Source organism: Lepidochelys kempii, chromosome 2 (assembly GCF_965140265.1).
Source record: "Lepidochelys kempii isolate rLepKem1 chromosome 2, rLepKem1.hap2, whole genome shotgun sequence".
In the NCBI taxonomy this organism is placed as follows: domain Eukaryota; kingdom Metazoa; phylum Chordata; order Testudines; family Cheloniidae; genus Lepidochelys; species Lepidochelys kempii.
The window spans coordinates 44,780,487-44,924,665 of NC_133257.1; the positions used below are offsets into that span (position 1 = coordinate 44,780,487).

General features: G+C 43.2%; 1 protein-coding gene across 2 annotated transcripts; it reads left to right on the forward strand.

Moving 5' to 3' along the window:
- Positions 1-28,037: 28,037 nt before the first annotated feature.
- Positions 28,038-107,669, forward strand: TRIQK (triple QxxK/R motif containing). Of its 2 annotated transcripts, none has more exons than XM_073330588.1 (4): positions 28,038-28,615; positions 49,267-49,347; positions 83,109-83,194; positions 88,070-88,299. In XM_073330588.1, the coding sequence occupies exons 2-4, from the start codon at positions 49,287-49,289 to the stop codon at positions 88,085-88,087; spliced, it is 165 nt and encodes a 54-aa protein (XP_073186689.1). In that variant the 5' UTR covers positions 28,038-28,615; positions 49,267-49,286; the 3' UTR covers positions 88,088-88,299. The 2 variants fall into 2 exon arrangements, with proteins under 2 accessions (XP_073186689.1, XP_073186688.1); XM_073330587.1 differs by lacking the exon at positions 88,070-88,299 and adding an exon at positions 104,842-107,669 and having other exon boundaries at positions 28,042-28,615.
- The last annotated feature ends 36,510 nt before the right edge of the window (positions 107,670-144,179 follow it).

Here is a 144,179-nt window from a genome sequence, read left to right on the forward strand (position 1 = left end):
AGACGAATGAGTGGAGGCAAATAATGTCAGAGTGCAGAAAAGCACAAAATGACCGGGAGGAGAAGTGGCGGGCTGAAGAGAGTAAGTGGCGGGCTGAAGAGAGTAAGTGGCAGGCTGAAGACAGGGCTGAAGCTCAAATGTGGCGGCAGCGTGATGAGAGGAGGCAGGATTCAATGCTGAGGCTGCTGGAGGACCAAACCAATATGCTCCAGTGTATGGTTGAGCTGCAGCAAAGGCAGCTGGAGCACAGACTGCCACTACAGCCCCTGTGTAACCAACCGCCCTCCTCCCCAAGTTCCATAGCCTCCTCACCCATACGCCCAAGAACGCAGTGGGAGGGCCACTGGCCAACCAGCCACACTGCCACAGAGGATTGCCCAAAAAAGAGAAGGCTGGCATTCAATAAATTTTAAAGTTGTAAACTTTTAAAGTGCTGTGTGGCATTTTCCTTCCTTCCTCCACCACCCCTCCTGGGCTACCTTGGTAGTCATCCCCCTATTTGTGTGATGAATGAATAAAGAATGCATGAATGTGAAGCAACAATGACTTTATTGCCTCTGCAAGCAATGATTGAAGGGAGGAGAGGAGGGTGGTTAGCTTACAGGGAAGTAGAGTGAACCAATGGGTGGGGGGGTTTCATTAAGAAGAAACAAAGAGAACTTTCACACCGTAGCCTGGCCAGTCATGAAACTGGTTTTCAAAGCTTCTCTGTTGCGTACCGCGCCCTCCTGTGCTCTTCTAACCGCCCTGGTGTCTGGCTGCACGTAACCAGCAGCCAGGCGATTTGTCTCAACCTCCCACCCCGCCATAAACGTCTCCCCCTTACTCTCACAGATATTGTGGAGCACACAGCAAGCAGTAATAACAGTGGGAATATTGGTTTCGCTGAGGTCTAAGCGAGTCAGTAAACTGCGCCAGCGCGCCTTTAAACATCCAAATGCACATTCTACCACCATTCTGCACTTGCTCAGCCTGTAGTTGAACAGCTCCTGACCACTGTCCGGGCTGCCTGTGTACGGCTTCATGAGCCATGGCATTAAGGGGTAGGCTGGGTCCCCAAGGATACATATAGGCATTTCAACGTCCCCAACAGTTATTTTCTGGTCTGGGAATAAAGTCCCTTCCTGCAGCTTTTGAAACAGACCAGAGTTCCTGAAGATGCAAGCGTCATGTACCTTTCCCGGCCATCCCACGTTGATGTTGGTGAAATGTCCCTTGTGATCCACCAGAGCTTGCAGCACTATTGAAAAGTACCCCTTGCGGTTTATGTACTCGGCGGCTTGGTGCTCCAGTGCCAAGATAGGGATATGGGTTCCATCTATGGCCCCGCCACAGTTAGGGAATCCCATTGCAGCAAAGCCATCCACTATGACCTGCACATTTCCCAGGGTCACTACCCTTGATATCAGCAGATCTTTGATTGCGTTGGCTACTTGCATCACATCAGCCGCAACAGTAGATTTGCCCACTCCAAATTGATTCCCAACTGACCGGTAGCTGTCTGGTGTTGCAAGCTTCCACAGGGCTATCGCCACTCGCTTCTCAACTGTGAGGGCTGCTCTCATCTTGGTATTCAAGCGCTTCAGGGCAGGGGAAAGCAAGTCACAAAGTTCCATGAAAGTGCCCTTACGCATGCGAAAGTTTTGCAGTCACTGGGAATCGTCCCAGACCTGCAACACTATGCGGTCCCACCAGTCTGTGCTTGTTTCCCGAGCCCAGAATCGGCGTTCCACCGCATGAACCTGCCCTATTAGCACCATGATGCATGCATTGGCAGGGCAATGCTTTCAGAGAAATCTGTGTCCATGTCCTGATCACTCACGTGACCGCGCTGACGTCGCCTCCTCGCCCGGTATCGCTCTGCCAGGTTCCGGTGCTGCATATGCTGCTGGATAATGCGTGTGGTGTTTAATGTGCTCCTAATTGCCAAAGTGAGCTGAGCGGCCTCCATGCTTGCCTTGGTATGGCGTCCGCACAGAAAAAAGGCACGGAACGATTGTCTGCCGTTGCTCTGATGGAGGGAGGTGTGACTGATGACACGGCTTACAGGGTTGGCTTCAGGGAGCTAAAATCAACAAAGGGGGTGGCTTTACATCAAGGAGTATTTCAGGCAGGACTTCACGGAGGGTTCCAATAAGAAATGGTGCACCTAAGTTATTGTTCTTATTGCAACAAGGAGGTTAGCCTGGCCTCTGATTGATACATGGCTAGATTTACCTCGCTGCACCTTCTCTGTGAGTGACTGCAGTGTGACCTAGAGGAATGAGTCCCCTAGGCAGGGGAGGGGGGGAAGCAAATGAGTACAAAACAAATCTGGTCTATTTCTTGTTTTGATCCACTCCATCTATCTTTTACATCTTTGGCTGGCAGCAGACGGTGCAGAAGGACTGCAGGCCATCCACATCTCATGGCTGCTCGGCAGAAGATGGTACAGTACAACTGCTAGCCATCCTCATTTCTTGCCTGCCCAGCAGAAGATGGTACAATACGACTGCTAGCCATCCTCATCTCTTGCCTGCCCGGCAGAAGATGGTACAGTACAACTGCTAGCAATCCGTATCGCCTGCCTGCGCACCATAAGACGGTTCAATAGGACTGACTGCAGGACTAAAGAGAATGACCTGGTCAAGTCACTCCAAATTTAGTCCCTGCGCCCATGTCTGCCAAGGCGCTCCCGGCCGACGTGGCCAGGAGCACCTCGGACATGACGATGACGGCTACCAGTCGTATTTCACCATCTGCTGCCAGAAGGCAATGGGTTGCTGCTACTTTGTAGCAATGTAGTACCGCGTCTGCCAGCACCCAGGAGACATATGGTGACGGTTACCACGGTTACCTGAGCGGGCTCCATGCTTGCCGTGGTATGGCGTCTGCACAGGTAACTCAGGAAAAAAGGCGCAAAACGATTGTCTGCCCTTGCTTTCACGGAGGGAGGGAGGGAATGGGGGCCTGACAATATGTACCCAGAACCACCCGCGACAATGTTTTAGCCCCATCAGGCATTGGGATCTCAACCCAAAATTCCAATGGGCAGCGGAGACTGTGGGAACTGTGGGATAGCTACCCACAGTGCAACACTCCGGAAGTCGACTCTAGCCTCGGTACTGTGGAAGCGCTCCGCCGAGTTAATGCACTTAATGCACGTAGAACATTTTCTGTGGAGACACACACACTCGAATATATAAAACCGATTTCTAAAAAAACGACTTCTATAAATTCGACCTAATTCCGTAGTGTAGACATACCCTCAGCTCATTCCTTATTGACTGAGTGAGAAGAAAGCCTTGACTCACTCTCTCTCTGCAAGACTTCAGGTCCCAGGCTCTTAAAGATACAGTAACAGGATCCCTTTTAAATGCTACTTCTTCCTGGTCTGTACTTCTGTATTTACCCTTTGCACATTATTGTAATCATCTTTGTATGAAATACACCTTGTGAATTATCATTTGAAAACTCATAATTTGCTGGTCATTATTGTCCTGGTAAAATATGTGTAGCAACATTGTATGTAAAGTTATAAGATTCCACCATATGGTGTTACTAAGACATTTTCCAAGTCTGGGGAGTGGCCAGACCAGTTCCTCATAAACAAAGGTTTCAGAGTAACAGCCGTGTTAGTCTGTATTCGCAAAAAGAAAAGGAGTACTTATGGCACCTTAGAGACTAATCAATTTATTTGAGCATAAGCTTTGAGCTGTAGCTCACAAAAGCTTATGCTCAAATAAATTGGTTAGTCTTTAAGGTGCCACAAGTACTCCTTTTCTTTTTTCAGAAACAAAGGGCAGGCTGACACCTCAGCCAGGTGTAAATAAGGTTAAATGGGCTATCGCTTGCTAAATGACTATTAATTGGCAGGAAAAGAGATATGGGTGAAACATCTACATCTTAAAAAGAAACAGCATGGGGTTCCCATACACAACAGACTTTTTGTCTCCTGAACCTAAGCTGGAGATGCATCTTGAAGAAGGCAAAGGACTATAAGAAGGAAGGGCTGACACTCCAAATCATTCCTCCCTTTCTGTCTGCCCATGGCATTCATGACACCTGAAGAACAAAGGAAGCAGCATTGGACTGAGGGAGGGATCCTACCTGGAAAAAGTTCAGCCACTAGATACTGCTTGAAACGTGGTGAGAGAGACCTTCCTGTGAATTCATTCTAGTTGGTTAAGTTAGGCATTAGTTGCATTTTATTTTTATTTTTATTGTAACCAGTTCTGACTTATGTCTCATTATTTGCATTCACTTAAAATCTATCTCTTTGTAGTTAATAAACTTGTTTTATTGTTTTATCTAAACTAGTATGTTTGAACGGAAGTGTTTGAGAAACTCCATTTGGGAAAAGTATTTGTGCCTATCATTTTATATTAATAAAATGATGGACTTAATATGACTTTGTATTATCCAGGAGAGAGCTGGCCAGTACAAGAGGTACATTTCTGGGGAAAGTCTGGGACTGGGAGTGTGCTGGTGTCACTGTGCAGTGTAATCCAAAAGTGGCTGGCTGCAACACTCTCACATTATAGCTGGGAGTAATTTACGTGCTGGAGGCTGTGTCTGAGCAGACCGGAGTGGTAGGTCTCACAGCAAAGCAGTGTAAAAGGCACCCCAGCTTAGAGAGCTGAGTGACACAGCTGTTAATTGGTCCAGATTGTACTCTGGGCATGTCACATACCCCTTTCCTATCTCCCCATATCTCCTGAGGCTTTGTGTATCAGACCACCCCAAAGTCTTAAAAGGGCCTTGCCAGGTAATGGGAAGGATTGAACAGTAAACAGTACTCCCTGAAAAGGGCAGACTATCCATCACACCCACACCCCACTATATATGAAATATATAAAAATCTTAAACTGCTGACATAAAGTAAACACATTAAGTGGAGAAAAATGCACATTTCATCTCAACGCAATAACCCTAACTCTGACACAAAATAAATAGTATTCTTTCACTAGTAACCTCAAAATAAACACATAATACAAAACCCGCTCTGAAAAAGAAACACTAATGGCAAATATAGAGCAACCTCAAATGGAAGTCTACATATATACATACCTTTACCATAAATTAAACTTTCTTGTAAAGGTTTTGTTAAACTACAAATGCATTATTCTTCAGGGAAATTGCAACTATAGTTTCAAAAAATTCTATTATCAGATGACTATAGGTGGGGCTTGTAGTTCTGCTTATTATTAAGGTTGTCCCACTCCAAGACCCTGTTTCAAGTTGCTTATAACTTTGTCAAACTTTAACTGTTTTGGGGATGACATTTTCCAGGTTGGATGTTTGCTGCAGGCTTAATGTATTTGGAAAATTTCAGCCAAAACAGTTCTGCCATTTCCAACAACAAGGCCAGGACACACTATGCCCATGTTAAAGATTTCTAACGACCTTCTCTTTGAACAGCTCTAGTGCCCCCACAATTTGAAACAGGAACTTGAAATTTGGTAAGGGTTGGCCTTTGTTTCAGGGATGTGTCTTTTGCCATCCACAAGAAAATCCACCCAGTTTGGCTAAGTTAGAAGCCTTTGAAAAATTATAGAGGTTTCACATACACAGTAGACTTTGGTTTTAGTAACCAAAACCTCCAAAGAATCAGTCCTCACTGAGCATAGTCAAGTCTCTTATAGCTCCTAGTTCTGACCAGACTGCTAATGCACTGCACTATCCCCACAGAGTGACTGAGCATTCTCCTGAAAGGGTGTAAGGGTGAAGCCAGCTTTCTCTGTGATGACTGCTTCAAGCCAGGGTGGGGCTGGGCACTGGAACTGAGAGCAGGGAGCATGGGATCTGCAGGGGTGGTGTCTGCAGATGGGGCATCATGCAGCAGAGCCGCCTGGCCGCTCCTCCATGTAAGAGCTGGAGCGGGGACATACCGCTGCTTCCGGGAGCTGATTGAAGTAAGTGCCGCCCGGAGCCTGCACCCCTGAACCACCATCCCATGCCCCAACCCCCTGCCCCAGCCCTGATCCTCCTCCCGCCCTCCAAACCCCTTGGTCCTAGCCCAGAGGACGCTCCTGCATCCCAAACTCCTCATCCTCAGACCCATCCCAGAGCCTGCACCCCCATCTGGAGCCCTCACCCCCCATAAACTCCCCCTGCCTCAGCCTGGAGCCCCCTCCCTCATCCTGAACTCCTCATTTCTGACCCGACCCCAGAGCCCGCACCCCCAGCCAGAGCCCTCGCCCTGTCCCACACCCAACCCCAATTTCATGAGCATTCATGGCCCACCATACAATTTCTATATCCAGATGTGGCCCTCGGGCCAAAAAGTTTGCCCACTCCTGATCTAAAGGCTCTTCTTTGAGTATTGTCCCTATGTATGCTTCACTTCAGGTGTGAATGCAGGTGTGATGGAGACTTTTGGTAGCAGTGCCTGTTTGACCCATGCATGCGCCTGACACATCCATTGTACCAAGGCTATATAGGGCTGTTCAGGCAAACCACTCTCAGTTCCTTGTCAATTGCCTGAAGCTTGAGATGGTAAATTGAGTATGTCCACTTTACTGAGGCTTAGGTTTTAGTATAGTTTGTTAGTTTAGTTTAGCTAGTTGTTAGTTTGGGGTTGCTGTTATTCCCCTTTTGTTAGTTTCCCCCTAATTGAGCAGTTGCTCTGGATTTCTTGTTCTGGGGTATGCTGGGATCCCCAGGTTTTAAGGGTGTTTTTCCTGCCAGGAAGCTATCCTGGTAAGTGACAGCCATTCTTGGTGCCTCCACTGTTTGGGAGGCACCCAGTGGTGAGCTGGAGCGGGTTCGCACCAGTTCGCTAGAACCGGTTGTTAAATTTAGAAGCCCTTTTAGAACTGGTTGTTCCGCGAGGGACAACTGGTTCTAAAAGGGCTTCTAAATTTAACCGGCCAAAAGTGGCGCCTTAGGTGCCGACTCCATGAGTGCTCCAACCCTGGAGCACCCAAGGGGAAAATTTGGTGGGTGCAGACCACCCACCGGCAGCTCCCCACCCCTCCCCCGGCCCCAGATCACCTCCGCTCCGCCTCCGCCTCCTCTCCTGAACGCACCGCCCCACTCTGCCTCTCTGCCCCCCCCAGGCTTCCCGCAAATCAGCTGTTCATGCAGGAAGCCGGGGCAGGCTGAAAAGCAAGCAGTGGCTTCCCGCTCGCACCCAGGGAGGCAGAGCGGAGGTGAGCTCGGGCCGGGGGTGGTGTGTGTGAGGAGGGCCGCCAGCGCTGCAGCAGGTAACCCGGGGGAGGGGTGTGCAGGGGAACTGCTCCCCGCCCCAGCTCACCTCTGCCACCTTCCCCCGGGCAGGAAGCCACGGCCTGCTTCTCAGTCTTCCCCGGCTTCCTGCCGAACAGCTGATTCGCGGGACGCCGGAGGGGGGCGTGGAGAAGCAGAGCGGAGAGGTGCGTTCAGGGGAGGAGGCAGAGGCAGAGTGGAGGGCAGCTGCTTGTGGGTCCTCTGCACCCACCAAATTTTCCCCGTGGGTGCTCCAGCCCCGGAGCACCAAGGGAGTCAGCGCCTAAGGCACCACTTTTGATGTGATCAGTGGAGGAGCGGCCGCTCCCCCTGCTCCCCCCCAGCTATGCTCCCCCGCCCCTAGGAGCCAGAGGGACCTGCCGGATGCTTCTTGGGAGCTGCCCCAGGTAAGCACTGCCGGGACTCCCCACCTCGCCCCCCGGCAGGTGCCTCTGGCTCTTATGGGTGGGGTGGGCACCCACTATGGTGGCCCACGAGACCCTCCTGCCCGGTTCTGGGGGCAGTCAGGGGACAGGGGAGGGGGGTGGATGGGGAAGGGGTCCTGGGGGGGGCGTCAAGGAACACGGGAGAGGTTGGATGGGGCAGGAGTCCCGGGGGGCGGGGGTGGGCAACGACCCCCTCGTGGGGTGCGGTGGGAACCCGTTGTTAAGATTTTGGAAGCTCATCACTGGAGGCACTGATATACTGCATAAGTGTAAGATCTGTTCCTCCTTCAAAAGCAGATCTCAGAAAAAGAGGGAGATCAAATTCAAATTATTGATGATGGAGCAAGCTCTAAGACCAGCCTCTGTCCTGGGCTGTGACAAACACTTGTACATTGGGCTCCAAGCACACTTAGTGCTCCATCTATTTCAGAATCCTGGTCACTTAGAGCCCCAAGGGATACAACCGCTGCTACTGCATCCATCTCCAGGTCTCTGAAAACCTTAGGGGAGACAGTGCCTGCATCTGAGTCTGTGGTACAGAAAGCTTCATGTTCTAAGTCTCTGGGTACCAACCAGAACAGTAGACATGCTAAATATCCTTCTAAGAAGTCTCCGTCATTGACTGAGAAAAATGATCCAGAGACCTCAGGTGCCTGAGTGATTTCTACTCAGGCTCTGAGTGGTTCCGGTGTTGTGAGGATGGTAAGGCTTCCCCTAATACCCATTCTACTACTAAACAGAATCAGTATTGAAAACCTCTTCAGCTTTGGGTGGTCATATCCATACTAGTAAAAGTTCTATGACAGAAAAGTCTAAGCCATTGGACTCTTCTGTATCCCCAGTACCTATACTCTCATCCCGTACCTCTACATTGGTACCACTGGAGTTTGACTTTGAACACACTCATACTAATCATTGGGGTCTATAGCACAGATGTACACATATTGGCACCAAAGTTGGCCTCCCCAGAAGCTTGTTTAATTCTAGTCTATGTACCACTGGTACCGCAGGAGTTTAGATACTCAAAGGACCTTCTTGTGTCTAATGAGCCAGAGTCCCCAGTACTGGGCAACTGTCTGCACCAAGATTTTCTGGGTCACCAACTCCACATTTTTCATTAGGATCTCCTTAAACACCAAATTCAACCATCCAGGGTTAACAACTATCACCTCTCCTGGAATATGTTGACAATGACTCTTCTGACTTGTAGATTTTGGTACAGGGTTCTCCTGTTTATTCGGTGAGACAGCATTCTCCTCCCCATTCTAAAAGGATGGAGGAAAGATGACCTTGGACCCCATCTACCTAATATGATCAATGGAGGATGCCTCCTCCTTTCCCCCCCCCCCCAGTGTACTCCTGGGTTCTATATCATCAGTTCATAAGTCACTTTTATAAGGAGCATAGGCAGACCCATTCTCCCCAGCCTTCAGTTCCACCTTGTCAACGTGAACCATTAGAGGAGACCTTTGAGGAGCAGGAGGCAAGGGCTGACAAAGAGGTAACACCTCACACATATATTTTGTCATCATTGCCAGATGAGGCTGTAATCCTCTACCACTTTCCCTGCCAGATGACTTCAGACAATTCGGATAGGAGCTGATGAAGCGCATTGCTGATACTCTTCAAATCCCTATAGAAGCAGTCCAAGACTCTTATCAAAAACTCCTGGACATTTTACATACTTCAGCTTCTGCATGTGTGGTCCTTCCTGTGAATGAAGCTTTGCTAGAGACTGCTAAGACCATATGGCAGACTCTAGCTACAGTACCTCCTTCCTGTCAACGTGCCAACAAAATTATAGTGTTCCAACCAAGAACTCAGAATTTTTATTTTCACACCCAACACCAAATTCCCTGATTTGTGCAGTTAATGAATGCAGGAGACAGCACAATACAATGGCTACCCCTTGCAACTTTGACCAGAAGTGATTCAACCTCTTCAGTCATAAGTATTAATCTTCTGTAGCATTGCAATTCAGAATAGCTAACCATCAAGCACTCATGTCAAAATATGCCTATCTGATTTATAATGAATTCAACATCTTTATTGAGCATTTGCCGGAGGAGCACCACAAGCAGTTTAAGGCCATCTTAAAGGAAGGAGAACTCTTAGCAAAAACATAATTACAAGCCTCCTTAAATTGGCCAATACTGCAGCCTGATCCATTTCCACCACAATTGTAATGTGATGACCATCTTGGTTTCAGTTGTCCAGATTCCCCACGGAGGTGCAGAGTACTGTTGAGGACCTCCCTTTGGATGGTCTCAAGTTGTTTGGTTAGTCTACCAATGACTTACTTCATACTTTAAAAGATTCAAGGGCCACACTTAGATCTCTCAGGTTTTATATACCTGCAAAGACAATGTAGCTCAGAGATCTCACCCCATTCATTTCTCTAGTGTAAAAAGATCCCCTGAGCCTCCTGCCAAGAGCCCGAGGTACTCAAAAAAGCTACCTTATCCAAGCCATCCATTTCATTCAAATATCCGTTCTGATGGCTTAGTCAAGAATCTAGACCAACCATTGCACAAGAATGTACAGCTGCACTATCCCATCCTCCTTCCCCACTTTGGATACTGCCTCTCCCAATTTCAGCCTGAATGGGAGAAAATAATGTTTGACAAATGGGCTTTGGAGGTCATAACATCTGGTTATTCAGTCCACTTAATCTCTCTTTCCCCATCCTTTTTCAGGGACTCATCTCACTCATCTCGATCAGTTGCTGAGGCAGGAAGGTGCCTCTCTTGTACGCTTAAGGGGACATAGAAGTAGTTCCAGTCTAGCACAGAAGAAAGGGGTTCTATTTCAAGTACTTTCTGGGCCCCTAAAGAATGGGGGATGGAGAGCAATATAAATCTCAAACATCTAAACAATTATGTGAAACAGCAGAAATTCAGGATATTGACCCTTGCAGCTATACTTTTCTCCCTAACTTATGGGGATTGGTTTGTAAACTCTCAATCTTCAAGATGCATATTTTCATGTTGTGATTCACCTCTCACAAGACATTTCTTTGTTTTACAGTTGACCATGATCACTTCTAGTACTGTGCGTTCCCTTTGAGCCTCTCCTCTGCCCCAAGGGTGTTCTCAGAGATCATGGCACTCATAGCCACCCACCTATGTCAACTATCAATAATAATCTTCCCTTATTTCGATGATTGGCTATTCAGCGGTCGATCTTACCAAGAAGTTCTATTGGCAGTACAAACAACAAAGTCTCTGTTCTACTGTTGAGGCCTCCAATACAATCTCAAAGTCTGTTTTGACCCCAGTTCAATGGATAGATTTATAGGAGCATCTCTAGATGCTGTGACAGCCAGGGCTTACCTGCCTGTGGACAGGTTCTCGAACATGAAAACATCTATTGCAAGGATTCATATAAGTCCTCAAACCTCAGCATGAAATGGTCTCCAGCTTTTAGATCATATCGCAGCTTGCACCATCATGATCCAACACACAAGATTATGGGCAAGATCCCCTGGGAGAATAACATGAGGGGGAAAGGAGTCCAGGAGAGCTGGCTGTATTTTAAAGAATCCTTATTGAGGTTACAGGGACAAACCATCCCGATGTGTAGAAAGAATGGTAAATATGGCAGGCGACCAGCTTGACTTAACAGTGAAATCCTTGCTGCTCTTAAATACAAAAAAGAAGCTTACAAGAAGTGGAAGATTGGACAAACGACCAGAGATGAGTATAAAAATATTGCTCGGGCTTGCAGGAGTGAAATCAGGAAGGCCAAATCACACTGGAGTTGCAGCTAGCAAGAGATGTTAAGAGTAACAAGAAGGGTTTCTTCAGGTATGTTAGCAACAAGAAGAAAGCCAAGGGAAGTGTGGGCCCCTTACTGAATGAGGGAGGCAACCTAGTGACAGAGGATGTGGAAAAAGCTAATGTACTCAATGCTTTCTTTGCGTCTGTCTTCACGAACAAGGTCAGCTCCCAGACTACTGCACTGGGCAGCACAGCATGGGGAGGAGGTGACCAGCCCTCTGTGGAGAAAGAAATGATTCAGGACTATTTAGAAAAGCTGGACGAGCACAAGTCCATGGGGCCAGATGCGTTGCATCCGAGAGTGCTAAAGGAGTTGGCGGATGTGATTGCAGAGCCATTGGCCATTATCTTTGAAAACTCATGGTGATCCGGGGAGGTCCTGGATAACTGGAAAAAGGCTAATGTAGTGCCCATCTTTAAGAAAGGGAAGAAGGAGGATCCGGGGAACTACAGGCCAGTCAGCCTCACCTCAGTCCCTGGAAAAAATCATGGAGCAGGTCCTCAAGGAATCAATTCTGAAGCACTTAGAGGAGAGAAAAGTGATCAGGAACAGTCAGCATGGATTCACAAAGGGCAAGTCATGCCTGACTAATCTAATTGCCTTCTATGATGAGATAACTGGCTCTGTGGATGAAGGGAAAGCAGTGGACGTGTTGTTCCTTGACTTTAGCAAAGCTTTTGACACAGTCTCCCACAGTATTCTTGCCAGCAAATTAAAGAAGTATGAGCTGGATGAATGGACTATAAGGTGGATAGAAAGCTGGCTAGATTGTCAGGCTCAATGGGTAATGATCAATGGCTCCATGTCTAGTTGGCAGCCAGTATCAAGTGGAGTGCCCCAGGGGTCGGTCCTCGGGCTGGTTTTGTTCAATATCTTCATAAATGATCTGGAGGATGGTGTGGATTGCATCCTCAACAAGTTTGCAGATGATACTAAACTGGGAGGAGTGGTAGATACGCTGGAGGGTAGGGATAGGATACAGAGGGACCTAGACAAATTGGAGGATTGGGCCAAAAGAAATCTGATGAGGTTCAACAAAGGACAAGTGCCGAGTCCTGCACTTAGGATGGAAGAATCCAAGAAGGCCAGTGGCATTGCCAGCAGATTGAGGGACGTGATCGTTCCCCTCTATTCGACATTGGTGAGGCCTCATCTGGAGTACTGTGTCCAGTTTTGGGCCCCACACTACAAGAAGGATGTGGAAAAATTGGAAAGAGTCCAGCGGAGGGCAACAAAAATGAGTAGGGGACTGGAACGCATGACTTATGAGGAGAGGCTGAGGGAACTGGGGATGTTTAGTCTTCAGAAGAGAAGAATGAGGGGGGATTTGATAGCTGCTTTCAACTACCTGAAAGGGGGTTCCAAAGAGGATGGCTCTAGACTGTTCTCAGTGGTAGCAGATGACAGAACAAGGAGTAATGGTCTCAAGTTGTAGTGGGGGAGATTTAGGTTGGATATTAGGAGAAACTTTTTCACTATGAGGGTGGTGAAACACTGGAATGGGTTACCTAGGGAGGTGGTGGAATCTCCTTCCCTAGAAGTTTTTAAGGTCAGGCTTGACAAAGCCGTGGCTGGGATGATTTAGTTGGGGGTTGGTCCTGCTTTGAGCAGGGGGTTGGACTAGATGACCTCCTGATATTCCTGGATATCCCCCCCTTCCAACCCTGATATTCTATGATTCTATGATTATATCTCTGGTGTTTGATTCAGGACAGTTTATATATCGAATAAGCACAGTCTGGACAAACAAGTGTCTGTTTACTGTCAGGTTCTGGACTCACTCAACTGGTGGAAGAACCTTTTGAAAGTCTGTATGGGAGTTCCTTTCATTCAACCTCTTCTTACTATCGTTATCACTTCAGATGCATCCCTCTTGGGATGAGGAGTCCATCTGGGACTACACACCATCAAAGGCAAATGGGGTCAGACAGTGATTTTGGGGACTCTACAGGGAAGGCAAAAAGACAGCTCTTTATCTTCCCCAGAGGAAGCGAAAAAGGACATCACTTTTTGCATTCATGAAAGAGGGATCCAGCCCTGTTGGTTAGAGACACTATGAGATTGGTTTAGGTGAGATAAACTACTTTTGACAAGGGGTTAGCCTGCTGAAGTTAAGTTAAGACTCTAGAAAGCATGCTATATTTTTGTTTTATATGTAACTATTTCTGATTCCATTATTATTCGTACTCACTATCTCTTAAATGTTAGACTTTGATAATAAAGTTATGATTGTTTTCACTATAACCATATCTCAGTTCTCGTGACTGGTATATAGCAGTTTATCCTCAGTTGAATAAAACAAGCTAGTGTGTGGACTGACTGTGACGCTGTATGGAATATAGGTGACCATTTCTAATATTATTGATACTAATATTACAAAATTGCAATGAATCTTACAAGATATGCCATGTAAGGTATCAGGGGAAAAGGTATGATTTGCTAAGTATGAGAAGCATTGCATCTGAAGAAGTGGGTTTTTTACCCACGAAAGCTTATGCCCAAATAAATTTGTTAGTCTTTAAGGTGCCACCGGACTCCTCGTTGTTATCATCTTTGTATTGTGAGTTATAAATATGTGTGATATATTGATATCTCAAACTTGTGCTGTGTATCTGGATGACATCCCAGACAGATTGGCATCAGCACTATCCAGCCTGCTTAATGGCCCATCAAGAGCAATCAGCTGTACAATGAACCCATTGAGAGAAGCCAGGGGCTACACTTATAAGTCAGGGGGACATGTAGGGACATGCCTGTGGATAGGGGACTCAACGTGCTTTTCCATACCCATCTGCTGTGAGCTTGTGTTTGGGACAGAGGATGTACAAGCCATATGGCAAAGGATAGAAAAAGGCAGCTGCATCGTCTCCATTTTGTCTTCAATCCTGCTTCTTACCTCTGGAGTAAATTCTCTGCAAACTGAAGCTTTGAACAAGGGGGCTGAATGACCCATCCAAGCTTTGGATGTGTTCCAGAGGCACTTTACAAGCCAGCAAACTCACCAATGCTGCTAAGAACCAGATATATGGACTCTGAAGTCATATGTATGTATCTCATTGCTTTGACTGTTTAACAACTCTCTTCACGTTCTTTTCTTTTCTAATAAACCTTTGGTTTTAGATACTAAAGGATTGGCTGGCAGCATAGTATTTTGGGTAAGATCCAAACTAGTATTGATCTGGTAATGTGGCTGGCCCTTTGGGGATCAGAACATATTGTATAGTGAATAGTTTTAAATAACTTCTGACTTTACTGGACCTAGTTGTTGACTGAGAGCCAGAGACTTGAATGCAATAAAGGGGGCATTGTGATTTCTTTTTTTCCAACTTCTTGATAACCAGTGTGGGGGATCAGGAGCACAGATTGTGACTGGTTGGTGAATCTAACTACAGTGTTAATCACCATTTTGGGGATAATCTGCTCTCTGTTTTGCAACCTGCCCTGACCTTGGCATTGTCAGTGTGGGCTACCCTAGGCACCTTGGGTCATACTGTCCTCTTGGGGATAACAAACCTTGTAATTTCTGTGTGTGCAGTGGGTAAGAGCTGGACAGTGAGTGCTCTGAGGACTTGGAGTTGGTTGTGCCTGCCTATCACCGCTGGAGGTTGACAGGGTTGGTGCTGGGAGAGCTGGAGCTGGAGCTGGTCCTATCGGCGTACGCTGACGATGTGGTCCTTGTGGTCCAGGACCCGGGCGACTTGGCATGGGTGGAGGCTTGCCAGACCGTCTACTTAGCAGCCTCCTCCGCCCGGGTCACCTGGGTCAAAAGCTCTGGCCTGGTGGTCAGGGACAGGTGGCAGGTGAGCTCCCTCCCACCCGCGCTTCAGGCCGTCCGATGGAGCGCGGATCCACAGCTCTACCTTGGCATTTACCCTTCTGCGATGCAACCGTCTCTGCCAGAGAACTGGCAAGGTTTAGAGGGCAGGGTGGCAGAGCGGCTCCAGAGAGGGACAGGACTATTCTGGTGCCTCTCCCTCCGAGGGAGGGCACTGGTGCTTGATCAGCTAGTCCTGTCCATGCTCTGGCACCGGCTCAACACCCTGGTCCTGGCCCCGGGCTTCCTGGCCAACCTTTGGACATTGGTCCTGGAGTTCTTCTGGCCAGGACTGCACTGGGTCTCTGCAGGGGTCCTCCACCTGCACCTGGAGGAGGGAGGACAGGGCCTGAAGTGCCTGCGCACTCAGGTCCACGTCTTCCGCCTCCAGGGTCTGCAGAGGCTCCTTTATGGAGCAGGTAGTCCGGCGTGGAGCGTACTGGTGCATACCTTCCTGCACCGCTTCCGAGGGCTCCGATACGACCGGCAGCTCCTTTATCTCCATCTGAGGGGTCTTCCGCGAGACCTCTCTGGGCTGCTGGTCTTCTACCAGGACCTCCTCCGGACCTGGAAACTGGTTTCGGCCACCAGGTCTGTGGCGGCTGCTGAGGGGGTGGATCTCCTCGTGGAGATCATGCTACACAACCCCCAGCTCTGTGTGCAGGTGGCGGAATCCCCCTCGGTGCACCAGAGGTTGGTCCTGGCAGAAGTCACCAGAGTAGGAGAGCTCCTGGACTACAACTGGGGAGACTGGCTGGATCCCCTGATGCTCGCTCAGCATATGGGGCTCTCCAGGCCTTGTACTCCCCGGCGTGTACTTCTGGAGGTGAGGGCTGCTTTATCGCCCACTGCTTGGGTCTTCCTCAAGTGGGTCCTGCAAGAGGGCATGCCCCACCCACCCCAGGCCCTCTGGACCTTTTCATCAGGCCCCTGCCCCGTGGACCTGCCAGGCCATTCCACCCCTTTACCGTGAGCCGGCTGCACAACTTGCAGCCAGTTCGGTTCTGCACCATGCCAAGAAAGCATCTGAACACACTCGTGCTCCACACTCTTCACGTCCTCACCCTCTCGTCCCGCCCCGACACGAAGTGGCGGGACCTCTTGCCACCTCTGGAGGGTGAGGAGCCCCGGTGGGCCAGCCTATATTCTACCCTGTTCCTGAGGCCTGCTGGGGACATCAGCTGGCGACTCCTTCATAGCGCCATGAGCACGGGTGTGTACTTGGTGCGGTTCACTCCCCTCTCGGACACCTGCCCCTTTTGCAGCGTGAGAGAGACCTTGGCACACGTTTATCTGGAGTGCGCCAGGTTGCAGCCCCTATTCCGGCTCCCCCTAGATATTTTATTATGTTTTTGGTTGCACTTTTTCCCCTCGCCTTCTCATCTACGCACTCCCTATCCATGGCCCCACAAAGTCACGGGACCTCCTTGTCAACCTCCTCTTAGCCCGGTCCAAAATGGACATCTACAAAACCAGGGAGAGGAGGTTGGCCGATGGGGTTTCCTGCATCTGTGGGGCCTATTTCCGCTCCTGAGTCCATTCATGCATCCGGGCAGAGTTCCTCTGGGCAGCATCCGCTGGCTCCCTTGACGCCTTCGAGGAGCAGTGGGCGTTGCCCGGGGTTCTCTGCTTGGTGTCCCTGTCAGGTTCCCTTTGTTTAGCCCTGTGACCTCACTCCCGTTCCTGTTATTTCCGTAGTTATCCCCTGTAATTATTTGGAATCCTGGACCTGTGGATCCTCCCCTTAGGCTGTGGGGAGGTCCTTTAGCAGTGAGCAGGCTTTCTTCCTCCCACTTCCTGGATCCCAACAGGATGAGCCTGCACAGAAGACTGAGGCCCGTGGAAGCCTGGAAGGCAGTGCTTGTGCTGTCAGAGGCTGCTGGTTTTAGGGAGCTAAGCAACAGCAGGCACAGACAAGACCATTCCATGCTAAGGACAAGTAGTGGTGAAATGTCTCATAACCTTGTGAGAGTGTCACAATAACCTCTCCTTTCAACCCTGTTGATGACCCAGGTGGGTGTCAGTATGTTGCAACATGATGTAATTTCTGTCTTTGTAGTTTACTATTTTAAAAAACTAGGAAATTACATATAAAAAACCTATGTTAACAGAACATTATTAAGGTTGCAAAGTCAAGAACACCCAAATTAGGAAATGCCAGAATTAAAGTGCCTGTGCAATCTTAATTTGTCCCCCTTGTGGGTATGTATTAGGATTAGAGTTTGATTTACTTTATATATTTTGATATGTGATGTTGACAATTTTCGTTAACAGTTCTAAAGTTTTAACATTTTGAATCTCAGCATCTACTGTCATTAAATAATTTTTGTCTGACCCCTGCCCCGTAATTTCCTGCAACTGTGTAAATTTAAATCGATAAAAATAAAAAAATGCTTATAAATAAACATCAATATTACCCATCAAAATTATTAGAATTTTTTTTAATTCTGCCAAGCCTAATTATGATTCAGTCCTTAATTACATGATCATATTGTTTTGCCCAAAGTACACAGAATAACCTGGTTTGGGATTGTAGTGAGGCAGAGTGGCCTCCCTCTACACTCTCCCTGGTGGGCAAAACCAAGACGGCCCTGCCCCCCATGCTGGAAGCAGAGGTGAGGGACAGGAAATATAAAAGGCTGGCCATTCAGCTTAATTGGACCAGAGCCAGTAAAGAAGGCAGATGTTTCTACCCTGCTGCAGGAATCTGGACCAGACCCCAAGCTATATGGTGTCCTGTCCCTGGATGAGACCAAAAGTGGAGAGGAGCTACTTTGACTGCTGTCCGCCACTTACCCTGAGGAGTGGGAGGACCTGCAGACTATGGAGCCACACCAATGGACTGGGATAGGAAGTAGCCCAGAGGAACCAGACATTAGTCAGGTTGTGCTGTTGCCTTCCAAGTCAGCATGTTTTGGTAGGATCCCTGCTGATCCAGGGGTGGGGTCCCCCACCACTGTTAGGGCCCTGGGCTGGAACCTGGTGGAGTAGGATGGGTCCAGGTCCCCCTACCTTCACTGTTGCCAACCCCAACCCTTGAGTGATGGCCGGAAGGCCTGTGCCTTGTTTGTGGCTTGCCCCCCCCAGAAGGCTGCAAGCCCATAGACTGTGTGTCCTTTAGTCAGGAGGCTAGACAAAAGACTGCTTAATTGCTTGTTGCTCTGCCCTGTTCAGAGGGCCAGAGCCACTGACGGTGATTGCTGTCTGCCTTAGCCAGAAGGCTCAGGCTAAAGACTGCTTATTGTGCTGCCCCACTCAGGGTGTCAGAGCCTAGACTATATTTACTCCTTGTCTTAGTCAGAAGGCTTGAGCCCAAAGACTCCTTATTGCTTTGACCTGCCCAATAGGTCTGAGCCCATACTGTGATTACCGTCTGCCCTTGCCAGGAGGCTTGGGCGAGACACTGCTAATTAGCTTCTGTTTATTGCCTGATGCAGCAAATCAGAGTGGCCTCCCTCCAAATAGAGCCCTGCAAATCTGCAGATGTCTACTTTATTTCCACTGATCAAGTGGCAGATTAACGCGTGGGCCCATTTGGGGGCTCCCAGGAGCATGAGGACTGCGGCCCTGCCCCCTGCTCCTCCTCTTCCCCCTGGCCAGGCCGGAAGCCGGAGCTGAGCCAGAGCCGCCCAGGGAGCTTGGGTCCCTGTGGGGGGACCCAGCCCCTCCACCTTATCCGAGCCCTCTCCCAGCAGACTCTGGTGCCCCCAGGGCCCGGCCGCCTGGCAGCTTGCTCCGCAGCACCGCTGGAGCTGGGATGTTCCTGAGCACCTGCTTTCTTGCTCTGCTCCAGGCAGTGTTGGGACTGCAGCTCCTTCGGGCTCTTTTCCATGTGGCAGCTGGGATGGGACTTTGCAACTTTTGACTGGAGATTGCGGCAGCTGCAGTGCTGAGTGCAGGGGCCAGAGTGCAGCGACCCAATCCCGGGGCCTCCAATTGCCTCTGCTCTGCCTCCCGCCTGTGCCTGCCCAACATGGTGCACGATTGCGCAGAGTCTGGTATCCCCTCACCCTAGAGGGATACCTTCTCTACAGCCTGGGATCCCCCTGCCCCAGAGGATACATCCCTTACAGACTGGGATCCAGGATCCCCCCATTCAGTTGTTGGGGACACTGGGCATGGTCACTAGGTAACTCGAGGGGATGGAAGACCATGAGTGTCGATGAAGCCCCCTCGCACTAGGCCCAAGTGTCCTTGGCTCCCCCGCCCGGAGGCACTCGCAGCAGTCATGCTGGGGATTTCGCAACAATATGTTGCAAAGTCACACTGCTTGAAACTAAACAAGGCCAAACAGGGCAGATATGGCAGAACAATGATGAACAAAGCAGCTTTATATCTATAGTTTAATAGATGGTACAGAGAACAAGGGAACTAGCTGGTAACTGGATTGGCTGGCTATATGGATACTTAGGGCAGCTTGCTATTGGATAAGTATGCTGAAGAAACAATGTATAAAAGTCTGTGTAACTTCCTGCTCTGTGTGCAGGATTTGAGATTCTATTCTCCCTGTACCTTCTTTGAAGCTTCAAATAAACTTTTCCGCTTCTCCACCCCGTTGTGATTATTGGGTGACACACACCGGGCAACGAACCCCTGCTGTTGTTTGCCTCTGGCACTGGGTGCCGGCAACACCATGGGGACACACCCAGAGCCCCCTCCCCCCACTCACCTGGGCCTCCTCTCTGTCACAGTTTAAACTGCCTGCACGAAGCCAAGCATGTCTGCACACCACCCCACATACATCCTCTCTCCAGAGCCCAGGGTTCTCCCTCCACCATCTGGTGAAACAGACACCTTTCACCAAGATCGTGGAGGTGAGGATCCCCCTGGCTGGGGCTGGCGTGCAGCTCTCACATTGCTCAGAAGGGGACTCCTAAGACTATTACCCTGCTCTGCACAAACCAGTACTCTGAGTAACAGGACAAAATTAAGAGGGGGAAATGCAAAGCTATCGGGGAAACCTTCCTGGCAGTGTAATTTCTGTCATAGGCTGTGGAACAATCTCCCAAGGGAAGGGCTGGAAATCCCCAGGCTTGGGACTTTTAAAAGGAGACTGGACAAAGCATTTGCTGGGAGAGGAACCAAGATGGGATGATCACAGAGGGTTTTTTTGTCCTCTAATTTCTATAATTCCATCCCAGTATTCTGGGAGTACAAATTCTGGTACTAAAGACCTGGTGCCTGGATCTCATTGCTCTCAGATTGTGAGTTAGCGTCTTGACATGCAACTCCTACAGGGCCAGTAGTGTAGCTCCTGCTGTTAGTACAGCTGTTTGCAAGTGCCCTTGTGTTTAGCTGAACGCTCTTACACTCAGAGATTGAGTGCATCCCCACTATATTGTGAGCATGCTTTCTGCCACTGCTGTCCTGCTGTGTGGATCCCAGTGTGCTTGTACTGTGAATTTTTGACACTCACCCCATGCTATATGTATTTCTTTGTGCTGGTATTGCTTGTGCCCTGGTGTAATGACACTATGCTAGGAATATGAATTCTGAAAATAGTGCCCTGGTGTGATGGTCACTCTGGGCTGTTACTCTGAATCCTCTCTTTTTGTATGCACTGTTATTGTAACCCTATTGGTCCCAGGACATTAGAGAGGCAAGGTGGGTGAGGTAATATCTTTTACTGGACCAATTTCTGTTGCTGAGAGTCAAGCTTCCAACCTTATGCAGAGCTCTTCTTCAGGTCTGTAAACTCAAAAGCTTGTCTCTCTCACCTACAGAAGCTGGTCCAATAAAAGACATTACATCACCCACCTTGTCTCTGTAATGTAAATTCTGTCATTATGGCCCTGTTAGGTGCATTTTAATATACTGAGAGCATGAATCTTGGCCAGTAGTGTCAATCTTAATGCTAGTAGCCTGCTGTTTTAGATCTTACTCATCTCTGAGCCTGGGAGTTTTAATTTTGGTATGTGTATCCTGATGCCAATCCATGAAGGAAGTGGAGTTTGGAAATAAGGTGAACATAGAGCTGGCCTTACAGGCGGGCACTATGGTCAAGAGGCAAGAAATGAGATGGGCCTGGAGTGCAAGGCCATGGAAGGGAGTTCAGGGGAATGGGGGCAGGGGAGAGAGCAGAGCCCAGGGTGATGAGGGAGGATTCCTCTGCCACTTTGGTCTTGACCTTCCCCACTTTTACAAAAGCTCCAGCACCCTTGGGCTCTCTGCAACAATCTGTCTCCCTGCCTGGCTGTGGCTTCTGGCCTGGCCAAGGGGCAGGGCCTCAGGGGAGAGGAGGAGCAGAGCCTCATGATGAGGCAGATATGGGGGGCCCAAAAGTTATTTGTGCCCAGGGCCCCAATAAATCTTAATCTATCTCTTCGCTGACCATTTTTGCAGATTGGATGCGGATACAAATTTTGTATCTATGCAGGGCTGTGCCTCCGAGCCTGAAATGAAGGGACCAGGACAGGATAAATCAGGTTGTGTAATAAAGGGGGCTGTTATCTGTAGAACCCCAGCCTTATTTGTTGCAGAAGTTGGAAGGTGGGTAGTGAATGAGCCAGGAGACTGCAAAAAGAGATAGGACAGTCTCATGGTTAAGGCAGTTGAATGTTGACCTGGATAATTAGATTCTATCCCAACCTCTGCCACAGAGTTCCTGTGTGATACTAGGCAAGTCAATTAAAACAAACTTTTCATAGGTCACTAATTGCATGTTCCTCATTTTTTGGGTGTCCAGCTTGATACCCTGAAATCTGACTTGCAAAAGTGCTGAGTACTGACAGCTGCAACTGAAGTCAATGAGAGCTGTGCTTTAAACAAAAAGGGCTGTATAACACTCAATACTCTGAAAAATCAGGTCCTAGGCATCTCAAATTGGGCATGCAAAATTAGTGGAAACTTTTGACTTTATTCTATGCCTCAGCTCCCAGTCCCTCGCCTCAGGTTATTAAGACATATTTATGTTTGTGAAGCATTCAGAGACTAATGATGAGTGCCATGGAAAAGATGATGAGTATATTACTCGGTTTTCAGAGCTGGGTTTCAACAGTATGCAGTAAATAAGGCATGGGGCCAACACACTGAAAAACAAAAATAAAATAAAATATTGAATACTCATTGAATGAGCTATCCTGTGTACTGAATGAGGAGGTGGTCCTGTGGAAAAAATAGCATGTGATTAATGACTATCATAATGCATATACACAGGGGACTGACTTAAGGTTGCACATGCAATCTTAAATCTGGAATTTTCTAGTATTTCAGTGCTTGACTTTGCAACCTTACTAGTATTCTTTTAACAGTTTTTATCTGTGTGTGTATATATAACTGATATTTTCCTTTTATAAGTATCTATTAAAAGAAAATGTTTTGATACAGAAATAAAGTTAACAATAGTAAATAATACTCAATGGGTCTGAGCTACAATTATACTGTGATTACATATTTATTTATATTTGACGAAAATGTGTTAGTAAGTTGAAGGGAGCTACAGAAACCCAAAGTTAGATAAAGGTGGGCATGATATCCAGACTTATTTATTTTCTTGCTTTTTAGTACCTGGGGTGAAATCCTGGACCCAAAGAAATCTGTGGCAAAACTTCCGTTGACTTCAGTGGAACCAGGATTTCAACCTTGTTTTTTTAAATGTAATAGGTAACTTACGTTGCCGCTTAGCAACCAGGTTTTTGAAACAATAACTCAAACTGAGCTCATATTAAATGACAAGTCTTGTAAGTTTTATTTTTTCCTCTTATATTTAATTGCTTTTGAAATATTAACACAAGCTACCACATGGAAAATAATTTCAGTTTTTCCAAATATGTTATACATCAAGGCATTATCTAAGTACAGTAAAAGCTGTGTTATCTGGCATTTTACCAACCGGAAAGCTCTAGAAACAAGCATTTCTGATATCCATTAGAAGTCCAGTTGGCCTGAGGCCAGCAGGCTCCCTATCTTGCTCTGTGTGGCTCCCTGGAAGCAGCAACATATCCCTGCTGGTCCTAGGTGGAGGAATGGCCACTGGAGCTCTGTGCACTGCCCCCGCCCTGCCTGCTGGCTCTGCAGCTCCCATTGGCTGGGAACCGCTACCAATGGGAGCTGCAGGGGCAGCGCCTGCAGGCAGAGGCAGCACAGAGAGTCACCTGACCACGCTTCCACCTAGGAGCAGTAGGGGACAGGTCGCTGCTTATGGGGAGCCACCTGAGGTGAGTCCTGCTGGGATCAGGCACCCTGAAACTCCTCCTGCCCCCCAACCCCCTCCTGGACCCAAACTCCCTCCCAGAGCCTGCATCCTGCACCCCAGTCCTGAGCCCCCTCCTGTACCCAAAGTCCATCGTTCCATTAGTAAGTATAGCTCTTAGTTAACCAGAATTTTTGACTAACCGGCACCTCCCATTCCCCCAACAAGCTGGATAACAAAGCTTTTACTGTACATGCAGCAGGTATAATCCTGTCATACATCATACACCATGATATCATTTCGGTGTAATAATTATATAAGTTCTTGTAGAAAGAGCCTTAGAATTCCAAAGATTGCATTGGAGGAAAAGTATCACATAATACTTCAGAGATTTTGACATCATTAAATCTTAGGGGGAGAATCAGTAAATATATATACAGCTCTCTAATAACTGACTAGAGGTAGAGTCTAAACTCAGTGGGTAAAAACAAAATTTCTCTACCATACAGAAAACTTAATACATTAAAACACCGAAAGTTTAATTTGTAAATTCTACCAAACATGCATCCACAGCATACTTCTTCGCCCTAGCCAAAGTCAATTGAAGTCAAGGGGAGTTTAAAGCAGTAAGACCCTTTGTTTAATGTTTACAGATAACCTTTTTGTCAGTGTTGGATTAAATGTGGGGGGAGGGGAGAAAATAAATTAAAAGCATCTTCCAGTGACATAAGCCTCATGAAGAATTAACTAGGATAAGAACTTATTCTAGTTGGTGCACTGACAAGCTGAACAATGCAGACAAAAATAATAATTAAAACATAGCTTCATGCTGAGATGAAACTTTCAAGAGTCTCAACTGTGTTGAGGTCATGATTTTTCCATTTTTGTGTTTGCGAGCATAATTATGTCCCAGAGGCAGCAGGAGCTAGTGCTTGTCATTCCCCATTTCTCCCCCTCCGAAAGGAAATTAATTTCTTTACACAGAAATCCAAAAGTTGATGCCAGAGCAATAATAATAATGTAAACAAGACTTTTATTCTTTTAATCTGTAATGCATAATTTAATGGCAGAGTAATATAAATAATGAAATTCCACATATACTTTAGACAATTAAGGGTAAACTGAAAAGTAACATTTAATGTAGTATTGATTGACCGTATCAACAAATGATGGCAGACGTCCGTATGGATGATAGCATTTAGAAAAATGCTATCAAATATATCTGTACAGAAGTAGTAGGGGCGGAATGGAGTAGACTTGATGGCTCAGAAAACTGGTAATGGAATATGGAGCCTTTCACCCCTAGATCACCGATTCAAATTGGCCCAGGTCAACAGGGACTGAAAGTCATTACCATCTGATGGCTCTTCAGTGGCTTCTGTGAAATGAGTTGGTCCCTGTACAGCTCCCAACAGACAGGTGTTCATGTCACAAAACCATCATCTATCACGACTGACACCCTGTTGGGACTCTGAGCAGAGGATAGGAAATGAAAGGGCATGGAGTCAGAATTACCTTTATCCTCCAGATCAGGAGTGAGAAACACTGGTGGATTGGGGTGGGGTAGAGAAACTTGTTCTGTAATTGTCTAGAGTGTAGATGTTCCATTCATGTAGGATTTCAGTTTCTAGGCCTATGAATATAGAATTTTTCATCATCACTAAAAAATTCCCCCACTGCCAACCCAGTTTTAGAAACAAAAGTAAAAAAGCACAAGGATTTAAATAGAGATGGTAATTATACTGTTAGGGAGTTAGGATAACATGTATTTTTAATTAAACAGTATCAACCTACAGGTACTTTATCTTATTCCTAATCAGGACTGTAGATGTCTGTTTTAAAACAGATTTGACCTATGACAATTTACTGAGATGAAGTACAAATTAGGGATTTCTTCAGTAACAAATCTGCAAATTTTAAAGCTATTTCTGGTACATCCACATACTTAATGGGTATGGCATCAAACTGATGTATAGTGTGAAACTCAAATGACAATACTTCTTGCCCTTTTATAGGCTAATAAATTTGTTAGTCTCTAAGGTGCCACAAGTACTCCTTTTCTTTTTAGTATTGATGTGGTATCAGTGTGGGATACTTTTTCAGAAATGGTATCTGTGAAGTGTCAAGAGACAGAATTTGGACTTCAGTTGCCCCTGGACACACACACGCCCACCAGCCTGCTTGGCGTTCTACAAAATACAGGAAACTACCCAGTGCTACTCTTCTCATCCGAAAATCTTAAACTACACTTCTAAACTTTTAACTATTTTAGGTGCCTGTTTCACAGGAGAACAAACCTGGACAATAGAAACAGACAGTTTCCTTAGAAGGACAGGGGCCTGTATAAGGAAAGAGAAGTTGAAGATCGTGAAAAAATTGTCAATGGGTAATGTAAGTCCCTTCCAATGAAGACATGACACAGATGTCTTTTGGCCTTGAGATGAAAACCTTGTCTGTGTCTCTCAGACCTGGAAGTGAAAAAATTATCTAAATTAAAAGCAAATCTTTATTTTGAAGCTGCTGGGAACACACAAAATTTGTCTACATTTGGAAAAAATGATCCACTGGTGAAAATGGGGATCACCAATACGCTGAACACAATTTAGCTGCATGTTCAGACACGGACAAACTGTATTCAGCACTATTTCAGATCACTCAGAACCATGTAACAAGGTGCCTGGGTTCAGATGCCCATATGTGCTTATTTTCTACTGATTGTTTCAGTACTTACAAAATCAAGTAACCATACAGTATATGTGCATATGATCCCATGTACTGTACATACATACTGTATTTGGATGTGCAATTGCACAAACATTCTCTGGGTTTAACTGTATCTCAAATATTCAAATATTTTCAGTTTAAATGTGCACTCGTGGCTCCTTATCAATTAAGGATATTAAATGAAAAATAAGTTAATGAAATATTGTAGTGGAGATTTTAAATATACAGAAGTTATGAAATTTATTCATAGTGCCAGCAGCAGATTCATAGATTCTAAGGTCAGAAGGGAACCACTGTGATCATCTACTCTGACCTCCTGTACAGTACATAGACCTTTCCCAGAATAAAAGATGTAATTAAGCTACATTGAACATGGACAGTAAAGTGTAAAAGAAACTTAACAGCATATTAAGTGAGCTACCTATGTTCAAAGAAGCCAGTTATTGTTGGCATGGGAATTGTAAACAGAAAAGGCATATAGTGGTCTCCACAGAGGTAAATAAATCAGCATCAAATCAAGATTGAATGTCCTTCTAAAAAAGGATACATTCTAATTCAACCACAAGTTACTGAACTTGCTGCAGGATTTACTAGGGGAAATTCTATGGTCTGTGCAGTACAGGAGGGCAGATTAGATAATCACAATGGTTCCTTCTGATCTTAGAATCTCTGAGTTTTAAAACCTTGATTTTCTGTGTGCAGGAGACTGAAGTAGAGGTTCATGTACAGGAGTGGTAGCACTGGATTATGAATTGACTGAACTGTGTATTTGGTTTTGTAATTTTAAATAACTGGTGGGGTGCTCAGAGCCTGAGTGTGGGTGCTCTTTATTGTTTTATGTCAAAACAAAGCAAATACATTTGAAAAGACCTAGCACTATTGGCACTATGCCAATAATAAAAACAAAACAAAATAGTAACAGGCGTAACTGTGACAGATTCCTAATTTCTGTTGCCAGAATATCAACTAACATGCCAGTGAAATAGGCTTTTTGATCAGGCTGACCTGTTTGGGGAGAAATGGAGGAGGTTGTATTTATAGTTCTATCCAGTTTGTATAATAAACACAACAGATACATACCTGCCACCACCAGAAAGCTATAAATAAGGATGTTAGCAAAGAAAAATATGGATGACTTTGAACTACATTGGACACCAAGAACTGTGTAAAAAAATAGGGATGATCCCTCGTAAACAGGCAGAGTTGGCAGGTAGGCGAGCACTGCTTAGACATCCAGGTGCAAGGTACCTTACGGCTAGAATAAAGTACAAAGCACTGACCCATCTAATTCATGAAGAGGCCACGTGTTCCACAGGGCTCGGAACAGGCACCTGCCAAGCGTGCGAGCGCAGGTGCTGCTCCCTTGGTGGGGAGCCCGCTCCTGCCCTGGAGGCGCGTGTCCAACGGCAGGGCCCCGAGAGGCCGGACAGGGGGGCTGGGTTCCCCAACGGGACCCAGAAGCCCGCAGCTCCCGCCTAGCTCTGCGGCTGGGCCGCGGACGCTGGAGCCCGCCACCGCCAGGCTGCCCTCGCAGGCCGGGGTGGGGCGGCTGGGCTCGCCCGCGGCGGCAGGGGGAGGCTGTTCCAGTGGCTGGGTGGGGGCGGCGCGGGAGGCCCTGGCCCGAGAAGTCCGCCCAGCGACGGCAGGAGGAGGCGGAGCTTGCCCGCTCAGCCCAGGAGGTACCGAGCCGCTGCTGACGTTGTTAGGGCGCTCCGGCCCAGCCGCAGCCCTTGTCACTGCGCTTCCCCCAGGGCTGTCGCCTCACCCGGCGGTCTCGGACCAGCGCGTGCGGCCGCCGTTAGCGGATCATCGCACGGGCGTGGCCCGCGTCCTCGGTGGCCCGCCCTCTTCCACCTTTGCCTTCTCTTCATTGGTCGAGCAGAACTCTCTTTGCCGCGATTGGTCCAGGTGCGCTGCCAATCTAGGCGAAGTGACGTTCCCCGGCTCTCTGCTCGGGGCGGCCATTTTGGTTGCGGGCGGGAGAGGCCCTGGGCGAAATGGTGCCAGTTAGGGGGTGGTGCGTGGAGTGCCCGGAACGGATCGGGGCTAGGCTGCCTCGGGGGTGCAGCGAGCCCACAGCCTGCACTTGTGTCACCCTAGCCCCGCGGCCTGTCCCTGTACACTCGCACCCCGCCTTCACCGTAACTCCCTCCGGCCGTGGCAGGCAGGGCGGCTCAGCGCTGGAGGCAGCAGGTGTGGGCAGTGCCCTGTGCGGAGCCGTCCCTTCTGGTCCCGGCTCCTCCCCGCCGGGCTCTGGAGCTGGCGACGGGGGCCTTTGAGGGCTGCAGCAGTGGCTGATGCTTACAACGAATTAGCTGCCTCTCTGCCAACGAGCCCCTTTGAGGAGTCACTTCACTTCCCCAAAGCGTGCTAGGCCCTACGGGGCAGGAGGGGTTTGTTCCCCAAAGACGCTCCTTGGCAGACGCTGGGGTTGGCATGATTGCGTTTGATCTCGAATCAGCCCAATTTACCCTCCTAGGAGGACGTGGTTTGTGCCTACGTGGAGCTCTCAGAGATATAACACCGCCCCAGGTCAGTATTTTAAACATGAACACAAGGAAGATGAAGAACAAGGCTCGCTGTGGCAACTGATCATTCTGCTGGGAGTTATTCTGCATTTCTGGGAAATGGCCATTGTTCCCCTCTATCCTTGTTCCTTACCAAATAGTGAATTCTCTTAGCATTTTGATTTATTAATGTGAGCCTGCTCAGTCGAAACAAGGCCACTCAAAATTGGACTTTAAATAGTCTTAAATGACTATTTCGTTGCTGAAAACAGAAAACTTCAAAAATTTAAAGTGCTTTAAGGATATAGTGCTTTGAGTCAGATTGTTTTTATTTAAATGGAGAATACTACTGAACCTGGTAATATATCTCCCAGTGAAAGTAAGTTTGTTTATTTTCATGGAGTTCAATATTAAATACTACTTACTATCCATGAACTGCTTGTGATAGGAGCAGCCCAGGTGTCAAATCATGAATTCATTTATCACATTTAATTTATTGTTTTTTAGCTGCTCCACAGCTCTGGTTGCAAAACTGATGGTGGCAAATTGTAATTTGAAGCCAGATATATATCTTTATACAAAATCCTGAGTGAGTTTAGTGCTTATTGAAAATAAGGGACTAATAACATTAACTTGAGCTAGGATTGGGGCATGCATCATGCAAATTCCCAAATACTCCTCTGACAAATTATTTATATTCTGAACTGAAGCTCTTCGGTCTTTCATTCTGGAGCTTCTCAAGCACAACATGCCAGATCGTTAGCTTTGTGATATGGAGGAGAAAGAGTGAATCAAAGTAATTGTTGATCCAAAGTAATTGTTGACACCCCTCACCCCGCAAGTTTACACTGAATTGTGGTTAAAATCTTCCCTCTTCCCCAGAAAAGGAATTAGGAAGTTTTTTGGTTGTTTGTCTGGGATATCTTTTCATATTAACCACTCAAAAATATTTTACTATGCAACAGAAGTTCCTAATTACAGAGAATACGCTTTTTATAATAGGATATCTTGCAGTGCCTTTATGAACTTTCCTTGAAGTTAGGATGGTGAATGTTTCAAAGAGTATTTCTAGGGAAAGTCTGATTATAATGGCGAGTACCATAGTGGACAGCCCTGGTTCCCTATTCTATCACAGATAAAATATCTGAATGAGTCATATAAAGAAAGTGGTGTGCAAATAGTGTAGGTCTCACCCACGCTGGCTATCTCTACTTCCCTTGCCCCCCCAAAATCCTCCAGTAACCAACACAACAACAAAAACCAACATACATACACCATAGTACATATGTACTTCTGAGAAACAAGATTGTGTTTTCTGCTGTGAAACTACAGAAATGTATATGTTCTGGCACAATCCCTGTCGAAAATGTTTTGGGTATTCTCTTATAAATAATGTTTCATTTGCTAACTGGTTCCCTATTTTTACTAAGTAAAAAAAAATGAAGAGAATTATATGAAGGATACACGACCGATCATTTTTTAAAATGAAAAGTGCTTTTTAGTGCTATGGATACCTTAATTTCAAATGAAGTCTGCAATGATTAAATATTAAAATGATCAATGCTTTAAATTAATATAAAAAACTTTTCAGGAGATTATTACAAAGATTAACTTTTTTAATGTTTTAATACCTCCACACTTTATCAATCACAGACACTGAAACTATTTTCACATCACCATACTGATGATCTCATATATCATTGCAGTATTGTGCACTAACTGTATAAACAGCATGGAAATGTTGGTAGAGAAGATGAAGAAACACAGTTCATGTTATTGCTCTTTAATATGCAGTTTTGGTGTTGAAATATTCTTTGACATGTGAATGAGTGAGTAGTTATTTTTCTAATACTGAAGATGAGACAGAAACCCAGTCTAAGGAATGAAATTAAATGTCATTTGCCATTCATAAAGGAACTTTGTTTCATGTAATGACAAACCTAGGTGGTCTGTGGCAAAGGCTGAAAGAAGAAGAAAAAGCCCTAGCATGTGTTTTCTTAGGAAGGACACACATGAATGCAGCCTTAGTATCCTAAAATTGTCTGCAACTGCCTATGATTAGAGATACATTTTTACTCTTTCAGTTTGAATTATGTTTGCAGGTCATGAGAAAATGTCATGGCACCCCAGGTGCTTTTGTTACACTAGCTGCATGTAGCCCTACCACTATAATTCAGAGGATTGACTAAACATTTACCCCAGGCGTTCTTAAAATGGAGGATGCTAATTTCTTTGTTTTACATTTCTTCTGGATTTCCTTAAGCAATAGGTTTAGCAATCAACTTTAGTATTATTTTGCTTGTTTTTACCTTGCTAACCATCTATTCCAGTTGTACTATGCAACTTTATTTTGCATAGCTTATATATCCCAGGAAACTTTGCAGAGCTAAATGCAGAACAGTATGTGAATAAATTATTATTTATTTGAGTGTCAAAACTGTGCTTGGTGCTATACAAAACAAAGAAGACGTGATCCCTGCTGTATTGTGCTTGCAATCTCAAACATAGAACAGTGATAGTATTATTAATTCATCACCATGCAGTGTCTAAGTCCAACAAAAGAGGTAAAGAGGAATAAGGACGCATAGTCGGAAAAGAAGTGATAACATTAAATTAGAAAATAGATGAAGAGCTGGCAAATTGAATAGATACAGTAAGATTGTTCCAGATGGCAGAAGCTACATCAGAGAAAGTTCTTGCACCAGAAGTGAAAAGTTTGAGAGAAGGGACAGATTAAAGGTGGATGCTAGATAAATATAGAGAATGGCAGTGGGAAGAGGAGGTCCATAAGGTAGACCAGAAAGGACAATATCTTAAACAAGGAAGACATTGTTATTCATATAGGCCAATTTGTTATCTGCTGTAGGGAGTGCTGTCTGTGGGTTAGTGTCTTCTAACTAATGGGCAAAATCCTGGTGTAATTCCATTCGAATCTATTTAAAAAAAACCTTTTACATTCTGAATTATACAAACATTGCTCTGTTAGTTCAATTTTTAATATAGTGGGAATACTGATCAGATGGAAAGTGTAAAATATTTCCAAGTTTCAATCATCATTTTCTCTTGGGTTGTGCTATTTGGTATAAATAAGGAAAAAAAGATAACTGGGCCCATGATAATTGCTTCTCATAGTTAACTTCCTGTATTGATTAGTCCCATTGACTTCACTCTGTCTCCACTACAATTTCAAGTGATTTTGTTATTCTTCACTTCCTGTTTTAAATGCTGTTTGTTTTTAAACGGCCGCTGCATTTCTGTGTTCAGTATACTACATATCTACAGCTCTGTTCAAATCTCACCTTAAAGTGCAGCTCTACTCTGAGAGGTGAGTATGTAACAATGGTACCTACTTAGAAAACAGCATTGTTTCTTTCTTGCGATATGTATGACAGAAATTGGAAATCATATGCCCAGTATGCCCAACAGGCATATTTAATTTTCTGACTTTTGAAATCTCAACTTTAACATTAAATTCATTATAGGTTGAATTGCTACTGCCACCTGTCATTAAGGTTGCCTGACTCTTTCCATTGGCAAAACCCTGTTTTCAGTTGCTTATAACTTTGCTAAACTTTACCTGTTTGGACTGAAATTTTTCATGTGTGATGTCTACTTCAGGCAGATTATTATTTTTTTTTTGTAAGACTTCAACATAAGGTTGAGCCATTTCTGAGAACAAAATTAGAGGAAAATATGCTGCTTTGCCCATGTTAAAAAAAATCTTATATCTGTTGTGATGAGAATCTCTAATGCCTCCATGCTTTGAACCCCACTGGCAAAGTGTGTCTCTCATTCCCCCTAGTGGCTGGTCTACATAGAGACTGACAATTTACTACTCCTGTCCGTTACGCTGTCTCAAGAGTTAGAGGTGTGTACTGGATCTAAAAGTTCCAGCCCTGCTGATGACCCATGTGTGTATGAATATGATGCTACCTGATAGAATTTCTGTTTTTGAAATTTGCTTCTTTAAAAACTTAGGAAATTACATCCAAAAGGCTGCATTAAAAGAACGTTAAGGTTGTAAAGTCAAGCACTCACAAAATTAGGAAATGTGAATTTTGACTAGTTATTCAACTATACTGAGTTACACCAAGTGAGGACCTGCCTTCTAGAGAGTGGGTTTTGGTTGTGGTGCTGCGGTTGGACTGAAGTGGGGAAGAGAAGAGGGAGGCATAATCAGGGAGTGAGTAAAGAGAGGGAGATAGAATGGGAAAAGAAGTGGGTGAGGGGAAGGAGAAGGAGGGTAACACACATAATAACCAGGGAGAGTAAGGTTGGGCAGATGGAGGTTTTCATAGTTAAGAGGGGGTGAAATGAAGAGGGTGTCAAGAGCCTATGGCAATTGAGGGGAAAAATAGACCTCTCAAGATTCAGAGTAGAGAGAATTACAAAGTCAGTGAACTGTGAAGCCTCTTCTGGGAGGGTAGGCTTAGAATTTGCTGGCTGTAAGGCCCTGATTTGCTGTCTCTGCCTTCAGTTGCTGCTCTTGGGAGGGGGCCTGAGGGTCTTGGCATGTCCATATTCTACCCCATGAACTTGTTATGCCTGTTCATGTGGTTCCCAGTTGAACCGGATGAGAAGGCTGCCAGGCTGGTGATTTCTTTCTAATGCTGTAGAGGCGCATGCATAGCAGGTCTCCTTACATTGTTTGTGAATGTGTAATGGAAGTTGCTGCTATAATGTGTATGTGCACTCTCCATCTTCTGTTTGATTAAAATCTGAGAGTCAGATCCTTGGCTGGTGTGAATTGGTGTGACTTCAACAGAGCTACTCAGATTTTCACCATCTTGAGGATCAGGCCCCCCAGTTTTAATGTTGTATTCATATGGGGTTTTTTGCGTATACTATTCAAATGTAACTATTATGAACATTATAAACAGATCTTTCTGTAATTTTCAGAGGGAAGAGTGAACACTGCACCCTCTGACTACTGTAATTAACTTACTTGTCACCTATTTATTGAGAAAGATAGGACAAGATGATTTGATATCTAATTACGAAAGCAATGCAGAAAACCACTAGGCCAGATAGGTATAGGAATATCTGGAAAATCAGCGTGTAGCCATTAGTTAAAGATGAAAATTTAATTTAAATTGGAAGTTGCTTTTTTTAAGTATTCCATGAGATTAAATAATATTAGTAGCCTCTTAAAGTAACAAAGCATAATAATTTCGTACAAAAGGTCCCAGTGCACTTGCTAATATCCTTTATGGCTTTAATAGAATAGACCTGAAATGATTTACAAAGCAAAGCTGTTGGATGAATTCTTCCAGTTCTACATGTAAAGAGAAACTGTTTGTCTTTCTCTGAGTTTATATATATCCATGGAAATTATGATGTAAATGTGGGTAGAGTACTAAAACATAACCATATATGCAGAACAAAATAATAGTCAAGAATTCAGAGCACTTGCATTCTGCCACTTACTGTACACAGAAAATGTGTATTGTACAGACTGTTAAATTCTATGTCTTGACCATAGAAGGACTTTATAGAATTTGCACCATTTCCCTAAGTAATTTTCAAGGCTAAGGAACAGTATGTTTCTGTACTCCTACAGGAAAGAGCTCAGTGCATCCACAGTCTGCAGCAAATCTATCGGTCTGTTGTCAAAAGCTCAGACACCATCACTGCCATGAAATAGTTGGTAGCTAGAAGAACATTCTTTGTATTGACATACTGGTACAAATGAGCTCACTACTTTGCTTCACAGTTTTTCAAAAAAATTAGACTAACATTTGCATCTTACCTCTTCAGCCACTCCCTGAGCACCTGACTAGTGATTTTCCTCCCCTCCTCCTAAAGGGGGAGGAGGTGGAGCGGGGAGGAGAGGAAGCGGGTTAAGGGTCGGAGCTTGGGGGAAGTTGCGGAGTGGGCGGGCCGATGTTTGAGACCTCCAGCCCCTGGCAAAGTTGGTGCCTGTGCTTGGGAAGCTGCCGCTACTGCTGCGCAAGGTGCTTCTGCTAGCCTACGGCACCTTCAGTCTCCTTGGCTGCTTCATTGCCTGCAGTGCCAGTAGGCTATGCCTGTGTGGGGTAAGGTGGGGACACCTCCCAACTATAGTAGAGTACCTGTATTAAATTGCTTGTTTAAAATGTATATAATGCCTTTTGTCTGGCAAAAAACAAATTTCCCTGGAACCTAACCCCCCCATTTACATTAATTCTTCTGGGGAAATTGGATTCGCTTAACATCATTTCGCTTAAAGTCACATTTTTCAGGAACTTAACTACAACGTTAAGTGAGGAGTTACTGTATCAATTTTAATTAACACAGCCTGTATGAAAGCCCATCAGAGTAGTAAAGCTAAGGTCTCAGCAAAGGGGTGTGTGTTTCTGTGTGTGGAGGGGTAGCATTACACACTCATAATCCTGCAATAAAATGGAAACAACTGTAATTAAACTCCTACACAAAATTGATATAGCTCTTCTCTGCTCTTCAAGCCTGCTTACAGGGTAATAGGACATAGGGTGTAGTAGTGGTGGAACAAAATGATAGTACTAGGAAGAGAGTAGCCTTTGTTAGATTTCTCATATTGGTATTGTATTTTATCTGTTCATTTATTTGCTCTGATGCAAGCTGGCCTAGATTTATATTATTGAATACCCTGGTATTCTTTGTTGTATGTAGAAACTGTAAGGCTATATTTTGGACACTGTATTTTTCCCCCTCTCATAAAACCTTATGGTAATATTGAAGCACATGTTCTCCTTTTGTCGCCAGCCAAGGGTGTGAGCTAACTTCTAATGTTTAGAGAAGTGCACCCAGGATGTTAAAGTGGACTATTTTATTTTGGGCTATGGCTTCTGAAAAGATCTTCCTGTCCCTGTAGCACCTCATTAAATGCTCGCATCGTAGAGACTGAAGGTTTCGCTTTCACAAATGTCCCAACTTTCCCATTGCTAACTGGTCTGAGGTCCAGAAATCAAATACAGAACTGCGTATTGGGTTGTGACTAGGGTCCTACCAATTTCACGGCCATGAAAAATGCATCACAGATGGTGAAATCTGGTCTCCCCCTGTGAAATCTGGTATTTTGTGTGCTTTTACCCTATACTATACAGATTTCACAGAGGAAAACAGTGTTTCTCAAATTGAGAGTCCTGACCAAAAAGGGAGTTGCAGGGGGGTTGCAAGCTTATTTTAGGGGGGGTCACAGCATTGCCACCATTCTGTGCTGCCTTCAGAGCTGGGCAGCCAGAGAGGGGCAGCTGTTGGCCAGGTGCCAAGCTCTGAAGGCAGCGCCCTGCCATCAGCAGCACAGAAGTAAGGGTAGCAATACCATACCATGCCGTCCTTACTTCTGCACTGCTGCTGGCGGCAGTTCTGCCAGCAGCCGCTGCTCTCCAGCTGCCCAGCTCTGAAGGCAGCACAGCCGCCAGCGGCAGCGCAAAAGTAAGAGTAGCAGTAGCGCAACCCCCGCCTATAATAACCTTGTGACCACGCCACAATTCCTTTTTGGGTCAGGATTCCTACAATTACAACAATGTGACATTTCAGGTTTAAATAGCTGAAATCATGAAATTTATGATTTTTTAAATCCATGACCGTGAAATTGACCAAAATGTACTGTGAATTTGGTAGGACCCTAGTCATGATCCCAGCTATTATGCCTACAGAGTATTCTAATATATTTTAATTATTATAGCATTGACTGAAATGTTGGTGGAAGTTGTATATATATAACGGGGAAGGTAATACATGGTCATGGTTTTAAAAACAGAGTTAGACAGACCTTAATCCAGTTAGGAGATAGTCATGTTATACCAAATTTAGCTAAAATTTTCCTAGCTACATCTCGAAAACTTTGAAGTCCTGTCTCTCTGATCCATGGCACGAGGCAGTCCCCAGAGGGTGTACAGCTAAGATAGGTGACTCCTATGCTGCACCTCCCACTTTTTGACCTATTCAAAAATATCAGAAATACCAAGCATGACAGTTCAAACTAACAATGGTAAAGTTTAGCAATGTCTAGACCAATAGGCCGATAGTAAGTGCATGCACAGCTGCAATGCAGGATATAAGCAAAAAGCCTTCAGAATGCCACCTTTTGCTACTGTTGGTTTTGAGCAAATGCGGTTGAAATTGTGCAGCACAAAATAGTGAAAACATGCAGCACTAAAGTGAGGCCAGGGCTTTTGTTGTTATAAAGTAAGCAGGTTGCTACTTTTTCTGCTAGTTACCAGCATTTGTATCTTCAGTGGACCATTGGTCCATGCAAAGGATTTGGTCCAATTTTGATATGTAACTTTAATTGAATTATTCTGGGATTATGACTGGAGCTTTGAGTGGAGGACCTAAGATCAGCTGAACGTTTTAATTTTACATCTGGGAGGAGAATCCAGTAGAATTACATCTTCGTTTCTCATAGCCAAAATTAAAGAAAAATTTACAGAAGAATGTTGGATTAGGATATGTATGTTCATTTTGTCTTCTGATCTCCATTTGAGAACATTAAGGGTATGTCTACACAGAAGCTAGACACTTGTGGCTGGCCTGTGCCAGCCTACTCGAGCTCTTGGGGCTTGGGTTGTTTCATTGCTGAGTAGACTTCCGGGTTTGGGCTGGAGCCTGAGCTCTGGGATCCTGCGAGGTGGACTCTGCCTAGTTGCTGTTTTGACATACCCTAACAGGTTATGGTGTTTTTAATCAGTTTTTTTTTTTAAATCCAAATTAAAACTATTTGTGCATTTATTATTTCTTTTACTCTGACTAAAATATTTGTATAAGCTAATTCACTTTCCTGAATAACAAATACAACATGAGGCGCAACAAAGGAGCATGAAACTTTTTTTCATTCATAAATCAGTTTATTTAATATTTATTGAGTTGTGGTAGTTTCAAAGAGAGGGGAAAAATATTCATTCTGAACATAGGCTGGAAAGGTTACCTTTTAAATCCTTTCAAAGACTAGTTTTCAGAATGGAACTAATAATTCAGTTTTGCTGAAGTGTTACAGTTATCTCCATGTGTATTGAAATATTATTTGCTTCTGTCATTTGTAACTTGCTTTCAGCCTTTACCCGTTTTTTTTCTAGGTACAAAGTGAGACAGTGGTTAAAGAATATCAAAATAGGAAAGGTTGGTCACCAGTTTTATTGATCATTATGACCTTGGTGGTGATTTGACATTGCATCATACTGTGGTGATAGGATTCGCCAAAGAAACAAATTTGTCTGACTTCTAGCTTTTGAGCAGTGGCCTTATTTATTTTGGTATTTTCTCCAGGTCTCCCAGCCTCCAATTTATGGTGGGCTGCCAGGGTGGGAAGGTCCAGTTACTGAGATTCTCACTTCTCCTTCCACTATCCCGGACAATCGCTATCTTAAAATGAAGTTAAGATTGAGAATACGTACCAGTAATTCAGGATCAGTTTGTTAAAGGGAAATTGTAACTATCCCCAAATCAAACATTCTAAATGCAGGAAATTCAGAATGAAGCTTACACTTAAATCCAAACATTTTAAAGTTTGCACCCAAGCAAACTAAACTTTGACCTGTTGGGACCCCAGCGTGGGAAAAATTGGGAGGGAGAGGGGAAATGTGGTGCACTTCCCTAAGCTGGGGAAAGGGAGAAGACAGGGTTATCCTTGGTTTTTAGCAGAGTAGGGAGAGTTGTGCTGCCCCTTAGTTAATACTTGAGCAGAGCAAAATAACATTTTTGATACCATGGAGTGAGATACCAGTGAAACAACATAATTCTCTATTAAATACATGAATTGTAAAATCTTAAGTTATTATAACTAGAGTGCTCAGAAGAATGTAGTTAATTTTGAAATTTGAGGTGTACGACCCTATAGCATGGTAGTTTTAATTTAAATGATTCCCTAGTTCATCAAAGGAAATGAAAGATGAAGGCGTGGATGTGAAGGATCAAAGAGGGAATGAAAGTGCCTATATTCAACCATACTGCAGACTGTTTGCTGTTGATATCTTGAATCACTGAGGCAGAAGAAATAATTGATTCTAGTCATTCCTCTTGACTCAATAAGCTTTTAACTTGCACAGTAAAAGGTGCATGCTTTATTTTCATGTTGTATAAGAGTGACAAATGCCTTTGCTCTCCTTATCTACCCTCAAATCACAATCAACATGGTACAGCTTCTGTGTTTGCTTTTAATGCTACTTATATATATCAAATACCGTATATAATAGGTCACATTATTTAAAAAAAAGTTAGCATTAAATATCACATGTACTCATATATATCATATAATTTTTCTTTCAGAGAGAACCCCCCACCAGTTCTTCATTTTTGTGTTGTGTGATGATGAAAACCATATATAATATTATCTGATTTTATATATTTTAATGGAAAACTATAGAATTTAAGGTAAATTTAAAATAAAGATCTTGAAAATGAGTAATATTAATATGTTAGCCATGTTGTCTTCATTCATTGGCATTCTTTCCATCTTCCAGTTCTGAGAGATGCTTCTGATCTGTATTCAAATAGATAATTGCCCCTCTAGAGCAGGTATAAAAACAGTGTTTTGTTTGTAGTTTGTACATCGACAAGGCTAACTGCCACACAATGGGAGGCATTAAAACCCTCTGCAGTATGTTTACCTGAGAGGGTTTTCTTCTTTTAGTGTCAGAAGGGTAGAGACTCTTTTTTGATTGCAGACATTCAGTATTTTTAAGTGAATATAGTATATTACATTGAACAGAAGTCTGAATTTTTAAGATATAGGACAGCTTGTACTGAGAGCCCCAGCAGACCATATACTGAGAGCCCAGTAAGAGAAAAAATGTTGCTGTTGCTTTCTCTATTATATCAGACTTAGGCCCACATGCAGCAAAGCATTTAGATACATACTTAACTTGGGTAATGCTACTAACTCCAGCGGGACTACTGACATGCTTAAATTAAACACATGTTGAAGTTCTTTGCTGGATCTGGGGTATGTGTCTGACAATAACAAGCACTGGAACTTTTTTCGTGTAAGCTCAAATTCAAATGTTTATGCATATAAATGAGATGGGGTAGAATCCTCCTTTGTGTGATTGCAGAGTCCATATGTTTTGTGGGGCTTTGTGAGAAGAGATACAGAAACCCAGGTAGACTTCCCCTCTTCCACATGGAACCAAAGTCTATGACTACTTATATGCCAATGCCATGTAAGTAACATATTTTTATTGGATATATTAAAGAATTACTATGAAAAAGGCATTTTAATATGCTACAATCAATACATTAATAAAACATCATATACACACACACGCACACACACATATGAATAGGTAGATAGATATGATATATAATATACTGTTACTCATGAAACACATATGTCCTTTCTACATGGACTTCCTCCATGAGTAGCTATTTCCCCACACCTAAAAATGGGTTATATTTTCTAGTGAAGGCATTAATATTTTCACAGTCTTGAATCTTAAAATTTTGTTCAGATGAAAGTCCATCTTTACATCAAAATATATGTAAATTCCATATTATTCCATATTCCAAATGATTAGGGGTCTGGAACACATGACTTATGAGGAGAGGCTGAGGGAACTGGGATTGTTTAGTCTGCAGAAGAGAAGAATGAGGGGGGATTTGATAGCTGCTTTCAACTACCTGAGAGGTAGTTCCAGAGAGGATGGTTCTAGACTATTCTCAGTGGTGGAAGAGGACAGGACAAGGAGTAATGGTCTCAAGTTGCAGTGGGGGAGATTTAGGTTGGATATTAGGAAAAACTTTTTCACTAGGAGGGTGGTGAAACACTGGAATGCGTTGCCTAGGGAGGTGGTAGAATCTCTTTCCTTAGAAGTTTTTAAGGTCAGGCTTGACAAAGCCCTGGCTGGGATGATTTAATTGGGGATTGGTCCTGCTTTTGAGCAGGGGGTTGGACTAGATGACCTCCTGAGGTCCCTTCCAACCCTGATATTCTATGATTCCAGAAAAACCAAAGCTTAATGAGGCCTTGTTGTGGGTTGCAGCTCCCAGGTGCTATTAAATGGATGCACAGGGGCTCTGTGGGGGTTCTGGGTTCAGGAGGAATGCAGGGGGATCCAGGTGGGATTCTGCAGGGGGATCCAGGTGAAGGTTGTTGGGGCCCAGTGGTGGGGGAAGGTGTAGGTGTGGGAGGATGGGTCTTGGCAGGGAGGGTTTGGGTGTTGGGAGAGTGGGCCTTGATGGAGTGGAGGTCTAGGTGCAGCTGGTTGGGGCTCGGTGGGGTGAGGGTCCAGGTGTGGGAGGCTCATCAGGGGGGTGGGACTCATCCAGTTGGGGGTTCAATTGCGAGGGCTCAGCGGGGGATTATCTGAGTGGAGAGGCAGGGGTCCGAATGCAGGGGGAAGCAGGTAGGTGGGGTGGGGGGCTGCATGCAGGTTGTTGGGGCTTGGCCAGTGGGTCTGGGGAGGGTCCAGATGCACAGGGGTTGGGCAGACGGGGGAGCAGTTCCCTGTGCAGTGACCCCTCCCCCTGCGGCTGAGGAGCGATGTGGGCAGGAAGCGGCAGGGTGTGTGTGTGCAGAGCTTCCTGTAGCTGGGGGAGATTTCTGGGAGTGAGTCTGACCTGGCCCTGGCTGCTCCTTGCAGGGGATGAGGAAGTCCTGTCCTTCCCCACTCCCATCCCAGCTGTGACTAGCAACTGAGCCCGGGTAAGAGCTACCAGCTGGGGCATCCCCAGCCCCTCTTTCCACGGTGATTTATCTCTCTGCTGGCTGCTCCAGGTGCATGAAAGGATGTGCCTGTGTGGCTGGGGAGGGTCATGTGACTGCTCTTGCAGTTTTCCTTTCCTTCTCCATCAGCAGTAATTTTTCTGTGGGGGACATGAATTCTGAATAAGCACAGTGGCGCAGAATTCCCCCTGGAGCAACGACTTGAGTGAGAGTGGAAACAAGCCATTTATTTTTGTACAGATGTCCCCTTTTTTATCAAATTTGACTGATGTGAACATCTTGATTTAAATCCTATCAGAATTGTATTTTAATTAAAATAATATTTTTTCTCACATGATCAAAATCAATCGTTATATTTTTAATCCTTATCTTTAGTATTCGGTGTCTAATAAAATATTTTAAACTCTTTTTGAAGAAGATACTTAATTTGTTTTTCATTTGTTGTGGATTTTGAAATGAACTAAGGAATATAGAACATTGAGTTAGGGTGCTGTGTATTTTTGCCATTCCTATTAGGTAAAATCAGAATTGCTCTATTGTGTGCCATAGGCACAATATTACTAACAGATAATAGAGTTTCTCCTTTGCCTAAAGTGGTAGGTGTCTGTCTGAAAGCAATAGGATATGAGTTCTAGTTCTGTTGCTGCCAGGAAGTTCTGAGTTATCATGCACCATAGTGACGGCAGCTGTGACTTCTAGTTGGCCATGAGGTTTGTTTTAGCACTTCGTTCTGTTGTCCTTATTTAATGTATTAGATTTTTTTGTCACTAGCAATGTTTTCCCACTGCACTTATGGATGATTATGGTCTCCCTCCTTTGGCTAATTTAACTCTATTAAAAAACTGTGTTTATTCAACTGACTATGCAACTTATTGACAAAAGACCTATTTAAAGTCCATTGAAGTCAGTGGAACTCTTTCTATTGACTTCTATAGATTTTTAAATCAAACTCGGAGTTATAGACTGAGTTAAGACTCAGCTGCCTTTATAGTTTGAAAACATAGGCCTACATTGCATAAATAAAAAAAGTGTGTTTGCCTGTTTGTGGCATCCATTTGTAGTACATGCAGATGGATAGCTACATGTATAGATATTTGGTACTCATTATGAGTATATCCATATTGATGCATGTGTAAATTAGACTTAGATGCTAGTGTCTGAAAATTTGGCCCATAACATTAGCATTCTGCAGGGAGTCCTTTCAGTCACAAATTCTTAATTTCTCTTCTGTCAAATTAATAATTACATTCCAAACTTTAATTATATTTAATGTTCAAAAATACTATATACTAATATTTAAAAAACTTTTATAGTTGAAGAATCAAAACACATTATTCAACACCAAGTCTCATTTTCATGGAATTTTGCATTCATGCAGCTCTTGGTATGTACAGTGGAACCTACTTAAGATTTTATTATTGTTATTAATCATTTATATAGCATCATAAATGTACAAAGCACAGTGCCATGTGCTTTATAGTCCCTATATTTATTTTTTATTAATTTTTTTTAGTCATTCACAATATGTTTCTATTCCATTAATGAAAGGGACTGTATGATCCCTTAGATGGCCAGAATAATATTCTTTGAAATTCCCATGAACAGTAAAACAGAAGTGAATTTCAACAGTAGTGAGTTAAATTCTCTCATAGTCAGATCTTGAATGGACATTCAAACAGTTCTTTGTCTATAGCTCTCATTAATTGTCAAAATCAGAAATATATTATTGACAATGGAGTGTGATATCGGCAACTTCTTCATCTCGGATAGTGAACAAGATGTGATAGAACAGGAGAGAAAAAGATAAAGAACTCCTCTTGTGGTGCAAGGAAAGAGAAGGGAAAAAAAGATCAAAGAAAAAATTCCCCTTTAAAAACCTGAAAACAAACTAAAAAACAAAATATCATTCAAATCACTTGTACATGATTTTTTTTTAAAAAGCATTTTTGTAGAAGCTGAGAGCTGGGAGAAAGCTCACATTGATTTCTAATGACCTGAAACTATTCCTTAAGTTTTTTTAGCAATATCTAAAAGAACAGTGGCAAACTCCTTTAGATGGTTTTTAAATGGTATATAGTCATTAAAATTCCAGGAACCTGCACAGAGTTTAGAGTTTGTACAGCACTTTATGATTGTGTAGAATTCAGGTTAAATAAAAAAACACAAGAAAGGGGGCTCGATCCTGCACCAACTGACATTAATGAAATTTTGCTATTGAGTACAGTGAAAGCAGGACTGAGCCCATACTTTGTTAAATGGTGTGAATTATTTTGGGAAATAGTAGATATATTTATGTGTGAAAAATTTCTGTTTTAAACAGGGGTGACAATTTCGCTTCAAAGTATTTCATGAGTCAGAAAGGTTCCAGATCTTTTCTTTTTAGAAATCTGATCTGATGGTTACGTTTGAAACCATTCCTGCAGCAAGATTCATAAATAATAAATATTATCTCTTATTAATCCATATTTTAGCTTAACTCTGGCTCATAGCAAGCTACTTCCTCAGGGAATGCAGAATTCTTTACAAGGGAAGGTGATGAGCCACAGCTCCCAAGGAATTAAATTGTGAAAACAATCTTGGTTTCGTACATGCTAATATAGATCTGTTATTCCCCTTCCACGTTTATCATAACACATTTTAAATTGTGGCTGATCTTTTATGCAAATAGCTGTCTTATTAGACATTGCGGCTGTATGTGCTAATGTCTCTATGGATTTCTCGGGAGTTTGCTATCTAACCATCAAAGCAGTAGAAATGAATGATGATTACTGCATGGCTTTGAAGAACAAAGAAAAGTCACAGCATTTTAGAGGTTCTAGATGCCTGAGTCAGTGACAGTTTGAACCACACAGATGAACAGGAATGTCTCTGTGGCTCATATTAAGTAGGCCAAATATATATTTTAACTAATGGGAAATAATTTTTCTGCACTCTTGTATTTTATTGGCAGTACAGTACTAAAACTGCAAGCATCTTTCACAGCTAACATTTTGTTACAAAACATTCCTAGGCTATTGAAAGTGCAAAAGGCAAGTCAAACGTTGTTTCTAACAGTGGAATAAAATAAGCAAAAAACTAGATTTTGCTGTATAAAATTTTGTATTATCTACTTTATTAGTTGAAATATTAACTTTATTTTCCATTACCGTTACCATGGTGTAAGCATTATGTAGGAATCAGTTGCCATTCTTCCCAGCTGGGTTATGATTTTATGGGCAATGGGGGCGAGGGACTGAAAAAAACCAAATGCAATCCTTTTTCTTTAGTTTCATTCAGCTTAGTATATGCTATAGATACCTAAATGTGGGTTATTTACTGAGTTAAATGTACTTAGTGTATGAAAATCTTCCATTAATGTTAATGGAGTTACTGTGTATTTGCACTGATATAATGGGTGCTGATTTCTGGCCAGTACTGTCAGCAAAAAGCAGAATTGGGCCCTAAATGATCAAATGGACAAACAGTGAAAATAACTGCTACATTGTTTGATGCATGAATAAGCCCTGGGGATAATTCCTGGTACTGTGCTTTGAACCTGGCTTGAAAACAGTTATGCCATTGACAATAGCTCATTTGACAAACTTGTCTTGGTGGTTTAATATGTATTTTTTGCACATGGATTTAAAGCCAGATTTTGGTGATTGGAATAGAGGGTAAAATTAATCCATTTCCAGCATCCCACTGCACCAGGTAAACCAGGTGTTGTTACTTGGCGGGGAGAGAAACATACAGAGGGAGCAGCTGTATACAGCATCTTAGTACCTCTTATATAACACTCAGCTGGTGTGTTTGGTTATTGGAACCATGATTGTGTGGATCTAGTAGAGAAAAGTGATACCAAAGTGTGAAGAAGCTGTGATTATTAGTGGGAATAGCAGCCTCAGAGGGACTGTGTGCAGGTCCCTAGCCTGCCTGCAAGTTGTGAGGTAGATTCCAAACTGCTCTAGTCTATTTGGAGTTCTCTATACAAAAGGTTGATTAGTTAGATTTTGGAAGGTGATGGGTGAATTTCATCCTTGCTGTTTTAATTTTAGAACATCTGTACGTTTTGATGTATTACTCTGAAGGTTTTAAAAATAATGTTAATAGAGAGATAGTGGATTTAGACTCTGGAGACCTGAGTTAGGTTGTAAATTTGTAGTCCCCATTTGTACAATCCCAATTACTACACATGTATAATATAATCTAATTTGTCATCTCTGGTCAAGAGAAACCTGGAATTGGAATAGCAAGTGTGAGGACTAAGGTACCTCAGTTCTGGACTGAGCTGCAATCCAGTAAAATCTATGCCGTTCCCTTTTCAGAATTTTCTCTGAATTCATCTGTTTATTCCCTACAGTGGAAGAAAATGAGTCAGACCCACACTTCTTGCTGATCCCCAAACATGTGCATGGATCTTGGGTATCATCCTGGGATAGGGGGCCATCCATGTGGAGTCCCTGCATTTCTGCAGCAGCTCTGCGTCCCCTGGTGCTGCCCTGTGGCTCTCTGACAGCATGGCACTGTCGAGGCTCCCCAGTTACTGTTCTTGAGACTCCCCTTTAAGAGCAAGGAGGGTTAATATAAGAAATAGAGGAAAGTTAATACAGGCTCTGACAGTATTTATTCTCCTCTGGTTTTGCTGCTAGGTGAGGTTGGAGGACAATCAAAGTGGCTCCACCTACTATCTACCCTTTCCTCACTTGGCGATGTCTAGAACTATGGACAGGCTTCCCTGGGTGGCAGGAGAATGGGGCACTGCTGCTGTGAAGGCAAGCAGACTCCCCCTTCTACTTTGGATGGGGGAGGTAAGTGCATGGGAGGCCTCTTCATGTGGATCTCACAAGCACAGTCTGGCCCTATATCTGTATGAGCCCGCACATTGCGTTCTCTCTTACTAGCTCATATTCTTGGGCACCCAGATTCTGTGGGGATGGGCATAGTAGAAATCTGAATAATAGCAGACTTTAAGTTCAGTCAGTGATTTATCAAAGAAAAATAGTTATACTAAAAGTGATTTCAACTATACCAAGGTTCATATTGGATGGCAGCTTGTTTTGTTTCAAATTCTTAAACTACGTTTATTTTGTTGTTCAAACTAATGAGTTCTATAATATTAATAAACCAAATTATAGAAAAAGTGTACTTTTAGAATTCATCTTATAGTGTTTGTAATACAGATGATTAGTTCCAGTATTTCGTTGTTCTTCTTTGAATGACTGTACAAGAGCGTTGCGTGGTGCCCAAGGTACCAACACTCATTCCTTCACCTCTGCACCATCTGGGAACATGGGATGCAGCAGTTAGTGTTCTGTTCAAAATGGTACCATCAAGGGGAAAGCAGCAAATGATCTCGGCAGCACCCCCTTCACAACAGATTGGTAGGTTTTTAACATGGTGGAAGCGCAGTAATACCTTCCCTGTCCCTTTTCAGGGACCTCTCATAAAGCCATGTTGATTTATAAAGCGAGACATTTTTCGGCCCATGTTAGATGAGCTTGGCTTGCTGATGAACATGAAGAAGTCCATCCTGTCTCAGGTTCAAAAAACAGTTTTGTTGAAGCTACGTTTGAGAGAGCTATGGGGCTGGATGTGCAAAGTGTATTTCATTGAGGAAGCATCATGGACATGATAGTTCACATTCCAAATTGAGTCTTATCCTCCCTAGATTGGTGGATAGGTCTTGCTAACGTTTTCAAGGGAGTTCCCTTTGCCTGGCCTCAACAATCTCTCATCTTAGTCATGGATGCCTCGGACCAGCTTACTAGTTGAGGAGGGGTGGGACTCATTTGGGTCTGCTACAGTCACAAGATCTCTGGTCTTCCCAAGATCTCAGTCTGCATATAAATGTCAGGGAGTTGCAAGCTATCTGGTTAGCTTGCATGGCATTTCTTCCACAAATCAAAGGAAGGGGTTTGTTGGTTATGACCAATGATACAGTGGCCATGTTTTATAAAAAAAACAAAACCAAGAGGAGCCTGGTCTTCACTGCTGTGTCATTTTAGCAGTTCTACTGTGGGCCTTCTGCATTGCCAATTTCATAATCCTGAAAGCAGCTTACCTTCCAGGGATCCACAGTACATTGGCAGATTGCCTAAGCAGGCTGTTCATCAACCACTGCAAATGGCCTCTTCACTCAGATGTAGCAAGGTCCATTTTCCAGCTCTGGGGAACTCCCCAAGTGGATCAGTTTGCAACAAAAGACACCAAAAGACACCAGTTTTGCTCCACAGTGGGCTACAGTCCAGGTTTGTTGACTGATGTGTTCTACTGCCGTGGTCAGATGAGCTCCTGTATGCTTTTCTTCCCATTCCTCTCCTGCCCAAAGTTCTGTGCAAAGTTAAGCAGAACAAGGCTCATCTTATGCTGAGGGATGGCCCTGTCAGCACTGGTTTTTGGAGCTAGTAAACCTATCAGTCCCCCATTGTCATTCCTACTATACATGAACTTGATTTCACAGAATCAGGGTCACCTCCTCCATCCCAATCTGCAGATCCTTCTCCTGATGACTCGGAGGCTTTGTGGCTAATGTCTGCAGAAAAGTCATGTTCTAGGGTTGTTCAGGAAGTGCTGCTAAATAGTAGAAAACCATCAACTAGGAGTACTTATTTGGCTAAATGGAAGAAGTTCTCTGTCTGGGTCAGAGTGAAGAGAACTTCCCTGGTCTTAGTCCTGTATGTGCTGAACAGAAACAATCTTCTGTTCCTAAAACACTAAACATTGGCGATTAGTTCAATCAGAGTGCATTTAGTGGCTATCTTAACCTTCCACCCACTTGTTGAAAACCATTCTCTTTTTTCAGCCTTATGTCTGTAAGATTTTTAAAGGGCCTGGATAGACTGTTTTCACAGGTGCAAAATCCTGTTCCCCCACGGAGCTTGAATCTAGTCTTAGAAAAACTGATGGGTCACCCCCTTTGAACCTCTAGCGACCTGCTCCCTGTTGCACCTTTCTATAAAGGTGGCATTTTTAGTGGCTATTATGTCAGCTGGGGGAATTGAGGGCATTGGTATTAGGTCCTCCATATACAATTTTCTATATAGACAAAGTTTGCATTCGTCTCCACCCAAGGTTTCTTCTCAGGGTGGTTTCTAGTTTTCAGATTAACCAAGCAGTCTTCTTACCAACCTTCTTTCCAAAGCCTCATGATTATAAAGGTGAGGAGAGGCTTCATACTCTAAATATTAGAAAAGCTTTAGTTTTTTTTTAAATCTAGAATGGACTAAACCTTTTGGATCTTTGACACAACCGTTCACAGCATGTGTGGACAGAATGAAGGTCTGTCCTGTATCTACCCAAAGGATCACATTTTGGATATCTATGTATGTTACCAGATGGTGAATGTGAAGCTTCTGGATAGAGTTTTGGGTCAGTTGACTAGATCCCAAATAGCTTCTGCGGCCTGTCTGGCCCATGTTCCCATATTAGACATTTGCAAAGTGACAACCTGGTCATCATGGCATATGTTTGCCTCTCACTGTGCTATGTCTTGATAGTCTAGAGACATTGCTAAGTTTGGACAAGTTGTCCTGCAGTCTCTGTTCAAATAGGCTCTGAGCCACCACCAGATTGGATTGCTTTTGAGTCATCTGTGATATCACTTGAAGAAGAAGAAATGATTACTAACTTTTCCATAACTGTTGTTCTTCAAGATGTGTAGCACATGTCCATTCCACGACCTGCCCTTCTTCCCCTCTCCATTGGAGTCTTTCTGATAGGAAGAAGCTGAGGGGGGTCAGTGGTGGCTCCGCGCTTTATGCCTGCACGAAGCAGCAGAGGGTGATCGTGCTGCCCCAATGGGTACTGCTAAGGGGAAAATTCTGACAACTGTGCATTGGGGTGGGGTACACATACACATACAGCAGAGTGGACGTGTGCAACACATCTCAAAGAAAAACAGGTACAGAAGGGTTAGTAACCATTTCTACCATGTATAGATTTATTCCTTTTGTATGGAATTTAGATAACTATTTTACTCATTAAAGACTTTCTGTGATATGCATAAAATTCATTGGTTTGTTTAGATAATTCATTATTTTAAAATATGTGATTTTTTCCCCCCCTTCCTTACTTAGTGGTTTTGGACTCAAAAAGGATGGGTAGAAAGGATGCCTCTGCCACAAGAACTCCTGTTGAGCAATACAGGAAACAAATAGGTAAGAAATACAGATTAATGTCTCCTTTTGGGATGCATCCTGTATACAGTGTTAAGGGCCAGCTCATTCAGCAAAGACTTTAGACAGAAGAAAAAATGCATGATTTTAAAAGAAAACAACATTGTGATGTTTCACTCCATATTCTTTATGAAAATATGCTTGTGATATGAATATGACATAACTGAGATGTACTTTATGCAAGATGGTTTTGTAAGATATCATTGGAAAGGCTATAATTTAATGGATGTGATTATCCAATTTGTATGTCTGTATCTGAAATTAGGAATATTGACTATGTATCTGTATTTCAACTATGCCATGTTGGTTGATGCCCACTGCTAGCACTTCAGGTACAACCGTGGAAAAGCCAGCCAGAGTTGATGACCCATCAACGAGGACAATGGACTATAAAAAGGCTTGGCCTTCTTGCAGACACTCCATACTGCCACTGACTCCTGGACGCTGTGATACTACAGAGTCAGGTGGTCTTGTCACCTGATACTAAACATTACCTAGGACTTCTTGTAACTTTCCACTGGAAGGGAAAGGGGGGGTCAAGTTTGGGAAACAAAGGATTCCCGCCATATGTAAATCCTATTTAAGGGTGAGGAGGAAGGTATTGTCTCCTCTCCATGGTCTGTCTGCCCAAGAAGAAAGACTGCTAAAGCCACCTGAAGTGAAGGCGTGGAGGGGGAATCCAGACTGAGGCAGGGGTCCAGTCTGAAAAGGAATATAACTCTGAACTCTGAACCACAGAAACTTTGCAACCTGCCTAAAATAACAACATTTAGAGTGAGAATTTACATTTGGTAACCTGTTTTTTTAATATATTGAGCTTAGCTTGCCTATTTTGCTTTATTTGGTCAGTAATCTGCTTTGTTCTGTCTGTTTATATCTTATATTCACTTAAAATTCACCTTTTATAGTTAAACTTATTTATTCTTTATAATATAACCCAGTTTATGTAATTTCTAACTGCGGGGGTGGGGGGGCAAGAAGTTGTGCATATCTCCGTCCACATTGAGGGAGGGGGCAAATTTCATAAAACCTTTGGGTATGTACCCCTTAAAAGGAGTGGGCATCAGAGTGTTGGGGCAAGCCCCTAAGGCTGAATCTTTCCAGAGCTGATCTCTGTCTCTCTGTGCAGCTGGGTGTGGTCCTGCCTGTGTGGTCAGCTGGAAGAGGCTTGTGAGCCTAACCCAGCAAGGCCAGGTTAAGGGAACCCAGGTTGGCAGAATGGGTGACTCAGTGGCATCCCACCACATCAGATGACGCCCCAAAGGGCCCAAACACATCACAAACATATTTTATGCTTGCAGATGTCAGTAAAATATTAAAAAGAAATAGTTAGATGATACTCCTTAACAGATGAAGCTTTGTCTTATTCCATCTCTATATGAATATATATGCCTGGCAAATTTAAAGTTAAATGTGGTGGTCCAGAGCTATTTTTTAATATATATTGGGTGGTGTAAGACTTTATATGATATTACCAAATTCAATCAATAATTACTGAACACTTTAAAATAAAAACAGTAAATATAATATTTTCCCTTAACTTTCTTTTGTTATGACTCATTTCCTATGTAGAGGTAGAAAATATGCAGATTACACCTCCCCCCCCATATAACTGGTTCCCTAAATATGAATTTAGGTGCTTACCATTTGTATCCACTCTTAAAAATTCTCTACTTCTGAAATATTATATAATAAGAGACAGACCCACATTTTCAAAAGTGGTTGCCTAACGTTAAGTACATTTTATCCATAGTTAGTCATTTAAGTAAATGGCCTTATTTTGCAGTTGCTGAGCAACCACAGCTGCCATTTAAATCTGCAGGAAAGATTGTATGTGATCATATAAAAATATTGGGGCTCACTGGGGTGGGGGGTGTGACGTTCCCCTCTGGTGTTATCCTGACCGGTGATCTGCTTGGTCACGCCAATCCTCGACTCTGGGAGTCAGCTTTACCCTGCTCAGCTGTGAGAACCCCCAATAGCCAATATCTCTGTTCCCAGACACTAGCCAATATCTCCGGTCCCAGACACAACCCTAGGAACCTCTGTCTTGCAGTGTCCAGTTATGCCCGTTGGATGCTGCAAGCTTATATGAGTTTGTCAGTTTAACAAATTGATATGTACCAGGCTTGTTATCCCTATGGGAGCCTCTGAAACGCTTCAAACCAAATGCAGTGTTTCAGGAAGAATAAACAAGCACATTTATTAACTATGAAAGATAGATTTTTAAGTGATTATAAGTCAAAGCATAAGTCAGATTTGGTCAAATGAAATAAAAGCAAAACACATTCTAAGCAGATCTTAACACTTCAGTGCTCTTTCAAACTTAGATGCTTCTTACCACAGGCTGGCTGGTTGCTCTTTAGCCAGGCTCTCCCCTTCGATCAGCGCTTCAGTTGCTTGGTGTGGTGACTATAGATATAGGTGGAAGAAAGCGGAAGAGCATGGCAAATGTCTCTCTCTTTTATCATGTTCTTTCTTCCCTCTTAGCTTTGCCCCCCGACTTCCCCTTCAGATTCAGGTGAGCATTACCTCATCGCAGTCCCAAACTGGCCAAAGGAAGGGGGGTGACTCACTCGAGAGTCCAACAGATCCTTTTGTTGCTGTCTAGGCCAGTGTCCTTTGTTCCTGTGAGGCTGGGCTAGGTTTGTCCCATACCTGCCCTGATGAGGTGTGAACTGCCTCTCTGCTCTTGGAGAGTTTTTGCTTGGGCTTATTTTAAGCCATAAGGATACATTTTCAGCCTCATAACTGCATCATGAGCCTTCCGAAGACACCCGACACGACAAACTTTGCATTAGATTCCACACAATCATTTTACAAGGATGAACATGGGTGTGCTGGGGGTTCCCCAGAGGTACAGAGCATCACAGGGGGTGTGGGTGCAGGGGGCTCGGAGGGGTGGTCCAGGTACAGAGGTGGGGGACTTTGGTGGGGGAGTCTGGGTGCAAGGAGTCTGGATGCAGGGGGTGGGCCTCATGGGTGGGAGGTCTGGTTGTGGGGGTGTGGAGCTTCTTGCAGCCAGGGGAGGTTCCTGGGGGTGGATCTGACCCAGCCCTAGCCTGTGCAGGGGAAGAGGAAGTCCTGCAGACCAGCCCAGCCAGAACTAGCAGCTGGAGCCCGACACATGATAGGAGCTGCTGGCCGGGGCATCCCCATCCCCGCCCTTACCTAGTCACACTCCACCCCCTCAGATGGTGATTTATGTCTTCGCCAGGTGCTCCCGACACCCAAACAGGATGTGCCCGCTCGAGACCGCTGCCTGGGGTCTGTGGGGAAAGAGTAAAATCTGCGGGGGACATTAAATTCTGCGCTTATGCAGTGGTGTAGAATTCCCACAGGAGTAAACACTGAACTGTTGGAAATTACTGGTTAAGTACCTTAGAGCAGAGTTTGTTGAAGTGCAAAACCAGCTTTTGATAGCAGTAGCCTGTTTAGCAGGTGCAATGTGTGTGTTTTCTTCATTTCAGCTAGTTCAGTTCAATGACCAGTTAATTCAAAATTAAGAAACCACTTGGGAGTTGAAAAAGCAGGGAAGCTTGTTTTACTTTTCCAATCTATGAATAAAAGCTAGGTGTGAAAGAATGAGTTCTTGTAGTTCTAAAATCTGGAAGGACAAGGTGACCATAAACAATTAGTTCAACTACAGATAATACTTTCTATGTTTATTAGACAGGTTTGCATTAAAATTGATTTATTAAACTTTTTTTCTTATGGATCCAGCACAGTTAAGGCTTAGGAAAATAATGAAAAAGCAAAAATTCAAAACACAATTAAAGTAGATTTAAATCAAGGTTTCCTGCTTCTTGATTTAAATCATGATTAAAATCTGCTGTTTAAATTGCATTGATTTAAATCAGTCCACCCTGAGCATTATGAAGTGAGGTTTGTGCATTCATTTCCCAGCGGAGAGGTGTTGAAAAACACCATTACGTGTTGGCAGTTGAGTCAGAGAAGCCAGATTATAAACTGGCATGAGCAGCCAAACTGTCTCACCAGGGGGCATGGGACTTTCAATCAGGGTTTTGGCATGTTGGTGAGACAATGAGGCAGATTCACTGAAGCTGAAGAAGCGATGTGTAAGTTAATCCCCTCATAGTCAGATTCCTTCAGAGTTTTGCACACATACACTACCTATGTCTAAGGGAGTTGGTGTGATTTATACATGGAGGAGCTGGAAGATTATGTAAATTAAAGTATTGTGGGGGCTAATTTGATTTACACATTCTTCTAGCTTCTCAGCAGGTAAATTATGCTTACATAGACTCCCTTGAGCATTGGTAGACCACATGTTAGTAGCTCTACAGGTGTCTGTTAGTGTGGAGGAATTCTAATTTAGGCAACACCTCTGAATTTGTAAATATGAGTCAAAGAGAATCTAAGTAACCCTAAAAGAAGTTCAAATTTGGCATAACAGACATATTAAAGGAAGAATGTGTAAGCAACACCAAGGTAGATTCCCACTTTTTCATACTCTCTGAGGGTATGTCTGCATTGGGATAAAAAACCCGCAACTGGCCTAGGTCACATGACTCGGGCTCATGGGGCTCTGTGTAGACGTTTGGGCTCGTGCTGGAATCCATTTTTATCCCCATAGCCTGAGCCCCCCAGGCACAAGTCAGCTGATCTGGGCCAGCTGTGGCTGCATCTCTGGTCTTTTATCCCTGTGTAGATATACCCTGAGACTCACCTGTCCTTTGGGCCACGAGTACTTGTAGATAAGGTCAGCTCTCTTTGTGGGGTGAAAGTAAAAACAGCAAGTATGATCATTTAAATCAGCACTTTTCAGAAGTATTTTATGCTATCCCCAGGCAATAGTATTTTGCTGCATATGTCTAACACACACTACCAGACCAGAATGGGATTCTTTTAGCCCACAGCCTTTTTCATCATGTGCAGGCATGGTGCCAAAGCTGTGTTGAGTACCTCCTCATTGAGAAGAAGAGTGAACAGATGAGCAGGATAATATCAGAAGAAATCCTTTTCTAAAAAGAATAAACTACTATAATTTTTGCCCTCCCTGGAGTTGATAGAAACACTTAATGCTGGAATGAATGCCACAGGGGGGAAAAGCTAGCAAGGTTGAATACATTTCAAATCTAATAGAACTGAAGGTACAACCCTTAAGATACTTTATCAGCAAACCAAACTATTATTAAAAACAGTAACATATGGGAATGGTGAGTAGAGTTACTAGAAAATCAGACTTTTGTCTGCAATGTATGAGTTCAAGTTATCTTGGAAGGCAGGATGGGAAACTACAGACCCCATAGCATATACTTTATGGAAAGGTACTGCCGAAATGGCTTAATGGGAATACCAAATATGACCTGCTGAGTGGATAGAGAAAAGCTATTGAATTCCTATGAGGAATCAGGATGAAAGGAACAACTTGGAAGGTACTATTTTAGTACTCTACCTGGAGAGAGACTGATCTTGGCTGTAGCAAAAAATAATAAAGGAGAAAAGACATTTATCTTCCCTGGCCTTAACTCTGCCACTGGGGCGGGGGAAGAATGGAGAGAAATTAAGGAGAATTTTATGGCATACCATATTAAGCACCTCTGCTTTTCCTAGGTAAGCTCAGGTAATTTTCAGTAAGAGTGGGTATGCTTCATAGGACTAGGAGAACTTGAGCTGACTACTGGAAAGAATTTATCTGAGAGGCCTGATTTTGCTCTCATGCTAGTTTGATGCTCGTGTAATTCCATTGGTTTCAGTGGTGTTTCTACAGATGTGCACTAGTGTAATTGAAAGAATCAGGCCTTACACATAAGGATTAAGAGTGAGGATGAATTACGTTCAGATACTTAAAAGCCTAATTATGTTGATTCAGGTTTTGTTGATTGTTTTTCATGCCATGTTAGTAATAGAAAGCTGTATTCACTGATGTCTTTTTCGTACTGGAGTTGGAGAATTAATTTCGGAAATGCAACCAGTACTAATACAAAATTGTAACAGTATAAAGTGACTGCAAATGGACAGGACACAAATAGATCTAAATATTGTGGGTCAAGTCCTGAGGCCATTTCTGTGGGCGCAAACGGTCCTAAAATAGAAGATACAATGCACTTCCATTATTTGGGAGGACAAAGCAGCAGTGTACTAGCACAAGAGATATCTGCACCTCCTTTTACGCCATTGATGTCACATCAGTGACGAGTCTTCACACAGGAATGCAGAAGTGATGGGAGTCAATACCTTACCCACAAAACCAAGGTATGGCATATGGCTCCACTCCGAGGACTGATCCATGAGGAGATAATTCTATCGAGGGAAGCAGCTTTTGGAGAGACTTATATCAATAAAATATATTTAGAAGGCTTTCAAGAAATTACCTCACTGTAGTTGTACTTGAGAAAGCAGAACAATTTTGTTTCATAGTTGGATATTTGCACCAAAGCCAAGTATGGATTTCAAAATAATTGAAGAACATAATCATGAATTCAACAGGCTGTTTCCTTTTGCTGAAGTGAATAGGAAATTCATGCTGAGAGACTGGGAGGGAAAAAAGACAAATTCCTGTGCTAACTGTTAACCTTTGTCACTCAACCTTTATGCTTTCAGCACAAAATAGTAAAACTATTAAAGTAACAGAGATTAAAGAACCAGAAAGGTGCTTATTGTCAAAAGGATCACTTTTAGCATTGTTTTATATATTTTTTTAAACTGCTGGATAAATTCCGATTTATTGTTGCTACTATATTTATAGAAATGTAACATTCATAGACCAGCTGACAGGTACAATATGTGTCCTCTTGGGATATCCCTAGTTGTACATTTTAGACTGGAATTTCCCATTTAACTTGGTCTCAGTTGTTCATAGAATCATAGAATATCAGGGTTGGAAGGGACCTCAGGAGGTCATCTAGTCTAACCCCCTGCTCAAAGCAGGACCAATCCCCAACTAAATCATCCCAGCCAGGGCTTTGTCAGGCCTGACCTTAAAAACTTCTAAGGAAGGAGATTCCACCACCTCCCTAGGTAACGCATTCCAGTGTTTCACCAACCCTCCTAGTGAAAAAGTTTTTCCTAATATCCAACCTAAACCTCCCCCATTGCAACGTGAGACCATTACTCCTCATTCTGTCATCTGCTATCACTGAGAAGAGTCTAGATCCATCCTTTTTGGAACCCCTTTCAGGTAGTTGAAAGCAGCTATCAAATCCCCCCTCATTCTTCTCTTCCGCAGACTAAACAATCCCAGTTCCCTCAGCTTCTCCTCATAAGTCGTGTGTTCCAGTCCCCTAATCATTTTTGTTGCCCTCCGCTGGACATTTTCCAATTTTTCCACATCCTTCTTGTAGTGTGGGGCCCAAAACTGGACACAGTACTCCAGATGAGGCCTCACCAATGTCGAACAGAGGGGAACGATCACGTCCCTCGATCTGCTGGCACTGCCCCTACTTATACATGCCAAAATGCCATTGGCCTTCTTGGCAACAAGGGCACACTATTGACTCATATCTAGCTTCTTGTCCACTGTAAATCGTAGGTCCTTTTCCGCAGAACTGCTGCCTAGCCATTCGGTCCCTAGTCTGTAGCGGTGCATGAGATTCTTCAGATGGGCACTACATTGGCCTTTTTCCAGTCATCCGGGACTTCCTCCGATCGCCATGAGTTTTCAGAGATAATGGTCAATGGCTCTGCAATCACATCCGCCAACTCCTTTAGCACTGTCCTTCCTGAACAGTTTATATCCATCCATGACAGTACTCCAGTCATGTGAGTTATCCCACCAAGTCTCTGTTATTCCAATCACATCATAATTCTTTGACTGTGCCAGGACTTCCAGTTCTCCCTGCTTGTTTCCCAGGCCTCTTGCATTTGTGTATAGGCACTTGAGATAACTCGATGATCGTCCCTCTCTCTCAATTGAGGCAGGAGCCCTCTCGCACGCTTCTGCTCGTGCTTCCTCCCGGTATCCCACTTTCCCACTTACCTCAGGGCTTTGGTCTCCTTCCCCCAGTGAACCTAGTTTAAAGCCCTCCTCACTAGGTTAGCCAGCCTGCTTGCGAAGATGCTCTTCCCTCTCTTCGTTAGGTGGAGCCCGTCTCTGCCTAGCACTCCTCCTCCTTGGAACACTATCCCATGGTCAAAGAATCCAAAGCCTTGTCTCCGACACCACCTGCATAGCCATTCGTTGACTTCCACAATTCGACAATCTCTACCCGGGCCTTTTCCTTCCACAGGGTGGATGGACGAAAACACCACTTGTACCTCAAACTCCTTTATCTTTCTTCCCAGAGCCACGTAGTCTACAGTGATCTGCTCAAGGTCATTCTTGGCAGTATCATTGGTGCCCACGTGGAGAAGCAGGAAGGGGTAGCGATCCGAGGGCTTGATGAGTCTCGGCAGTCTCTCTGTCACATCGTTAATCTTTGCTCCTGGCAAGCACCAGACTTCTCGGTTTTCCTGGTTGGGGCGGCAGATAGATGACTCAGTCCCCCTGAGGAGAGAGTCCCCAACCACCACCACCTGCCTCCTTCTCTTGGTCATGGAACCCCCAATCCTAGGACAGTGCATATCATGCCTTCCAATTGGTGGAGTCTCCTTCTGTTCCCTTCCCTCAGATGTATCATCTAGTCCACTCTCTGCATTAGTACCTGTGAAGAGAACATGAAAACGGTTACTTACCTGTATCTGCATTGCTGGTACATGGACGCTCCCCTTTCTTCTTCTGGAGGTCGCATGCTGCCAAATTTCTTCACCGTCCTCCTATCCCCACAGTGCAGCCTGGTCTGAATCTTCAGAACATTGTGTCCGTAGGAGCATATCCTGATGTCTGTCCAGGAAATCTTCAGTTTCTCTTATGCAACGCAGGGTCGATACCTGTTGCTCCAGACCTTGAACCTTCTCAGCCAATATGGAAACCAGCTTGCACTTTGTACAGACAAAGTCGCTTCTGTCCTGTTGAAGAAAGACAAACATGGCACGTCCAGTACAGGTCACAACAGCTGAACACTCCCCATCCATATTACCTTCCTTCTATGAGCTTCCTCAGGAGTTGTAGTAACTACTCAGAGAAGCCGGCAAGATGTAAGCCTCAGTGGACTCTCTCCAGGCAAATTCCCTCTGTTAGCCTCTGCTGTTCGCTGCTCAGCTGGTTCGCAGCTGACTGGCTTTTTATAACAGTCAGGCCCACTCAAGGCTCACCTGGAACAAAGCACTCCCAATTCACACTTTTCAAACAACCAATCAAGCACACTGTCAAACTGTCCCCATAACAGACACTCAGATACTCACCAACACAGCCTCCGTAATGCAGCCCTTAGTGTACCTCCTCTCAGGCAGATTCCAGACAAACTCCCTCTGTTAGCCTCTCTGCTGTTCGCTGCTAGCCTCTCTGCTGTTCACTGTTACAGCATGTCCTGTTGCTAGCAATAGGATGTGACCCAGGTATTCCTGACATCATACGTTTAATGGTGACAGATGAAAATTTGGCGCATATTAAGTACTTAAACAGGACAGCAGAGAGAACAGTTTTGCAAGTCATAAGCTGTAAGGGAGCATAGATAGGCACCTATTTTAATAACCAAATAGGATGCAGTTTGCGAATGGTAATTTGTAGCGAATACCAAAGGTTTCACAACTGGGTTATGTTAGTACTTTCTGAGCAAGGTTATTGGAACATTTTCAATTTCAGTCAAACACTGTTACTCTGAACTGAGCTCTCTAATGAAATGGGGAAATTTCCTTTGTATGGGATAGTTCTGTTATATCCCTCTCTAGTCAAAGGACAGAGCAAAAAAAGGGAGGGGAAAAAAGATAAGCTTCCAAAATATATCTGCATTTTGGTATATGCTATATTTTCTTAACCAGCATGTACAAAACCTGATATTTCTGAATACTGATTTTTGGAATGCACAAGAGCATTCGTCATCTTCTGTTGGCCCCTTGCCTCGTTCACTATGCACCATACAACTTCTTCAAAGAATTACATCCGTCTTACTTATGATGCACCATGCAGCTGTGTAGTGTATGAGCAAGGGTGCTCAAGACTTTCAGTTCACTACATAACTCTGCTGTCTCCACTGTCTAATGTGTTTACTGAATGGGGCCAGGGCTTTGGCACAATAAATTGAATATTATCATGTAATGAAAATCTGTGTTATAATACAGACTTGAGGAGCAGAGTTAAGACTGTGCAACTTTTAACTGTCATTTCCTGACTTTTGAGTGCTTGTATTTACAACTTTAATGTCCCTTGAATATATAGATAGATATGGAATTTCATATTATTTTTATAAAGAAAAGTAAAGAGAGAGAAAGAAGTTTGATCATGCTACTGTTTGCTAGATAGCGGTGAAATACCCTCTATAGCACAGTATGTGCAATCAATGAGCCCTTGCCTCATTCCACACACAATTTTTAGCTCATAAGTAAAACAGCAGGATTCCTTCAAAGCCCTGCCTCTTTTCATACACACCTTTACAGGACAGAGTTGGCAGAGCTAAAGTTAGGTTTGTATTCTAGAGCCCCACAGTCTCTTAAACTTGAAATTCGACTATATTTAATTAACCACACATGCACTTCCAACTGATTCTGAGACATGGTCTATTCAATGTAAATTTCCACTCAGTTTATATGTTGCACAAATGTGAAATGCCAATGGAAGGACAGGTGATAAGTAATTTTAATAATTTAACATAATCCAGCATACATGTGCAAAGTCCTCTTTATAAACCTGTAAAACCTAGCCTAATCAGAGCCAATATTTATTGGATCCTTGGAAGACATATATAAATCCTTGGGACTGCATTCCTACCAAATTCCAATTTTCCATCTCTTTCTGCTTAGGTATTAGAACTGTTCAAAAACAGGTGCAACCATTTTTCTTGGGTAAGAAGAGGTTTTTTCCCCCAGTCCTATGCTTGAAATGAAACCGTCAGAAGAACAATTCTCCCAAAATTTATATATATCTTAGAAAAATTTATAAGCAGCTGAAAATGACTCTTTGTAATAGAAATGCTAAGACAATTTAGACTGCATGTGATGCGAATAATAGATATTTCCATCTGATTTACTATTAGTTTGTTCTCTTTGGTATTTTTTAAGGCAGAAAATGAGTCAGAGCGGGGGATGTTGAAAAGGAGACTAGTCCACTAGTTTATAAACAAGATCTCCCATCCATTTTTAATAGTGAGGATGATTAACCATTGGAACAACTACCAAGGGATGTAGCAAGAATGTATCCCTATCCTGATTCTTGCTTGCATATTTATACCTGGCTCTGGAAATTTCCACTACATACATCCGACGAAGTGGGTATTCGCCCATGAAAGCTTATGCTCCAATACGTCTGTTAGTCTATAAGGTGCCACAGGACTCTTTGCAGCTTTTACTTCCTTATGTTAATGCAGCAAGGCCAGTGAAAGACCCAGGAATATGAACGAGTTCCATACTCTAATCCAGGAGTCGGCACCACCGTGTAGCGCAACAGACACTTGACAAAATTATGTATTTAGTGATGGACATTGTGGGTAGGTTGTGTCATTCAGTCATTAAATTTTTTGAAAAATTACCACGGACCTCAACATTTTTACCGTGGACACTTGTGTATGGACACATTGCTGACCCCTGCTCTAATCACTTCACTGCAATGTTCTTTCAGGAGGAAAATTAGCTTCCTCGCTACCCAGTCCTTGTTCATTATATTGCTTGACAAAGGCAACAGTCTTAGCAGACTAAAAGTGCTTTGGAAGGAAGTTTAAGGAATGATGATAATGCTAGTTTTATTTGGAAAATATCCCTGGCGCACACCTTGAACTGTACAAGTTATTTAAACTACATTAAGCTTTAAAAGACGATTATTTTCTGAAACCAGTCACCAGGCTCCTAAAAAAGGAGAAGAGGTAAAAGGGGAAAATGATAATTTCAGTGCCAGCAGTGGTCAAAGAAATAATGAAAACAAAAAAGGTTTCAAATATACCTATTGCCTGCATTCTGGTAGATGATTGTATGGTAGCAAGGCGATTAAATAAATTTTGCATGCAAATTAATTAATTTCTGTTTGTATAAAGGGGGAGGTGTGTGGGAGCCCAGCAATTTCCTACGTGTACCTTAAACGGCAATATTTGGCAAACTGCACATCAGACACATGAAACGCTGTTTTTACCCAAAGCACCTAATTCAGACTTGGGATAAGTGGTGAAATTTCATTGATCTTAACAAACACGTCTTAATATGGACACAGAGATCCTTCACTACCCGGGCTCAACGGGTAGTGATCAATGGCTCCATGTCTAGTTGGCAGCCGGTGTCAAGTTGAGTGCCCCAGGGGTCGGTCCTGGGGCCGGTTTTGTTCAATATCTTCATAAATGATCTGGAGGATGGTGTGGATTGCACTCTGAGCAAATTTGCGGATAATACTAAACTGGGAGGAGTGGTAGATACATTGGAGGGCAGGGATAGGATACAGAGGGACCTAGACAAATTAGAGGATTGGGCCAAAAGAAATCTGATGAGGTTCAATAAGGATAAGTGCAGGGTCCTGCACTTAGGACGGAAGAACCCAATGCACAACTACAGACTAGGAACCGGATGGCTAGGCAGCAGTTCTGCGGAAAAGGACCTACGATTTACAGTGGACAAGAAGCTGGATATGAGTCAGCAGTGTGCCCTTGTTGCCAAGAAGGCCAATGGCATTTTGGGATGTATAAGTAGGGGCATAGCGAGCAGATCGAGGGACGTGATAGTCCCCATCTATTCGACATTGGTGAGGCCTCATCTGGAGTACTGTGTCCAGTTTTGGGCCCCACACTACAAGAAGGATGTGGATAAATTGGAGAGAGTCCAGCGAAGGGCAACAAAAATGATTAGGGGACTGGAACACATGACTTATGAGGAGAGGCTGAGGGAACTGGGATTGTTTAGTCTGCAGAAGAGAAGAATGAGGGGGGATTTGATAGCTGCTTTCAACTACCTGAGAGGTGGTTCCAGAGAGGATGGTTCTAGACTGTTCTCAGTGGTAGTGGATGACAGGACAAGGAGTAATGGTCTCAAGTTGCAGTGGGGGAGGTTTAGGTTGGATATCAGGAAAAACTTTTTCACTAGGAGGGTGGTGAAACACTGGAATGTGTTACCTACGGAGGTGGTAGAATCTCCTTCCTTAGAAGTTTTTAAGGTCAGGCTTGACAAAGCCCTGGCTGGGATGATTTAGTTGGGGATTGGTCCTGCTTTGAGCAGGTGGTTGGACTAGATGACCTCCTGAGGTCCCTTCCAACCCTGATATTCTATGATTCTTATGGTGAGTTGCCAAAAGAAAAAATAATATGGAATAGTATGTCTGGGAAAATATGAAAATATAGACAAGTTTAACAGCCAATCTTCTTTATCTTTTCTTTATGCAGTAGCAGGTGTTAATACACCTCTACCCCGATATAATGCTAGCCAATATAACACTCATTCGGATATAACATGGTAAAGCAGCGCTTTGGGGGAGCATAGTTGCACGCTCCAGCAGATCAGCGCATCAGCCTCCGACACGCTGCTCTGAGCGGCATGTTAATGGTGCTGGGCCGTGGCCGAGGGGTTGCATAAGGGGCAGAGGGTCTCAGGGGGCGGTCAGGGAGCGGGGGGGTTAGATGGTTTGGAGGTTCTGGGGGCGGGGCTGTCAGGGGACAGGGAGAAGGGACGTTGGATAGAGCATGGGAGTTTCGGGGGGGTCTGTCAAGGGGCGAGGGTGTAGATGGGGTCGGAGCAATCGGGACAGGGAGCAGGGGGGCTGCGTAGGGGGTGGGGTCCTGGGGGTGATTAGGGCTGGGGGGGGTCTTTGGAGGAGGTAGTCAGGGGACAAGGACCTGGCGGGGGGGTTGGATGGGTCAGGGGTTCTGAGGTGTCTGTCAGGGGGTGGGAAGTGACTATTAATAATGGAAATGCTCGAGGCCAAAGCAAGTTCGATATAACGCAGTTTCACCTATAACGCGGTAAGATTTTTTTGGCTCCTGAGGACCGCGTTATATCGGGGTAGAGGTGTAACACAAACATAGATCCCATCATTAGCTTTAGCCCAGTTTTGCTTTTGAAGGCAAAATTGTGCCTCCCAATATGTGTTCAAGACCTCACCTATATTTAGGAGGTCCATGAACCAAAACTCTAGGTCCTCATAAATATGCATTTCCTTTACTCTTTTAAGTAAGCTACTATTGCTGTCATTCACTTTTAGTTAAGACCTGTCAGGTGGTGTTTATGTTGAAGGAAAGGAGTTTAAATTACAAGTGAACTGAAGAACTGTATTTCTTTTGAGTGCTAAAATTATGAGTGACTTGGGAAGATTATTCCTCACAAATAATTTTAGGATCCCAAGAGATAATGGTGATGCATAAAAGAGATGTTCCTGTCCCTGTTAATTCCATTAAAACCATCTGATTTCTACACTGTTGGTGAATGGGTCTCCAAGAACTTGTTTTGATGTAAATTTTTCATCTTGTGGAATCACTTTCACAATATCATCTAACATATACTTCTGCTTAGAGTGTCTGCATTGACACCTGAAGTGACAGTGATATATAGATCTGACAAAGCATCCTTTGTAATATGCTTCATTGACGTGAAAATGGCAAATGCTGACAATATTACTGGAAACATCTCACTTGGACAGAATTAACAAATTGCACTGACACTATACAAAGGATCTTGGGATAGTCCTATAATGTGCAGCTGGTCCAGAGTAACATGATTCCTTTTACTGAGGAGTTGTAACACGTAGGCAGACGGCATCTAAGAATTTAGAGCCTCATCCTAAATTAAGAAGCAGCATGGTCTGCTGGGTGAGGCAGTTAAGACATTTGGGTTCTATATCCAGCTCTGCCATTGGCCTGCTGTGTGGCCTTGAGTAATTCCTTTTTCTGCCTTTGTTTCCTCTCCCACTCTTTGTCTGTCTTTTCTATTTAGACCAAGAGTGGCCAACCTGTGGCTCCAGAGCCACATGCAGCTCTTCAGAAGTTAATATGCTGCTCCTTCAGAAGTTGTATAGGCACCAACTCTGGGGCTACAGGCGCCAACTTTCCAAAACCAAGTATTGTTTAATCTCAAAGTAGGAACACAGCATAACGAGAGAAAGGGTTTTAACACAACAAACAGTTTATGAACATCTATTTTATGTAAAGCTTAGGTAGGCATAGCTTCTCCAGACACCTCCACTTCTGGGACTGGGTTTCAATCTGCTTCCCTGCAATCCCTGTTTTCCTCTCCCATTGTGCTTCAGGGGGCCTTTTGTCAGTCTTTGCTCTGGGTCTCTTAAATTTGGAGAAACCAGTTTATATGACCCATTGGGGGAACATGGATTTCATATTATCACAGTTTAGGGCCAGAAGAGACCACCAGTTCATCTACTCTGACCTGTATATCAGAGGCCACCAACACCACCCAGATCTTGCAAGGGGTGGCGGAAACGTCCTAATAGTAGGGGAGGCACCATGGTCCCCACACACACTGCCCTGTCACCCCAAGCCCCCGCCCTCGCACCACCCCTTTTCCCCAAGCCCTCTCACTGCCCTTCCCCTCTACCTCTCCTCCCCCCGCCCCTTCCGGCACATCTGGCACTTGCATGCTAAACCCAAAAATCAAAATTAGACTGAATTTACAACCTACTTCAAAGCAGTTGGTCCTCTGCATTGTCTTTTATGTAGTGGCAAGTGTGGGTATCAGATGTGTTAGCCTTCCTGCCTACTTTCAGATCAACTGCTTCTGGAATTAACCCTTGGTAATCACCTAGCCAACAACATAACAAACAGACAGATGGAACACATAATATTCATAAAATGTTACAGACAGCTCCTTCATCCTTCACAGTAAGTTCGGGACAGGGCCTGTCTGTTGTTATGTGCTTGCACAAACCCTAGCCCTAATCTCAGTTGTGTCCTCAAGGTGTTTCTGTAGTACAACTAGATGATCATAATTGTAGAGCTTATATGTAGAACATTCCCCAGAGCCCCTCTTGCTTGGCTTTCGGCTATAATTTTAAATGAACTGTACATGTATCCTCAAATAGAGCACAGTCAAAAAAGTTTATCTCCTCTGTGCTGCAGAGAGCATTCCATACACTTGTACAGTTGTAAAATGATTGCCTAGCATACTGTGTCCATCTTGCCTCAGAGGCTTTGAGCTTCATTCTTTTTTCGCTTACTCTAGACTAAATCATGTCACTCTGTTTGAAGTCAACAGAGTTAGTAAAATTGGTGTAAGCAAAGTCAGAATCAGACCAATTCTGTCTTGCAAAAGCTCCAGGTATGCTTTTTGGCCTGTACAGCTTACCTCTTCTTCTCAGTAATGCACTGCCTCTGTATAGCATAATGATCTCACAATACTTAATGTTAAGAAACTAGTTACTATAGTTTATTTTGTCCCCCAAACAGTCTGACTAATTATTTAGCATAACTGTGGCTTGTAAATTATGATAATTGTCAGTACTTTACACTGGCTCCTAAACAGTAGTGATTTTGTTTTGCTTTAACCACAATTCTAGAACTTACTATGAAACCTGCTTGTTTACATGGCGGTAGAAATGCTTGTAGTTTTCCCTAGCAATGTATAAATGGGCCAGAGGGAGAGGCAATACATTCACGATGTGGCCTGGTTCAAATTCATTGTATTAATTTATTTTTAAAAGACTTAACATTGTCATTATCGTTCATTTTAATATAAAATGTTTAAATGATCGCTGGAAAGGTTAACTAATGCGTAACTGCTATCTTCCTAGTATCCACAAGCTAGAAACTATTGTAACCATTAGACTTGTGTTAAGAAAGAAACTTTGAAATATATGATTATATGGAAAATCATATTCTTTGAACACAGTGCCTAATAAAGATCAACATTTGTGTGAGCATTGTTTTAGGTATCATTTATTTAAACTTTATACAATTCATCCTGCATATTCTATGAGTGTTGGAAATATAATGAAAATCACATGACTTTTGATTTAGTTTATTTTAAATAGTAGTCTCATTGTGTGGTATTTTTTTTTAAATTATTTGTATTCCATTTTCTAAAATTCCTTTGTAAATTGTTTGTATGGACTTGTTAAAAAAGTTGCTTAAAATAAATGAGTGCAGGAAAGAAATTAAACAGTGGAAACATTTTTTTATTTTCTATTATAATATGAGTCCGAATGCAGAGATTTTAAACAGAGAGTTCCTTTTTGTGAAATACTGCTTTCTGTAGCATAGAAGCTCTTTACAAGTTCTGCAAAGTGTAGGCTGTTTGCAGGTGTTTTTATTTCCAGCTTTAAAATTGTATTTAAAATGTGTCACAAGAGTTCTGAGCTGGAATCAGGAGAGGGCTGAAATAGTTGGATGGGAAGATTTTGGTATACTTGAGGAAGCCTTATATTTACACAAATTTTTTTTTTGCAGATAGTACAAAAGAAGCTTATTTACTTTAATGCATCTTTCTTGTTGGCTTAAAGCTGAAATGTAGTTGTTCTAAAATTAATTTACCTTTCATGAACGACAGGTTGGATTATCTTTGTAACATTAAATGTCAAGATATGTCAACCCTGAGCTCCGAGCACGTTGTGTCTACTGTAAAAAAGTTGTCCCTGAGCACTTAATGTTGTATTAAATGATGATGTGTCCTTTGCAAATGTATTATTAGTGTCAAGCTGTTCCGTCTCTCACGATTGAAAAATGGTCAGTGATTTGAGCTTCCATTAAACCTGAATAAAAAAGAGAGAGGCTGTAGGGAGTTCTTCATGCTTTTTTTGAGCACATACAGTCTCTCATGAGTGTGTTTAATACGTATCAAAATGTGTCTCTTAGCCTAAGACTTCAAAACCATCTCTAATCACAACAATCTTGCTTTGAAATTGTATTAAGGCATATCTCTCTTCTGCTTTTCGGGGAGAGATCACTGAAGATGTTAGGAGGGTGGTTTGAGAGGGCAAAAAGCAGCGCTAAATGTTTTAAGGCCAAATCCTACTCCTATCAAAGTCATTACGGGTTTTGTACATTTAACTTTCATGGCAGCTGGGATTGGGCCCTTAATTTTCCCTGAGGTTTTGTCTCTCTTAGATTCCATTAATATTCTAATAAATTGTTATTCCTAGTTAGATATTCTGTTTAGATTAGTAGTAATATGTGTTGTACCTTGGCATTTCATCTATGCATTGTGTAAAATGTAGATATGATACCAGATGGCATTAGATTGGAATTCTATTGCTTATTGAATAAATAGTAAATGGCTTAGTACCTACTTGCCTGAGAGACACCTTTTCTCCACACATTACTAGAAGTTAAGATCAGCAGACACACCCAAGGAGAAGCCTCACTGTTATACAGCAGGAAGGGTTGCCAGCAGGGCATTCTCCAGGATTCTGCGAGGAAAATGGAAAAAAAAAATTAGACATCTTGCTGATCTAGCCTCATGGGAAAAATACTTTTCTGATACACAAAACTGGTGACCGGTCAGACCCACAGCATCTTGGAGACATAATTCAAACAGTGCCTTACTTATAGGTTAGGGAGGGCAGGGCAGCAAATAAAGTAGCGTGGCTGCACGTGTGGGTGGGTGGACTTTTCATTACAGTGAAGCGGGACACACTGGTCAGTCAGCTTTCTCCTCTTCCCCCCAGCCAGTCAGCAAAGGTGGGGGAAAACTGTCTTCCTCCCTTGCCACTGCATCTGGGCCAGGGGAATAGTAGGGGAACTGAGGTCTCGCCCTTCTTTTTCAGGACCCCAGGGATTGTCTTTCTGTTGCCAGTCAAATCAAACATTCTCCTCCCTCCTGCTCTCCTGCCTCCCCGTATCTCTGCCTTCAGATGGAGCAGGGGTAAGGGTGGGATGGAATATATCCATTTGGAACCAGACTGTGGAAACCCTAATTACATTGGTGGGATTTTGAACTATTGGTTCCATTGACTTTAACTGACTTAGTTATATGAATAAGTATTTTCAGTGTAAGGGTTACTACAGTTTGCCCTAGATTTGTTAGTGTCTTTAATTGGCCACCTATACTTTTTAAACCTGATGTATATGGTAAAGCATAGATTGTTGTTACTTCTGGTACTTAAATGACTAGTATTTGCACTTTTGTTACAAGTAGGGTGACCAGTCAGCAAATGTGAAAAATCAGGACGGGGTGGTGGTAGGGGGAGTGGGTAATAGGAGCCTATATAAGAAAAAGACCCAAAAATCGGGACTGTCCCTATAAAATTGGGATAGCTGGTCACCCTAGTTACAGGCATAACTTAGCTAATTTTAACATCTGAAATGGATCACTACAATGTGGAATAAATGTTATTACAGTTTTGATTATGATTGTAATACCAACACAAAAAGATCAGGACATCAGTTTGTTGTGGTTACAAATTGGACTGAAAGCACTGAAAGGGATTTTAAATCTGTAATGTTGATTAGCAACTTTTACTATCTGTCAGTTTTTTGGCATTCTGTAAATAACTCATCTTCAAATAATTCATCTGAGTAATTAAATTTAGATTGCACATTTCTCATTTCAAATATTTTGACTCTCATCTGTTTGGTTTTCTATTGTGGCTTAATTGGTGTGGTCTATATAAACAGACAATAAATTTATATACCTTTTGTTATAAAGATCAGTCAGTGAATAGAACTTGGTATTCATCCCAGACAGAATTATGATTGAATGTATTTGCAAGATTAAAGCACTGAATTTACTTTTTTCTAATTAAAGGCAATTAAAGATTTGCAGACACAAATAAAAGACAATGAATTGAGGAATAAGTGTAGGAGCAAGTCCATTTGCAGGTGAAAAGAAGTGCCTTTGAAGCAGAACCAGCTGTATTTTCATTGAAAGAATTACAGTTTAGGAAGCTTTTCTGCATGTGCTTGCTTGATAGCATAATGTACTCATAAGCAGCTTATGCAGTACAGTGTTCAGAAAATAGTGCATTAATTTTTAAAGAAGCAAACGCAGGCGAAGAGCAGCACTGCCACATGATGATAATGAGGGTGGATACTGTAAAGTCTACTGAGGGAAAAGAAAGCAGGGAGGTTCTGAAACGTGAACATTATAAAACAATAATCAGGTATTCATATGATAATGAGCTTGGACAGCAGTATCAACAAAGGGCAAAGATGCAGCCCCGTTTCTGTTTAAGCCTGATGAATTGAAAAGCAGTTAGATACTCTTCAATCTGTTACTCAATCCCGGTATTTAATAAACTATTGTTAAAACATTGGCTTATTTGAAACAGTAAATATTGGTGTCCCTTCCCTCTCCCTTAAATGAAGCTAATTCATAGAGTTTGGCCAAGTTATATTTTAAATAGCAGGCTCCTCAAACAACCACACTCTTGTGTGTAGTCAACGTCCTCAAAATATTGTTCTCAATGCAATACATTCTTAATCACAACACAGTACAATGGTTGGGATGACGAAAAAAATATGGTGGCATTCATGCCAGCAAAACAGAGATTTAGTGACAAAATATTCCTGATGCCTAAAGAAAAGTGGCCTCCGGAACTTACTGAACTTGTGCAGTTCATCTTTAGTGTTTAATTTAGGTTTTGTACTAACCATGTTCTTCTTGTTGTTGCATAAACACTAAATTTGAAAAAAAATAACCAAAATTCTGGGTCAGGTCATCTCTAATCTGTTATTAATATTATTAAATAAAAAGATGTACGGGGCCTTATTCCCGCTCACTAATAGTGATATAAATCACATTGATTCCCATGAAATCAGTGTATTTTAATACTGTATATGTGAGAGGAGAAACAAGCACCTGTTGTGTTATGTGAAAACCTAACATTTGGTGTGGGGGAGGAATGTTGGCATTTTTCACTGTGAAACTGTTTCATGGCAGAAATGACAAACTGCCCTTGTCTTTACCCATGTCTAAATTTGCAGATACTACCAAAGGTCTCAGCTTCTGCCCATAAAAATTCTTAAAGCAGAATTTATGGTGATGCACACTTAGTAAAAGTGGCTATTATAGCTGCTGAACTAACAAAGTAGAAGAAAGAAGAGGATTGTGGGCAGACCAAGAAGCAAGGGATGAAGAGGACAGGTAGTGTTTTCATTTTTGCTGAATGTTGAAGTTCTTCTTTGAGTGCTTGTTCATGTCAATTCCAATCAGATGTGTGCACGCATGCACAGCAGCTGGAAGATTTTTCATCTAGCAGTATCCATCGGGTTGGTCTGAGCACCCCCGGAAGTGACGCCATCTTGGTGCTCAATATAGGGCCCTACCGACCCTCGACCCCCTCAGTTCCCTCTTACCACCAGTGACAGTTAGCTGGAACTTCCCCTTGCTCTTGTCATGAGAAGCACATTTGACAGTCTGTATATAGTTCTCATTAGTTCTGTAAAAAGAACAGGAGTACTTGTGGCACCTTAGAGACTAACAAATTTATTAGAGCATAAGCTTTCGTGGGCTACAGCCCACTTCATCGGATGCATAGAATGGAACATATAGTAAGAAGATATATATATATATATACACATACAGAGAAGGTGGAAGTTTCCATACAAACTGTAAGAGGCTAATTAGTTAAGATGAGCTATTATCAGCAGGAGAAAAAAAACTTTTGTAGTGATAATCAAGATGGCCCATTTAGACAGTTGACAAGAAGGTGTGAGGATACTTAATTTAGGGAAATAGATTCAATATGTGTAATAACCCAGCCACTCCCAGTCTCTATTCAAACCCAAGTTAATGGTATCTAATTTGCATATTAATTCAAGATCAGCAGTTTCTCATTGGAGTCTGTTTTTGAAGCTTTTCTGTTGCAAAATTGCCACTCTTAAATCTTTTACTGAGTGGCCAGAGAGGTTGAAGTGTTCTCCTACCGGTTTTTGAATGTTATGATTCCTGATGTCAGATTTGTGTCCATTTATTCTTTTGCATAGAGACTGTCCGGTTTGGCCAGCGTACATGGCAGAGGGGTATTGCTGGCATATCAATATATCACATTGGTAGATGTGCGGGTGAACGAGCCCCTGATGGCGTGGCTAATGTGATTAGGTCCTATGATGGTGTCACTTGAATAAATACGTGGATAGAGTTGGTATCGGGCTTTGTTGCGAGGGTAGGTTCCTGGGTTAGTGTTTTTGTTGTGTGGTGTGTGGTTGCTGGAGAGTATTTGCTTCAGGTTGGGGGTCTATCTGTAAGCGAGGACTGGTCTGTCTCCCAAGATCTGTGAGAGTGACGGATCATTTTTCAGGATAGGTTGTAAATCTTTGATGATGCGCTGGAGAGGTTTTAGTTGGGGGCTGAAGGTGACAGCTAGTGGCTTTCTGTTATTTTCTTTGTTGGACCTGTCCTGTAGTAGGTGACTTCTGGGTACTCTTCTGGCTCTGTCAGTCTGTTTTTTTCACTTTAGCAGGTGGGTATTGTAGTTTTAAGAATGCTTGATAGAGATCTTGTAGGTGTTTGTCTCTGTCTGAGGGATTGGAGCAAATGCAGTTGTATCTTAGAGCTTGGTTGTAGACAATGGATCATGTAGTGTGTCCTGGATGGAAGCTGGAGGCATGTAGGTAAGTATAGCGGTCAGTAGGTTTCCGGTATAGGGTGGTGTTTATGTGACCATCGCTTATTAGCACAGTAGTGTCCAGAAAATGGACCGCTTGTGTAGATTGGTCTAGGCTGAGGTTGATGGTGGGATGGAAATTGTTGAAATCATGGTGGAATTCCTCAAGGGCTTCTTTTCCACGGGTCCAGATGATGAAGATGTCATCAATGTAGTGCAAGTAGAGTAGGGGTGTAGTTAGTGTTAAGTAGTTAGTAGGTACTTTACTTAGTTCTTAAGTTTCCTTTGGAGGGTTTTCCCCTTCAGCGCTCTCCCGGCGCCAGGGCATGCCGCGGTCTCCTGGCTTCAAAGCCTGTGAGGTCCGTGGCAAGTGTATGCCCAGAAGCGATTCTCACGCTTCGTGTTTGAAGTGTTTGAGGAGAGCCATCAAAAGGATCGCTGTAGGATCTGTAGGGGTTTTTTTCCCCAGGACACTGTAAGATAGAGATCAGCACCTGAAAATCCTACTAATGGAAGCGGCAATCCGTCTCCAGTCCGACCCTGGCTCAGCAGACCCGGTGCCACGTACCTCCTCCTCAGTACGCAGTGACCCGGCACCGTCGGCACGGGGATCAGTGCCAAGTAAAGACAAGGACTCTCGGCATCGTCATGGCTCCACTGGTGGCTCACATGTCACAGGCAGGCACCGGTTTCAATCATCAGTGCTGCAGAAGAAAGGAGGCCAGAGAGGGGCCAGAAGGACCCAGAATATCCACAGCTGCTCGCTGAAATGGAACTTCAGTGATGGGGAGTGGCTGGAGAGGGGCTTTGACCTGGTCTTTGGGGTTTTCCCACAAGTCCAGACATAGGTAGAAACATCCTTGCTCATTCCCTCCCAGTGGAATGACCTCCCCAACCGGTCTTTGGTCCTGTTCACCCCAGCATGGCCGCTAGGATGATCGTGGGCTAAGCTCAAGAGCTTGACCCGGTACTTAGTTGGAAGTACCAACTGTCTGTGAGGATGCCAGTCTTCCTGGTGTCCACCAGAAAGAGTTTCTGTAAAATCAGGATGGTAAATACCTTACAGGGTAATTAGATTCAAAACATAGAGAATCCCTCTAGGCAAAACCTTAAGGTACAAAAAGACACAAAAACAGGAATCTACATTCCATTCAGCACAGCTTATTTTCTCAGCCATTTAAAGAAATCAGAATCTAATGCATATCTAGCTAGATTACTTACTAAGTTCTAAGACTCCATTCCTGTTCTGTCCCCGGCAAAAGCATCACAGAGAGAGAGAGAGAGAGAGGCTTTGTTTCCCTCTCCCCCGAGCTTTTGAAAGTATCTTGTCTCCTCATTGGTCATTTTGGTCAGGAGCCAGCAAGGTTATCCTAGCTTCTTAACCCTTTACAGGTGAAAGGGTTTTTCCTCTGGCCAGGAGGGATTTTAAAGGTGTTTACCCTTCCCTTTATATTTATGACAGAGGCAATGGAAAAGTTCTCAGAGCTGCTGCCGCAGGACTTCCGTGCTGAATTCTCTGCCCTGGTGGAGGAGGGCAAGTTCACTTCCAGAGCTTCATTGCAGGCCGCTCTGGACGGGGCTGATGCGGCCACTTGGGTGATGTCTATCAGGATTGCCATGAGAAGAGGAACTTGGCTCTAGGTATCAGGTCTGCCATACGAGGTCCAACAGACCATTCAGGATCTCCCCTTTGAGGGTGTGACTCTATTTTCCGAAACGACTGATTAAAGGCTACATAGCCTAAAAAACTCGAGAGCCACCCTCGAATCACTGGGCCTCCACACCCCCGCCATGCAGCCGAGGCATTTTAGGCCGCAACCTCCTCCGCTGTTCTACCAACTGCAGCACCGGCAAGACAGCTCATGGAGGAGAAACAGGGGCGGCAGGAAGAGGCCTCACCTGTCCTCAGACCCGGGCTCTGGCCCATCCAAACCTTCATCCGGCCAGAAGCAGGCCTTTCAAAGGTGCGAACAAGGACAGTGCACCAGAACTTGGACTGAATCCAACCCACCTTACCTTCTCGTCCTGACTACCCCTTTTCTACCCTGCATGGGCCCATATCACATTGGACAGTTGAGTGCTCCACACAGTAGAGAGGGGATACTCTCTCCAATTCTCTGCCCTCCCGCCCTTCCACTCCCCTTTTCTGTCCTTCTTCAGAGACCCTTTCACGAGCAACTCCCCATATAGGAGGTGCACTCTCTCCTATCGCTAGGAGCAGTCTAAGAGGTTCCTCAGGAGCTGAAGAGCAAGGGTTTCTATTCCCGATATCTCCTAATGCCGAAAGCCAAAGGCGGGCTCAGGCCCATCCTAGACCTTTGAGAGCTCAACAAGTTCATGAAGAAACTGAAGTTCTGCATGGTCTATTTGGCCTCCATCATCCCTTCCTTGGATCCAGGGGACTGGTATGCCTCCACTTGAAGGACACATCCTTTCATATAGCAATTACATTGTCCCACAGAAAATACCTCAGGTCTGTGGTGAGCAACAGACACTACCAGTTTACAGTCCTCCCATTCGGCCTGTCAGCGACACCTCGTGTGTTTACCAAGTACATGGCAATCGTGACCGAATTCCTATGCAGACACCAGGTACAGGTACCTTGACGACTGGCTGATCAAGGGCTGCTCCAGGTCTCAAATGGAGGTACAAGTCAACTTCATAAGAATGACAGTCGATGAACTGGGCCTTATCCTGAACATGGGGAAATCGAATCTGTCCTCTGTTCAGCGGATGGAGTTCATGGGGTGGTGCTGGACTCAACACACGCTAGGGCATACCTCCCGGAAGTGAGGTTTCAGGCCCTGGGCAACATCATTTGAAGTCTCAGGCAGTTTCCCACCACCACAGCAAGGAATTGCCTGAAGCTTCTAGGACACATGGCCTCCTGTACCTTTGTGATGCAACATGCCAGGCTCAGACTCCAGCCTCTCCAATCGTGGCTAGCCTCAGTGTATTGGCCAGCTCGGGACAGTTTGGACATCCTTGCCCGGTCCTCGACTTCCTCCAGTGGTGCCTTGACCCACAGGTAGTGTGTGCAGAGGTCCCCTTCACTGGTCCTCAGCCATCCCTCTCGCTAGTGACAGATGTGTCAGCCTTGGACTGGGAAACACATCTGGGAGACCTCAGGACACAAAGCCTCTGGTCTCAGGCAGAACTTGCTCTCCACATTAATGTCAGAGAGCTGAGAGCGGTGCATCTGGCATGCCAGACTTTCCGAGCCCACTTGAGAGGGAGATGTGTATCAGTCATGACAGACAACACCACAGCAATGTTCTATATCAACAAACACGGGGGTGCACGCTGCTCTCCCCTGTGCCAGGAAGCCATCATGCTGTGGGACTTTTGTGTAGCTCATTCGATACACCTGCAAGTATCGTATCTCCTGGGAGTACAGAACGAGTTGGCGAACCATATCAACAGGTCTTTTCACGGCCACGAGTGGTCCCTGCACCCGGATGTTGTGAACTCCATCTTCCAACGGTAGGGCTTTCCCCAGATGAACCTGTTTGCCATGCAACCCAACAGGAAGTACCAACAGTTTTGCCCAGGCTCCATCACAGACGCGTTCCTCCTCCCATGGGGAGGCCATCTTCTCTACGCGTTCCCGCCCATCCATCTCATGCACAAGGTGCTCCTCAAGATACAAGGGAAGAGCTTCAGTGATATTGATAGGTCCAGCCTGGCCCCACCAACACTGGTACACATCTCTCCTGGAAATGTCCATGGAAGCCCCAGTTACCTTGCTCCTCCTCCAAGACTTAATAACTCAGGATCACAGCTGTCTCCAGCACCCGAACTTCGAGTTGTTGCACCTCATGGTGTGGAAGCTCCATGGCTGAACCCCATGGAGCTCTCCTGCTCATACCCTCCTTGGCAGTAGGAAACCCACCACCAGGGCTACCTACCTTGCCAAATGGAAGAGATTCTGGTCGGCGCAGCATCACTTGTCCCAGATGCTCGTCTCTAACCCACTCATATTGGACTACCTTCTCCATCTCAAGCAGCAGCGATTGTCCATGTTATCAATAAGAGTTCACTTGGCTGCCCTCTCTGCCTTCCATCCAGGCGCAGAGGGCCAGTCGGTGTTTGCCAACCCTATGGTCAGCTGTTTCCTGAAGGGTCTCGATAGGCTATATCCACACATCCAGCAACCAACCCTGTCCTGGGACCTCAGTCTGATCCTTTCCAAATTGATGGGTCCGCCCTTTGAACTGCTGGTGACGTGTTCCCCGCTGTACCTGTCATACAAAGTGGCGTTTCTGGTAGTGATAACCTCAGCCAGAGGTTGAGGCCCTAACATCAGAGCCCCCTTACACCGTGTTCTATAAGGACAAGGTTCAGCTCAGTCCACACCCAGCTTTTCTCCCGAAGTTGTCTCCCAGTTTCACATCAACCAGAAATCTTCCTCCCAGTGTTCTATCCTAAGCTGCACTTGAGTGGCAGAGAGCAGAGGCTTCACTCATTGGATTTCCGCAAAGCACTAGCCTTTTACATTGAAAGAACGAAACCGTTTAGGAAGTCACAACTGTTTGTGGCTGTGGCAGACAGGATGAAGGGTATTCCAGTCTCCTCCCAACAAATTTTCTTGTGAATCATGTCCTGCATCCATGAATGCTATAACCTAGCAGAGGTGCCTGCCCCTCTGCTCACAGCGCACTCCACTACGGCACAAGCTTCTTCAGCAGCGTTCCTGGCTCAAGTCCTGACCCAGGAAATATGCAGAGTGGTGATGTGGTCCTCCATACATACTTTCACCGCGCATTATGTGATTACCCAGCAGGCCAGAGACGATGAGGTCTTTGGTAGAGCAGTGCTCCAGTCAGTGGACAGCTCCGACCCCGTCTCCTGAATTTAGGCTTGGGAGTTACCTGATTGGAATTGACATGAACAAGCACTCGAAGAAGAAAAACGGTTACTCACCTTCTCTTAGCTGTTGTTTTCGAGATGTGTTGTTCATGTCCATTCCAATACCTACCCTCCTACCCCTCTGTCAGAGTAGCTGGCAAGAAGGAACTGTGGGGGTGGCGGGTTGGTAGGGCCCTATATTGAGTGCCATGATGGTGCCACTCCAAGGTACCCTCGGACCAACCCGATGGATACTGCTAGGGGGAAAATCTTCCACCTGCCATGCATGCACACGTGCACATACCTGATTGGAATGGACATGAACAACATATCTTGAAGAACAACAGTTACGAGAAGGTGAGTAACTGTTTTTTGTTGTTGTTATTGCCAAATTTTTATTTCAGAATCCCGGTTTTTTTAAATTCCTTTAGATAAGGTCACTTAGGTTTAAGATGTATCAGTGCTACAGGTAAATGTGTCCCTAGTCATCTTCCCATCAGAAGTGCTGCAGGAGATAGTCCAGGTACAAGTAGTGTTGACTGATATATATGTTCAGTGATTTTTGGAGAAATCTTAAGTCTGCACTGTTCTCTCCATCTCCCTCTTCTGAGGGTAACATGGACTTATAATATGTTCCAAATCCTGTGTTAATACTAGGAATGGTTCAGTGGTAAATTGAGTCCTGTTGCCACATATGAAGACTTCAGGAACCACATGTCTTGCAAATATTAATTTTAGTTTCTGGATAACCTGTGAGTTTTGTGTGAGTATAGCCAAGTCAATGTAACTGGAGAAAAAATTGACTACAATAATATATGTACCTACCAGAAAAACAAATGTGTTACTACCCTCTGCCAAGGTCTGTCAGGTAGCTTTATAGTGAGTAATGGTGTTTTTGTTTGTTTTTTCCTTGATACATACATCGCAGCCCTTTGCTAAGATCTGAATTTGCCTATTCAGTCTGGGCCACCATATGGATTGCTGTGCTCATGCCCCATACTTTTTTACATCTTGGTGTTCCTTATGGATTTTGGAGAGCATCTCTTTCTGAGGTACTATCGGGATAAAAACATGCTGTCCTTTCAGAAGTAGGCCATGTGAAGGTCATTTTGGTCCTGCTAATATGGCAATAAATCTGTTGAAAGTTGACTCCTTCAACCCCACCCTCTTTGGCAGAGTTGAGTAAGTTTCTGGCAAGTCTTGTCCTTTAGTTGTTCATCTCTAATTGCTGAAGTTGGCTGGCAGATGCTGAAATTGCTGCCAGAATGTAAACTTTGACATCTTCACTAAAACCTTTAGTTCATCTCTGGGTGGCTGTGTAATTGGGGCTCTAGGTGGAGTGTCTGCTGCTATGAGTGCTGTCTCAGATATGTGTTCAGTGTTGAAGGAAAATTACAGAAGCCGTATTTGAACTCTTTGAATCCTAGGTAGGTCATCCAGTGGTTTTGCACCCAATAATGCCAGTAAAGGCTTGTGGTCTGTTTCTGTGTTAAAATCCAAGCCGAATGGATAGACACTGTGCCATTCACAGGTCCAGGCAACTGCTAGAGCTAATGTCTGGTCAGCTGCAGGAAGCATATATCTTTCTCTGCACACACTCTTTTCTTAAGTTTTGTAAGATCCACACAAATGTGGATTTTGTCATTGGTTTTCAGTCAGTGGGTTCCTTTATCTGGGAAATAACCCCCAAGTCATACATTCTCTTTCATTATTCTTTGACTTTGCCCAGCAAGGATATAGGGGTGTGGCATGGGACTTCGAGAGCAAAAGGTAGTTGCTGATGGCACTAATTTTATTTTGTACTCCCCGGATAGCTCCCTAACTCAGTGAAGATGTGTGGATACATCTCCTGTATAGTTTGCTTTTTTCTATTATTTCTGTCCAGTTTCTCTATTAGTTGTAGTCCTTATATTGCTAGCAACCCTAGTTTTTAGTCCCTGTATTACATATATTTGTTGAAGACCTTTCCGTCTTTTCTCCAGTTTCCCACAGAACTATTCACAAACATCCAAGGTAGTGTACTAGCTCCATGTAGAATATTATTTGGTCTTTGCAGATCTCCATCCCAGGACTGATTATATATCTTTTTGGCAGCGACTGCTGCCCCAGGATCAGTGTTAAATTTAAGGTTTCAATGCTTCACATTTATACTTGTATACCAAGGTGTAGTATGTTCTATTGAGAATATAGGCCCTAGAAATATGGATTAATTGTCATCCTGTTACCCGGGGTTCTTTCAACCCAAAGCTCTTGGTAACTTTCATTCTGTGTGAGGTGGTGTCAGGAAATAAATCAGGGGAGACACGGCCGTCCGACCGACAGATGGCTGGCACAAACAGGACAACACACGAGTGCTTTCATTTGAAGCTAAACTTTACTTAGTCTCAAGCACTTATACGCACCTCCACAACAGGTTAGTAAAACACCCCCAACCCTTGATAATTACCAAAGCTGAGTGTGGCTCTCGAGTGGCACAGCAGTAGGCTTCCGGTGGCCAAATCTTCCGTCTGCAGGTGGGGACTGCAAGATGTATCCAGAGGGAGAGTCCAGAAAGAGTCCAACTACCTCAAACTTTTCCCCCTTATTTATACATTAGTAATAGAATGACATGTCCCTTAAAGAAAACTTGTTAAGTAAGCAGTTTCAATAGTCAAGCAAGAGGTTCCTTCTGATTATCGATTAACCAGATGTGGGTTTTTCCAGAGTTTGCAGCCTTGAGGCCCCAATAGACATTCCTGGGGCACATCCTACTTTTCTAAGATGCATATATCAGCAACTTCAACACAATTCTTATCAGGAAGGATGCAGGGTCAAGCTGCCCTTTCTGTGGCACCCAAAAAACCCCTTCCCCTCCTGCCTTGGTTAAGCTAAGCCTGCTGACTTGGCTAATTTACAGCCTGCTGACTTGGCTGCTTTTAGTAATAAGCCATAGTGGTTTCAGGCACTTTACTGGTTTGCCAAAGTCTCCCTGTTCAATCCTACAATAACACTCCCTCGTGGATTGTTTCCATTACTCTTAGTGATCTGTGTGCTATTGCAAAATGTCCCATTTTATGGCATTTCCTACATTCTTCCTCTTTTGCTGGATGTTGTTGCCGGCTTTGACTTGGTGCTTGCCACAGCTTTTCCAGCCTTCCCTCTTACAGGGTTCTTTGATTTCTGACTGTCTAGTTATGCACTGTTCTAACATTGTAAATTTGCTCCAACTGCTCCTGATCACATTTGTGTTTTTTTTTTTTCTTTACTCTTTTCTTCCCATTACCATTTCTTTAAGGAGAGGGATGCACTTACTTTGCAACAAGTAGTTTGGAGACAGAGGGAGAAAGAGCCATGCCTTAAAAGCAGAAACTGGAGAACTTCCCGACCAGGAAGCTCCTCTCTTTATTATGCTCACTACTGTAACATATCCTGGTCTTCTGGTAACTGTGTTGGACCAGGGACTCTCCAACTCTAAGGGAAGATAGTGGAGAAGGGATGAAAGAGAAGAGGGTTTTGCTTAAACAATACACAAGGTCACGATCAGATTTAGTCTGGAAGTTTTCCAGCTACATCCTCTGCTGCTTCTCTGCCTATGCTCTCTCAGGAACTCAGTGTCTGTCAAATAGATATTGGGTAAGAGACAAATGGGGCTTTGTCTGATGAGTCCATTTTAACTGACTTTGACTGTCACTTGGTGGGAAGAAGAAACAGCTTAGACTAATGATGACTAATATTTGTACAGAGAGAGCTTGCAGTATGAGCATGATGAAACAGGAAGGAATTAGAAGTGTGCAAATGCATATTCCAAACTGTTGAATTTCTAGGCCCAAAGAACCTAATGAACCTACATTATTTATCTGTGCAATGTGTTACAGGTGATAACTATCAGTTTTATGGGCCAGGGACTTTGCATTTCATAGTTCTTTACTGTCCTATAGTGCAGATGTCTTTCCTAGGGCTTTAGAAAGAGGTTTTTTTAGTACAATTGCAGAATCTAGTTTTCATTGCAAAAAAATGAAGAGATGCCCTTTAAAAACTTTTGCACTTGGTGGACTCAAGACTCTTCTCCAGTATAGAATCATAAAATATCAGGGTCATCTAGTCCAACCTCAGGAGGTCATCTAGTCCAAACCCCTGCTCAAAGCAGGGTGTCTTTTGGCTGTCGTATTTAGCAAGGAGTGGTAAATTAAATGACAGGTACATAGTTTTGGAGAATTAACTGCTTTAGAGTCATCATTAAAATATTTGTTATATAGATGATTTTAGTTGTTCATATCAACTTTAATATAAATCTGGAAGCATTCTCTATGTAACTGCAGTCCAGCCTCATCAATAACCACATTACTGGAGTAAGTAGTACCAGAGTGGTTTAAACTGATGGAAAGAGTAATGTGACAGGGTGGCACAATCCTTAAGGGCTGGTGGGCTGAAATTCCTGATTACAGAATGAGCCAAACCTGGGAAAGATCAGGATGATTTTCCTATAAGAACAGGTGTAGGCTGCAGTGCTTTGGGAAAGTGTAAGAAAGCATAGAGAGTTGGGAGGGAATGTAAAGGGCCCTTGTAGGGAATGCCCTGAGACCACTGGAGCAGGAGGCTCCTAAGGGAAAACCTGGGCTGAGTTTGGACCTAGAAGTTTGGGGGTCTAGAGGCCAGTGCCAAAAGACTGAGTTCCAGCCAGGAAGAGTTGGGCTGTGGGAACAGATTGGGACAGAAGAAGAGCTCTGGCTGTGAGAGACGACACCAGAAATCATTATGGACTGTTGCGTGGTGATGGACTTTATTTTGGGACCCTGAGGATTGTTTTTGTTGTTAAACTATCCCCAAGCAGGTGGTGGTGGTATTCATGTGAAAGCCTGTGTGCTGTTCTTAAGTGGCCTGCAAGAAGGGGGCAAAAGGGACAGCGTTCCTGAAAAGCAACCCCTGTCCAGGATGGAGCATGCAGTAAATGGCCACCTTGCTACAAGCAATAATAGACTTTCTCCTTGTAGCAGTAGATTTGATCCTAACAAATGAACTTTAATCAAAGAGAGTACATACCCTGTATGAAATATTTACACCAACGTTGGTCACCTTTGCAGTTTACCCTTCGGAGGGAATATCAGTAAGTGGGGGGATTTCAGTTGTTGACGTCCAGTAGCTTCTGGTTCCCTGTGCTCTTTCAAGGCTGCATAGTTCTCATTATCTAAAATTCTGTTGCATCACTGGAAGAGCAGATATTTGGATGTAAGTCATTCTGTTGGTTGTTCTGCTTTGTTTACCTTGGAAGGAATGACAGAGGATTTGAGTCATGAGCGCTGAAACTGGAGCGAGCACTTTTCAATTATCTTTTTTTTTAAGTTGAAGATATTTTTAGTGCTTAAAAATCCCAAATGGATAAATTTCTATAGTTTGTTCACAAGTAAGTTGGAACAGCTGCATCACTTTATTGAAAATTGGCTCAAAAATATTCCAAGCTGGGATAGTTCTGTGCCAAATTTCACCCTGGAGTGAATTTTTATGAGTTATAAATTCCTGCAATTTATAATGGAAATTCTGACAGCTCCTTAACCATTGCATAGCAAACAGTGCTATTATAATACTTGGAGGGTAGAAACCCCTGCTGGTTCTGTTTCCCCTCTTCTCATGAGGTAACCTTTGGGTTGTTTCTCTGATTGCTTTAGAAAATGACTGTTCCTCTGCTCTGTGGTGCCCGCCTATCTTAGGAGGTCAGCAGCTCCTGCGATATAAAGCTCCAGTGGCCCTGTACTCTAATGGTGGAAGACATTCATGATGCATTGACTGGATGAATTTGTTGGAGTTTAGGATACAAATTTTCATTCCCTAATTCTCTTTCCCTTCCTTCCCCTAAGAGACTCTGTTAGCTTTCCTCTGACAATACATTCTGGTGCTGTGCCTTTCCTTTTGGCATCAAATGTGTCATAATTATTCACATCCTTTATGCATGACTTTTGCTCAAGAACAGACGGTCTTCACAATATTTAATCCCTAATGTGGGGCTGTTTGGGGGAGGAGAACTTGTACAAGGGGAGCATCCCCTGTATGCCACAAAGGGGATCTCTTCACTGGATATGAATAGATGCTGAATAGACTGGTGGGGTGCGGGGGGACTCCTGCAGAAGGTTGATGTTTTCTACACACATGCTGTCTGACGGCTACTGAACATTGCAGTTGCCATTTTAGTAAATAACGTACCATTGGAGGTGTATCATAATTTGCATTTTGTAGCTCACTGGACTCTCAGGCTCCAGGTTGATTTGTTAACTACTGTTTTGGTTTTCTGGTTGTTATTTGTTTTAAAGACCATTGTTGACCCTGCTATTGGTCCTGTTCTTGGGGCACAACTCTTTCTTTCTATCACTGAACTCTTAAAAATTTTAGATCTGCCACTGAAGCTACAATTTATTGTAGATGTACCTTATCTTCAGTGCATCATTTACATTAACTCTTTTTTCTACCTTAGGAAAACAAGATTACAAGAAAAGCAGGCCAGTGTTAAGAGCAACAAGATTAAAAGCAGAGGCCAAGAAAACTGCACTGGGCATAAAGGTAGATATCTATTTGATAGCTTATACCATGTTGAGTTTCTTTTCCCCATAGATGTACTGTGTGAATATTGATTTTTGAGAGATATTGTTTGACACTTCAAGACCTAAGTGGAATGCCAGAATCTAAAATATTTATGAGGGATTGTTTTTAACCTTCAAATAACTGGAATAACTGAAACTCTAAAGGACTTTAAATGTTCCACATTCTTGATATGAAGCATACTTTTATTTAACAGTGCCAGTGGAATAGTATATGTTTAGAAACAGGATTTTTTAGACAGGTACTGTATAAACAAAAATGCTTTAATGGTTTTATATAGTTGTTCAAAATAGCCATGAATTCCTGCCTTCTTCTAGTATGTTATATCCAGGAGTTGTTTAAAAACAAATATTGGTATAGTCTCATCATTAATAAGTATAATATATTATGTGGCTACATCCATCCACTTTGACTCCAACATGGAAAATGATTGCCTTCACCACCAACAAAACAGCAAGGAGTGTCCTGAATTTCAAAGTGCTTGGAAACTTCCTGTTTTCAAGTGAGTGTGAAGTATAATTATGACTAAATGGTCAGGGCAATAAATATTAACATGAAGGACAAATATTCTGTACTATTCACCATGCTATTATGATGGAATTTGGCTAAGCATGTCGTTTATTTAAGTTGCATCCAATATTTATCCCCCAAATTTATTTTTGAATCAAAATAAAATAATATGAAATTAACTTGGCAGCCATGCTGAGAAACATGCAGAATAAAAATGGCTCAAAAATCTAACTGTTCTATCGAAAGAAACTCAGAAATGTTAAAAGGAGAACATATTCTTGTTTCTGGCAGATGAGAAATCAATTTTTTCAAGTTATAGTTTATAGCAAATGCCAAGGTATTACTACCAAGCTGTAACAGCTGTTGAGCTGCCAGATGATGTATTTGGTTGTCTTCCAGAATTTGCTATTATAATCATGAAACAGTACTTTCCTTTTGCTCCTGATTGCTGATCTCGATCAAGTACTGCCATGCGGTGCAGTATGTTTTCACAACATAATCTCCTCAGTTAGTGCTGTGTGTCAGTTTTTAATGAGAAAAAGTAGATTGCCTTTTTTGTTTAAAAGATGGATTACTAACCTCTGGAGTTCTGTGTTTTTTCCTTTCTTTCTTAGGGTATATCTATACATACAGGGCTGCAACTTTACCAGTACAGCTGCATCACATCTGGTGAAGACGCTCTATGCCAATGGGAAAGACCTCTCCCATTGGCATTAAAAAACACCCCACCTCCGCGAGCAGTATAAGTGATGTCATTGGGAGAGTTTCTTCTGCTGACATAGTGCTCTGCACACAAACGCTTATGTCGGTGCAATTTATGTCGCTCAGGGGGTGGAATATTCACACCCCTGAGCGACATACATTTTGCCAACATAGGCTGTAGTGTAGACATAGCCCTACTGCATTTTACTCTTATTTTTTTAATTCTGTGATATGACCTTCTCAAAGTGATGTTCCACCTGGTCATTTTTATTGTCCATTCAGCTCCCAGTTAATTTAAAAAAAAACCCCTCTCAATTAGTGTTTTTGGAGATTTTGCTAAATGTCTTTTACAAGTGAGGATATTTTGTTCCTGTGTTCTCAGAAACTAGATCACTCACTATTTCCTTGTATTGCATAATTCTTACTTGAAAAGTACACAAAACTGAGAAGAATAAAGATACATAGAATCTTAAGTATAAATGTTAGTGACTGAGGAAAATAAGAGAGAATTTTATGTCGCAACATGTTTCTCCCTTAACATATTGTAGTCTAGCAGAGCGTTAGCTCTGCTAAACATAAAGTTGAGTGTTGCTGTTTAAGGGATGACTATTGTAAGTTCTCAAAATCTGCATGCTTAGTTAGATTGTCTTTAAATTTAAATTAAAATTTAAATTTAAATTTAAATTAAATTTGCTGTACCTTATGAGGGTGCTGGGGGTAGTATTAGTGGTCTAAGTTTGTGGTCATTTTAGCAAGAGGTCTCCCCACCCCCATCACCTGGTTCATCTAACTCTTTTCTCACCCGGGGTTCAGACTCTGGCTCTGGTCCTCCGCAAACTGATCTCAGTCACTGAGGATTTATTTTAGCTAATGCATGGGACCCACTGCCCCTCTGGGGAAGCAAGATTGAAAAAGTTATTAAGAGTAAAGTTTGTAACTACAGTTCAGTGCATGCCAAACTGATGTACCCAAAAGAGTGAAATGCACATCTGCAGCAAGGCTAGGGCTCTGTTGAAGCCAGAAGGTTGGTAGGCAGCCTGTTGTCAGAGTAACTGGGTTACATGCTGTGGTGACTGAACCTAAGCTGCACCCATGCAATGTGAATTTGAGCCCTACCATTAGCGGCTTTTAGAGAATGTGTTATGTGTGTGTCCTTGATCTCTGACTGCATTCTTCAGGAAAGTTTTGCCCTGAAACCAACATTTCTAGTTTAAGAGTAATATTTTAATGAGATATGCTCTAAAATTCACATTCACATTCAGACTGATTTTACTTTTCAAATATTATCAAGGAAATTGGTATTAAATAAAGAGAAGATGAAAGAACACAAGTGGTTAGGATAATGTACTCATGATTCATAATCTTCATCTGCTTCCATAGAATGGAAATAAGTAGGATCAAAAGGAAAGCAAGATGCTGAGTTGTTTGGTCAAGGGTTCCTGATACAGAGCCTTCCTGCCCCCCAACATCAACTGCTCGTAATATTTACAGCTTCTCATACTTTTTTTGGTGCAGAGCCAGGGGATATAGGGTGTCAGAACAGTGAAGGCAAATGTGGGAGCATGGGGCAGTGCAGGGGATACGGAGACTGGAAGGATGCAGGATGGAGCTCTGGCCCTTTGCCAACTTAGAGCTGTGCCTCACACCCTTAGACAATGGCCCTTATTAGTGTAAAGAATCATCCAAATACTGTGTTTTTTTGAAAACCCAGTTCAGTGACTAGAGTTTTGATGCTGCACTTGATTTCCAAATATGTAGTTTTTCTGTGATCCCCCAGTGAATAAAGGTGCATCCTCAAAGGGACCTTTGCTCTCTGGCTTCTCAGAAGTGCTGACAGAACAGAACCATGGGGAAGGGTAAGTTGGGCAACAGTGCTAGACTTGACAGGGAAGGGAAATGGAGGTTGCTCAGAGGCTTCCCTTCCCTCCACTGTCCCCCAATCAGGGGAAGAAACCCAGAAGTCCCATTCTTTCCCATGCTTACTCCAGCAGTGGGGAAGGGGTTCAAGGCTCCCTCTCCACTGGCTGCTGCTGCTACTTGGGAAAGAGGGAGGTCAGAGCAGTGCAGGAGAGTGTGGGGAGGAGAGAAGGGCGATCAGAGCATGCAGTGAGGGATTTGGGGAGCACTTCAGCTCTCCTCCTGTGAATATTCCCTCTTGCGCCCACCACTATTTTTGTCCTTCTTTCAAAATATGCCCCCCCTAGTGCTGAGAGTAGGAGGGGAACAAGAATGTTCAGTGCATGACACGGGCATACAATGTAGAGCAGGAGTGGGCAAACTTTTTGGCCCGAGGGCCACATCGGGGTTGCGAAACTATGGAGGGCCAGGTAGGGAAGGCTGTGCCTCCCCCAAACAGCTTGGACCCCGCTCCCTATCTGCCCCCTGATTGCCCCCCTCAGAATCCCCGACCCATCCAACACGCCCCCCCACTCCTTGTCCCTGACCGCCCCCTCCTGGGATTCCCGTCCCTGACAGCCCCCTCCTGGGATTCCCGCCCCAACCCCCCGGGGCCCCACCCCCTATCCAACCCCCCTGCTCCCAGTCCCCTGACTGCCCGACTCCTATCCACACCCCCATCCCTTGACAGGCGCCCCCGGGACTCCCACACATATCCAACCCTCCCTGCTCCCTGTCCCCTGACTGCCCGACCCCTATCCACACCCCCATCCCTTGACAGGCGCCCCCGGGACTCCCACACATATCCAACCCTCCCTGACCCCTATCCACACCTGCGCCCCTAACCGCCCCCTGGGACCCCACCCCTTATCCAATCTCCCTGCTCCCCCCCCCCGACCGCTCCCCCCCCCCCGAAACTCTGCCCCATCCAACTGCCCCCATCCCCTGACTGGCCCCCAGGATCCCTTGCCCCTTATTCAACCCCTCCCCACCCCCTTACCACGTCACTCAGAGTGGCAGGAGCTTGAAGCCACGCTGCCTCCCTGCCCGGCAGGAGCGATGAGCCAGAGCGCTGGCGGCATGCTGAGGCTGCGGGGGGGTGGCGGGGCGGAGGACAGCCTCCCTGGCCGGGAGCTCAGGGGCCGGGCAGGACGGTCCCACGTGCCGGATGTGGCCTGCGGGCTGTAGTTTGCCCACCTCTGATGTAGAGACTGGGTGAGGAGTGGAATGGGCTTCAGAGGGAATGAACAGAACAGGTAATCATCAAGTAATCCATCCCCTGTAACAAACTCCTAGAGTCTGGCAGTCAGAGGCTAGGGAAACCCAGAGCATGAGTTGGCATCCCTGACCATCTTGGCTAATAGCCACTGATGGACCTATCCTCCATGAACTTACGTATTTTTTTTTAACCAGGTTTTAGTTTTGGCCTTCACAATATCCTCTGGCAACAAGTTTCACTGGTTGACTGTGTGTTGTGTGAAGAAGTACTTCCTTTTGTTCATTTTAAACCTGGTGCCTATTATTTCATTGGTGACCCTAGTTCTTGTGTTATATGAAGGAGTAAATAACACTTCCTTATTCACTTTCTCCACACCATTCATGATTTTATAGACCTCTATTGTACCCCCCACTTGTCGTCTCCTTTCCTAGCTGCAAAGTCCTTGTCTTTTCAATCTCTCTCCATGTTCCATAACCTTAATAATTTTTGTTGCTCTTCTTTTGTGGTAGATCATATTTGGGAACTGACAACAAGTATGTTCAGTGCATGGAACAGGCATACAATACAGAGACTGGGATGAGGAGAGGAATGTTTGGTGCATGGTACAGTACACAGCACTAAGATCATAGTTGGGAGCTGAGAAGCGGCATGACCAGAGCATGCACCAAAGACAATGCTGAGACCAGGATGAGGAGCAGAGAACAGGATTGCTTAGTGCATGGTACAAACCCACAGATGCGATGAAATGAAAACACCCATTGAGATGAACAGAGCAGCTCTTCCCTCTCGGAGCCCTTTTCAGGCTGCATTCATCTTCATGGTGTGTTCTCATTCATTGGGGAGATCTCATTGAAATGAACGGGCCACTTCACACCTCTCTGAGGGCTTGTCTACACTACCCCTTAAGTTGATGTAACTTACATCACTCAGGGGTGTGAACAAACCACCCTTCTAAGTAATGTAAGTTATCTCAACTTAAAGCGGTGTCTACACCATACTATGTTAGCTGGAGATGCTAGTTTCTGCCTCTCCTTTTGGTGGAGTAATTATGCCAACAGAAGAGTGCTCTCTTGTCGACGTAGCACATTGGCACCCATGTAGCGCAGTAGTGAAGACGCCCTGAATGTCCTCCTCTGAGCTTGCTAACAGTCAGCTGTAGCTGCCGATACAGAGATGGGCAGGGGAGGGAGATCTGCAAATGCCGGCGGGGCAGCTATATGCTCTGGAAGGGGTGTATGCTATGGGAGACGGTGAGCTAAGGAGAGGGTGAGAAGAGACACACACACTAGTCTCCTTTCATATGCTTAAAGTTACTATAAACTACGTGGAATAATAATTTCAAAATATTGTGAAAACGTCTGTTTTCTCTCCCTATCCTGTCAGCACCTCCACACTCAAAAAATGTCATAACACGAGCATTATCGCCATTTGACTGTAATGAAACACACAGGAAGGCGAAAGACCCCACAAACATGCCATGTGGTATCTTTAATCTGTCCTCAGTTCCACCTGCATACCATGTGATAGTGTTACGTTAAGAAGGTATAGTTGTCTCCTACAAATAACATCTCTGTTTCTGTTCAAAAAATTAGGAAATACAATGGGAAAACACTTTGTTAATGCAGAGTTAAGGTTGCCCAGTAGTGCCTCGTGCCCTTCCAGAACATCAGATTCAGCTACACCAGAGGTAGGCAAACTACGGCCCGCAGGACCGTCCTGCCCAGCTCCTGAGCTCCCGGCCGGGGAGGCTAGCTCCCAGCCCCTTCCCCTCTGTCGTCCCTCCCTTCCCCCCTCAGCCTCAGCACGCCGCCAGTGCTCTGGCCCGCCACTCCTGCCAGGCAGGGCGTCGTCGTGGCTGCAAGCTCCTGCCGCTCTGAGCGGCATTGTAAGGGGGCGGGGAGGGGTTGGATAAGGGGCAGAGGGTCCTGGGGGACGGTCAGGGGGCGGTTGGATGGGGTGGAGGTTCAGGGTGGGGGGGTCAGGGGACGGGGAGCAGGGGGGTTGGATGGGGGAGGTCCCAGGGGGCGATTAGGTGCAGGCGTGTGGATAGGGGTCGGGGCAGTCAGGAGACAAGGAACAGGGTGGGATGGAGTTGGATGGGTCGGGAACTCTGAGGGGGGCGGATGGGGGCGGGGTTCAGGCTGTTTGGGGAGGCACAGCCTTCTCTACCTGGCCCTCCATAAAGTTTTGCAACCCCGATGTGGCCTATGGGCCAAAAAATTTGCCCACCCCTGAATTACACTGAAACCTCTGAAAAAGCAGGAAGTGAAGAGTTACGGAAAGCAAACTTAAGCCTTTGAAAACAGTTAAGGTACATGCAATCCCTGCAATATGCCATCCCTGCAATGCAACCTTAGCTATGCCTTCATGGAGTGATGCCCCAATATGCCCATAACACACATTCTAAAACCCCTTGCAGATGCTGCAGAACAGTTGGGGAACAGCTCAATAAACACTGTATGGCAAGGTATAATATCTTCTCTTTGCTAAAGCAAAACTTGGGTTTAGGTCAGACATAGCAAAGAAGCGATATCTATACAAACATTGAGCCTATTCCATACAAACCACCCAGACTTGCTAAATGTCACAGCCTCTTCACCAAATTACTGTCGTCATATCACAGTGACAGCTCTTCCAACCTGCTTCACCTAATCTCTGAACCTTTCAATACAACTACATCTAGCACAGTGAATGAAGTTGGAGTGCATGTAGATAAATCTGAGTCTGAAATCCTTCTTATTCTATCAAACCTCACTTAGGGCACAAACAAGGCTCTGCCATCCCTGTCTATCCTGAGCTGCTGTGTATGTTCTCTGCATTTTTAAAGCACAGAAGTTTTCCCTCTCAGCACCTTCTGTGTGTTCTTCAGCTGCCTGATGGCATGCTTGTTATGGCAAATGCTCTGGCTTCATTCTGAACATGTTCCAGATAGCTCCATCTTCTTTTCCGGATAACTTTGGAGATATGAAGTAGTTGAACTCTGTTTACTTATTATGGCACCTTCCTTACTCAACTATTCCCACTAACTGTTGCCAGTTCCTGGGGTCAGAGTTAAGGTTACCGTACAGGAATGACATGTACTTTAACTGTGTATTTCTTGGTTTTCAGAGGCTTAAGTTTTCATTATCTCAGTGGATTGAGTAGCTGAGCTTGAGGTGCTGGCAGGCCGCAAGACACCACAACACAAATTTAACTCTGCATTAACAAAGTTTTTGTTGGTGAACTGTAATAAGCAACAGGGTTCATATGTGCTAAGGGTAGGCTTTATTTTCTTTAAAGAATACAGACCCGGATCCTGTACCATTAAAATCAATGGGACTTGCAGTTAACTTCAGTAAGGGTCAGATCAAGCCTGTAATATGTGTTTGAAAAGTAGCTGATATACAAAATTCTGTGGTAATTGCAATGGTAGCAAACAGTCTGGAGACAACATAATAAATAATCCTGGAAGTACCCAGTCTTGTTGCCAAATATGTGAAAAACACATACTTACGTGTATTTTCCAAGGATTTCATTTACTCATAGTGCCTTCAACATGTGGTGCAGTATTCCTCCCTTCTAAAAATCTAAAAATTGCTAACTTGTAGATAACAGAAGTATTATAAGGGCAAATCCATCCTGGGCATAACTGCAGTTGTAATTATTATTTAATTAATGTATTAAGATGTGCTGCAATAGTGTCTAGAGGCCCCTATCAAGCAACAGGACCCCATTACTCTATACTCTGTACAGACATATAATAGACAGTCCTTGCCCCAAAGAGCTGGCAGTCTAAACATGTAAGGTGAGACAATAAGTGGATATAAACAAAGAAAGAGGGTAGAATGTGAGGAGACGGGAGAGAAGAGGATAAATTAACAGTGAAAAATCATCTCCTCATAACTAGGGAAGTGAGTGGAGTTCCAATAGGGGTGCATTTCACCCAAAGAGTTTATAAGATTTGTTTGAAAAAAAGGAAGAAACCACCCCCTGGAAATGACATGAAACTTTTTGGAATCAACTGCCCTGAAGGTGCTGTACATTTCAGAGCTAGACTAATTAGCTTGTCTTGTCAAATTCTAATTGTTTTTCATTTTAATGCAGGATTTAAAGTAACAAAGTTTCTTTCAGTCATTGCCATTTAGTGCTTTTTAATTTCCTCAATGAGCAATTTTATCCATGTTGATAATGTCAGAGTAGCAACTAAGGACTTATAAATATCAAAAATTTAGTTGAACCAGCGTGACCGTACTTGTTTTGAGTGTGCAGTATTTTGTCCTTTTAAAAATATTATCCAATATTGTCATTGTTCTGTCTTGGTTTGGGTGTGTGGCACATCCTCAGGCAGCCCCTAAGGATATAGGACCTCCCAGATGGGAAGGACCCCTGTCTGAGGACATAACTCTGAGACTACATCTGTACAATGAGGTAGGTGTGTGATTCCCCTGCTCATCTGCACATTCTTGCACTAGCTCTCATTGAATTAGCACAAGTATAAACAGCAGAGTAGCTGCAGTAGCAGAAGTACAGCTGAGCCTTGCTGAGTACAAACCCACCTGATACTGGTGAACATAAGAGTGGCCACACTGGGTGAGAACAATGGTCTAGCTAGCCCGGTACCGTGACTTCCGACAGCAGCCAGTACCAAATGAAGACAATTATAGGACTGGAAGGGACCTTGAGAGGTCATCTAGTCCAATCCCCTGCACTCATGGCAGGACTAAGTATTATCTAGACCATCCCTGACAGGTATTTGTCTAAACTGCTCTTAAAAATCTCCAGTGATGGAGATTCCACAACCTCCCTGGGCAATTTATTCCAGTTCTTAAGCACCCTGACAGTTAGGAAGTTTTTTCTAATGTCCAACCTAAATCTCCCTTGCTGCAATTTAAGCCCATTGCTTCTAGTCCTATCCTCAAGGTTAAGAAGAACAGTTTTTTCCCCTCCTCCTTGTAACAACCTTTTATGTACTTGAAAACTGTTTTCATGTCCCCTCTCAGTCTTCTCCAGACTAAAAAAACCCAGTTTTTTCAACCTTCCCTCATAGGTGATGTTTTCTAGACTTTTAATCATTTTTGTTGCTCTTCTCTGGACTTTCGCCAATTTGTCCACATCTTTCCTGAAATGTGGCACCCAGAACTGGGCACAATACTCCAGTTGAGGCCTAATCAGTGCAGAGTAGAGAGGAAGAATTCTTATGTCTTGCTTACAGCGCTCCTGCTAATACATCCCAGAATGATGTTCACTTTTTTTGCAACAGTGTTACACTGTTGACTCATATTTAGCTTGTGGTCCACTATGACCACCAGATGTCCTTTCCACAGAACTCCTTCCTAGGCAGTCATTTCCCATTTTGTATGCGTGCAACTGATTGTTCCTTCCTAAGTGGAGTACTTAGAATTTGTCCTTATTGAATTTCAACCTGTTTATTTCACACCATTTCTCCAGTTTGTCCAGATGATTTTGAATTATAATCCCATCCTCCAAAGCACTTGCAACCCCTACCAGATTGGTAGGGTCCGCAAACTTTATAAGTGTACTCTGTATGCCGTTATCTAAATCATTGAGGAAGATATTGAACAGAACCAGAACCAGAACTGATCCCCATGGGACCCCACTCGTTATGCCCTTTCAGCATGACTGTGAACCACTGATAGCTACTCTCTGGGAACAATTTTCCAACCAGTTGTGCATCCACCTTATAGTAGCTCTGTCTAAGTTGCATTTCCCTCGTTTGTTTATGAGAAGGTCATGCGAGAGAGTATCAAAAGCTTTGCTAAAGTCAAGATATACCACATTTACCACTTCCCTCCATCCACAGGGCTTGTTACCCTGTCATAGAAAGCTATCAGGTTGGTTTGACACAATTTGTTCTTGACAAATCCATGCTGACTATTACTTATCACCTTATTATCTTCTAGATGTTTGCAAATTGATTGCTTAATTATTTGCTCCATTATCTTTCTGGGTACAGAAGTTAAGCTGACTGGTCTGTAATTTCCCAGGTTGTCCTTATTTCCTTTTTTATAGATTGGCCCTGTAGTTGCAGTCTTCTGGAATCTCTCCGTTCTTCTATGATGCTTATGGCTCAGATATCTCCTCAGTCAGCTCCTTGAGTATTATAGGATGTATTTAATTGGGCCCTGGTGATTTGAAGCTATCTAACTTCTCTAAGTAATTTTTAACATGTTCTTTTCCTATTTTAGCCTCTTATCCTAACTCATATTCACTGGCATTCACTATGTTAGACGTCCAATCACCACCAACCTTCTGGGTGAAAACCGAAACAAAGAAGTCATTAAGCACCTCTGCCATTTCCACATTTTCTGTTATGGTCGTCGTCCGTCCGTCCCCTCTCCCACCCCCCCACCCCCGCTCACTGAGTAACAGGCCTCCCTGTCCTTGGTCTTCCTCTTGCTTCTAGAAGAAGAATTTGTAGAATGTTTTCTTATTACCCTTTATGTCTCTAGCTAATTTGATCTTGTTTTGTGCCTTGGCATTTCTAGTTTTGTCCCTACATACTTGTATTATTTGTTTGTATTCATCCTTTGTAATTTGACCTAGTTTCCACTTTTTGTAGGACTCTTTTTTGATTTTTAAATCATTGAAGATCTCCTGGTTAAATCAGGGTGGTCTTTTGCCTTACTTTCTATCTTTCCTACGCAGTGGGATAGTTTGCACTTGTGCCATTAATAATGTCTCTTTGAAAAACTTTCAACTGTCTTCAGTTGTTTTTCCCCTTAGACTTGTTTCCTATGGGATCTTACCCAAAAACTCCCTGAGTTTGCTAAAGTCTGCCTTCTTGAAGTCCATTGTCATTATTTTGTTGTTCTCCCTCCTATCATTCCTTAGAATCATGAACTCTATCATTTCATAATCACTTTCCCCCAAGCTGCCTTCCACTTTCAAATTCTCAACTAGTTCCTCCCTATTTGTCAAAATCAAATCTAGAATAGCCTCTCCCCTAGTAGCTTTCTTCACCTTCTGAAATAAAAAAATGTCTCCAATACAGTCCAAGAACTTGTTGGGTAATCTATGCCCTGCTGTGTTATTTTCCCAACAGATGTCTGGGTAGTTGAAGTCCCCCATCACCACCAAGTCTTGTGCTTTGGATGATTTTGTTAGTTGTTTTAAAAAAAAGCCGCATTGACCTCTTCTTCCTGGTTAGGTGGTCTGTAGTAGATCCCTACCATGATATCACCCTTGTTTTTTACCCCTTTTATACGGTACCCAGAGATTTCAACAAGTCTGTCTCCTATTTCCATCTCAACCTCATTCCAAGTGTATACATTTTTAATATGTAAGGCAACACCTCCTCCCTTTTTTCCCTGCCTGTCCTTCCTGAGTGAGCTATACCTTTCTGTACAAATATTCCAGTCATGAGTATTATCCCACCAAGTCAGATCTGTGATGCCAACTGTGTCATAGTTGTGTTTATTTACTAGCATTTCGTAGAATCATAGAAGATTATGGTAGGAAGAGACATCAAGAGGTCATCTCGTCCAACCCCCTGCTCAAAGCAGGACCAACTCCAACTAAATCATCCCAGCCAGGGCTTTGTCAAGCTGGGCCTTAAAAACCTCTGATGATGGAGATTCCACCACCTCCCTAGGTAAATAGTGTTTTCTAATACCCAACCTAGACCTCCCACACTGCAACTTGAGACCATTGCTCCTTGTTCTGTCATCTACCACCACTGGGAACAGCCTAGCTCCATTCTCCTTTGACCCTCATCCCCCTTTCAGGTAGTTGAAGGCTACTATCAAATCCCCCCTTATTCGTCTCTTCTGCAGACTAAATAAGCCCAGTTCCCTCAGCCTCTCCTCATAAGTCATGTGCCCCAGACCCCTAATCATTTTCGTTGCCCTCCACTGGACTCTCTCCAATTTGTCCACATCCTTCTGTAGTGGGGATCCCAAAACTCGATGCAGTACTCCAGATCTGGCCTCACCAGTGCCAAAAAGAGGGGAATAATCACTTCCCTCGATCTGCTGGCAATGCTCCTACTAATGCAGCCCAATATGCCATTAGCCTTCTTGGCAACAGTTGACTCATATCCAGCTTCTCGTCCACTGCAATCCTTAGGTCCTTTTCTGCCGAACTGCCACTTAGCCCATCGGTCCCCAGCCTGTAGCGGTGCATGGGACTCTTCCATCCTAAGTGCAGAACTCTTCACTTGTCCTTGTTGAACCTCATCAAATTTCTTTTGGCCCAATCCTCCAGTTTGTCTAGGTCACTCTGGACCCTGTCCCTATCCTCCAGCGTACCTACCTTTCCCCCCCAACTTAGTGTCATCCACAAACTTGCTGAGGGTGCAATCCATCCCATCATCCAGATCATTAATGAAGATGTTGAACAGAACTGGCCCCAGGACCGACCACTGGAGCACTCCGCTTGATTCAGGCTGCCAGCTAGACATGGAGCCATTGATCACTACCTGTTGAGCCCGGCCATCTATCCAGCTTTCTATCCACCTTTATAGTCCATTCATCCATCCATACTTTTTAAACTTACTGGCAAGAATACTGTGGAAGACCATGTCAAAGGCTTTGCTGAAGTCATGGTATATCGCATCCACCACTTTTCCCATATCCACAGAACCACTTATCTCATCATAGAAGACAATCAGGTTTGTCAGGCATGACTTGCCCTTGGTGAATCCATGTTGACTGTACCTGATCACCTTCCTCTCCTCCAAGTGCTTCAAAATGGATTCCTTGAGGACCTGCTCCATGATTTTTCCAGGGACTGAGGTGAGGCTGACCGATCTGTAGTTCCCTGGATTCTCCTTCCCTTTTTTAAAGATGGGCACTATATTTGTCTTTTTCCAATCGTCTAGAACCTCTCCCAATTACCACGAATTTTCAAAGATAATGGCCAATGGCTCTGCAATCACATCAGCCAGCTCCCTCAGCACCTTCAGATGCATTAGATCCGGCCCCATGGACTTGTTCATGGCCAGCTTTTCTAATTAGTCCTTAACCTGTTCTTTCACCACTGAGGGCTGCTCACCTCCTCCCCATACTGTACTGCCCTCTGCAGCAGTTTGGGAGCTGACCCTGTCTGTGAAGCACTGAGTACTTCAGCATTCAGCTTTTTCCACATCATCTGTCACTAGGTTGCCTCCCATAGGGTCCCACACTTTCCCTGACCACCTTCTTGTTGCTAACATACCTGGAGAAACTCTTCTTGTTACCCTTCACATCCCTTGCTAGCTGCAACCCCAATTGTGCTTTGGCCTTCCTGATTATACCCTTCCAGATCTGCTGGCATGCTCGAGCAATATTTTTATACTCCTCCCTGGTCATCTGTCCAAGTTTCCACTGCTTGTAAGCTTCCTGTTTGTGTTTAAGCTCACTGAAGATTTCTCTGTTAAGCCAAGCTGATCCCCTGCCATATTTGCTATTCCTTCTGCACATCGGGAAGCCTTCAATAAGGCTTCTTTAAAATACAGCCAGCTTTCCTGGACTCCTGGATTTCGAGTTCTTCCTGCTTATTCCCCATACTTCTTGGATTGGTATACAGACATCTAAGATACTGATTTGATTCCCCCCCACACACACCCCCGGCAAGTTCTGTCTTGTCTCTCCCTTATCCCTGCTATAGCAGCCCATGCTCCCCCCAAATTCTGACCCTTTTCCCTGGTCTCCATGTTTTTGACTTCCTGTGGGCTTTGGTCACCTGCCCCCTTCAAACCTAGTTTAAAGCCTTCCTCACTATGTTAGCCAGTCTGTATCCAAATATGCTCTTCCCCTTCCTCCGTAAGTGGTTCCCCTTTCTGCTTAGTAGTCCTTCTTCCTGGAACAGCATTCCGTGGTCAAGGAAGCCGGAGCTCTCCTGGCGACGCCATCGTTGCAGCCATGCATTCACCTCCAGGATGCATCTGTGTCTGCGTGGGCCCCTACCCTTGATCGGAAGGATCAAAGAGTACACCACCTGCACTCCCAACTCCTTCACCCTTACTCCCAGAGCCCTGTAGTCACTTCTGATTTGCTGATGGTCATACTTCGCAGTATTGTTACATGGATGACTAGCATGGGGTAGTGGTCAAACGCCGGATGATCCGCAACAATCCTTCCGTAACGTCTCAGATATGGCCCCCTGGCAGTCAGTGTACCTCCCAGGATGCCATGTCAGGGTGACAGATGGGTGCCTCAGAGGAGTTGAAGAGTGTTTCCTGCATCAAGGAGAGAGGGAAGCTGTACCAGCAGCAGGAGAACTGCCTCTGTACCTCCTTCCAGTAATAAAAAGATGTTGTGTTGTTAAACTGAGTTCATCCAAGTGTCACTATTCCAGTATCGCTGCATGGCTGTGCTATGCCACCAGTAAGGGGACTGCAAGGTCATGTAAAAAAAAAACATGCCCGAGATTTCCTTTAAATGACCCTCTGTAGCATGTGCAAGTTTTCTATAGTCAACCCTAGCCTTTGATACCCAAAATAGAAACCAAAAAATAAATATGGGTAATGTTTTGCACTGCCTGTGCCTCAGTATAGTCACTAATAAATATAACAAATTAACTGGAGAGGATAGGAATAAAGGCCTGTTTCTCCACTACCTAATCCCTTGTGCAGCCATGTACATCTGTGCAAAGGAAGTAAAAAATGCTACCAAATCAGAATGGTAGCATTTTATACCCACTTTGCTCAGATGCACATGACTGTGCAAGGGGCAAGTCAGTAGAGAATAAGGCTGATTAAATAAAGGGGACATTGATGGAACCAAGGCAAAACTAATTTCTGAATATGGGAAATGTACTATCCATCCATTCTTCTATATAGCTACCTCATCTATTTACCTATAGAGCTAGCTCCCTACCAGGAATCTGTCTCACCTGGAGCTAGATGCATACAAATAGATGACATTCTTGATGCAGTTTGCCAAAGAGTGTCCTGTGATTTCATGCTGTTCATAATCTTCTGAGTTAATCCACTTTGCCAAGATATGTTAGGGATATCTTGTCACCAACACTTTTTCATGTTTTCCTCCCCCAAAAAAGAAATACCCAGTATCACTGTCACTTCCTTCTTTTCTCCCCTTTTCAAACATGCCTGAGTTTAAACTAACTAAAAGTAGCTTAGAATTGGAGGGGGACACACCTGTGATGTTCAGTCACATTGAGTTTCAAAGTGATATCAGTTCAGAGATTATACTCATGGATTGGGAGGATTTAAAATAAATACATATGAATTTTTTTTTTCTTGTGAATACTGTAGTTCTCTATGTACAGTATGGGAGTTTGTCTTGTGTCAAAATTGCCTGCACTATATTTTTCTTCCTCGGTTAGGCCCCAACTCTGCAAATTGCTCCGTATGGATAGGCCTCAGGGCATTCTCAGAGCCTTACTGACTTCAGTGGGGTTTTGTGCTGGCATAGGGGTCTATCCATTTAGAGTAGTTTCAGGATAAGAGACTTAGGCTGGTGTAAATCATTGTAGTCTGTTGCAGTGAGTTACAATGATGTAAAATTGGCATAAATGAGAGGAGAGTCAGATTTATTATATACAGTAACTAAGTATGTTTCCTTTATGGAAAAGTCCTATAGAACTTAATAGAGGTGAAATCAGTAGGGTTCTACAGAAACAATTCTCAAAACTCTATAGAGATTTATAGAGGATGATATTCCTTCTAAAGACTTGTTTAACCATACTTCAGAATTCTATAGCAGGGATATTAGTCTCTTAAATTCTGTACTATGGTGAAAAAAACCTGATGATCATTTCCAGTTTCCTGTAGGTCTTTTCCCATAAGAATTAATTATTCAGAGTGAAATTCTCTGAGTAAAATAACTTTTACGGAGGAGCAATCCGAAAGTTACCAATAGTAGTGTTAGGGGGCTTATTCCTTCACCCACTTACTTCCCTGGTCCTTCTCGCATGAACAGAGAGCAACAATACCCGAAGTCCAAAGGTGCAAACAATTCGATGTTTATTGGGGTGAACTTCCAGCAAGCATGATTCCAGTTTCCTTCCTTAGTGTCCTCCTTCCCAGCTCTGACACCACAGAGCCTTACACCTATGTCCCTGTTCCCATTCCTGCCCTTAGCAAAACATGATTCCAACTTCCTTACTCCCATTCCCTGTTCCCATTTCCCCCTTTAGCAAAACATGATCTCAATTTCCGCACCCCCATTCCCTGTTCCCATTTCACCCACACACCCACCCCCTCCCACCCACACCCACTCACTTCCTCATTGACTACAGATTATATAGTAAAACTTGAGTTCTGCTTAGCTATACCTTAACCAATCATTTTCCTGAAATTTAACTAACCAATCCTAACATATTGTAACATGATTATGTAACCAATTATATCCCACCACCTTAATTAGTTTACACCCAGCAAAATTAATTATACAGCAGACAGGAACAATCACAGAACCAGACAGAGATTATACAGACAAACAATAGCAAAGTGGGAACTATAATGACAAGACAATACAGAAGTGAGGATTTCACATCCCAGCTATTGATAAGTGAGTTCTTGCCAGACAGGATGCTATCAAACTAAGTTTTCTTTTACATTTTCTAGGCACTTCCCTTTCTCTGGAGGTGATAGGAATACAATCCTGTCCTGATAGTGCCTAACAGCCCAATAGCACCTTATTTCAATGTGACTAGTTTGGAATGTGAGGATGTGACTGTTCGCTTCCTAGCTTATGGCTGCCTCTGCTGCTTAGCCAAAGGCCTTAGCCTAAGAACAGGGCCTCAGACTGTCACAGTAAGAGAAGGCCCTTACACCAGCAGACAGTGATTTTGATTCTTTCTTTTATACCTCTAGAACTAGCCAAGTGATAAGAATACACCTAAATTCTTAAAGTACAGGCCTTTGCAGACAGGCCTGAATAAGGCATTGCCTTTATGTATGGCTCACAAATTGTAAAGGCTGATATGATATATAAAAAAATTAAAATGACAACTTTTACTCATGTTGCAAAGAAAATATAGCAGTTTTGTAGTGGTTTTGGTACGATGTTCATTGCAGGGTTTCTATTTGAAAGTTTATAAATTAGATATGGTTCTAAAACATATTTAGGCTTGGAAGGATTCGATTTTTATCGGTAAATGTCAATTTCACCATGTGCACGCAAACCAACAAAAATATTACCTTTGATGATAATCATAATTTACAGATAGGCAAAGAAAGAAAAGTGTTGCTTGAGAACTTAGAGATTGATTTAAGGATATTTACTTTGTATATTTGTGATGTGTGATGTTTATAATTTTGTGTTTTAATGGTTATAAAGCTTTAACTTTTTGAATCTCATTAACAAATTATTGGCTGATCCCTAGTTGTCTGACACCCCCATTAATTGCCACAACTGAGAAAATTTAAATTGATAAAAATAGGAAAAATGTTTAAACCCATAATTTTGCATAACTCTGAAAACTTAAATCAATAAAAATTGGAAAAATGCTAAAAACCCATCAATTTTATCTGTTAAAATTATTTTTAAAAATCAAATCCCTGCAACCGTAGACATACTAGACTGCATGCCTAATTGTGAACAATATATCATTCATTCTGTTAGATCGATTTGTTACCTGACATTTGTCACTCAAATATTTGCAACCACAGCATGAGTTTTTTTGTTCCACTGCGTTTCTCAATAACTCAAAGTTGAGGTTCTTGTATTATTCTTAAGCCTAGAATTTTAATACATTAGTTTCACTTCTCAAGTCTTTTCAGTACTAAGATCTCTTAATGGTTAACAAACATTAGGTCTCCTACCTCCTTCCTAATACTCCTGTGATTGTGGAAAGTAGCAGTATTATCCCCAATTTATAGATGGCAAAACTAAGGTGTAGAGAAAGATAAATTCCTAAAGTCATACAAATCATTAGATAATTTGGGAATAGAATCCAGATCTTCTGACTCCCAGTTTCTTCTTATAATCACTAGGAAATGCTTCTTCATTATAAAACATTGCCAACAAGTTTTTTACATACAGCACACAATTTTCTAAGGGCAACTGTGGAAAGAAGAGGTGGAGAAGAAAAAAGGTTAACTTGCGATAAAGTGGAAAGCTGAACATCCAAATGAGAGGGAAAAAAATAATACTGCTCTCAGTGTAAATGGTGGCTGCATTGTATGGTATCGTTGTCCACTCTTCTGAGCAGATGGAATTTGCAGTTGTGTGTCACTTGTTCATTACAGCCTCTTAAAATTAGTAGCTGTGTGGCCAGATGGGTCTGGAGCACAGCTGTGGATACAAGAAAATAAATGAAACCTGTCTGATGCTGCCATGCCCTTTGGAGATACTGAAGTGTTGCAACTGCAACAAAGAAAAAATCACATTCATTTAATGTGTTAGTAAATTAGATGTAATTCTTTTTTTAATCAAATCATATAAAATGAGATGATAAGGTTCAAATTATAGTATAATTCGAATAGGAAATTCTAGTTACAGCCCATAGCAAATGCCCTAAGCAAATTTATACAAACAATTTAAACATTTGTTTAGAAGAATAAAAGTCACTTATAAATTAGAGCAACAAGGTGAGTGAGGTAATGTCTTTTACTGGACCAACTTCTGTTGGTGAAGAAGAGCTCTGTGTAAATTCAAAAGCTTGTCTCTTTCACCAACAGAAGTTGGTCCAATAAAAGATATTGCCTCACCCACCTTGTCCCTTTAATATCCTGAGACCAATACCGCTACAATGCTGCAAATGACTTAAAAATTAAACCGCCATCCCTGTAGAACATAAACCAAAGGGTTCTCATAGAACAAAGATTCGTACAGAGCATAAGTCAAATAAGCAGTAATATTTCAAAGTTTATTAGGTGACATATGTTTGAATTATTGATCCAACATTCTGATCAAATATAAAATGCATTAATGTAAATGCAAATGAAAGTGCTGTTCTAGAGAAGAATGCCAGATCATGCGCCTGATTTTAAAATGTGCAGCTAGTAAAAATTTTAACACCTTCAGGTTTGGGGACACAATGAGGTATGGCTATTCTACACTTAAAACTCTACAGCCGTGCAGTGTAGACAGTAACTACACCATGAGAGGTAATCCACCTTCCCGAGAGGCAGTAGCTATGTCAACAGAAGAATTCTTCCATCAACCTAGCAGTGTCTACTTGGGGACTTAAGTCAGATGAATTACACTGCTCAGGTGGGGTGGTTTTTCTGAGCAACATAGTTATACCAACTTAATTTTCTAGTAGACCACGCCCTAATCAGAAGGCTGAGGTCAGTGCCAGGTATAATAGCTCCTACTATAGTGCCCTTCCCACAGTGGCCCTATCTATGGACCTTTCTTGCTGACAATATCAATCTGACCCCCTCTGTGGCTGATTTCAAACCCTGTTGTCAGTCTTTCCTTTTCATATTAGTTACTACACACCTACTTAGCCCCTCTTTTCTCCTCCTATCCTTTTATGTATCTGAATGGGTGGTTTGACGCAGACGATATATAGATGGACCATTGGACCACGTTTTTGGTTTATTTTTGGTGGGAGTGTTGGGGATTTGTTATAACAGAGTTCAGCTGTTTTTATTGAGGGGCCCCATACATGATTTAAAAATAAATCACGACATTAGGCATAATGTATAATCACCCTGGTCACCAGTGGAAGTGACAATTTCCATTTATTGTGGCGATATAACAGTGCAGTATTCAAAGTCATACTCCATATTTCACTGCCTATGAAAATGGTAGTCAACACTGTATAATGTAGAGGAGTATGTTGCCTTCTCCAGTGAACTGAAAATATTGTTTTTTAATAGAACATTGTCTTTTTGTGTTGTAAAGAAGTATTATTATAAAGAGGATAGTTATACTGCAATTTAATACATTTGGGAGCCTAAGTTAAGTAGCCCTAAGAAAAAGAGGATATGATAACAGACAGCCCTGTGGCATTTACTACAAAAGCATTTCTCAAATTCTGAAGCTTACTATAAATCAAGTACACTGTAGAAGATTCATTTATTATAATGAAGGCAGCTACAGAAGGGTTTTCGTTTGGAGAGGGGGAGTTAAGTGCAAATGCAAACTCTGGTGCTTTCTGCCAGCATTATTGAACTGAAGAGCATGGAAAAGTTTTTTCCTGCACTGAGGGATTTTGCAGATTGGTACCATGGCACATTGTTTTCTGCTAGGTTGAGAGGTAGGAGTAGCATTTTTCATTGATATCCACTGTGGTGTGCATGCCTCATTAATAATTTGCAATCTTGTTGCTAAAAGAAGAAAGAATGTAAGCCATACTTACAAAATGGAGGACTCTATCCTGGGAAGCAGTGACTCTAAATGATTTGGGAGTCGTGGTGGGTAATCAGGTGAACATGAGCTCCCAATGTGATGCTGTGGACAAAAGTGCTAACGAGGTCCTGGGATGCATAAACGGGAATCTCAACTAGGACCAGAGAGGTTATTTTACCTCTGTATTTGGCATTGGTGCGACCTCTACTGGAATACTGTGTCCAGTTTAGATGCACACAATTCAAGAAGGATGTTGATAAATAGGAAAATATTCAGAGAAGAGCCACGAGAACGATTAAAGGATTAGAAAACATACTTCTAGTGATAGACTCGAGGAGCTCAATCTGTTTCGCTTAAGGAGGAGAAGGTTAAGGGGTGACTTGATTACAGTCTACATGGGGAATAAATATTTAATAATGGGCTCTTCAGTCTATCAGAGAGAGGTATAACACAATCTAATGGCTGGAAACTGAAGCTAGAGAAAATTCAGGCTGGCAATAAGGCGTAACTTTTTTTTTAACATTGAGGGTAACTAACCTTTGGGACAACTTAACCAGTTTGTGCTGGATTCTCCACCACTGACCATTTTTAAAATTGGATGTTTTTCTGAAAGATATGTTCTGTGAATTATTTTGGGGAAGTTCTGTGATGTGTGTTATACAGGATGTCTGATTAGATAACCACAATGGTGTCTTCTGGTCTAGGAATCTCCAATTCTATGAAAAAAGTAATCATATTTCTAGAAAATGCAAAAATAGCCAAACACAATCTAACTTCATTGCTCACATTTGCATTCAAACCTACAAATTCTTTTATGAACGTTGTCTGTGTTGATTGCAAAAAAGGATATATCTGGCCCACCAAAAAATTGATCATCTCGTCAAGTAAAATTTTTCCATAACATGCTGAAATGGTGGCAGCAAAGAAGTGTTAATTAAAAAGCCACTTGATTGTGGGAACTATATGGTCTGATGAAAACTTAACTTCTGCAGGCTTGATGCAGATGGAAGGTAACATTTGTTCCTGATTTATCTGAAATTATGATACTGTATCTAACATTTTATCGTTTTGAAAATTTTCTCTCGTTTGTGCAGGAAGTTGCCCTTGTCCTTGCAGCTATACTGGTATTTCTGTTGGCTTTCTACGCTTTCTTTTATCTTAATCTATCAAGTGAAGTTGACGTAGATCTGGATCCAAATGAAAACTAGCAGATGCAATGTATTTATCCTATCATCAGATTCTCTTCAGGAAAAGCAACTACCTTGAACAACACTACTTGGGAACACGCAGTTCTGATGCATAATAATACTATGCAATATCTCATCGCTCTTAACATTCATATCTGCAGAACAGGCAAAGAAGACTCATGCAAAGCTATTCTACACTTAAGTTGAAACAAGCTGTACTATTATGAATTAAATGAATTGTTTACATTATTTGTTTCTCAGGCTGAGAACTCTGATGCCAAAAGACAGTTTTTTGCATATTGTTGTTGGTATTGCAAACAATAGCTGCTGATTTCTGGGTAGGCTGTCTTGACTTAAATCCACGAATCCAAACTTTCCAATAGCGAAATGTAGGTTTTCTTTTTTAAAAAAATGCAAAAGAAAACACAAGTCCCCAAATACAAGTTGCTTTAGTGATTTGTATTTCCAGGGCATCTGCACCACCCTGAGTCTTGCACTCTCTCGCTATTCACACACGGAGGAAGTCATAGGTAATTTCTCTTTCTAGAAACATTCTCCCACTTCCTGTAGGGCCTATTTTATATCCTAGATTCTATGTGCACATGTATCTACAGTAATCTTTCTTCATTCCTTGCCAACTGCTCAGTGCACATGTGCTCTGTCAGAAATGGCACCTGGATGACAGAAGCTCAAACATTAACATATGTCTCTGAAACAGAGTTCCTTGCCTTTTGGGCTGTCTGCACTGGTATATGTAGAAAGTTCAGTTGATGTTGATTTTAATTAGTATGCTGCTCTATTATTAATATGAAGCTGAAATTCTGTTTTAATTATACTGTTCCTGCTAATTGCAATAGCAGCTTGCTTCTCTCATTAGGAGGCTGTGTTAAAAATTTGTTTTCCAGTTATACTATCTTTTTCCCATCAAACTAATGTAAGGGGTTATACCAGCTAACAAATCTTTTTCATGCTTACTCCCCAAAACTGGAAGAGTCTTGACTCACTGACATCTTGTAGAAACTCTGTTGGCAAATTAACCCTAATTTCTCTTATATAACAGTCTCACAACTAAGGGATAAACCACTGAGTTCCCTTTGTTTAGTGACTGTTTTGCAAGTGTTCAAGTTAGACTTAGATTTGACCTGAGGATATTGGAGGCAAAGAGAAACCAAAACTATACTAATAGTGTAGTATATAAGACTATATTTATTTTAAATTGACCCACAGTCCCATTATCACCACTTAAAACCTGGTTCAGGAATTTAGATCAATATGGTTGATGTTTAGACCATACAGTATTGGTGCCTATATACACTATGAGTCTCTAAGGATACACTTTTTATGTTCCTTATTTGGTTTGTGTAATATAGGACACCTCATCTAGAAATGCGGAATACACCAGCATCTCCAACATATGTATGAAAAGGAAATATTATACTTATTTTTCATTCTCTAAATTGTGACTTTTTCAGTCACCAAATCCCCCAAATCATACATTCATAGTACTTGTAGTCCAGTAATATTATATATGCTACCAAATGTGTAGCAACATACAGCACTTGGAGTGAAGCATTTTATGACATGTGGCATTCCTTTCAGTGTAGTGAAAGGCAATCACAAGCTAGCATTTTGGATGTGACATGCCTTTCACTTCACTGAGTGCCATACTACGTGTCTCAAAATGCTGCAGTCCTCTTTCATTTTCATAATCCTTACAGCATTTTCCACTAACTCACGGGATGCTGTAAGGATTATGTAGCTAATGTTTGTACAGCGCTTTGTATGAGACATGCAGTAGAAGTGCTAAGTATTTTATATTGTTATATATATATATTGTGTTCTGAAACAGTTAGAAATATTCTTCTTTTCATTTAACTTAAAATAGTAACTTGAAGTTATTAGAACAAGAACATTTCCCATATTGTGAGAGTCACAAGTAAAAACCAAACTGCACCTGTGGACGAATGAAATCTATTTATTGGTTTATGGACCAGAAGTCCCCTAGACTAGAAAATATCACAAATCTCCATTATGTTCTCAAGTGCTGCATTTTGCATTCGGCTAGTTTTCATTCAGGTGACAGACATAGTAGCTAAGTCACATGTAACTAGAGAGTTGCCTATTGCTTAGAACATGAGAGGAGATTCATGCCCAGTGCACATGGGTATATTTGGAGAATATTGCAGCAAATACATGGAAAATATTGCACTTGTGCTTTCTGTAACTAGTGGACTGAAAGCACAAGTGCAATATTTTCCATGTATTTTTCAGTCCACTAGTTACAGACAGAGGTTTGTTAATAGCAGGTGTCCCAGCTTTAGTCAAACTATCCACCTGTTTTATTTTTTAATTTATAAACACAAATGCATTAAACATAAGGCCTGAGTTGGGTCTTGCTTACACCTATTTTCACTGTCTCCTTTGACTTCAGTGAAATTACTCCTGTTTACTCCTAATTACTCACACTAATATGAGATCAAAATCTGGCCTGTGATTATGTCTCCCAGTATACCTTTTGGAGCACTGATATCTTTAAGTGAAGTTGCTTTTAGCTCCTCAAATGCATGCTAGGTGTGCATGCTCGCTCTCTCTCTCTCTCTCTCTCTCTCTCTAATGTTGATACCTATGTATGTATCTGAGATCAGAATCAATCCCATAATTTTTTTAGGTCATTTGTCTTTGTAACTGTAACTCATGGACTATTTTAATAATAAAATGAATTTTTAAACTTTGAACTTTTTGAAAGCACTTATTAAAGTTGGATCTATTGCATTGCTATGAAACATACATTTGAAAGAACATTAAATTACCTTAGATAACACAATATACAAGTTTGAGCAGTGCTACCAAAGAATGCACACTGTTTATAAGTTGTGGAGCAAAGCAAGTGATTCCTGCCCCTGGTTTAAATGTTGAAAATGTAACAAAGAGAGCTTCATTTCTGGTCTAGTCTCTTCAAATACAGTACATTTTACAAATTGAACTCCTCTGATCTGGTCCTAATCATATTAAACCAATAGAAAATACTGTAATAGTAATTGTATATGGCTTGCTACCACCTTGGACTTGACTCCACTCCATGGGGCAGCTACAAAATGAGGGAGTTCACCTCTGGATAGAGCAGGCTCCGGTATTGCTGCAGACATCTGCTTAAGGAGTGCATCTTTAAACTCCAGCCCAGGCTCCTAGCCAGCAGAAGCTGCTTAGGAGATGCACTGACTCAGAGCAGCTCCAGCTGGTCTAGGCTTGGCTGGCCATGCGCTCTTTTTTGAGCAGTGATGGATGGCTCTAGGTCCTGCAGAAGAGTGAGGGTGGCTGCTCAGTTTCACCTCCCCACTTAGGTAGATGTTTTGTCTTTGGAAGGACTAGCTGCTGGCAATGATCCTGAGTAATACAGCTTGGTTCAGTACCTGTTTTTTCTTTGACAAGTAAAAGCAGAATTTGGAACAATTTCAGGAGTACAACAGAAGCCTACGAACTCCATAACAGTGGTTACAATGGTACAAATAGTAGAGGAGGTATACATTGCCACTTAGTTACTACCTGTATTTGTAGTCATCCATGAATGCGTTTTTATTGGAATTGAGGGTTGCACTGTAATTATAAGTGTATCTCTAACAGGGGCCCCAGAGATTTGTTTAAAATTTTATTGAAAAGTGCTTTATTTAAAGATCACTGTAGCTTGTTAAATAGGCACCATGTGATCCTGTGTATATCATAGCCCCATCAGCTTATTCCATTAACTGTAGCAGCGATGACATATATGAGGTTATGCATTTACATCTAACTGAGAACATATGAGAGCGTTCTTTTGTTTGCTTAGGTTTCCAGGATAGTCCTCAACTCTGGATAATAATTGACTTGTCCACTTGATCATAGATTATATTTAAAAATAAATAATAATTTAAATTATCCTTTCTCATGGGGGAGCGCAGAAACTGTATTAAAAGGCCCATACTGGTTCAGTGACATTTACTACTATTGAAGGGGTTCATTACTTAATTTAGGGCTAGATTATGTGTGGTCCCTTTGCAAATGAGCAAGAAGCCTCTAGCGGCTCCCAACAGGCAAGTACTCCATATTTTCCAACATGGGCTTGTGCCTGTAAGGCACAATTGAGTCCTTATTTTTCAAGGTCAAGTGGATTGTGCTTAAAATCAATTTAGAATCCCAACAAACAGAATAATAAAGATTTTATGGCATTTAGAGTTTTATACAAACTAGCATAATAATCAGTGATTCCTATGACTAAGCAAATAACAATATGGGACAGCAATAAGTCTGCAGAAATATGGTGTTTGGACTGCTTCTGAGCTAGTAGATTATGCTTGCACTTGTAGAAATGAATCCATAAGATGAATAAACTGGCAAAGATTGTGTGTACAACACTGAGTTTGTTGACACCCTGCGAGAGGGGGGGAGAGGGAAACAGACTTGCATTTTTTGCAGCACTGTGCTTCTTCCCTTCATCTTACTTACTGCTTAGCTTGCCTTACACACCGTGCTATATGTTTAGTACATATTTCCAAGAACAGGAAAGGGTTTTTATACAGTATGTCAATGCATTTAATTGACAGCATCCTCTCTTATTTTTTTTTTTTAATGACAACCAAATCGGTGAAGAGACAGCCAAAATGTTAGGTACCAGTGTCTCTCAAACAGATGTCACGTCATTATTTTTTAGCTCGTTTAGATGAATAAACATGTTAAACTGTGAAGTTTTACATTTTAGATTTTTTCATTAAAAATAGGGACAATCTGTTTACTGTCCCTAATTGAGACAACAATCTTGATGGTTGCCAATTTTGACAGTTGTAACAATGAACTATAGATGTTGGGAGCCATCAAATAACTGGTGATAGTGAAGGATAATTCATGTGAAAGGCTCCTTTTTCATGGACACTTGTTTCATGGATGTATTTTTTTCTTACTTCTGGAAATATAATCATGTTATATTGGTTTTGCATGATAAGCCCTCCACAAAAAATCATTCAAACAATAGATTTGTTTCTATGTCTTTTTATTAAATAACTCAAAATGTGAATTACACTTTATATATGTGCCCAAGTGACAAAGTCCATATTTTACTCCAAACACTCACAAAGGAATGTTTGTTCAGAACCATTATAGAGATCGGCCAAGTTTGGATCTGCTGAACTTCGGGAGAATTTTGGAGGGGAGTTTGGATCTGGATGAGGTTTGATGATCACTGATAGAAGAATGTAGGGATTTTAGAGCATAGAGGCATAAGGAGAGAGGACAACAAAAAATGTGATGATTGGCTGATGTAACCCTGGTGTCACAATCCCACTGTGACAGAGAAGAAGAAGAAAGGAGAACTGATGATCACTTTAAGTCTGTCAGAAATATTTTTGGGAGGATCTTGGGGGTTTGGATGAGAGAGAGAGAGTGTGTGTGTGTGATGCCCCTGACTTTGATGCCTCATCTCTACAGAGCTTATCCCCCTGTCCTGAATTACAGCAGCCAGGGGTTTCTCTCATGTATACCACCTGAAAACGGACTGAAACAACAGCTGAGCATTGACATGGCACGGGAGCCTCCTAGTCATGTTCCCTTTTCTCTGGATACACCTTTTTCCTTCTGTTACACTAATAGTAAAGAGGGGGAGTGGCATAAGAGCTCCTATGCTGGTTTACATCATCAGAGGATCACCTGTGCACAGAGTTGACCCTCCCTGCACCTATTGTGCTGGCTTTAGAGCCAAATTCCACTGATTTATCTGGATTTTTTTGGAAGGTAAAGAAGAGCAGAACACGGTTCATACTACATGGAGAGAATCATCTACCACCCTTCATTTGTGATTTGTTATCACAAATAGTTGGATGCTCTGATATTTGGGATGTGTGTTCTGATGGGCAAGATGCTAGATTCTTTTCCTATTCAAATTTCAGCAGTCATGACCAGCGCTTGTGTCTGGTGTTGTTCTGCTTCAGTACCCGTGTGTGACAAGTGTAAAATCACTCCATCTTGTAAGGATAGGTTCGTGCCTATCATCAGCCTCCTCTGGCGAGGGTTATGGAAGGGAAGGGAAGGGAAAGCTGGAGCATGGATGCTATCCTGGGGAGGAATGTATCCTGTCTTCTCCCTGCCCAGCCAGTCGAAGCTGGAAAAGCCTCTGCTGGTTATACCCAGTAGTTTGAGATTATTTGTTCTGGATTTTGTTTGTGTTTTGGAACTAAAGAGAGTCCTGAAGAAAGGAAGGTGAAGAGATCTGTAGCTGGGACTTTAATTTTCCTTCCCTTACTGGTGAGTCTGCACATCAGTCTACTGTTGTGAGAAATGCAATTTATTAAGATTCCTCTCAGGTTGTAATCTTAAAGGTCTCTAATTTGAACTAAGGTGCTACCATTTTTGACTCGAAGGAAGGCTGTTTGTAACAGTTGTCTCAAGAGTTCTCACCAGCTTAATGAGCTGGTAGCAGCTCATTTTAAAACGGCAGGCAATCATATGTGTCTTTATCTGTTCATTAATCATTGGTATTCTCAAGCTGCTCTGCTCCAGGAATTCTTTACCTTTGTGCCACTGTATCTGTCCTTCAAATGGTAGCAGTTTGTGATATACAAACAAAAGAACATGGGGGTTCCTCCAAATCTTTACTAAATTCAAGAATTAATTCAAACACAGGCAACTTTCTTAGGGCAGATTACTCAATTTACAAAATGATTTATTTTTATTTTAGAAGGCACAGCAATTTACAACCTGATCTATACATGTGAACATTTGACAATCTTGCTTTATTCTGAAAGACTTTGAGTACGATCTTAACTTTAAACACAAGTAACCTCATTGACTTCAAAATTTGGTTGTATTATTCATGAGAACACTTCACAAAATAACCATTGTCTGCTTTTAATTCATAGGAAATTTGCTTTGTTCTTAGATGATAGAACTCGGTCACAGGCACCACTCCTCATAGTTTTGAGATATTATGGAGGAACAAATAACCTTTCTATAAGGATGCAGTCACCTTTCTATTGTAAACTCAGTTTTACCCCTCCCTTCTGTCAAATTCCTCAAAAAAAATCCATTGCATCTGAAATTTGGCATTTATGATCTTTGTTAGAGGGGAAATTCGAGGTTGGTCTTAGAAGAGATTTCTGAGAAATGGCACTACCAAAAGAGAAGTTTTGTTCTCTTTTCAGAACCCTGTTTAATACTTTGCGTTAAGTATCCAAATTCTTCATAAGCAAGGTTTACCTTTTGCCTTCAGAGATTTTCAACCAGATAGCATGCGAGACTGGAAAGTCTGAAATACAACACAAAATAGAATTTGAATGTAGATTCTCTCTCTACTATACCACATCTGTGGCATATTCAGAATACATGGTGATATGTGATATAAAGGCCATGTCTACACATTTGAGAGAGTTTGTACGACTCATTCATGGCTGTCGCCATCTCAGACTCATGCTGATAAAAACATTCTTTATAATACCATGACATTAATATTCGTATTTATGTACACCCATGAGAGACAGCTGTCACTTTATATAAATAACCAAAGGTGTCAAATCTGAAGCAGAAGATAACTTCCCATCTGTGCACTTTAAGATAAAAAACAAATGTATATAAGATATTGTCCTGGACAGTGTGTAACATGTACAATTAAGAAAACAATATAAATATTAAGGGCAAGATCTTCCATGTTACATGCCTGCTAAGGGATGTAAAGAGGCATAAATTCCCTCCTTCCCCTACGTGGTATATGTGCCCTATTGCTTACACTGCAAAGAGGGAGCGAGTAGCATCCATTCCCTTCCTGCACAGTTCAGTGGAGAGTGTGTGACCAGGGGTTGGGATGGAGTGTGGAACCTTTTGAATGGGCCAGTGCACCTGAACCAGCATGGAATGGGAACTAATCTGCTACTGCATAGCCCAGTGGAAGATTAATTTCCTCGGGAGTTGGGGGGAACCAGGATATTAATTGTGACCTTCAGAACTACGGTTCATATCCTGGGCTGCTCTGCCACCAGCTCAGAAGCTCTGTCCCTCAAGTGGCAGATTCATAAATCATATTCATAAATGATTCGTTTTTTCCCAGAAATTGCAAAAAGAAAAAAGTTACTATTGCGTTCTTATTTATTTAGCTATTTAAAATGTGCCTGTCAAAACTCAAAGCACACGTGCAATAATGTAAATACAAATGTTACAAAGCAATACAGACTAATGGAAAAAATTTGACTGCCCTTCAATTGCTCTATCAATCCACCCAATGAAGCTATCCACACTCAGCTGAACTATAGGCCAGACCTGTAGGTCCCGTTGTGCCCTTCGCTCTCACCACTCTAAAAAGCCTGAAGGAACCGTTCTGTCTAGACTAATAAACAGCATTTATATGGCACATATCACCATAGCATTAGGTGATGTACAAGGATTAAAAGTACAGTAATATCTGCCTAGGAAAGAATGGTCTCCAAGGCTTCATTTTACTCTACATATAAGCTGGGTTTCACAGTTTTCCTAGAAAGTGGCACTTTAAAAGTTTCTTCTATTTTTTGACAGTTTCTACCAGTTGGAGAGAGATCCCATACACTTAAAATGATGAGTAGTGTGGAGAGTGATAAACACTTCCAAGATGGAAAACAAATCATTTAAAGTAAGATTGCTGTACATGAGCCCTGTTGAACAAGAGACAGAAGTACTGGCTCAGATTCTGTGGCAAGGGGTTTCCCATGCCAGAGCAGAAGCCCAAGACTTTTATGCTTACAAATCTTGATGGATCCGCAGGGGTTGGAGACAGATGTACTGCTAGATGGACGATGGTGCTTCAACACAGGACTATGTGACATATCTCGTACAGTGTGTTGTGCCCACATATCTATTCAGGGGACACCATCACAGGGCCTAATAACATCAGCCACACTATCAGAGGCTCGTTCACCTGCACATCCACCAATGTGATATATGCCATCATGTGCCAGCAATGCCCCTCTGCCATGTACATTGTTCAAACTGGACAATCTCTACGTAAAAGAATAAATGGACACAAATCAGAGGTCAAGAATTATAACATTCATAAACCAGTCGGAGAACACTTCAATCTCTCTGGTCACGCGATTACAGACATGAAAGTTGCGATATTACAACAGAAAAACTTCAAATCCAGAATGCAGTGAGAGACTGTTGAATTGGAATTCATTTGCAAATTGGATACAATTAACTTAGGCTTGAATAGAGACTGGGAGTGGCTAAGTCATTATGCAAGGTAACCTATTTCCCCTTGTTTTTTCCTACCTCCCCCCCCCCCGCCCGAGACATTCTTGTTAAACCCTGGATTTGTGCTGGAAATGGCTCACCTTGATTATCATACACATTGTAAGGAGAGTGATCACTTTAGATAAGCTATTACCAGCAGGAGACTGGGGTGGGGGAAGAGAAAACCTTTTGTAGTGGTAAACACCTATTTTTTCATGGTTTGTGTGTATAAAAAGATCTTCTGTACTTTCCACAGTATGCATCCGATGAAGTGAGCTGTAGCTCACGAAAGCTTATGCTCAAATAAATTGGTTAGTCTCTAAGGTGCCACAAGTACTCCTTTTCTTTTTGTGTAGTGCGATTACCTTCTCCTTTTTGCTTTGTTCCCAGCCACTAGGTAGCTTTGGCAAAAGGAAGGCAAATTTTGTGAATCCTTCTTGCTGGTACATAGCCTCTCCATTGTCAAGACTCGCTCCCCGTGGCACCAGCTGGGAACTGACTGCAGCTTCAGGCTAAATGTGCAAGAGAGCTCAGAGCATCATGGGCCCCAGAGGTAGAGTGTGCAGGCCCATGGGTGTGTGGATATGCCCCGGCACTCACCTACTATGCCCCAGTTATGGGTAAATAGTCCCAGCCATGGGTTAAATGGTGATGGTGGCTATCCTTCAGTGCGAAAATGTACAACTTCTCAAAGTGACATATTAGCCCCTACCTATGGGTTAAATAGCTGCATCCTAACCAGCTATTTTTTGCAGTTTTCTGTACCAATTGGGCATTTGTCTGGCCGGAATGAGAGAGTGGGATTGGCTGATGCACAACCCCTCTCACTTAGATCCACTTAATATGCAAGTAGTCAGTTTGTTTCACAAGTCTCAAATCCTGAAGCAATGGGGGAGTGGCAATGGGGGCAGACAGAGGATACTGTTGGGAGTGCCCGATCACAAACCTGCACACATGGTGGTGTGGACATGATGGTTGCTTATCATAGCCACTGGAGAAGCTGCATCGTTTGTAACCTGCCCATGCATCAGAGCAGCCCTTTTTAGGGACAGCCCTGCTCTCCCCAATCTGAGGAAAGGGGAGAAAAGGATCCCTAAACAATGCCTGCTCTATTTCCTGACCTGACAGCTTACTGTGGCTGTTTGATCATCCAACTCTGCAATCAAAGAACAACGAATGTGAAGTATATAAAACGCACCATCAATACTGCCTCATGGAATGTCCAGACACTTCTGGACACTGATACCTGAGCATGAAGGAGGACTGCCATCATTCCCTGAAAACTGAACAAATATGAGATTGACATCACTGCTCTCAGTGAAACTTGCTTTGCCGATGAGTCTCAGCTTGAAGAGGTTGGTGCTGGATATATCTTCTGTTGGATCGGTTTGACTGCTGCCAAAAGGCACCAGTCAGGTGTTCATTGTGCCATTTGAACATCCATTTCACAGGAGCTGGATTCTCTACCAAAACGCATCACTGACTTATGGTTCTGCATATTGGTCTATCCAGTGGAAGATGTGTTATGATTGTTAGTGCACATGCTCTCATTTTCCCAACCCCATAGAAAAAAAGGAAAAATTCTATGATGATCTAAAAAGCATCATTGGAACAATTCCACTCAATGACAAACATAATCTTGGGAGATTTTAATGCCAGAGTCAGCCATAATTATACAGTCTGGAAGAACGTCATTGACGGCCATGGCATTGGCAGTGAAAATTCCAATGGTACTTTTTTTCTTTCCACCTGTGCTGCCAATGGGTTGGTCATTACCAATACTGTATTACAGGCAAACAAATTTAAAACACCATAGATACAGCCTCAATCCTGCCATCATCATTTGATAGATTTTGTCATAATGTGCCATTGTGATCTGCGGAAAGTGAACCTGACCAGGCTGATGAGCGGTACTGACTGTTGGTCTGACCATAGACTGGTGTGGAGCAAAAAGTAGCTAGCCGTCTGTTCCAAGAAGCATCAGTAGTGAGCCAAAACCATAAATAAATGTAACGTCCAGAAGCTCCAGCTCTTAGATAAACAGAAAGAACTGCAGCAAATGTTTTCAGAGGCTTTATCCTCAGACAACCCTGTAATGGATGTTGAGGCTGAGTGAAGCCAGCTTCATGATATAACCCTCAGTTCTGCCAGTTACATGCTAGGCTTTAGCACAAGAAAACATCAAGATTGGTTCAATGAAAATGCCTCAGAAATAATGCACATTCTTGACTTGCTGCATGTGACATATCACTTCTTCAGCTATCCCTCAATGCGAAGATGATGTCTGCCAAGGGGGTTCATTGGTGGGTTTTTAAGTATCTGAGGAGACCAATTCATGCCCTGCAGATTTTCCCACAGATGTGACAGGGGTAATCTTGAAGGAAACATAGTTGTTGGCTGGACTGTTGTGCTGTTTCTTTCCTCCTTTGTCACTTCTCTGTCTTATGAGCACGTCTGTTCTCCTCAGAGTGAGCTGTAGCATGGTGTATGGTGTGGCACCACTGTGTTCTGTTCAGTGCCAAGTTCTCCCAGTTTGTTGGGTTGATGCCTCCCTTTTTAAGGTGTACTTTCAGTATGTCTTTGAAGTGCTGCTGCCCTCCACGAGCCCTTCCCTGACTTAACTGAGAGAAGAGTACTTACTTTGGGAGGTGAGTGTCAGGCAAATGTACACAGTGGTCAGCCCAGCAGAGTTGGTGTTTCATGACCTGCGCTTCTATACTGCTGATGTTGGCTGCAGAGAGAATGCTGATGTTAGTGCATCATTTTTCCCAGCTGATCCTGAGAATCCTCCGGAGGCAGCACTGCTGGAACCATTCCAGCTGCTTGAGATGTTGTCTGTAGGTCACCCAGGTCTCTCACTCAAAGAGAAGAGTGGGGATGACAGCTGCCTTGTAAACCAGGATCTTGGTAAAGACTCATTTGAGTAGTCTTCCAAAGGTTGTGCTGGCACAGCGGATCCTGTATTCAATTTCTGTGTCAATGCTGGCTGTTTGGGAGAGGTGGCTGCCAAGGTATGGAAAATGGTCCACATTTTCAAGGGGTTCTCCACTGATGGTGATTTGTGGAGTACGAAGAGTAGTTTGTGCAGTTGAGGGCTGGTAGAGTACCTTTTTTTTCCCGATCATGAGAGAGACACCCAGGCTGTGTTAGACATCTGCAAAAAGATTTAGAGTGCTTTGCAGGTCGGCCTCTCTGTGTGCGAGAATAACACAATCATCTGCATACTGAAAGTCAGTTATGCCAGTTCTCGTGATCTTAGATTTTGTTCTGAGACGTTGGAGATTGAGGAGTTGACCATCCATATGATACTCAATCCAGATTCCATCAAGAAGGTGGTTGTGGATGAGAATCAGGTTCACAACAAGGTAAATGGAGATGAGTGTTGGAGCAATGACACAGCCCTGCTTGACACCAGTGCGAATGATGAATGGTTCAGTCTCTGAGCGGTTACACAGAATGGTGGCAGTCATCCCATCATGGAGTAGTCTGATGATGGAAATGAATTTCTGTGGACAGCCAATCCTACACAGCACCTTCCATGGGCCATCATGATTGATAGAGTCAAAGGCCTTGGGTAGGTCAATGAATGCCATGAACAGTCCCAGGTGTTGCTCTCTGCACGTCTCTTGAATCTGTCATGACATGAAGATCGTGTCAGTTGTGCCTCAGGATGGCCTGAAGCCACACTGGGATTCGGGGAGGAGTTCCTTGGCAAGGGGGAGGAGGCAATTTAGTAGGATCTGGGCAAAGATCTTCCCTGCAATGGAGAGGAGGGCAATACCTCTGTAGTTTCCGCAGAAAGATTTGTCCCCTTTCTTGAATATTGTAACAATGTTGGTGTTATTGAAGTTAATTGGAATTTTTTTGTAGGTCCAGATTTTGTTGAGGAGTTGGCAAAATTTGAGCTGGAGCATTGTTCCACCAGCTTTAAAAACCTCAGCTGGGATGCCATCTGGACCTGGTGCCTTTTGATTTTTTTGTCTAGGTGATGGCATGCTGGACTTCTTCAGAAGATGGGGGATCAGCAAGGTGTTCCATTGCTGAGCATTGTGGAATAGACTCAATGGTGTCTTCAGAGACCGTGGATTCGCAGTTTAGTAGGCTCTCAACTTCTTCCACTGTTGTTTAATGTCTACATTGTCCGTGAGGAGGGTGGAGCCATCCTGGAAACATAAAGGGGTTGGGCCTTTGGAGATTGACCCATATGTAGATTTTTTTTCTTGAAAGAAGCTTCTCATGTCATCCTGGTCTACAAAACCCTGGATCTCAGAGGCATTCTCTTGACACTACTTGTTTTTGATGGCACATAGCCTCCTTTGGCTTTTAGCTTTGAGCTGGTGATAAGCCTCATGTTTTCATCAGTTAGAGGAATCATTTTGCCAGTTATGGAATGCATTTTTCTGTTGAATTAATGCTAGGTTTTCCTCACTGTTTTCATCAAACCAGTCTTGGTGCCAATGAGTGGAATATCCTATGGTTTCAGCACATGCACTGTGAATGGTATTTTTAAGTTGATCCCAGTGCTATTGAATGTTGATGTTATCAGGCAAGTTAGAGAGTTTCTCAGGCAAGTGCTGACTGCTGGAACGTCTCGCACGCAGCTGGCTTGGACTTGAAGTGCACGAAGTTCCTCTCTGATGACTGCAACCTTGTTATGGTGAAGAGGCTTGCATGGGCTAACGACCCTCAGAGCTACATTATCTGGAGCTTTCATACTCCTGGTAGGGTCCCCCTTGGTGAGCAGGTCTAAGGCGAGGCTCCTGACTAACCATGGTCCAAACTTCACAGTCCCCATGGTGGATCGGGCGCATATAGAAGACCTTCTAGTACTCTGCAGCTGTGAAGGTGGATGAGAGCTGCAGCAGGAGGGAGGTCCCTGGTTGTCTTGGATCTCCTTGCCACTGGGTCAGGGTTTTCCTCCTGTCAAGTATCATGTGGTTACTGCCTGAGCACCGGTTTCCCCATTGTGATGTTGCACTCTATATGTTTTATGGAAATATGCCTATGAGTGTAAATATAATGTAACTGGAATATGCTTTACGGAAAAGGTCTTTTGGAAGGTATCATTACAAAGCTTATAATCTATTATCTAATCACCTGTTCAACCTATTTGTATGACTGTATCATTCTTGTTTCTGAAGCTAGAAATATGAAGTATTACTCTAAAGTCCTATTGTAATTATGCAAAGTGTGGGACATTAATGGTGGCTTGGAATCTTGATGGCTCCCATTGACTAGGACAATAGGTTTACTTGCAAACCTTCCTGGGGATGTGCAGGCCAGCCCTGGAAGAATGAAAGCTGGGGTCTCACAGGACATGTAACCATGTCACGTGATACTGGAATCCATCTTAAACCTGGTGCTTTTCCATTTAGAAGGAGGGGTGGGGATCTAAAGAGACAAAGCTTTCCCGCCTTGGGCCTAAGCTATAAAATGGGGTGGAGCAGAACAAGGGGGCTGCCAGTCATGAGAAATCCCCTAGTTGCCACCTGAGCTGGAACTAACAAGGACTGTACCAGGGGAAAGGATTGGGCCCAGACTAGGAAGGAGTCTAGTCTGTGAAAGAAGCTTATTGGAACATCTCTGAGGGTGAGATTTACCTGTATTCAGTTTCTTAATGTATTAGGCTTAGACTTGCGTGTTTTGTTTTACTTTGCTTGGTAACTTACTTTGTTCTGTCTGTTATTAGTTGAAACCACTTGAATCCTACTTTTTATACTTAATAAAATCACTTTTGTTTATTAACAAACCCAGAGTAAGTGATTAATACCTGGGAAAGCAAACAGCTGTGCATATCTCTTTATCAGTGTTATAGAGAGCAGACAATTCATGACTTTACTCTGTATAAGCTTTATGCAGAGTAAAATGGATTTATTTGGGGTTTTGATCCCATTGGGAACTGGGTGTCTCAGTGCTGGATATAGGTAAGCTGCTGAGTGGTTTTCAGTTAAAGCCTGCAGCTTTGGGGGCATGGTTCAGACCTGGGTCTGTGTTGCAGCAGGCTAGCAGTCTGGCTTAACAAAGAGGGTTCTGGAGTCCCAAACTGGCAGGGAAAACGGGCTCAGAAGTAATTTCAGCACACCAAGTAACAATCCCAAGGGGCTGTCTGTGACTGAACCCAGCACACCCATGTTAAAAGATTTCACATGCAGGCCTCTGCCAAAGGGCTGACATGCACACAAAGCCTTGCAGAGATGGACGAGTGGTGGTGAAGACAGGCACAGTGATCTCTGGGAGTCTTTAGTCACAAAACTGCATGCAGGTGGCAGCCGCGTGAAGGACATCTTGTGCGTGAATGAGACAGAAGTGCATTTCAGCAGCAGCAGGTGTGACTGAGCAGGCCTTTTTAGGATTCTCTCTGCTCACCCCAAATGGGGAGGGGCTAGAAAAGGTGCCCCTAACATAGGCTGTCTCACACTCTTCTGGCTGGATGGCCACATAGGATGGGATCACTCAACTCTGCAGCCGAAACAAGAGATACAAGACAATGAATTTTGCCACCTGGACCCTTGTGGACTCTCAGCACAGTTAATACCCAGAAAGAAGAATTGCCATAATTGCCAGAGAACTGGCAAGAGTCAACATTGACATTGCAGCTCTTAGTGAGAGCCGCCGGGCCAATTAAAAGAGGATGGAGGTGGCTACATCTTCTTTTGGAAAGAAAAGTCACCTGAAGAGAGATGCATTCATGGGGTTGGCATTGCCATAAAAAATAAGATCGTCAGTCAGCTTTTGGAGCTTCCCATGGAGATCAATGAATGTCTCATGACTCTTCAGCTCAAGCTCAGCAACAACCAATATGCCACAGTCATCAGTGCAAACGCTCCAACACCTGCTGGAGGATTCTCTGCTCCTTGAAGTCTTTGAAGTCTTTAAACCACGATTTGAGGACTTCAATAGCTCAGACATAGGTGAGAGGTTTTTCGCAGGAGTGGGTGGGTGAAATTCTGTGGCCTGCGTTGTGCAGGAGGTCAGACTAGATGATCATAATGGTCCCTTCTGACCTTAGTATCTATGAATCTATGAGGAAGACAACAAGGAGCAGTTTTATAGTGCTCTCGATGCAGTCCTCACAGCCACACCTAAGGCAGACAAACTCATCTTCCACTGTATTTTCCACTGAATGCATCCGATGAAGTGAGCTTAGCTCATGAAAGCTTATGCTCAAATAAATTTGTTAATCTCTAAGGTGCCACAAGTCCTCCTTTTCTTTTTTCGGATACAGACTAACATGGCTGCTACTCTGAAACTCATCTTCCTGGGAGATTTCAATACCAGGGTCGGATGGGAGTCTGGAGTGGCACAATAGGCAAAGAAGGGGTGGGAAATGTAAACCCCAGTGGTATTCTTCTCCTCAGAAAATGTGTGGAGCATGACCTGCTCATCACAAATACCATCTTTAGGCAGAGTAACAAATTTAAGACCACCTGGAAACATCCTCGGTCCAAACACTGGCACCTCTTTGACTATGTTATAGTCAAAGCCCAAGATTATGCCAACATCTATATAACATGAGCCGTGAGAGGTATAGATCACTGTTGGACAGACCATTGATTAGTAAGATCAGTCATGTATTTGCAGCTCACTCCACCACACCGCAAACACCCAAAGACTAAGCAAAAGTGGTACAATGTCAAAGCACTTCAAGACCATGTGGCATATTAAGTATGGTTATCTGACAAGACTTGGACCACCAAGAAAACTGCCTATCACAGCTTTAAGCACTCTGACTATTCTAAGCTGTGTATAAAGAAATATAATTGGTGGAAGCAATTTTTGGTCCTATATCTGTGTATCCAAAATGTAGATGGCAATATACTACACACAGACAAGAAAGCCATCATCAATTGTTGTACTGAATACATTAACAGTCTACTCAATCATCCATCTGCAGTTCTGGAAGCTACTATCGATGGTATACCACCGTTCTCAATTCACAAAGAACTCATTAAAGTGCCAATTATTGAGACAGAAGCCGCCATCAAACATTTGTCACAAGGAAAGGCACCTGACTTAGATAGAATACCACCAGAAGTCTATAAGTATAATGGTTATCACATGTTTTAAATGCTCACCTGGCTCTTCAGAATCATCTCAAAGCAGGAGATCATGCCTCAGCAAGGATGCCTCAGTTGTCCATATATACAAACGCAAAGGTGATCGAGCAGTCTGACAACCATTATGGTATCTTGCTTCTTTCCACTGCTGGGAAGATTTTGGCATATCTTGCTCAATAGATTCTCCCCCATCACTGATAACATTTCAGAGAGTTAGTGTCGCTTTCCTGTGGGATGTGGAACAGTGAATATAATTTTTGCTGCTCACTAAATACAGAAAAAGGGCTGGGAACACAACCATGACCTCTGTGTGGTGTTAGTAGACTTGACAAAGACTTTTGACACTGTTAGTCGCAAGGATGGATCTTGCACAAAGTTGGGTGCCTGCACAAATTCATCACCACTGTGCGCTTATTTCATGCTGGAATGGTGGAAAATGGAGCTTCATCAGAGCTTTTCTTTGTCATGAATGGCATTAAGCAGGACTGTGTGCTCGCACCTACACTATTTACCATTCTCTTTGGTGCTACGCTGCTAGATTATTTCAAAAGACTGACTGGGGTGTTTACATGCCATTCCACACAGATGGCAGCATCTTCATGCTCGCACTACAAAAAACAAATTGTTTGTCAGTCACTTCCTCTTCATTGTGGGTACCTCTGCAAGCTATAACGCACTTGTAGCATATATCATGAAAGACATGCGGCATCTAATTGATGGCTTTTCTAGATTGGCCAAAGCAGTTTGGATTCTCAGTCTCAAGAAAAACAAAGTGCTTTCTCCCTCCAAAAATGTGTTCTCCCTCCAAAATTGTAATTGATGACACACTGCTTAATGCAGTAGAAAAATATTGCTGTCTTTGTAGCACACTGTCTAATAATGCCATGATTGATGATGAAATCACATAGCCCATTTCTAAAGGCAGTTCTGCCTATGGTCAACTTTGTCACGACCTGTGGAGTATGAGAGGCATTTGGCTTTACACCAAGATTAGTGTCTGTCATGAATCATGTTAAGCATTCTTCACTATGGCTGTGAAACATTGACACTCTGTAGCAGGCACTTTAAGCAGCTAGATCATTTTTACCTCTGTTGTCTGCGTCTCCTCTGTAACATCAAGTGGTCAGACAGGATACCAAATATCGAAGTCCTAGACTGGTGCTGCATGACTAGTGTTAAATCCATAATCATTCAAGTGCATCTTCACCAGGCTGGTAACCTTGTACATATGGCTAATGCATGACTCCCCAAAGCCGTATTTCATGGACAGTTGAAAATGGGAGCACATACGCTGGGAGGCCAATACAAATAATGTAAGGAAACTCTCAAAGCTCACCTAAAAGCGGGTCAAGTCAACCCAAACACATGGGAAGCTGCTGCTGATGATGATGATCGATCATGATGGTGGCCGACCTGTTGGTTTGCACTTAAAGGCATTGAGAATAGAAGAACAGAAAAAGCCAAAGAAAAATGTGATTGAAGAAAGCAAGCTGTGGCAAAAACATGCGGCCACATCTGCCTGACATGAGGACACATCTGCTGGTCCCTCATTGGTCTACTGTAGTGAAGCGATGACTCTCCGGTGCAGCGCCTCCTGCTGGTCCCTCCTGGGAATTAGCTCTTCCAGCCTGGAGCGCCCTCTGCAGTCTGGTGTCTCTCCTGCCGCTGGTCCCCGTGTCCGTTCCAGACCCCAGTGCCCCTCTACCTTGTGCCCTCTGCAGTACCCCCTCAGTCTCTGGGTCTCCCCTCTCCGGGGAACCCCCAACCCTCTATCCCCACCTTGCCTCAGTGGCTACTGCCAGTCACCATCTAGCCCCCGCTCGCTGGGGCAGACTGCAGTCTGTAAACCACTCATGATCGGCAAGGAGGGTTTGGACCTGCTGCCTTTGCCTAACCCTGGGCTGCCCCTCTGCAACCCCAGTACCTGCTTTGGGCTTTCTATCAGGCCACAGCCTGGGAGGTTGCCAGGCCTGAACTCCCCAGCTCAGCCTGCCCCTTCCCCAGCACTGCTCCACCCTCTGTACCCTGAGCTCCCTGGTAGCCAGATCCATCTCCCTCTAAGGCTGGAGAGAAACTTACTTAGCTCCTGCCTAGCAGCCCCTTTATAGGGCCAGCTACGGCCTGATTGGGGGGTAGCCCCAGCTGTGGCTGCTTCCCCAATCAGCCTAGCCTATTGGCTCCCCAGGGCGGCCTCTTCCCAGGGCTGTTTTAACCTCTTCTGGGATGGAGTGGGTGACCACCCCGCTACATCTACATTTGCACAAGAAGATGCACTGAAACAAACTGATTTTCATACATTGACCACGACAGGAGACTCCAACAGCTGCTGGATACCACCCCGTATGCACTCTCCCTGCAATGGAATGATGCCAGGAATATTCTGTGAGTGCATCCTCATGACATTTTCCTCTCCATGGCTACTCCTTAGATATGTTTTTACATGAAAAGGCAACCAGTCTCTGGTATTATGGGAACTGCATATGCTGAGCTACACCTACCATGATGTAACACTGAGAGTTCATTTATGAATGTTACCACGTCTTTGCAAAATATAATGGCATATAGTATAGAGCCAAAAGGCTTAGAACATATAACAGGAAACTCCAGTTTGCTACATCTATCAGAACATGAGAGGTAAAACAACATTTCAACTAGAAATATTTTAATTCTGTTCAAGAACTAGTGGATGAGCCAACTCTGATGGTGGTTGGGGATACTGTAATGTGTATTAATGATGTCTTCTTCCTTTCATTGTCTGTCAGTGGTAGAACAATACATTGTTCCACACAGCTAACTTGAACATTTTAATGAAACAAAACAGTATTGCAAAACTCTAGGCTTCCCTGCTATCCCGGTGTTTAGGGCTGTAGAAACAAAGAGTTAGGTTAATTAAATTATAGCTTGCAGAGGTACCCCACTATTACGTTCCCTCCCAGACAAATATTAAACCAAGATCAATAAGCAGCACTTTCTTGCACTGCCAAGATCTCCTGCATATCAGAACTCTCAAGGAATACAGGGAATCTCACATGTGTGGTACCTTTTGTCTTACATCTCTTCTCTTGCAAGGTAAAGGTTGAGCTTACTATTGGTTGACACCAAAGTCAGAAGACCAATGAGAATAGATGCAGCAACTGAAAATGGAAATATTCAAAGTAAACAGAAGCAGAGGAGGCAGATGGAGCCAGATTGCCCTAAAGAGCACATCCAGGCAGAACTTTCAAGATTAACACACTCATTGCATGTGTCGCACTTCACAATACTCCACACTTCTGTAGGAAGGAATTTGACAATATTCATGTTTGGTTGGTTGGTTTAAATATTACTACTTTTACTCCCATTTTTATCTGCCACCTATCAATGGCAGACACCGCATCTTCCCTTGGATACAGAGTAAAACATCCCAGGCTACTCTGTAGGCTGCCTGAAAAAGATACCCTTGTGCCTTCTTCCCATGCCTGTGTCTCGTTCTGAACCCGTTGTTGCTTCTCTGTCAAGTGGTAGCAGAAGCTGGGACCTTGTACATCAGCTTCCCAGTGGAGGAGAAATCAATGATGTGAAGTCTGGGTATTAACTTGATTTATTAACACAAGCCCTGAAATGAGCTGGTCAAACAGCATGCCAGGTAATCCCTTTTTTTCAGCCCTGCCCAATGCCAATGCCCAGTTACCAGGGAGTAACTCTGCCTCAAGAATTGACTCTAATCAGAGGCTAAGACAGAGAGCAAACTCTCTTGCTGCTCACACCATGCCTTCTTTCCTGTTGCTGCATCTGCACAAAGCCCTGCATAACCAAAACCAAACAGTAACCTAGCATGTAGTTCTAAGAGTCACAACTTGGTCACGTGCTAAGAAAGAGAACTTGGAACATCACCACCTGGTGATGCCTGCTGTGGAATCCTTTGTGATATCTTGGGCGCCCATCCCTCTGAGCAACAAAGATGGTTTGACTACTACTATAGTGTTACAATAACTTGTTTTGGATGTGGGAGAGTTGTAATTTAAAAAGCCATGTGGATTTTGGGCCTGAATAACTCCTCCTGGCACAGGAGTAGTGCAATGTGCACCTGTCTTCATCAGAAAAGGAAGCATCTCCAGCTGGGGCATTTATGCTGCGAGAAAACAGGTACTGTTTCCGCTACTACTCTTTCCATGGGTTCTGCCAGCTTTAATATACAGCACCCTCCAGGTGCCCTTGTGAAACTCACTTCCTAGGTAGTGTTGCCTGCTTTCTGGGTTACATTAGTTGGGGATGTCCCTGGCAGAGCAAGGGCTAATGTTGCATCAGCCCTCCAAGAGATTTACTAGTCACAGGATTTATTTAAGAATTAGTGAGTAAGTAACACTTGAGGCAGAACCAAAAAAAGAATGCATGTGGGAGGACAAGGATGCAGGTGACACACTAAACTAATCATAGAAATGTCAATGTCATCTGGTCCAATCCCCTGCACTCAGGCAGGGCTAAGTATTATAATGTGCTAAACTGGTTTTTAAATTTGGCTCGGGTCAGCAGTGAAGGCAATTTGGCAGCCTCATTATAATTTTGGACTGTTGTGTGTTTTGAATCTGATTACCCTGTAAGGTATTTACCATCCTGATTTTACAGAGGTGATTCTTTTACTTTTTCTTCTATTAAAATTCTTCTTTTAAGAACCTGATTGCTTTTCATTGTTCTTAAGATCCAAGGGTTTGGGTCTGTGTTCACCTATGCAAATTGGTGAGGATTGTTCTCAAGCCTTCCCCAGGAAAGGGGGTGTAGGGCTTGGGGGAATTTTGGGGGGAAAGACATTTCCAAGTGGGCTCTTTCCCGGTTATTTTTGTTAGACACTTGGTGGTGGCAGCAATAAGGTCCAGGGACAAAAGGTAAAATAGTTTGTACCTTGGGGAAGTTTTAACCTAAGCTGGTAAAAATAAGCTTAGGGGGCTTTTCATGCAGGTCCCCACATCTGTACCCTAGAGTTCAGAGTGGAGAAGGAACTTTAACACCAGGACATAACTTATATGTGAAATCTGAATAAATGAGGCAGGACTAAAGGAAACGAAACAAAGGAAGTCTTGTAAAATAACTTTGGGGAATGGGGAGTTCTACCTCCAAGCACCAGGGAGATCTCAGCAGAACAATTATTTCTCTCTCACACATTCTCTCTCTCTCTGCACTAAGCAGGGTGGTTTCCATTAATTTATATTTTGCATCATGTGAATATAAGAAAAGTGCAATGTTTGAATGGAAAAATAAAAATATTGAAAATAAAAAATGTAAAAGACCCATTATTTTGCTGTTGTATGGTAACTATGCATAAAGGGCCATCTGCCTATCCCCATATGACCCTGAGCAACCAGCCATTAGCTCTCAAAAGCTAAGCATGGCTGGACTGGATCAGAGCTTGGAGAAGAGACCTGAAAAGAACATGTGGCCCAATCCTGTCAGATGCCTGGAATCTTCAGCTCTCATTAATGTCAGCGACTGTGTAGGACTGAGCTCTGCTCTTCTATATGAATCTGCACAGAAGCAATGCACTGTGCAGCTGGATGTTCTGTATTTAGGATGAAATGGAATGGAATGACCTAAGTGTGGTCATTAAACAACCTATGACACTTATTTCAAAGCTAAGTGTTTTAACCCTGATGTTCTACCAAAGTGCATCTCAATTAATTCTCCTTCAGTGTCTTTTAGTTACAGTACCTTTATTTATTTCTGATCCTACTCTGTCATGCAGTGCTTCTGTGGTGTGCTGCTAATCAGCTGCCATGTTTCACCACAGAGGTGGCTGCATTTCAGTATCTGGGTAAATTGATTCCCTCAATATCATTTTGCTAAGTTTGTAAAATCCTTTTGGGTCGACAAGTGCTATTTAAATGTAAATTACTGTATTATTATCTAAGAGTAGGAGTAGAAAATAGGGATTTATCATTCCGTTGTGGCAGCAGAAACAAGGACACAAAGGTGTATCTGAGGGGTGTTTGTCTACTTGCTGCTTTTTGTGAATAGATTTACATTTGATTACCACTGCTGTGTTTATTACATTGGCTTAAATTGTGCTAAAGATAATAAAAGTGTTCTGAAGATATTTATGTGAATTCAATAAAGAAGTGATCTTAAAACCGTTTAGAGCATGAATTTCACATTACAGCTTTATTATCTTGGCAGGTTTTAGCATTCATGTGTAGGACATTGTAATATCGACTACATGAAACACTCAGAAGAAAAGTTACAGGTATGTCTCACCTTGTAGTCTTTACTATTAGACTCATATCATGAAGATAATGGTTGTAAAATGCCCTAGCTGGAAATCCGCTACTAGTTTAACTAAACATGACAGTGAACAACAGATTCCTTATGTAAACAGGATGTCTCTTCATTTACTAATAGGATCTCCAGGAATAGGGGAAAATGTTGCCTTTTCCCCTCTGAGCCACCTGGGCTAAGGAGAGTGAAGTCAATGGGAGAATGTCACAGCCACTCTCCCTATAAAGGGCAAAAGGGACTGGGAGGAATGTGGAGAGCTGTCCTGCTGCTGCTGTTCCAGAATGGAGTAACTGTTTGCTTCATCCACTGACTAATTCCCCTTGGGCCATGAAATGTCTTTGGACATATTTAGCCAGCACCTCAGTTTAGCATTCAAGGGAATACTAGGGCTCAGTTTCTTCAAGGTATTTAGGTGCCAAACTCCCATTGAAAGCCATGGAACTTACATGCCTAAATATCTTTGACTATCTTGGCCGAGGTGTACATCTTATTCTGGGCCTTTTCCAGATACCTACTCAACCTCCCACCTCCCCAGGACATAATCTCAGGGATGTACTTTGTCCTTAATTTCCATCTGCCATGTGCACCATTTTTAAATGACTGTAGTCTTCATGTTAGCAAGGGGAGGGCTGTGTTCCGGAGTTTTACCTTTCCTAAAGTAGCAGTGCAGAATTGGAAGAGGTTTCTATAACAATGCTGCAAAATCATAAATATCGCTAAACCACTCTGCAATCTCCAAATGGGTATTTTTCCCTTTTAATTACAATCCACATTGCTGTCCAGTGTCAGGCTAATACAGCTGTGAAAGTATTTAATTAATATAGGAATGGAATTTAACAATAGCATAAGGGTTCTGTACTTGCCCAGTGGCTGCTGGTAGTAGCTAAAATATTAATAATAGGGTCATTGCCATTGTCACCTCATTAGAAAAATTAGCATTTAATTAATTGAGGAAGATATGGAGCAGTTTTTATAGGAGACATATTTATACACATCATCCATTGGAATGCTCCCATCCAGCAGAAAAGCACAGCAGCATCCTTAGCTGGTGGCCCACAGAATCTACATAGATGCTCTAGCTATACAGCTGCAGTCCTTGCTTCTGATTTAGAAGGAAAGGGATCCCTTCACCAGCCACCACAGAGTCTCATCTTAGGCATTGCCTGGAAGCCTATACCTGCCCTCCTCCCAGTGGTGGAGTCAACCTTCTTCTTGCAGTACAGTATAGTGTACCCCCAATAGTCTAATGCAAGGCCCCAATGCCTACCTGTGAATAACAGTCTGGCAAGTAAGATTATTGAAGGGGCCATGGTGCTCATTCAAACTGGGTCTGATCCTGGGAGTCTTTCCACTGATGTCAGTGAGTTTTGGATCAGCCCACTGGGGTCTCCTTGCCTGACTGCTCCAGTCCTGTGATAAACCAGATGAAAGAGAGGTCAAGCAGCACAAAGGTTAACCGAATGGCTAGGCAGCAGTTCTGCGGAAAAGGACCTAGGGGTGACAGTGGACGAGAAGCTGGATATGAGTCAGCAGTGTGCCCTTGTTGCCAAGAAGGCCAATGGCATTTTGGGATGTATAAGTAGGGGCATAGCGAGCAGATCGAGGGACGTGATCGTTTCCCTCTATTCGACATTGGTGAGGCCTCATCTGGAGTACTGTGTCCAGTTTTGGGCCCCACACTTCAAGAAGGATGTGGATAAATTGGAGAGAGTCCAGCGAAGGGCAACAAAAATGATTAGGGGACTGGAACACATGAGTTATGAGGAGAGGCTGAGGGAGCTGGGATTGTTTAGCCTGCAGAAGAGAAGAATGAGGGGGGATTTGATAGCTGCTTTCAACTACCTGAAAGGGGGTTCCAAAGAGGATGGCTCTAGACTGTTCTCAATGGTAGCAGATGACAGAACGAGGAGTAATGGTCTCAAGTTGCAGTGGGGGAGGTTTAGATTGGATATTAGGAAAAACTTTTTCACTAAGAGGGTGGTGAAACACTGGAATGCGTTACCTAGGGAGGTGGTAGAATCTCCTTCCTTAGAGGTTTTTAAGGTCAGGCTTGACAAAGCCCTGGCTGGGATGATTTAACTGGGAATTGGTCCTGCTTGGAGCAGGGGGTTGGACTAGATGACCTTCTGGGGTCCCTTCCAACCCTGATATTCTATGATTCTATGTCCAGCCAGAAAAGGAAGAAATACAGCAGACGAGGAGGTGACTGGAATCAGGGGAGCTGGATTTTGTTATGGCTACTCTCTTGTGTCAACACTGGTTGAAGGGTCAGAGAGCTAATTTGAGTGCTTTTGTAGTTTAAAAGATCATCTTTACATTATGCTGTTGAAAAGTGGGCTTAACTCACACACTAGCAAACACAAAATGAGCAAATATGGGTCCTAGGGCACTTTGTTATTCTGACCAGTTATTTTATTTGTGTGCATGCAAAGCCAGAAAAAGAATTGGGCTAAGTGCTAGATTGATCTCCGTGAGCTACAATAGACACCCACCTGCACCAATAGCCCCTCTGCATTTATGGGAGATTCACGCAAGTGAGGGTAAGTGATTGTATTGCCTCACATCCTCCCTTGGGGTTGGGAGCTGATCCTGCACACCCTTCTGCACATGCTTAACTTTACACATGTATGTAAAGCTAAGCATGTGACATGTCATAAATATAAAGGAAAGGGTAAACACTTTTAAATCCCTCCTGGCCAGAGGAAAAACCCTTTCACCTGTAAAGGGTTAAGAAGCTAAGACAATCTCACTGGCACCTGACCAAAATGACCAATGAGAAGACAAGATACTTTCAAAGCTGGAGGGGGCGGGGGAAACAAAGGGTTCTCTCTGTCTGTGTTATCTTTTGCTGGGACCAGAGCAGGAATGCAGGTCAGAACTCCTGTAAAGGGTTAATAAGCAATCTAGTTAGCTATGCGTTAGATTCTGTTTTGTTTAGATGGCTGATAAAATAAGTTGTGCTGAATGGAATGTATATTCCTGTTTTTGTGTCTTTTTGTAACTTAAGGTTTAGCCTAGAGGGATTCTCTATGTTTTGAATCTGATTACCCTGTAAGGTATTTACCATCCTGATTTTACAGAGGTGATTCTTTTACTTTTTCTTCTATTAAAATTCTTCTTTTAAGAACCTGATTGCTTTTCATTGTTCTTAAGATCCAAGGGTTTGAGTCTGTGTTCACCTATGCAAATTGGTGAGGATTTTTATCAAGCCTTCCCCAGCAAAGGGGGTGTAGGGCTCAGAGGGATTTTGGCGGAAAAGACGTTTCCAAGTGGGCTCTTTCCTGGTTATTTTTGTTGGACACTTGGTGGTGGCAGCAATAAGGTCCAGGGACAAAAGGTAAAATAGTTTGTACCTTGGGGATGTTTTAACCTAAGCTGGTAAAAAATAAGCTTAGGGGTTTTTTCATGCAGGTCCGCACATCTGTACCCTAGAGTTCAGAGTGGGGAAGGAACCTTGACACATGTAAACATGTGCATACATGTTTGCAGGCTTGGGGCCTTAGTTTTCACAAAGCTGCATGACTGCTCTGCTGGTAGCAGCTGTGAATCAGGACATCCCAGGGCTTTTCTAGCCCCACTCCCTCACTCACCAGTGTACACACATTTTGGGCTCTGCTGACTACATCAGCCTCCTCCAAAGAGGGGAGGCTGGGGGTACCTGGAGTCAGCCCAACATCCCCCAAATGGATTTTCCACCACTGGAGGCCCTGCAGCTGGGGTTATGACAGCAGAAGCCACCTTAACTCTGAGCTGAACTAGCCATTCACATAAGCAAGTCTCTGTGGACTGTAATCTCCTCTCTGCTAAAATGTGTAAAGGCTGTCATTGGCTTTGCCAGGAAAAATAGAATTTCCAGCTCTTCAAATAGCCCTTCCCCAGCCTGTGAAGTAGATTACCACTTGCTGGGAGATCAGCAGTGGGATATTATAGTCTCATTGAAAGGGATGGGTGGGCTGTGTTGTATAAGTCTGTCTCCCAAGAGGGGAACTCATTCCTGTCAATGCAACGAGCTGACAGGTAGAGAACGACAGCACCCATCAATCACACCTTTAACAGCCTGAAATGCTGCCATTTCTTTTCCAGAGCGCAGCAGCCAAGAAGACAGGCTGCACTGTACTGTCAATGAGGTAAAAGTCCTTGGTGACAGAACTTCTCCTGAGGGGATCTCCCACGATTGTGCATGTTTATCCAGAGCAGCTGCCCCCTGTTTTCCCTCCTAGCATGAGGCGAACAAATAAAGTGGCTGGAGAAAGGGATTAAGAGTAACTGCTGTGAACAGTCCAGATGCTTTTTAATGCACACACTGAACTGCTTGACACAGTACTGTACACCCTAGGACATGGAGTAAAGTGGGTAGCTAAAATGAAACTGCATCCATTCACATATACCTTCTAAGAGAAGCCAAACTGAATCCGACAGGGAAGGGCTGTGCACATCTTTATGCTACAATTTTTAATTGACAGCAGCTATTAAAAACTGTTTATGTAATTTACTGACGTGTGAAACAAGCAATGCAAATGAACATAAGTAGTGAGGCTTTTCCACTGGTTATGAAGGACCCCATTCTTCTTTGTTCACGAAACACAGCAATATTTGATTGTTGCTGAAAAACTAACTGATGCTTTCAGTACAAGAAAATTAATCCACAAGGAAAAGGATTAGAAACAGCTCAGTTCAGACTCATCTGGGACATGGCAATGAGTAAATACCTGACTGGGGAAACAAATTGAGAAGCAGAACAAAAACAGTACATCCTTACCTGTGGAACAGGTTTCTACACCTTCGTATCACCATTCAGAACTCTGGCTGCTCCCGGGCCTCAGAATGATTCTCAGGAAGTCTGTGGTAATAACTATATTTTGGGCCCACATGAAAAATTGCCTCGCTGTTTGGGCCACTAGTTCTACAGTCATAATTAAAGATATTTAGTTCTTCAAATGGCTCTGCATGTTCCTGTTTATGGGCACTTCGCCACCTGGTGGCACCTAACGGTAGAAACTTCTCCTAGCAGAGTCTGCTGGAGTGCACATGCCCCCTCTGACTCCTCCCCTCAGTGTCTCCAAACATTTGAAGGGTGAGGCTGTATAAGGGGGCCCTGTGCCCTCTATCACCTCTGTTCCTTCCAACAGCCGTGGCAGAAGGAAGTGAACCACTCAGGTCCTTCAGATCTGGGGTATTCTTCATTATAAGTTCCTTGTTAAATTACAGCTTATAGTTGTTTCTTCTTAGAGTAGTCAGTATAGGCTAGTGTTTAGTACAGATAGAGTATATAATTGTTAAGGCTGGTTCATAACATTAGGTTCTGTGGCAGAACTGCAGAAGGAAAAGAATCTGGGCTTAAAAGGTATGCTTCATGCCCCGCTCTTTTCCCAGCATTGGATAATTACAAGTGTCAGGGAGAAGGACACTCTCCCTTTGGGTGCTCCATTTGTCGAACGTTCACTCCTATAGCACATAGGGATAGGCATACGAGTCTTCAGGTACTGTTGGGGAAAGAAGTTCTGGTTGTTAAACTGTGCCATTCTGGGAGTTCATTGGAACAAAAAACTAGGAGCCTGGATTCTATTCTGGTAGCTTCCTTGAGTAAGAAGAATTTCAAATAATCAGATCTGAAGAAGAAAACAGTAGTGGCTAATGTTCATCTTCTTCTGCCTGAGCATCCCTTGGAGTCACCTGACAGGAACTTGACAATAGAGAAGAGACAATCTTCGTCAGTTCCACGATCTGCTTCACCTGAAAAGAGGAGACAAGAGATAATTGTTAGTCTTTCTCTGGTCCCTTCTGTGCCTCCTCCCAAGACTCCTATGGGATCTCCAGGCAGATCTTTCTCACCCTTCACTTGTCTTCATCCTCTGGTTCCTCTGAGCTCTCCAGTGAGGTCCATATGGGATCTGAGGTCTGATCAATCCCTAGAGGAGGATACAGGAAGAGTCAGAAGACCTGCTTCATTCTCCATTATGCCACATTTTCCTTTTTCTCCTCCTCTCATGGGTATGTTCCAGATCCCAGCTTCTGGAGAGACTTTTTTGTGGCCCTATTGGGTTCTCCGCAACAGTTTTGGGATTATCCTTCTCATAGATAGAGAGATGAAATTGCCTCTTGTAAGCATCTGGTGGCCAATCAGTCCTCAGAGCTGGTTCCTTTGGACCAGTCAGTGGAGACAGTGGTGCTGGATATACTTTAAGAAAAAGAGGAGGAGGAAATGGCTCCTCTTTTTAAAGAAGAGCATCTGGATTCAGACCTTAGTCCGGATTTGTCACATGATGAGCACATGGGTGTGGCTTCAGCATCCTCCCCTTCTAAGGATGCTGTGCAGTTCCATGACCTTATGGGGTGGTAGCCACATTGAACTTACCTCCTGTGGCTGTGGAGGAGACCTCCCATCCTGTAGTTAACATTTGGGGCATTACCTCCATGAATAGGAGGTGGCTACCTTTTGTGGGTGTCCTTTTGCAAGCTGCTAAAGCTATCTGGTCAACTCCTCTTCCTGTCATCCTTCTTCTAAGAAAGTAGACAGACTGTATAAGGTGCTGCAAGAAAGTTTCTCTTATTTCCACTCCCATCATTTTGTGTACCAAATTTACTGGTGGTGGCTGCTGCCAGTAATAGGTTTAGGTCTGGCCAAGGTCACTTTACACCAGTGAATAGAGAGAGGAAGAAGGTTGATGGATTTGTGAGAAAGGTGTTTTGTTCCTCTTCTCTGGGAATTAGAGTGGCTAATTAGCAAGCAGTAATGGCATGCTTCTTTCACCTATGGGCAAAACATTTGTTTTATTTGTGCAAGAAATGCCAGAGGACAAATGGATACTGGCTAATGTTCTCCTCACAGAAGGATAGAATGTGGCAAAGCATGGCCTACGCGCATCATTCAGTGCTTCAAACTCTTCAGCTAGAGCTATGGCATTTAAAAAAGGCTCCTAGGGAAATCCTGGCAATTACAGGCCAGTAAGCCTAACTTCATTACCAAGCAAACTGATTGAAACTATAGTAAATAACAGAATTCTCAGATATGTAGATGAGCATGATTTGTTGGGGAAGAGTCAACATGGCTTGTGTAAAGCAAAATCATGTCTCGCCAATCTATTAGAATTCTTTCAGGGTGGTCAATAAAAATGTGGACAAGTGGGATCCAGTGGATATCATATACTTGGACTTTTAGAAAGCCTTTGACAAGGTCCCTCAGCAAAGACTGTTAAGCAAAGTAAGCAGCCATGGAATAAGAGGGAAGGTGAATAAGGAAGTGTTATTTACCTCTTCTCCTAACACAAATACCAGGGATCACCCAATGAAATTAATAGGCAACAGGGTTAAAGCAAACAAAAGGAAGTACTTCACACAATGTGTTGTCAACCTCTGGAACTTGGTGACTGGGGATGTTGTGAAGGTTAAAAGTATAAATGGGTTAAAAAAAGAATTAGATAAATTCCTGGAGGATAGGTCCATCAATGGCTATTAGACAAGATGTCAGAGCTGCAACCACATGCTCTGGGTGTCCTAAGCCTGTCACCGCCAAAAGCAGGGTCTGGACAACTGGGGATGGATAACTTGGTAAGTGACCTGTTCTGTTCATTCTCTCTGAAGCATCTGGCATTGGCCAGTGTCAGAAGACAGGATACAGGCTAAATGGACCATTGGTTTGATCCAGTATGGCCGTTCTTATTTGCAGACTCCTTGAGAAATCATGCTTGCTTAGAATCATCTTCTTTGGCTATGGATACTAAAGTTAAGGTAGAGTGCTACCCCTTTGAAAGGGCTGAGATTTTCATTACCAAGACCAGTACAGACAAACACTTGGAAAAATAGAAGGACACTAGTGTCAAGGTTCCTTCCCCACTCTGAACTCTAGGGTACAGATGTGGGGACCCACATGAAAGACCCCCTAAACTTATTTCTACCAGCTTACGTTAAAAACTTCCCCAAGGCACAAAGTCTTTGCCTTTGGATTAGGTAAAATGCTGCCACCACCAAGTGTTTTAGACAAAGAACAGGGAAAGGACCACTGGGAATTCCTATTTCCCCAAAATATCCCCCCCAAACCCTTACACCCCCTCTCCTGGGGCAGCTTGAGAATAAACAAGATGAGCACAAACCAGCCTTGGATTTTTAAGACCTAAAAAACCCAATCAGATTCTTAAAAATCAGAACTTTATTAGAAGAACAAAAAAAAAAGATAAGAGAACAACTCTGTAAGATCAGAATGGAAGATAATCTTACAGGCAGTCAGAAGGACTTTGCCTCTGGCCAGGAGGGATTTTATAGCACTGTATACAGAAAGGTGGTTATCCTTCCCTTTATATTTATGACAACTAGATTTATTGCTTGCTCTCTTGGGCCAGGATCAGGAAGAGACCTTCTACTCCATCCTTTAGATACCAGAGACAATATTATCTTCAGCAAACACGAGACCTCTGATCTGATGTGAGGTTCAAGAGTTGTGGACTAATCATCTCTGTTAGTCAGAGACAGACTACCCTAATTTATCAATGAATGGAGTCTTATTACATTAGACTAGATCAGTGGTTCTCAACTAGGGTGACCAAATAGCAAGTATGAAAAATCGGGACAGGGAGGGGGGGCAACAGGCACCTATATAAGACAAAGTCCCGAATATCAGGACTGCCCCTATAAAATCGGGACATATGGTCACCCGATTCTCTACCTATTTACCATTGGGGGCTGCATATGCAGTTCTCTGTGTGTTATGTGGTTTGCATCCACACAATATATATACTACCGATACACCTACAAAAAAAATTGTTGTATGACAGCAATATGATTCAAATCAATATAGTACCTTTCATTTCAACACTGGCAAATGTCTACCAAGAACATTTCAAATTAGCAAAATACATCAAAACATTAATTGTTAAAATAAATTTACTGTAAGCATGGCATGCTGTATTGCCACCCTCACTTGTGTACTTCTGCTGGCAGCACGGTTGGGCTGAGTGCCCAGAAAGCACGGTTGAGGACCCTGCCTGCAAAGATGGGGAACCCTGCCTGGTGTGGGGTGCAGCCCCAGCCCTGGACTGCACCCCATACACTGAGCCCCCCATGCAGGGACTGTCCCCCATGCACCAAGCCCCCGCATTCCAGGACTGCCCCCCCAGACTGTTCCCCCAGCCAGGGACTGCTTCTCATCACCCAGCCCCACCCTGGGACCGTCCCCCAAGCATCCAGCCCCACCCCCAACACTGGGCTAGCACACTTGCCTGCCCTGCAGAGACAGGGTGCCCTGGCCGGGGCAGAATGCCCCACCCGGGGACTATCCCCCCGCAAACCCCAACAACTAACCTCAGCACCCAGCCACCCTAAGGACTGCCCTCCAGCACTCAATGTCCCTCATCCAGGGACTGTGCCCCAGTATCTAGCCCTGCATCCAGGGACTGCCCCCCCAGCCACCAGTTCCCCCACTTAGAGTCTGTCCCCCATACACTGGCTGCACCCCCTCCCCATGCCCCAGTCCTCTGCAACCTCCTCCCTGCACCCGCTGGTGGTCTACTTCGGCTGCATGTAGCTCAGGCATGCAGCCTGCCCTGACTTCCTGCCGCTGCGATCCTAGTGCTAGGAAGCCTGCTCCAGCCTGGGTCACTGTGGGGTGTGGGGGCACTGAGCACCCTGGCCTTTTGCTGACACGCTGGGCCTGATCCAGGCAAGGAGGGGGCTGATAGCACTGGCCTGCTCCTGCTTGTGGGGCTGATGCTGGACCTGATCCTGTGCCTCCCCATTTTGCACCCCCTGATGGTTCTGTTCCCCTCCCACCCCACCCTGAGGATGTCACATGGGCCACAGCTGTGTTCTTATTGGGCCGCAGGTTGAGAACCACTGAACTAGATACTAAAAAGTATAGAAAAGGACTATGCCATTCAATTTGAAAAACTGCCTTCTTTCAATTCCCCCTACCCTTCCCTTCTCAGGGACCATCTCACAAGGTGATTTTGCTTATGGATGTTCACAAGCTGCTCCAAATGGCACATTTACACACCAAGTTGAGACAATTTTCATATGTTTGGCACCAGGTCTCAGGATGGTCTCCATTTATTGACATGGTAGATGAATAGGACAAGTGTTCTCAAGGGTGTTTTCATCAGTTCCCCCTTCACCGTTGATGAGGACAATGTCAGATGTTTCCAAAACTGAATGGGGAGCCCATTTAGCTTAGTGAAATATCCAATGTCACTGGGCTTTTCAAGAAAAAAGCTTGCACATCAATGTGTTGGAATTAAGGGCCATTAATTTGTCTCTCAGCTAATACCTCAGTATTCAAGGGAAGATGGTTCAGGTAGCCACAGACCATACAACTGCTATGTATTATGAGAACAAACAAGGAGGAGTTCACTTATTCCAATTGTGTACCGAAAAGGTCAGGTTATGGGACTGGTGCATTCTTCATGATATCTGTCTAGTGGCCCTGCATCTAGCACAGGAAAGAAATGGGCTAGCCGATTGTCTCAGCAGGGACTGTTCTCAGATTCATGAGGCGTCTCTGAAGGATTGAGTAGTTCATGACATCTTTAGTAACTGGAGTTAGCCCGAGGTAGAACTCTCTGTGACAGAAATTAACAAAAAGTATCCCCTGCTCTGAAGAGCAGGAAGCACCTTCAATCCCTTTTGAATCCCTTCCTTCTACATTGGGGAAAGGGCCTTCTGTATGCTTTCCCCACCTATCCATTGACTCAGAAAGTGGTCAAGAAGATTCATCCGGACAGGGCAACAATCATATTAATTGCTTCTGCTTCGCTGAGACAGCAGTGGTACATACACCAGCTTCAGCTGTCAGATGGATCGTAGATGCAGCTTACTCTGTCTCCAGATATTTATCACAACAAGGCAGGATTCTTCATCCAGATCTGTTGTTTCTTCATCTGCAGAAGTGGACCATCAGACATCCATATGCACAAAATCTATATCCAACAATTTGTGATAAGCAAAGTGAATACCATATATTATGACCTGATTCAACAAACATGGTTAAAATGGTCTCATCTGTTACAGAATATTTTTGGATGAGAAAGATAATTACAGCCCCAGTCTTGCAAAGACTAATGAATGTGTTCAGTGTTATGCATATTAGTAGTCCTGTTGGTCAGTGTCTCCTCAAAAACTACTTTATTCACATTGTGTTCATCACTCCTATTATTCTTTCTGCTCCCATTCTCATATTCATGGTAGTTCCTTTAACTGTACTGTATCCATCCTCATTTCTTTGGTTTGCTGCTTTTATCAGCAAATGTCTGGGATGGCAAGGAAGATTTTTTTAAATTTTGGTTTGCTATTTCTCCATAAATAGGGCATAAAAAACATTAAGATCATTTTTGTACATGGCATCACAGCGATGAGAAAAAGCTAGTTCCAGTGCCAGGTACTGCCTGGATAGTATCCCAGATTTCCTATTAAATGTGGTCCTGTGTAGGTAGTGATGGTAGTTAAGTGCTATAGAATAGCTCTGTCAGTTCAATGGAAGGACCTCACTTTTTCTTGGTACTTAAAACCTGTCAGGCTGCCTTGGGCGATGAAGAGTGGTAGCTAATAGTCCTATAACCAAGCTTTGGGTACAATGCACAGTACATGTGCAATTTTTATTACTAAAGTGGCTATAGAGAGCAAGTGAGAAAGAATGAAAATAACAAATGGGACAATAAACCAGACTTTATATGTACAAAAAGAAAAATGGCTTTGATCAGAGAAACAGAGTTTCTCTAGCTTCTCCAAAAATGACTACATTCTGAGCCAGAACTGTATATATGGGGTCCAAGGCCAATAGGTCCTTTCCAAGGGGGGGCGGAGGGGACTATATATAATTCTATTAATTGCCTTTCCTCCATCTTGGATGCCCTCTTCAAACAAAAACAGCCCATAATGAAGAGAAAACAGAAGCAGGTAAGATTTTGAGCAAAATAAAGGAGGGGGAGAGAGATGGGAAATGCTAGTATAGTGCATACACCCTCTGTCTTTTCTTTTCTCTCTCAAATTAGACAGACAAGTAGGGGAAGGAACTGGGACAAAGTAAAATAGCCTTTACTCCCTAAAGTTCTCTGGGGAGTGGGCATTTGAGGTCTCTCTGCTCTAGGGAGGGTGGGACCTTTCAAGTCAAACCTTGTTAGAAGACTGCTACTGTTTGTTTCTGTTTATTGTCGCATCTGGACAGACTGGCAGTAGGTATAGAAAGATATCTACAAGGAGCCAGATCTTCAGGTGGTGCAAGTCAATGGAGCTACGGGGGCATGGATCATCATTCACTTTGCACTCCCCATCAGTACCCGGCCAGGGGGAAGCTAATGATCCCACCAGTGGACCAAATTCAGTTATATAAATCCTATATGATTTCCATACACTGGTCGCTGAAGCATACGAGAGAGAGAACTGGTACAGGTCAGTTCTAGCATCATTACATTGACTCCATACTCAGAACTGCATAGGCTGTGGCTGTGGATAAAATTAACAAGACGTGGTTCTGTTAACAGATCTGGTTGAAACTGTGTATGATTATGTATTCTGCATATGTTTATGTTCAGCGTTATATTTATGTGAGTGCATCTATACTGATGCTTCAGATAGCTGTTACTTTGAAGAAATAAACAGAGGTGCTGGTCCAGTCACCTTCAGCTGTTGATAGCTAATAATGTGTTAATTGAAGCACCAGCAAATAGCAGCAGATTAGCACTTGGTTGACACCTGAATTTTAAAACAGACAGAGTGTAAATAGACAGTGTTTGCAGTGAAAATTAAAAAAGGAAAATAACAAAAAACACTCTAGTTGTGGATCAGATTGAGGGCATATCTACACTTAAAATGCAGTATTGGCAGAGCTTGCATCGTCTTTAATGAAGATGCTCTACACCAACAGGAGAGAGCTTTCCCATCGGCGTAGTTAGCCCACCTCGCCGAGAGGCAGTAGCTATATGGACGGAAGAAGCTCTCCCGCTGATATAGCGCTGTCTCTAGGGGGGTTCGGTTGGTATAACTATGTCGCTCAGGGGTGTGAATTTATACTGATATAAGTCTGTAGTATAGACCAGACCTTATTCAGGAAATACTTGATCACTACACATTAGGGATAGTAACTCTCAGTCTGTAGTCACTATCTGCGAAATAGTTTATGTTAGCAGAGATTTGACACTTCCAGTTCCATCTTTACATATTGCACCTTTGTGACACCCTCTCTTTGTTTCGAGCCAAATTGTGATAGGCTCTTATGTGAGTGCACAAGGGCCAAGGAGCATCCCCATGTCCCTTTGCATGTTCTGTGCAAAGGTTATCACAATTACACACCAGGCACTCAGGAGAGCAAAAGGAGTGGCAATAGCTCACTTACTCTCTCTGCACTGAGAGGAAGGGGCCGCACTCTCCTAATTGATGGTGCATCTTGCACAGTCTCCCTGCACAACAGGCCACTCTATGCTTTCCTGAGGAACAATCCATCCCTAAGAGTCTCCATGCTACTGCCTAGTCCGGCAAATGCCAGTTTGGCCCATAGGGAGTAAGGCATTTATGGCTCCCTCCCCTGTGTGAGGTTTAAGAGTGAAAATTACAGGAAATTGGTGGGGAAACACATTGGAAGTGCACTATACAGACAGGGAAGATGGCTACGTAATCATGCCAGGAGACCAAGAAGAGGACAGAGTCATGGAAGCAAATGGAAGAGATGACAAGGAGGAGAAAAAGATCAGTGATATTAAAGGAAGGTAGCAAAGGAGCAGGATAGACCTTCAGATTTAACCAGGAAGATGTCATTAGCAGCTTTGCTTGAGAATGGTCCCTAGGGAATGGAAAGGGTGGAAGCTTGCCTGAAGTGGATGCTGGTATAGTAGTAAAGGTGTGTTTCTTACTTGTATTATTCAAAAATAAGACTTCTGCATTTTACACACAAACACACACAGTCACACACACACACACAAAATACTAGAGTGCAGTTGTTGACAGTTTATCCAGGAAAATCTTTGAGCCATCATTTTTTGAATAATTACTGGAGAACTGTTTATACTGTAGTTGAACAGCCTGTTGGTGAAGTTGGTTTGCTAGTCATGAGAGTCTGTGGTAGGTGAGTGCAATTCAGATTCTAACAGAGAGACTATTGAGCCTACAGTTGGAAGGATTTTAGTTGTATAAAATGATTATATATTAGTAACTTGATTCATTTGATTTTTTTTATTTTCCTTCTCCTGTGTCACATTCATTCATAGCAAACCTTCATGTAATGTAGCTCACTGGCATAATAAATCTCCTTTGGCACCCATACTGTATAATGATCTCTTACAGTACATTACAATTGCAAATTAAAGTTAGCTTTAATTTAAATTGTAAAAAATTCATTTTCATTATATAAGTACTGTCAGCATAAAACCTGTGGGTGTAATACACCCATGGGTATCCACACTTCTGAAATGCTGAGTGAATGAAAGACACAAAGCCTTTATTTTCACATAGAGTAAATAATGCCGCACATAAATATTGAGGCATTGAACATAAAACACTCTATGCAAAAATATAGACTTTGTTTGTTTGATTCCTCTAATGCTTTAAAAAAAGCTTTCACCCAAGGGTACTGTAAGTGCTGTATTTAAAATGAATTCAATTTAAGGATTTCATGTTGTCTATAAATTTCTCTATTGAATTACTGCCTTATTTTCAATTCAAGGCAATATATTGTTTGTTTATGAAGAACATAGCATGATGTGTAGCTATCTATATCAATATATAGTGAGATACACATCTTGCTAGGTACTTGACAGACATTGAGAAATACATACCTTGTGTTAGAGACTTCAACACAATAATATATTAATATGTTAATTAAAGCAGCTTTTGAAAAATTGATTAATCCTTAGTGATAGACTGACTGTCTTCCAATTAGACACAGAACAATTCTGTTTTGACATTAATTAATACAATTAGTATAGTTTGCATCTTATAAGTAAGCTTAGAAGGATTAGATTTTTCTTGGTAAATATCAATAAAAATCTGTTTCTTTCTAGACACACAAACCCCTGAAAAAAATATGTCCACGGATGATCATAGAAATTTACAGATAGGCAAAATAAGAAAAATGTTCCTGAGAACTTATTAGTGTTTGGAAGGCTGTATATGTTGTATATTTTGACATATGATGTTGACAATTTGAGTTTGAACAGTTATAAAGATGTAACTTTTTGAATCTCAACATCCACTTGCATTAAATAATTATTGTCTGACCCGCCCATTGTCTGATATTATAAAAAAAGAAATACTGAATTCTACCAAGCCTAGACATAAGGATTGCACATGAATTCACAGCCATTTGCAGCCACTCTTGGCAAGCACAAGTAATATGTGTGCAGTAGGTTAGAATATAGGCTCTCCCATCATAGTAACCGAGAAATCTAGCACTGGAACATTTTACATCTTTGACCTGAATCTGATCATTTTCTGTCAGTTTAGCTTTTTAGCTGTCCTGTTTAAGGAATCCATGGTCATTTTACTTCAGACCCCAGAAGGAACAGCTCTAGTAGTAGAGGGGTGTCTGTGGCCGCTTGTAAAAGGAGTCATGAGACACAATCAAACCAGGAGAGAGAGAAGATCATGAGGAAAAGGTAGAAGAGCAGCTTCAGTTTAGTGAAAAGAAGACAGAAGTAAGAGTAGAAGGAATAGATGAGGAAGCAATACTAGCAGGGATGACTAAGTGAAAAAAAATCTGACTTTCCCAAGATGTTTTAAAGAAAAGCTGGCAGAAATGGCAAACACTTTGCG

Excerpts from the sequence above, each read along its gene's own strand:
- TRIQK (XM_073330587.1), top strand. The coding sequence starts at position 49,287 with ATGGGTAGAAAGGATGCCTCTGCCACAAGAACTCCTGTTGAGCAATAC. Across the intron at positions 49,348-83,108 it reads GCAATACAGGAAACAAATAG|GAAAACAAGATTACAAGAAA; the intron begins GTAAGAAATACA and ends TTTCTACCTTAG. Across the intron at positions 83,195-104,841 it reads AAACTGCACTGGGCATAAAG|GAAGTTGCCCTTGTCCTTGC; the intron begins GTAGATATCTAT and ends TCGTTTGTGCAG.